This window comes from Mustela nigripes, chromosome 3, assembly GCF_022355385.1.
Source record: "Mustela nigripes isolate SB6536 chromosome 3, MUSNIG.SB6536, whole genome shotgun sequence".
NCBI classification, from domain to species: Eukaryota; Metazoa; Chordata; class Mammalia; order Carnivora; family Mustelidae; genus Mustela; species Mustela nigripes.
This window is the reverse complement of record NC_081559.1, coordinates 126,774,110-126,918,288: the sequence shown is the minus strand read 5'-3', so window position 1 is coordinate 126,918,288 and position 144,179 is coordinate 126,774,110. Positions and strand designations below refer to the sequence as shown.

General features: G+C 41.2%; 1 protein-coding gene across 2 annotated transcripts; it reads left to right on the top strand.

Moving 5' to 3' along the window:
• The first annotated feature begins 35,828 nt into the window (after nt 1–35,828).
• On the top strand, nt 35,829–123,057 carry CA8 (carbonic anhydrase 8). 2 transcript variants are annotated; one of them, XM_059394621.1, is made up of 9 exons: nt 35,842–36,288; nt 37,444–37,635; nt 49,673–49,797; nt 79,919–80,014; nt 87,887–87,949; nt 90,158–90,206; nt 92,238–92,350; nt 103,430–103,599; nt 122,061–123,057. In XM_059394621.1, the coding sequence occupies exons 1-8, from the start codon at nt 36,189–36,191 to the stop codon at nt 103,562–103,564; spliced, it is 873 nt and encodes a 290-aa protein (XP_059250604.1). In that variant the 5' UTR covers nt 35,842–36,188; the 3' UTR covers nt 103,565–103,599; nt 122,061–123,057. The 2 variants fall into 2 exon arrangements, with proteins under 2 accessions (XP_059250605.1, XP_059250604.1); XM_059394622.1 differs by lacking the exon at nt 79,919–80,014 and having other exon boundaries at nt 35,829–36,288.
• The last annotated feature ends 21,122 nt before the right edge of the window (nt 123,058–144,179 follow it).

Here is a 144,179-nt window from a genome sequence, read left to right as displayed (position 1 = left end):
TCTCTTTAGAGCTCTTTGAGTGCCCACCAAATGTTGGTCCTTAAGGGATCAGGGCATTGTCTTACAGCTTCATAAAGGGATTAAGGAAAGCATATGATGAGGTTTCTAGAGAAAACATATATTAGTCATTTACTGAGGAAATTAGAGATGAATGTTGATAGGCAACTGTTTATAATGTGGAAATGAACCAACTCACCATTACAATTGTCCTGCTTACATCCCCAGAATTCACACACTCATCAATCCAAGAAATAGGTGGGGTGTGCCTACCATGTTCCTGGCATCGGGATAGCTGTTGGACATAAAAGGTGCATGAAAATCTTTGTGCTGAAGAAGTTCACAGCCTTGTGAGAACACAAGACTTCACGTAAATAACTACAGAAATTAAAAGAGGCGTGAAAATTGCTGTGTTACCTTCATGAACTAACTGCAACCTGGGGAGAGTTAGGAATAGCTTCACAAAAGAGGTGACTTCTGTTGGAGCTGAGTCTTATAGAATGAGGGGGAGTTAGCAGGTGGAGAAAGGAGGGAAGCATCCCAGCAGAGTGAACCGCACATTCAAAGGCACAGAGCAGAGCTTCCCGAGGTCTATCAGAAGCATGAGGGGATGGGGGTGGTATTTTCTCAAAATGCAGATTTCTGGGCTCATGCAGATACATCTGGAATCAGAAACTCATGGGTAGGGTTTGAGAATTTTGGTAAGGATTCAAATGTATTCTGGTGCACTCTACAATTTGAAAACCATCAGCATGGAGGAAAGACAAGAGTTTCTGAATATTTCCTGAAAACAGCCAGTCCTAAAAGGGAATGTAGAGATGCTGGCATGCACTTCCAAGAAGACAGCAGAATGAGTGATTGCCATATGTGTAAAATTCTTAGGGATCTGGTGGTTAGGGATGAGACAGGACTCCTTCTCCAAAGAACTGCATCTTGCTCTTTCTACCACAAAGAAGGAATCCCAATACCTATAGGGCTTCTTTGGGTTCTAGAAGTAGTGTATTCCACAGCTGGGAATATTGTTCCAACTCTAAGACTGAGTGGAGCAAAACATTACCCACCAGCTGTGAATAAGGCTAGAGTAGGAATGGCCTCTGCAGTAGGTTTTGGAGGTATCGGTGGTGGGTAAAGATGACTATTGGCCTTCTCCTCATGGGAAAATCAAAAAGTAGGTCCCCACCCTCTTACACTGTTGATGGGAATGCAAGTTGGTGCAGTCACTTTGGAAAACAGTGTGGCCATTCCTTAAGAAATTAAAAATAGAGTTACCCTATAACCCTACAATTGCACTACTGGGTATTTACCCCAAAGATACAGATGTAGTGAAAAGAAGGGCCATCTGTACCCCAGTGTTCATAGCAGCAATGGCCATAGTTGCCAAACTGTGGAAAGAACCAAGATGCCCTTCAATGGACGAATGGATAAGGAAGATGTGGTCCATATACACTATGGAGTATTATGCCTCCATCAGAAAGGACGAATACCCAACTTTTGTAGCAACGGGGACGGGACTGGAGGAGATTATGCTGAGTGAAATAAGTCAAGCAGAGAGAGCCAATTATCATATGGCTTCACTTATTTGTGGAGCATAACAAATAGCATGGAGGACATGGGGAGATAGAGAGGAGAAGGGAGTTGGGGGAAATTGGAGGAGGCGATGAACCATAAGCAACTGTGGCTTCTGAGAAACAAACTGAGGGTTTTGAAGGGGTGGTGGGTGGGAGGGTGGGTGAGCCTGGTGGTAGGTATGAAGGAGGGCACGTATTGCATGGAGCACTGGGTGTGGTGCATAAACAATGAATTCTGGTACACTAAAAAGAAATTAAAAAAAAAATAAAGTAGTTCCCAGAGTTCCGGAGTAATGCCATTGTGTCTGCAGCATAGAATGATGTGCTTTTTCCCCCCTTAGTTAACATATAATGTATTATTTCTTTCAGGGGTACAGGTCTGTGAATCATCAGTCTTACACAATTCATAGCACTCACCATAGCACATACCCTCCCCAATGTCCATAATCCAGCCACCCCACCCCTCCAACCCCCCTCCCCTCCAACAACCCTCAGTTTGTTTCCCGAGATTAAGAGTATTTTATGGTTTGTCTCCCAATCTGGTTTCATCTTGGCTCATTTTCCCCTTCCTTCCCCTATGATCCTCTGTCTTGTCTCTCAAATTCCTCATATCAGTGAGATCATATGATAATTATCTTTCTCTGATTGACTTATTTCGCTCAGCATAATACCCTCTAGTTCTATCCACGTTGTTGCAAATGGCAATTTTTTTTTTATAAATGTATAGTATTCCGTTGTGTATATATACCACATCTTCTTTACCCATTCATCTGATGATGGACATCTAGGCTTTTTCAAACATAGTTTGGTTATTATGGACACTGCTCTATAAACATTGGGCTACATGTACCCCTTTGGATCACCACATTTTTATCTTTAGGGTAAATACCCAGTAGTGCAATTGCTGGGTCATAGGGTAGCTCTATTTTCAACTTTTGGAGGAGCCTTCATGCTGTTTTCCAGAGTGGCTGCACCAGCTTGCATTCCCACCAATTGTGTAGGAGGGTTCCCCTTTCTCTGCATCCTCACCAAAACCTGTCAATTCCTGACTGGTTAATTTTAGCCATTCTGACTGATGTCAGAATGTGATTTTGACTTGTATTTCCTTGATCCTGAGTGATGTTGAGCACTTTTTCACGTGTCTATTGGCCATTTGGATGTCTTCTTAGCAGAAATATCTGTCCATGCCTTCTGCCCATATCTTGACTGGATTATTTGTTCTTTTGATGTTGAGTTTGAGAAGTTCTTTATAGATTTTGGATACTAACCCTTTATCTGATATGTCATTTAAAAATATCTTCTCCCATTCTGTCTGTTGTCTTTTGGTTTTGTTGACTTTTTCCTTCACTGTGCAAAACATTTTAATCTTGATGAAGTCCCAAGAGCTCATTTTTGCCTTGCTTCCCTTGCCTTTGTCAATGTTTCTAGGAAGAAGATGCTACAGCTGAGGTTTAGGTAGAGAGAGAAAGAATGACCAAGGAACCCCAAGTGACCATTGAGCTGGATCTGTTCATCACGGGCAGGCCTCAGAAATCATGAGGTCAGACTGGCCCAGCATCAACACACTGTAGCAGGTGGTGAATTGGGCACATCCAGGAATGAGCATGAATAGCACTACTGGACATAAGCAAATGGTGTGAGCAGGTGTCCCGGTCCCAACATGTCCATGGCTCTTGTCCTCTGCTAATCTTATGGCTCTCTAGGGGATCCACAGCTGGAAGAAAAGACCTAAGCTTGCTTTATACAGCGTGAGCTTGTTATATAGGTGCAAACTGTAAAGGGATGACAGCCATGCTGCAGGTTCCCTCAGAGGGGGCCTTGGTAGAGTGTGGGGAGGGAAGAGCCTCCCAATGGATAGTGCTCTTGGTCACCCACTTGATAATGACTGAGAAGCGGCCCATGGTTAGGAAATAATGAGAATCATGGGACATCCTGAATGGCTTGGCTGGCTGGTCAGTGGAAGGAAGAAGACTGGATGATTGGAGATGCAGGTAGATGTAAGTATGGAGTGGGGCCGAATGTATTTGTACCCCATATTATTATCCACGTGAGAGGAGCCATAGAAAAATCACTCAACCCCTGAGCAGACAGAATGATCCGGCAAGTTTCTATCGGCCAACCGCGATTATGAATCACCCTGGTGCTAACATGGTGAACCCATGAATGCCGTCACCATGTCGAGTGGGCGTGAGCCAGACAGCACAGACTGCCCCCTACCGTGACCCGGGAAACCAGTGATGCTTCTTAGCCCGTGTCAACTCCCAGCTTCAGAGAAGAACACCAGGAACTTCCTTCTTCTTTGGAGCCCTGCCTTGGTGCCCTTCCAGCTGCTGGCTTCTGTCTATGTCAAGGGGGTTGCAGATTCATTCTCATGATGGCCTCTTGAAAAGACCGAGAGATTGTTCACCTTGGCCATATTGCCATAATACAAAGAACTCTTAAAACTTTTCCCTGTTGAGCTGCTAAACTGGACAAATCCAGTTCCAGTTCTAGTAGAAACATGATTATGACTTAAAATTTTTTTGGTTGGTCATTAGACAGTTGATAAGTTGACTGAATAATGCACTTATTTTCGAGTCAGTTTTAATAATGCTAAAAAAACATCACAGAAATCTCATATTTAGGAAATCTATTAGGAAAAGTACAGGGCTCATACAAAGTGCAATGAAGGAGAAGGCGATTTTCTTTAAAACTCCACTACCCCCATCTTTGTGTGTGTGTGTGTGTGTGAGAGAGAGAGAGAGGGAGAGAGATTGAGAACACACGTGCACACTAGGGCGGGGAGGTGGAGGGGTGGGGCAGAGGGATAGAGAGACTCTCAAGAAGGCTCTGTCCTCAGCATGGGGCCAGACTCTGGGCTCAATCTCATGACTGTGAGGTCTTGACCTGAGCTGAAATCAAGAGTTGGATGCTTTTAACCGATGGACCCACCCAGACACTAACTTCCCCCATCTTTTAAATCAAATTAACTCAATTATTGTGGGAAAACTCAAAAGCATTGATATTATCAATTCACAGTATATCATAATAATGGGTTAAAATCTTATAGGATATACTTTAAAAGACCGATGTGTTTTAGAGAGAGAAAGAGAGTGTAATCTTTCACAGAAGCCATTGGCCAAATATATAAGATCAATTCTGTAACTAGGAAAACATAAGAACATGTATTTGTAACATCCATAATCTGTCAAGATGGGGAATATCTAAAAGCCTAGCTTTTGAGAAATCTATTCTTGACAGCAGAGTCACTTCAACTGAGAAAAGTAATCCTTGAACCAGTTAAGGAATTATCTACAGTTTCAGCAACTGAATAAAGCCTGCTTATTTGGGATAAACCTGCTGTGGGTTTTAAGATTTGTCAAACTTTGCCTTGCCATGTATTTTGAATTTATTAAAATCACCCACAACCCCCAAAGTCTCTACATTGTTGCCTTAGAAAGATAACATCTTACACTGACCGCCTAGGGTATGACGTTGCTACAACACATGACAAAGTCTTCCTGTTTTCTGTGCTGGAAAATGGTTGTCTTGTAACACTGTAAGCTAATGGCAGAAGAGGTGCCTACATTCTTTTACCTCAGGCAGCTGGAAGAGAACAAGTGAACTCTCTGAATGCCTAATAAATAATCCAACGGCAAAAAGAACATTAAAGAGAACGGGAATTGCTTCAGGCATTTTCCAAATACTAATTGTGCCTTTGGGAGACCTCTGATGTTAGAGATTTCAGGAGCAAAATAATCAATTTTTCTCATATCGAATTAATGGCTTAAAATTGAGGTTAAGTCGTGTTGGGAACTTACATCTTCGCTTAAGGGAAAACTTATTAGCTTTGCATTTCCTGGGGTTCCAATACCCATGTGAAATCTTACCTACCTGCCTTGTCAGTTTCTCCTTCTCAGCATGCTCTCTGCTCTCTGTGTGCCTCCCACTGTCCCTAAATGCTCTCTGTGTCTTAATGCTTCCAAGTCTTTGTTCTGTAGGAAATCCTTCCCTGTCATCCCGGATTCGAATATCAGTTCCTTGAAGAAGGCTTCTTTGATCCCCACAACTGCATTAAGTCTCTCCTTTCTAAGATCACTCCTACATCCAAAACCTATTTAGTACATGTGTATGTCCTTCTCCACATCACAAGCTGAGGTAGGGTCTGCCTTTCCCTCCTCTTCCCTTCTCCTCCCCTTCCCTGCAAGGCACCCAGCTTCTGCGGGCCTGTGCTTCTCGGATGATAGATAACACTTAACACAGATCCCTGTCACTGAGGGCGTAATCATCCCCCAGCCCCACCCCCCAGCCCCCACCAGCCCTCAGCGAGACTGTAAACTCCAGGAAGGGTGATCTTTCCGGAAATGTCTTGAAAGCCACTGTATCCAGAGTCCCAATCATTTGAAGAGCACCTGACCCGCAGAAGGCGCTCAGTGTGTACTTGCTGCCTTATCCCTCCGCAATTTCTCCCGTAATGGGTTTAAGTTGATACAACTTTTGTTTCATTTGGGTCAAACTGTATTTATTAATAAACCTTCCCAATCTGTCAAGTGCTTTTGGAAATGAAAGAATACTATTGTTGTCTAAGGCCAGCTCCGTTCCTATAAAGCACAGATCAGGAGCTGTTTATTCATGAGTTAAACGTTCTGGACGATGACCAGACTGTGTATGTAGTTGCGACTGAACTCTGCAGGCATTTGGCCTCTCTTAAGCCAGCAAAAGCAACAACGTATGGTTGAAAAGAAGGTACACCAATGAATACAGTGTACGTTTCCGATGTTGTAGCTTTTCCTTTAACAAAGGGATCACCGGAACGCAATCTGTAATCCAGTGTGTACTGCTGTAACTTCTCAGTGTGTAAAAATAAAAAATTGTGGCAAACTGACAACTGGCATATCCAACACTCAATAAATTAGAAACGTGTAAAATATCTACCTGTGGTGTTCTGGTTTTTGTAATTTGTAATAAGCTGCCAGGATTTGGTACAAGAGCTGGCAAAAGGTTTTAGCCCAAACATTGCTGCTTATGTTGAACGGCCGTTCTGTGGAGGAACATGGAACTGGGGAATACTTCAAATGAATGGCCTGTGGGGAGTTCTGTCCTCTTGGCCACGATGAAACCCTATTTTACTCAAGTTTAGAAACTATTTACATAAAATAACACTAAGTCTTAGAATTACTCAGATGCATAAAACCAAGATTAAACAACACGAATGACACAATCTGGAGAAAAGGCTGTTACTCTTCTTTAAAACAGGACTTTTCAGGCAAGTAAAAAAGGTGATTTTCCCCCCCTAAGTTAAAATTGGGTTCATTTCAATTGAAGGTTGCTATTTGTTCCTAACATTTGTTCACTCTTCTCCCAGCTGCATAATATCTTTGGAACATTCTCCCGAGCGAAAGACCCAGACTTCTTCACTCCAGTGAAAAGATCCAAAGCCAGAGTGTAGATTTTCCATGCCCAGGCACGTATTCTGAACTCTGGAGAGGGAGGCCCAGAGACTTCCCCTTTGCAATTCTTTCTTCATCATTTCTTACATTTTCAAGGACAAGAATAATGATGTTGAAATGGGATAAGAGCTTGTTGTGGGAGTTTATTTTGTTTTACTTATTTACTTGGCATCAAGGCTCGTTGGGGGAAGGAAAAGTTCACGCCATGCTTTCCCCCGTGAACGACAAAACAGTGTTATACTTGCTTCCTTCTTTCCTCAGTGACCTTCCCAAGATCATCCTCTCTGGGCCTGCATAGGATTTTCTACTGTCTCTCCTACCTAGGAGTGGGCCTTTTTGCAAAAACCATTGTAAGTCTTTTGACTCTGGTCTTTAAATAATTTTGTGGGCATTCAAAGTGCTCAAACACCTCACAACTTGAGAAATGTCTTCCTTATCACAGTTCTGGAGTGACCGTTGAAAGTGTGGGTTCGGAGTCATATGGCATAGATTTAAAGCCCGATGCCATGATTTCAAGGCTGTGTGACCTCTGTCAAGTTCACCTACCCAAGCTTCCTCTTCAGCATCTCTAAACAGGAGGCTGGTACCGAAACCCTCTCTCAGGGCTGTACGGAGGATGACAGAGATGCTGTTTGTAAATAGCTTTGCAAAGAGTGTGCCAGACATTTTGGGCCCCGTGGATGCCAGCGATTGTTTATTTATGGGTTACTGTTACTGCGCAGGCTTCGAAGTTTTGAAATTCTGTCGGGAATAGCATGCTGTTCAGCGGTTTCATTATAATCGTAACTGGGTCACCCCGAGTTATCTCTGCCAAAGAGGTGCTTCGAGCCTCACCTTACAAAGCACTGATATTAATTCATTTCTTTTTAATTTATCAAGGGACTTCCACTAGCTACTAATTTAGCAGAGCCCAGAGTCTCCCTGTATGTCCTTGAGCTGAGTGAGATGCAGGAGACCAAGTATGTAGGAAAGAAAAAAAAATATTAATTGCTTAGCCTTCCAGCTGCTCATTTTCTTGTTTTTCAAAATGGCTCTTAGCAGCAAGCCAGAGACAGGAAAAAGGTTGTTCTAAATTGGAACCTGATTTCATGTGTTCGGGACACAAAGCTTCACTTTCTCAGCCCCCTCCAGGCCCCAAATCCATGAAATATCACCTGTGATGTATTTCGTAAACGGGGACGCAGCCTAAAAGTTCAGAGGCAGTCTGGCACCCGGAGTCTTCGATCGTGGTCAAAAGCTGCTCTTGTAAGCTGGCCTAAAGCCAGTCTAAAACTGGGCGTGACTGTCCCTTTGGCTCCGGGGTCAGCAGTTCTGGAGAAACATGTGGTAGCACATGTTGGGCCGGGGAACAGGCCCCGATACCATAGCAGAGGCCATGTCCTGTTAGCCAAGAGGGGGAGAAAGAGCTGCTTCCATTTTATTTACAGGAAAAATGGTTTCTCTGCTTTGTTCTTCCGTTTCAACTTTCATTACAGTGAAGAATCATCAGGGTAAACTCTATAGAATCTTAAAGGATGTTTATGACAGAAGATAATCCAAGGAAAAACTCTTTTTCTCCATTCTGTCTTCATTCAGAAAAAAAAATTATATACAACGAATTAGGATGAAACAGGGATAATTCTGATACTAAATAGTCATTTTACTTTGGTCCCTTAATATTTCTGGGTGACATTTTCCTTAGATAGAAAATGAGGGCCTTGGAATGGATGAGCTGTAAAGCCCCTGTCAGATTTAAAAACTTTATGGTTCTGCCGGAGGCTCAATTTATAAAGAAATACATTGTCCCCCTACCCTACCAGTCAGTTTCAGATAATGTGCTATTTTTCACAAACATTGCTGATGGAGCATCTATTTTCTGTTTCCAATGCAATGGAGAACAATGTGACCCATTTAAAAGCTAGCTTACGAGAGAATATTATCCACCAGTTATCAATCCTTCTGTTTAATTTTCTTGATAAGGACCATATGATAGAAATATTTCTTTGCTACAAAACTAATAGCAGTCTAGACTATGGTTGATAATACTGTATGTGCACTCTGTAATAGCTTTGAAAAATGATTTCATATTTGTTGCCAATTCAATTTGGATGAGTGGAGAAAAAGGAAAAAACACTTTTGTGCTCATTTGTCCTGAACAACTGAACAGTTAAAAAGACATATGGTTTCTCCAGATCATTAGAAACTGTAATTGTTAATTTCAATTTGGATTGCTCTTGAGTTAATGATCCAGAAATGATTGCTATTAGGATCATAAGAAATTTCTTTTTCAGTTTTAAGAAAATATTCTTCTGTTCATGTACATTCTTCCTTAGAATGAGTTAAAGGATATTTATTAAGAAATATGGGAGAGTAACAATATATGGGAATTAATATTATTTTAATGAATAATTCAAATATGATGGATATAGTTCCCTAAATTTTATCTACCCAAAAATAATCTGGCTAATGTCTATCCACTGGTGATAGTTTAAAGAATTTGGAAAAAATTGTTTCCTTAAAGAGGGATAAGACTTGGTCATATTGGGTAAGTGATGTCAATGGCTCCTCATTTTTATATTCAATTTTAGAAACAAAGTTCCTTTCCCAGGTTAGGGGTAAATACCAGAGTATGTGTTTTTAATAATAGATTAACCTCTAACTGCATCATTTAAAAAATACCAGAGGGACACCTGCATGGCTCAGTTGGTTAAACATCTGCCTTTAGCTCAGGTCATGATCCGGGGTCCTGGGATCTAGTCCCTCATTGGACTCCTTGCTAGATGGAGAGCTTCCTGCCTCTGCCTGCTACTCCCCTTGCTTTCTCTCTCTCTCTCTCTGTCAAATAAATGAATAAAATCTTAAAATAAGATAAAATAAAAAATATCAGAAAATGATGGTACATTAGCTAATAGATACTCTGTTCAAAAAGATGTCTAAGAAATGCTTTATGAAAATGAAGATCGGGGCGCCTGGGTGGCACAATGGGTTAAGCACCCGACTCTCAGTTTCTGCTCAGGTCCTGATCTCAGGCTGTTGTGATTTCAGGGTCCTGGGATTGAGTCCCGTATGGGGCTCTGCATTCAGCGGGGAGTTTGCTTAAGACTCTCTCCTCTCCCTTTGCCCCTCGCCCTCACTCTCTCTCCCTCTAAAATAAAAAAAAAAAATAAAATCTTTAAAAAAAAAATGAAAATCAACTCAGCAATACTGACAGCATTACTCTTACTTTCCAATTTCTGATATTCTGACCAGGAACACTCTATGTACACACAGACATACATACACAGACAAACACACAGAGTCTCACATGCACACACCACACCCATGCTTGCACACAGATCATACACACAGTCATGCACACACACCACACATAGAGACGCACCCCTTCTACACATGTACATACCCACAGGCAGACACACACACATACACGCTCCCTGAGGTACTGGCACTGGGAAGGATGACACGCCCGGAAGTGGCCAAAGTGTCAGATAAACACAACAGTGAAAGGACAGAGTGGTGCTCGGAGACCCCCCTGGCAGGGGGCACTGTGTGGGCTCCTCTCTCATCTTCAAAGGCAGCTGGAGAGAAAGATTTCCAGGAGCACTGAGAGCCACATGCCTTACAAACCAGAGGAACAATAGTCAGCAGTGCTGCTCGTGGATGATGCTTCTGTTTCCAGCTCACTTTTATTTATTTATTTTACATACACATACACATATATCTTTTTTGCTTACTTGAGAGAGAGTCAGAGCGCACAGTGGCAGAGTGGCAGGCAGAGGGAGAAACAGACTCCCCGCTGAGCAGGGAGTCTGATGCGGGGACCCCAGGATCACAACCCGAGGGGAAGGCAGACGTTTAACAGACTGAGCCACCCAGGCGCACCCCAGCTCACCTTTAAAATCAGTGGTATGGAGAGATACAGTGAGGAGTGAATGAAGGAGAGAAGGATCGGGGCAGGGTAAGGAGAGCGGAAGGGGGAGGCACCCCCTAAAGCACTTCCTTGGTCTTAGAGGAGATGGCTAGTCATTCTGATCTCCCTGTTGTCCCCATATAATTAGAAACAGTATCCTCTCCTCTCCAAGTGTCCCAATATGGTTGATAAATGACTACCCTATATACGTGCGTGTCCCAAATACTGGCAGTCCAACTAGTGATGGGTCACCAGTCCTGGGACTCTGAAGGTCAAGTGCTACAGCAAGGAAGGAAATTGCTGAGGATGTGGAGAACTCAGACAAAAGGGAGGACAGCGGCACTACATTCTCCTAGATTTGTATAATATGGTCGCTTCTTGTCGCTTAGATAGGCAGAGAACAGTGTATTATAAATCATGATCTTATGCTTAGATAGGACGCTTCCCTAATCAAAGCTCTCACAATCTCTGTCCTGCTTTGGCCTCTACCGCAGCCCCAGGGGTACTCATGACCTTGTTATCCCCTTCCTGCACGTGGGTGACTCCTTTCTAGCAAACAGAGTGCGGCAGAGGTTGATGGGATGCTTCTGACGAGATTAAGTCATAAAAAGACTCTGGATTCATCTTGGCTCTCCCTTTCTCTCAGAGAAACCAGCAGCCATGTTGTGAGTTACTCTGTGAAGAGGTCCATGCAGACAAGGACCAGCAGGGAGCAGGGACGGAGGCTGGAAGCAGGTCCTGCCCCGGTGGAGCCCTGAGATGACAGCAGCCTCGGGCCATCCCTGACTACAGCCTTGCCATCCCTGACTACAGCCTTGCGAGAACCAGAGGGGGCATCCAGGCTGTGCCCAGATCCCTAACCCGTGGAAGCCACGAGATGGGAAGTCTTCTTAAGCTCCTGAATTTTAGAGTAATCCATGAATCAGCAATCAATAGCTAACACAAGCGCCGTTTTTGTCCCCTTGCAGGGTTCATGGATTGGCTTCCCGACCTCCCGCTGACCAAAGCTGACTAAAGCAAAAACCCTACGTCTGACTGCCATCGAACAAAGTAACCAGACGCCTATAGTTCCGAAGGAGGGTAGGAGTTTAAACAAGTTTTTGAGGGAAATGGCCACAGGGAGGGGGGTGCTTCATGCTGGTGAATTCCTCCCGGGCAGTCCTTGCCTTACTCAGGGGCTGAGCCCTCAGACTCCTACAGCTCCTACTTTCCGTGGGAAGGCTGCCTCTGGACTCCTCAACACACCCCCTGCCATTCCTTCCGGAGCTGCTTTCCAGCAATGGGACACCTTGTGCTTTTTTCCATGGGAGACTCTAGCCCTTCCGATTCCCTTCCTTCGGGACAGAGGCAGAGGCCAGGCTTGTGGTGCTCTTGCTCTTACTGCATTTGAAAAGCACAGTCTCCCTTTCCTGTAGCTTTATAGTAAACCTTTGGCTGACTCGTTACACATTTTACTTTGTTGGCTTTAAGGCACGGTTTACCTATCTGTGAGGCCACAATTTCTCTTTTTGATAAGGACCCATCTCTGGTTTTGTTCACTCTCGAGAGTCAACAAAACCTGATGGCTTAGGGCTTGGCTCTGGATCTCACCGTCCTAGCCTGAGGTTCCGGGTCGCACAGTTACCATCTGTGCAACCTCGGGCACTTTGCTTCACCTCTGTGTCTTTGCTTACCCAAACACAAACTGGATGGCAGTAACCGTTACTGTGCACCAGAGAGCACGCGTCCTTTATCTGTAAGGACTAGAGCTGGTTGGCAGTTTCAAGAGTGCCAAACAATCAGGAGTACCAGGAGCACAGTCCCACCGGGTGCTTGGGCATGAGGAAATTAACATATGCAAAATAGCACCTGGTTTTTGTGAGCTTTCTGTGAACCTCACCAACAGCATGGCGATATCACTTGGCAGAAATATAAAGCAATCATTTTTATGATTTCTTGGGGCACCTGTGTGGCTCAGTTGGTTAAGCATCTGCCTTTGGTTCAGGTCATGATCCCAGGGTCTTGAGATTGAGTCCTGAATTGGGTTCCCTGTTCAGTGGGAAGCCTGCTTCTCCCTTTCCCCTTCTCCCCAAATTGTGTGCTCTCTCGCTCTCTCTCTCTCTCAAATAAACACAAAAATAAAATCTTTTTTTTTTTTTTTAAAGATTTTATTTATTTATTTGACAGACAGAGATCACAAGTAGGCAGAGAAGCAGGCAGAGAGAGATGAGGAAGCAGGCTCCCCGCTGAGCAGAGAGCCCGACGCGGGGCTCGATCCCATGACCCTGGGATCATGACCTGAGCCGAAGGCAGAGGCTTTAACCCACTGAGCCACCCAGGCGCCCCACAAAAATAAAATCTTTAAAAAATAAATCAAATCAAATCAAAATGATTTCTTTAGCTAGAACTGTTTTCTCTCATTTAAATTTTGGGAACCTACCATGAGTTGTAAAATAACCCACGGGAATATACTGGGTTCTTAGAGAGTAGTCCATGACTCAGATTCCTCAAAAGAAGTAAGACATCCCCCATGCACAGCCTTCAGAAGTCGTCTGTAGTCCATGATTGGGGATAAATTTGAATTATTCCAAGAAAAGAGAAATTGCCTATTTACTAGGTGACATGAGGGTACTGTAGAATCACTTATGCAACTTTGGAAGAAGGGCCGTTGTAGAATAAATGAGGTGTCATGGAAAAGTCAGTTTTGTTAGTCAAAGGAACTTGTGATGGAAGTCGCTGTAATCTGTGTAGATGAGATGAGTATGTACCCGGTGGTGATGCACAGGTACCATGATCTCATCTCACAGATGTCATCAATAGCAATAGTTGCCAATAGACTTAGGGCATGTGGGTATACAATGAATGCTTGGATTATAAGGGCTAGGCATGGTTTATCTGTTTTAGAATTAAAACCCAGAAGGGGATATAGACATGCATATAGAAACACCCACACATCAGAACTTTCACAAGAGCTTTGGTATCTGCTCCCAGACTTCTTTCCTTCTTCCTACTTCTTCTGATTCTGCCCCTATGTCCTTGACCTCCTGACTTTGTCTGGCTCAGGGATCTTTCCTTCAGTTGACTAGCTTGCTCCATTCACGTACTTGAACACATAACATGCACGTGCTACAGGCTGTTTGTTGGAGCCCAAGGTATTCTTGCTGGTGATGTGAAGTCGGCACATAATTTTCCCACAAGCATAGGAGTGGACATGGAGAAACAAATTTATGAATGAATATATTCTATTAAAAACAAAAAACGACTACAGTGGCGCCTCGGTGGCTCAGTCAGTTAAGTGTTGCCTGTTTTTGGCTCAGGTCATGATCCCAGGATCCTGGAATTAAGCTTCGAGTCAGGCTCCCTACTCCATGGAGAGCCTGATTCTCCCTCTCCCTCTACTGCTCCCCCTGCTTGTGCGAGCACTCTCTCTCTCTGTCAAATAAATAAACAAGATGTTAAAAACAAAAACAAAAACTACAGCAGATCTTATTCTCTTGGAAGACCAGCATAGGTATCATCTGGGAGCTTGTGAGACATGCAGAATATCAGACCGCAAACTGGGACCTACTCAATCTGAGTATGCTTTTTAACAAGATTGCTAGGGAGCTAATTTTAGAAATACTTCCTGGGAAACATATTAGATTAAAAACTCAAGTTATTATAGCAGCACACCATAGCAGTAAAAGCATGGAAACTGAAGCTAGAATGCTTAGGTTCACCACTGAACAATATGAATCATACAACTTTCTTAACCTCTCAGAGACTCAACTTTCTCATCTGTAAAACGGGAATGATACTATTACTACCCCATTGGATTGTAATTGAATTAATAATTGCAGAATGCTTGTAACAGTAACTGGCACTTAGCAATTAAGTGCCATATAAACATTGTTTAAGTATGCTTTTCTAAAGCTCAGTGTCACATAGTCAAGAACTTCTAGAGCTTCTTTAAATAATTAACTTATGGACTAATTACCAAGGCATGCTTGACTCATTTCTCCAGATCTCACCCAGTATTTCTTTACTCTCTTCTGGGATGCCCCTGAGCCTTGCATATATTCAACTCTGGACTTAACTACTCTGCAATGTCATTATTTGTTTTTCAGTCAGTCTTCCATACTACATGATGGGCCCTTGGGAACAAAGTCTGCATCTTGGTCTTTCTGTTATCCCTTCAGAGTCTGGCACAAGCAGGTGATCAACAAATGCTTTTAAAATGAATGAATAGGTGTTTGATTCACCACTATTTCTATTTCTTAATCTTTCTTAAAGCCTAGACATCTCTATTTCTTATGCATTTTCTCTTTACATTATAATTAATACCATCAGTTAATATTCACAGAAAGCCCATTGTATATAGCTGTCTATATATTTTTTCATTTACTAAATACATTTTTGCATTATTTATATCAGGTTTGAAAGTGGCGCCTGGTAGTTCTGATAATGCAGATTGCTCTCATGGAATTATTCCAGGGAGAATTTCTGCTCTAAGTAAGCTTGGCCCTTGTATCCTTTTCTAACAGCAGGGTGTGACTTCTAGTTTGTGTTCCTCTGGACACACACTACAACATGTGTGATGCACCCAGCTATTGGGACCTAATTAAGACACACATTCTTATCTTTGAATATTCAGCAAAAACCCAGCAAACCAAATCCAGCCACGTATAAAAATGATTTTGACCACGAGAAAGTAGGATTTATTGCAGGAGTGCAAGGTTGGTTTATCATCAGAAAAATCAATACAATTAATAATATGTTGTATTGATACGTGACAAAATCCTATCATTTCCTGATGGACACTCAGTACACTAGGAATAGAAGGGAACTTCCTCCCACTGATAAAGAGAAGCTGCGAAAAACGGTCAACCAGGATCACACTAAATGGTGAAAGACTGAATACTTTCCCCTTAAGACGGGGGACAAGACAAGGAGGTTCCACCTGTATCCAACACTCTACAGGAGATTCTTCCAGGAGAAGGAAATGGGACAGACTGCTAATAGATTTCTTTTCGAGAGGATAAGAACGTTTGCTACTTAGATGATGGTGATGTTTGCACAGGCATACTAAATACCATTGAGCTGTACAGTTTAAACAAGTACGTTTAATGTTACATAAATTATATTTCAATGTAACTGTTAAAAAGCCACTATTTAAAAAAAATGACAAGTGACAAATGTTAGGAGAACCCTTAACCTTTTCCTAAGCACCCAGGGCATACCGCATAGTGCACTAAACTCTTTAAACATATTATCTCCATAATCAAATATAAAGGAAATGTTGCCATTATCCCTATTTTACAGCATTTGACAGATGGGGAAACTGAGGCTTAGAAAGTTTAAGTTATCTTTCAAGATTACACAACTAACAAGTGGTGAAGGTGGACTTTGGTTCTAAATACTACCAGGCTATCATGTACAGGGGGAGCAAAGGGGAAGGACCTTCCAAATTCTACTATTAGTGAACACATGCTTTGATCATTAAATCTTCATGGCATTATAATTCTGTGGACTTATACCGGCCACTTTCTTTGTATGAGGCTGGGGACCGGAACTGGAACTGGGGCTCATCTGAGTCATGATATGTTCCAGAAGTGGGCTGAGCTGAAACACAGATTTAGGCATGGGGAGATCACATGCCCTTTCACTCACCCTACAGCAATGATAACATCCTACCCAAATCATCATCAGCACACAGAGGCCTAACAGTGAGACTATTCTCTTCTTTCAACCCCTGGGAAAACAACAGGAAGAGAGAGATCTGCAGCATCACATTCTAGCTCTTACGAAGCAACCTACCCATAAAAAGGGAACATTGGTGAAGAAGAGATGGGGCCGCAGCAGGTGAAAAGGGGCTGTGGGAGGAGATTTTCCCTCCTATTGCTGAAAAAATGGGACTCAGTGAGCACTGAAGCACACAGAACTTCTCTTCTGTGGGTATCTTTTACCCTCACCGAATCTCTCTGGTTTCTTCCTTTTTCCTTTTTCTTTGAAAGAGATAGAGAAAGTACACGAGTGGGTGAGCTGGGGGGAGCGACGGTGCACAGAGGGAGAGAAAGAATCTCAAGATCTCAAGCAGGCTCCAGGTCCAGAATGGGCCTGATGCTGGCTTCATCTCATGACCCAGAGACCATGATGCTGAGATCATGACCTGGGCTGAAATCAAGAGTCAAATACTTAACTGACTGAGCCACCCAGGGGCCCTCCTGGCCTCCTTTTTGTGTCTTTACTTTCAGGTTCCTTGGATGTTTATTTAAACGTGTTTATAAATGTTGAATTGGAAAGTGAAAATAGGACCAGGTGAGGAGTCTGGGTTTGCTGACTCATCACTACCAGCAAAGTTGCATGGGAACTGACTTCCAAGAGAACTAGGATGTTGCTACTGGCCTCCTTGGAGAGCCCTGAATGTTTCCTTTTGAAGATTCCAATGAGTGTTTTGTTTTGTTTTGTTTTTTTAATTACAATAGTAAGACATCTTGTTTTGATATATTTCACCTCAATTTCACCTCCCTGTCAATCTAAGAGGCATTTCCCTGTGGTTTTACTCTGGAGGAAAAACCCAAGTAAACATCAGGCACTAGGGAACCACTATCTATGAGACATTTAGAAAGGAAAACAAGTTCAGAATAATTTTTAAGTGATTCTTAAAAGAAAAAATTAGGTGCACAGTCTTATACATATCTTTTGAAAGAGGTAGGCAGCCACAGACATGAATGATCTAAAACTTGTGACAAATGCATAAAATCAGCATGAGGTACAGAGGACTTTCTCTAGGCCAGCAAGCTAGCTGATCTTCAGAAAAGAAGCTTGGGCTCAGGGTCCCTCAGTTTTCTGGGGTTTCCTTGCTTTGGAGAGGCTCCAACAGTCTTCTAGACTTAATTTTATATGTTTTTGAAGACAGTAATTTTAAAGAAAGGTAGACAATTTTGCACTATATATTTTCCTGAGGAAGATCCCCACCCTCCCAGACCGTATGAGCTTCAGGCCCCCCCGAAACCTGCCTCTCAGCCTCAGCTTAAACTTGCTTCTAAAGAGAAACCTATTTCCTCCATCTCTCTCATCCTAACCGTGGAGTTCTGTCTTGATTACCCAAAGCCTCCCCGATTTCTGAGTGGTTTTGACATGTGTTTTGCACCTTGGTCAAGAGATCTATGAAGTGACGGTGGTATCCTTGGGCTGGGATAATGTGCTCAAATTCTCAACATTAAATTTAAAAGACATAATGTAAAAAAAAAAAAAGTCTAGCATTTGAGTTATAAAACAAAATGTACAGAAGAGGGGAAACTTGGCTGGAGTATCATCTGTGAAGAAAAGCAGTTAAGTGTTCTGTTTCACCATAGACTCGGTGTCAGTAGGCTATTCGAGAGCTCTGGAGCGGTAACCTGACAGGCATGGGGGTGTGCCCTGTACTCACACCACATTTAGTCTATCCTGTGTTCTGGGAAGCCCATGTCAGAAGTGTGAAAGTATCCATTTTCTGAAAGGTAAAATCACAAAAATAAAATGAACAGGTGTCAAGTACTTCATTTAACTCATTAATTAAAATCTACTTAAAATGAGATTTTGACCTATGGAGATTTATGTCCTCTGCCAGACAAAAACCATTCGCATTGGCAGGAGCAGAAATCATTTGCATTGCTATGGGCGGACGTTTTAATTGTTACCCATTTTCTACAACTTAAGGTCTATCCTGAAGGATTTGTAAAGTAGCTGCATCAATTGTCAATCGAAGGCAATCAGAAAAGCGCACCCCTATAGAATCAGATAACCCCAGAGGGTCTGCTAACAACGCTCTGAGCTCTACTGAAAGGATACCAGATATGTTTAGCCCATTTCCAAAGATTTGGGATATATTTTTCCTACATAAGAGATATTACCAAGGAGAAGAATATTTAGTGTGGAGTAACGGGGACAGTAGAAACTTGAAATCATGCATTATATGGACAAATGATGGTGGGGGTTGGGGGTGAGGGAGACTGCTTGGGATATGTTCAGCCCAGGGGAAGACAGAGTGTATTGCACTGGAGATATTTTCCACCTGGTAATGATAAGATACATTGTTGACAATGATTCAAGTTATACAGTATTACAGAAATGTCATGAAGGAAAGGGTTATCCTTCTTCTCTGTGGTTTAAGAGGTCAGAGCCAGGAAAAAGGGAAAACAAACCAAAAAACTCCAGGAAGTTACAGCAAAGCAGATGTCGATTCAATACAGGAAAGTGCTATTTGGATATGAAAGTGCTAATTTGTGGGTTCCTTGACATTGGAAACATTCAAGCAGAGATTATAGAATTTTTTATAGGAATTTTGTGGAGCCATTGTTACACTTTTTAGAAATTTGGTCTACAGCAGTGTTGTCTCTTAGAAATACAATGCAACTTGTGGAATTTTAAATTTTCTTTTAGTCAGATTCTTTTTTAAAAATACCGATTACATTGATTTTAATAATATACATTGTTTAACATGGTATATCCAAATCATTATTATTTAAGCATATAATCAGTATAGAAACCATGAATGAAACCTTCTGTTCATTTTTTGTGGTGTTTCTGAAATCCGGTGAGTATTTTCCTCATGGCAGCCCATCCCAGTTTGGACTAGCCACATTTCAAATATCCAACAGCAACATGTAGCTAGTAATGATCTTATTGGACAGCACAGGTCTGGATCACTGGTTCTCTAACTTTAGCCTGGAGGACTTGTTAAACATTATTGCTAGGCTACATCCCCACCTGCCCAGTCTGGTGTGGAGCCCACAAAATTTGCTCTTCTCACAATTTCTCAGGTAAAGCTGATACTGCTGTTCTGGGACCATGTATTAAAACCTGTGTTTCGACAAACCTAAGATCTTTACACATAAGGTGAGAAATGCTTCTCTTGACAATGGGTATACATTTCAGACGTCCGTCACTTATTTTTTTGTTAAATGATGATCTTTGTGCTGGGTTGGTTCTAAACTGATTGACTTTTTCAGTCTTTGTTGAAAGTTTCCTCTCATATTATCTTGAGCTCCTAATGTTTCACTTACATTTGATTTTCAACAGAGGTACTTTCACAAAATTCACTGAGACTATATAAACATTAATATAAGAGTAAGTAAAAAAAGGGATTTTAAGATTTTTGTATTCTTATAAAGGGCAATTCAGTGATGGGGCATGATTTCCCAATGCATCAGTCCCCAGAGATACAAATCTCTGTTTTTCTTTTGTAACATATCTGCAAGCTACTGAATTTAACTAAATCTTTCTTGAAACTATAAATTTGCTAAGCTGCATCAAATTTTATAATCATAATTTTATATCGTGATTTTTGAAGCTTAGTAAATATATAAAGTAGGCCCTCTTGTTATTTTTCTTACAATTGTATCTTTTGATTTCTAAGAGAAGCTTTCTTAAATTTCTTATTCCAGGATTTGGCTATTACATCGATAACTATATCTAATTTACTGATACTACATCATTCCCAACTACAATGTGTTTAGATATCTCCTTGGGAGCTTTAGTTAGGGTCTTATCCAATGATGCCCATCCATTGGCTATATCCTTATGGAATTAAGGAATTCCGTTTCAACGTATGCTATCAAAATCCACGTTTCTTGCTCAGGTGTGCTGCTTTGGTCCCTTCAAACGATCAGTTAGCACCAAAGTGGTTTTGAAAAGGCAAAAACGAACAAACAATAAACAAGAGAGGAGGAATTGCATTTCAGTGTTTTGGGAAAGGAGACATGCCTGGATATTCTTGGTAGCCAAGGAAACAAAAGTTTCTTCTCAGCAGATACAAGAAACACAGACCTCTATTTTCATGTAGCCAAGAAACAAAAGTTTCTTCTTCTTCTTAGGAAGTTTGGTAGTATGACAGGGGGCCATTTCCTCATGGTCTTCACAATGCACAAGGTTTCCATCAAATCCAAATATAGATGGGTCTGGGTGTGCTAGCTAGTCAAGAACGCCAGGTTTCCATCAGGTTTTTGTTATAGAGGAGAAACTTATTCCTGTTGGGGCGATTCCCAAGGAGGACCAAAATCAATGGTATAAGATATAAAATATATACAGTTTTAAAATGTAAATTAAAAACTTATGAAGCTTTTCATAAAAAAGAATTCATTTAGGTGTATTGTGGCTCAGAGATGCCATGTGAAAATAAGACTGACTTTCAGAGTATGTACCGTATGAAACCAAGTATTTGCTAAGACCCAGAATTTTCATTTTAAATTGTGGAGTTTCCAAAGCATGCTATAGGTGGTTGAAAAAAAATTAAAATCTTGTCATGTGTGTTGGTCAACAAACATTTAATGTGAGGATCTAGCCTCTTAGTAGGTCTTCGAGATTCAAAGACTAATAAAATGTAACCACTGACTTTTGAGAACTTGTACTCAAGTGCTAGAGAAAGGCATGTAAGTGATAATTATGGTGCAAATGCTTTGGGGATGACACCTGCTTTTGCAAAGTGTGAGAGTTTGGGAAGCCTTTGCAGAGAGAAAGATGTTGAGTAGAGATTTGCAGGGAGAGGGGATAAGGAGGGTTGAAGGGTGGGGAACAGAAGAAGGAACAAGAGGTGCTCTCCCTGTGGGTGGAGGAAGCACCCTATGCAGTACACATAATAGGAAACAGGTGGCATTATATCTGGGGATCAGAAATTATTTGGTGTTGCAGGAGTTCTAGAAGTGGCTGATTCAACCCAATGGAGATAGATCATGTATGGAGTGCATGGGATTTTTGAGAGTAAGTGGCATTCAAGGTGCAGAGAGTCAAGAAGGGAGGGAGAACAGCTCAGAGTCAACCACAGTAGATGCAGGGGGAAATGACAAGGTCTAATTAGCTAGCACCCAGCTACTCAACTGTATCTATCAGTACCTGATGCATTTTGAAGGTCAAATGCATTTTTGAAAAAACAGATTTGAGCTTTTCAACAATTAAGCAGCAGCTATTTATTAATTATCCATGTATTTCTGGAGTTACAATGTTCTATTACTGGAGTAAGAAAGCAACACCAATCTCTGAAGCTAGCAAATTGTGAGCACATATATTTTTTAAAAGATATTATTTATTTAAAAAAATGATTTATTTATTTATTTATTTATTTATTTATTTATCAGAGAGAGAAAGAAAGAGAGAGAGAGAGAAAGCATGCACACACAAGCAAGGTGAGAGGCAGGCAGAGGGAGAAGCAGGCTCTCTGCTGAGCAGGGAGCCCAATGTGGGACTCGATCCTCAGGGCCCTGGGATCATGACCTGAGCGGAAGGCAGACACCTAACCTACTGAGCCACCCAGGTGTCCCTGTACATCCATGTTCTAATTTCACTGCTAGTTGCTTCTGTCATGTTGGCAAAGTTAAATTAACTCTCTGAGCCTCAGTTTCCTCATCTGTATACATCACAAAGTTGTCATGAGGATTAAAGAAGCAATAAATCTCATAGAATTTGATTCATACTCGGTGCTCAGAATGTGCTCATTGCTGCTCCAGCCCTTTCCCTTCCCTACTCTGGTGTAAGATATGGTTTTCTAAGGTCTGTTAATAGGTTTAGCATCGAATTTATTTAAATAACTTCTTAGATTTTCGTGGTATCTCTGGAGAAACTGGAGACACTTGTGGGTTGGTTTTGTGAAGGTTTGCTCTAGCCCGGTGATTTTTATCCCAGCTGTATATTGATATTAATTGGTGGAGCTTTTAAAAACGATGATTCTGGGTGGCTCGGTGGGTTGGAGCCTCTGCCTTCGGCTCAGGTCATGATCTCAGTGTTCCAGGATCGAGCCCCACATCGGGCTCTCTGCTCCGTGGGGAGCCTGCTTCCTCTCCTCTCTCTGCCTGCCTCTCTGCCTGCTTGTGATCTCTGCCTGTCAAATAAATAAATAAAATCTTTAAAAAAAAATAAATAAAAACGATGATTCTTGGCGCTGACCCTCTCCTGTAGTTTAAAACCACTGTTAATTCATTTAAAAGAATTCTTCCGAAGATACAACTGATCTGGGGCCATTATTTTAGTTTTTCATGCAGACTACAGTCACTGTTTTGGGTATTCTGAATGGGATTTTGCATCATACATATTCAATCTGCAGAATTATGTTGATAATTTAGAATAGCATTTAAGTCGTCATATGACTGTTCCCTAGCACTGTTCTCCTAAGTTCATTTTACCACGAGAGATTACTTTTCTGGGTCACAACATGAGCTAGGATTTTTTTTCTTTCCTGACAGAAATAACATACAATTTTTTCACTTGGGATGAGTATAAGAAGTACTCAAAAGTACTTCTGTACTTCTAAGAAGACGACTTCGTTGTAGTATGATAATACTCAGCTCTGCAGCTGTTAGAGATACATGAGTCTATCCGAAAAATCAATGGTGAAAATAATAGAGAGGCTGCTGGAAGTATTTGGATTTTTCATTGTGTTTTGAGTATCTGGGATGACTCCATGGATTACAAAGGAATTCTTACCTCTACGGCCTTTGCAAAGAGATTCCAAGAAAGTGTTGTCTGAGAAACTTGGAAACCTAGGGGGCACCAGTGTGAAAAAAGAAGAGAAGCTTGCTTGAGTTCTAGGTTGAGAGTTTCCTGATACAGAGAAATGCCAAAAGGCATTATTACAGAAAGCGGAACGAATGTCAAGCCTTTTGACCTGAGCCAAAATCAAGGGTTGGATTCTTGACTGACTGAGCCACTCATGTGTCCCCAAATTGCCTTTTATTTTCTAAAAGTGGTGTAATGTTACTATATCATTAAGACCCAAGAGTGTGATAATTTGGCAGTTGTCTTGTGGGAAAAGCAGTTGTAATTTTTGGCCTCCCAAGCATATAAAATGTCCTTTGTAAGAAGTTATATGAATAAAATACAACTTTGTGGTAAAAAAAAAAAAGTCAAGCATTATCAAGAGACCTGAGACCTGAGACACTGAGGGTGTAAGCTTGGGGCAGGGGTTAAATGTTATGACCTCTCTAAATTTGTCTTTTGCAGTTTTTTTTTTTTTTTTTTTTTTTTTTGAGAGAGAGAGAGATAGAGATAGAGAGAGAGAGAGAGAGAGAGGAGGGACAGGGGAAGAGGGAGAGAGAATTTTAAACAGGCTCCCGGCCTAGCAGGGACCCTGAGATCATGACCTGAGCCAAAATCAAGAGTCAGACGCCTAAATGACTGATCCACCCAGGTGCCCCTCAACTCTGCCTTTAAAATGGAGGGATCTGCAAAGGCTCTTCTGTCTGTCAAAAATTATGAAAGACGTTTGAAATGGGCAAAAGAGATTTCTCGATGTCTTTTTTAGTGGAAATCTCGCCATTGAATGAGGAGCCTTCCCAGGAGAGTTAGATTCTCTGGGGCCATAAGTCTTTGTCTTTGCTCTATTTTGTAACTCTGTAGCAAGAGAAGCTGTGCCTTAAAGTCATCAGTTTATAAATTTATTGAGCTGCCGGGAAACCATAGGCTGGGAAACTTCTAGACACTAGCAAGGCAATGATAGATAAATAAGATAGGTTTGCAGTCAGTTCCTAGCCTAGGAAAAGAGTCACATATCCCCACTGATGGGAGTCTTACTTTACCTGTGTACCTATCTGCTTCTCCATCCTCAAATCCATTCAAGAATAGGGAGTCAAAGAAGAAACATTATGCAAAATAGTATCCTTAAGTGATGGACTGTTCTTTTATTGAAAACAACTGCGAGTATTTATAGTTCATGATAAGTTTTGTGTGGTTAGACTTTTGAACTAATTGCTAAGTTTAAATGAAGCTAGATGGTAAGATTTGGCCAGCTTTTAAGGGCCTTGTACTCCATACTAAAGAAAGGAGATATTGTATACTGTAAGTGGCAGGGCATCCGAGGGAATTTTTAAGGATGTTACCCTCACCATTGATACGGAAGATGAGCGAATGAGGAGAGAGAGGGGACAGGAGTGTCCAGGTGAAAGCTGGCAGAGCTTTGAACCATGACAGTAGCTGTGGGAATGAGACGGAAAGTAGGGATTGACAGACATGCTTGGAAAAGGGATTAACAGGATTGAATTAGAGAGGAATAGTGCATTTGTAAGAAGGAAAGTAATGCAGGTTGATTATGTGCTTTCTGTATTGTACCGATGGTAGCTTCCCTATTGGTAGTCAAGAACATAAGAAAAGTAACAGGTTGGGTGAAATGGGAATGATTTTAGCTACAGACTGGATTTGAAAAGCAACTTAAGAATAGTGATCATGAAGCAAATTTACATTTGCATAATTATAATTTTTAATAATCTTATTTTTTGTAATTGTGAGTTGATTTTTTTAAAAGATTTTATTTATTCATTTGAAACAGAGAGAGAGAGAGATCACAAGTAAGCAGAGAGGCAGGCAGAGAGAGGGGGAAGCAGGCTCCCTGCTGAGCAGAGAGCCCAACGCAGGGCTCAATCTCAGGACCCTGAGATCATGACCTGAGCTGAAGGCAGGGGCTTTAACCCACTGAGCCACCCAGGCGCCCCTGTGAGTTGGTATTTTTATAGTATCATATTTTTGTCTTTCATAGAGGGGAATGCTACTCTTGTCAACTTCATCAATGTATAATATGTGTGCATGCTGGTTCTTTTCACAATGAGGGCACACACAGTTGTCCTTTGATTTGCAGTGGGAGCTTCTGTAGACTGGTCTTTCTCTGCTGATGGCTCTGTGGGAAACCTACAAGCTCCTCATCTCTGGGATCTTCCCCACTGGTCATACCATGATTTGTAAGGACTGTTTTCAAGGTCATTACTAGAGGCATTCTGAGTGTGGGTATCCCAAGCCTTTAGACAGAATCTACCATCGAATAGTTAATCAATAAATGCTGCCTCAGGGCACCTGAGTGGCTCAGTGGGTTAAGCCTCTGCCTTCAGCTCAGGTCATGATCTCAGGGTCCTGGGATCGAGTCCCACGGGGCTCTCTGCTCAGCGGGGAGCCTGCTTCCTCCTCTCTCTCTGACTATCTCTCTGCCCACTTGTGATCTCTGTCTGTCAAATAAATAAATAAAATCTTTAAAAAAATTCTTTAAAATAAATGCTGCCTCAATGAATGAATGGTTGAATGAGAGGACACATTCAAGTCATTAAAGCTTATGGAGAGTGATATACTTGCAGTACTGATGGACCTCCTGAAAGAAAGTCAGTACTTGGTATTTGTGTCTTTGAAGGCTGCTCACATGTGACTTGGGTTTTGAAAGTGCCTAAGAAGTAGGACAGAAAGTGTGTAAAAATTCAAATCTCAAATGATCTTCTTGTTTTCTTCCCATAACCTCAGCTCCTCTGGTATACTTAATGATTACTTCCCTACTTCTCTTGTATCTGAAATATAAATGATCAACCTCCACCCCTGCCCACCCTGCCCCATCTATGTGGTCATTGGTTAAAGAGGCTTATTGAAAACCAGTCTAGAATACATATAGTTGTCTAGAACCAAACTACCCTGAAGTCAAATACCTAGAGTCACCTACTGGTTATCAGCAGGTCTTATTTTTATCTTTGGTCCCAAAGGGATATGGTCAATTCCCTAAGACTTGCAATACATTTGAAATCCTTAAGTGATGGACTATTCTTTTATTGTTTTACATGCTTTGGGCAATCTCACGAATGTGCAAGACATAAAGACCACTCCTGGAATATAATAATAACTATTACTACTAATAATATAGATAGTAATCAAACTACTAATGATAATAATCAAATTAACTCAAACATAAAATGATCTAAAAAAAATCCAGGTCATACACACTAAATGTCAGTTTCTTATAATTACCACCATGATAATTACATTATTTGAGAGTTTATTACATGCAAGGTAAAGTCAGTTTTGCTATAAAGGTGACACACATGTTCTTAAAGACCAATGTGCTGTGCAAAATTGGCAGTGACCCTCAAAAACTTCATTAGTGACACATTAAAAAAAAAAAACAAAGGAATGTAATAAGGTGGTGGTTTTTTACACATTTCAGAGATTAAGAAGTGCTACAATAAGTGTGGCATTCTTAACTTGGAAAAGTCTGATGTTTGCTGCAGCTTGTGAGTTACTGTGAAGGGGTGGGAGGAAGGTTCCTTGAAATCTGACGGACCGTTGTCACATCAGATGAGGATGGCTTGGCTGCTGATGCGTGGCAAACTAACGTAGCTGTGGATGCCTGATGGGTGCACATGTGTGCATTTAGTGTATTCTCTGTACAGCTCAGTTTACTGGTTGTAGTTTTCTGTGTTAGTCTTGTATTTCGCACAGACAAAACTGCATAAGCAGCAGGAAAGTCTTGTCGTGCTCAAATTGTTCCTCACAAACCACTTGCATTAGAACAAATTTGCATTTCCAAAACAAGCATTCTAGGTGAGCTGACTGTTCTAGTTTAAGTACATTATCTATATGAACTTAATCATCCCATCACCCTCTTGGTTTGGTATAATTAGTGTTCCCATTTCTTTGATAAGGAGACTGATGCAAAGAGAGGTTGAATAATCTGATCAAGATCAAAACTTAGTGACAAAACCATTATACTCAATCTACTCTACTATACTTTCAACATTAAATGTTAATAATAATAATATGTTTAATGAGAGAAAGGTTTCCATCAGACTTTTGGAGAGGACAACTTTCAGCAATTCTTACTGTTTGATAATCATTGTGTTTCACCGAACTCTCTTATGTTGAAGTTTTAGTCTATTTTTCTGTTATTTCCTTTGTCAAGGTAGGAATATCAAGTTACAATGTTGTATGTTACGGCCTCTTAAGTAATTAAGGCCCAGTCAAGTGCTTAGTGTTTAGTGCTTGACATGTACTCAGAACCAAGCTACACTTTCTCTTCCACCACTGATAATTATGCTAAAAACAATATTCGGTGAAGTCTGATCAATGGGGTTCCAATCACAATGTAAACATGCTGTGCTCCATTAGCATTAGAAATGTTTATTGCTTTGTGTATTTCATTAGTGCCCCTGGTTCCTCCTCATTACACAAACTCTTTATGAAATAGAAATATTTAATGTAAAACATCTTGAACGCTTTTTGTCTTTGATGGGTAGCATTTTAGGTTGCTAAGTAGGCACTTAATTCATATCCCATAGAGAGCTGGTTGCAAACGTGAAAGGATGAATAACTAATGAGATTTTGAATGGGCTTTTTGCTACAATAGTGGCTAAAGCTTGGCTCTGAGTGAGAGGTGGGAGAGGGTTATAGAAAAAGCTTTGGCTGTACAGCTGGTTGGACTTGGTTCAGATTTTAATTCTTCCATTTGTTAGCTGTGGGGTCATGGCTAAACCACTTAATTCTCTGAGTTTTAGTTTCTTTATCTGTTAAAAAATACCTTTTGTCATATTATGAATTAATGAGCTAAATCACGTTCTATACTAAATATATAAAAGGTGATTAGTAAATCACCAGCTAAGGAGGGAGGATGCTGCAGTCCACCAAGAGACATCTATTCCTGGGTTGTTAGTCTGCATTGGGCAAGCTGAGGTTGAAGCCAAGCTGTGGACCATGTGCCGGAAGACATAAGAGCTAGAGAAGGGGCTGAACAAACGGGCCACAAGAATAGAGAAGGGAGAGGTCAGAGGAGCAAGCTGAGGTGGGCTAAGGCTGCAGACCAGGGCTGGGTTAGGAGTAAATCTCTTCAACATGGAGTTCCAGCCACCACTCCCTTTTTTATACCTATGTACACTTTTAAAACATAGACTGTAGGACAGGAAGAGTGAAACTTCATGGAACCTATAGGCTTTAGTTAATAACAATGTGTCCATATTATTAGCTCATTGTCTTTGTATCAGATGTACCACAGGAATGCAGCGTGCTAATAACCGGGAAATTGGTGTACAGAAGAGGGTAGATGGCAATTGTTTGTACTTTCTCCTTAATCCTTTTTGGAATTAAAAAATAGTTCACAAAATAAAGTCTATCATACTTAAAAAAAAGTTTCAATTGTTGTAGGTCTCTTTTTCCAAGCTTCTTCTTTTTTTTAATTTTAAGCTCCCTTTACCCTGTGAGCATTCCTGACCCCCAGCTGCCAAGACTGGCCCAGAATTTCTCCCAGTTTGCTCAGAGGTGGAAGGCAAGAGGGCTGGCCTATGCATTTCACCTGGTGTTTGATTCTTTTTTAAAAGATTTTATTTATTTGAGAGGGATGGATGAGCAGTGGGGAGGGGCAGAGGGAGAAGCAGACTTCCCTACTAAGCAGGAAGCCTGATACGGGCTCCATCCCAGGACCTGGAGATCCTGATGTAAGCTGAAGGCAGATGCCCAACCCACAGAGCCACCCAGGCGTCCCTGCTTGATTCTCACCTTTTCCTGCAACCAACATTCTCCTGGTGGTGTATTACCTGAGTTCACCAACTCTAAAGGCAGTCATTGTGGCAGGTCAGAGCCTAGGTTCCAGAGACACACCTCTGGTCACCCACCACCTCTGTCTGTGGCCACAGATGAGTCTGAGCCTTTTGTTTTCTCACCTGAAAATGAGCAATATTGAGACTCTTAGGAGAATGAAAGGAAACAGCATGGGAAATGCTTTACGTAGAATCTGCTACATAGGTAAGTGCTTGTTTCAGTTATCCATACTGTGCGATAAACCACTCCAGAGCTTCCTGGCTGAAAACAACGATTTATGACTTCTCATAGTTCTGGAGCCAGGAATTCAGGCAGGGTCTCTCCCTGCTACACCTACCCTCAGGTGGGGCCACTCACTTGGCTGCATTCGGCTGGTAGCTAAGCTGGGCTGGAAGGTCCGGACAGGCTTTTCCCTTGCCCTTACGCTTCTATGTTCCTCCCAAATGTCATGACCCGCCTCCCTTGCTCTTCCTTGCAGCACGGCGCATGCTCAGGATAGGAGGGTTTCTTCCATGCTGGGGAGTTTCTGAGAGCAAGAGAGGAACTGCCCAGCCCTCTTGAAGGCTAAGCCCCAAATTGCACAGGGTCACTCCACCACAGTCTGTCAGACAAAGCAAGTCACAAAGCCGGCTCTGACTTAAGGGGAGGGGAAATAGCCTCCTCCCTTGAATGGGAGGGTGGCATGGGTCTACAGGAGGGCAAGAATTGTGGCGGCCATCTTTGGAGACATCCACAGTGCTCAAGTAAGTACTCTCCTATGAACTGGTTTGTTATCTTGCATAACCGACATCCCTTTATCTCCTGCAGCTAAACAGCATATTGTAAGGCAGAGAAAGGTGGCGCAGTTGCTGTGGGAACTAAAGTATGGGTGTGGCCAAGGCAGGGGCCAATGTATCGCCTTTCAATGTTGAAAATGGCTCAGTATATTTTTAGTACTGTTCCGTCAATACTGTGTCCTCACATAAGCATATCACCTACTGTGTATTTTACTCTACGTCACGAGATTATTTTGAGGCTTTAAAAAAAAAATCACTAAGATGAACATAGGCACATTATTTGAATGTGTCATTTTGCATTTTTATTAACTGTAGAAAATCTTCTAGAAAAAGAATAGTTGAGGTCTTGCTGGCTTCTGTAGTTGAGTGTTTGGCGTTTATTTACCCTTTTGACTAGTATGTCCTTTGTACCCTCTTTCCTCTTCCCTTCGGTGGGCAAAAGAGCACTTATTTATCTTTCAAGACCGTTTATATGTCACTTCCTTTTTTTTTTTTTTATATGTGTCACTTCCTTTAAAGCCCCTATTGACACACCTGCCGCCACGTAGACCTGGATCACTCCCTCTTTTGTGGCCCCACTGTACCCTGAAAGCTTCTACCTTGCAATCATAATTTTTATTGCACTAATATATTTTTAAAGGCTAATCAGGTCGCCATATGGCTGCTGGCACAGGGAAACAAATTCCTAAGTGCCTACCATGAGGGGAATACAAAGAGGAATAAGACGAATCCTTTGCTCTTGGGGGCTTATTGTCAATTGGAGGAGGAGGTAGCAATAAAATATGTATTTCAAACACAATCATAATTTCAGGGCTGGAGATCTGCACATGGTATATGGAAGTGCTTTAAAAGCTTGAGTGGGAGTTCCATTTGGCAGAACACTAGGAAGGTTCCCTAAGAAAGGTTTTGCTTCCTAATACAGGTGGATTTGAGGAGTATCACTGTAAAGATCTCACCTCCCAACTGTAGCCTTTGTTATTTTGGTGCTAGGTGGAGGGCCCTACGCCTAAGCGATATGACCTCAGAAGTGAAGGGAGTTACAGCCCATGTTTACTCAGAGCAGATGGGCATTTCCAATGGATAAGGGCTTTGTCACTGTGTGGTAAGGCTGTGGGGACCCTACTTAGGGCCAGGGGTTCTAAGACCTTTGTAAGATGGGCTAAGGGCCCCATTTGAGACTGTTCAGTTTCCCTGCAGGCCAGAGAGGTACTTCTTTTTTCTTTTTTTTTTTTTAGTACTTTAAAAAAAATGTTTTTTTTAAGGTTTTATTTATATATTTTACACAGAGAGAGAGAGAGAGAGACAGTGAGACAGGGAACACCAGGAGGGGGAGTGGCAGAGGCAGAGAGAGAAGCAGGCTTCCTGCTGAGCAGGGAGCCCCATGCAGGGTTCGATCCCAAGACCCTGAGATCATGACCTGAGCTGAAGGCAGACAACGACTAAGCCACCCAGGCGCCCTGAGAGAGGTACTTTCATGCGAAAGAAAAAGGCAGATGAAAAAAGCATTTGAGGAAATGAAAATTACCCTTGAACTCCCCTTTACCTGATGGGCTACTATAACAGCTACGTTGTATTAGGTTAAGCAGCTGTAACAGAGTATCCCCAAATTTCAGTGGCTTATAAAACAAAGATTTACTTCTCACTGACATGACATGTCAAATTCTGGTTGCCTGTGGCTCTGATCTATGGTTCTTCGTTATGTCAGGATCCAGAGGGACTGAAGAAGCAGGGCCTTTCTTGGACTGGGTAATTTGGGGACAGAGGGACAAACAGGATGGTGGAACCACATGACAACTTCTAACGCTTCTATTGGAAGTGGCCGGTGCCCACCTACCCATATTCAATTGGTCAAAGCAGGTCCTATGGATAGTCGGTGAAGTATAATCTCATAGAGAGGGGCAGTGAATGACAGGAATGATAAAAAAAAAAAATCCGTCACAGTTACACCAAAACTGAAGACTCAAAGCTGATGTTCGGAAGGCAAAGACGAAGAAGAGGTAAAACTAAAATAGATTCATAAACAGAACTGTAAGCAGGCAAAATATGGAATTAATCTGATAAGAAAAAAATATGAAAGAATTAAACTTCTTGCCTTATCAGCAAAGCTTGAAAGCTTCAGAAATCAAAATGTACAGGATACGGAAATATTTGATGTTTTGAAACTTAATAAAGGGAAGCCTTACTAAAATGGAGTTGGGAGGCCAGAGGGGGAAGTACAGAATTGGGGAGTCTTATCTCTAAAATGTCTATTACACAAAGAATTGTCAATTACAGACTTGAACAAAAGAACCATCAACAGGAAAGAATCAACAATTACAGGTCCCAATAGGGAATGATGTCCATTGTATCCCCTGTAAGAAATGAACCACCCCTGCAACTCAGCCAATGAGAAACGATTATCACCTTTAACTCTTATTTTTCTCCAATGGGCTTTCGTTCAAAACAACCCCTTCCAACCGCCTCCTTCTTCTCCATAAAATAATAGCTCTTTCCTTTATTTGCTGGACTTGCCTCTGGTTTTGCCATAGCTTACATGTTCCAAATCGCAATTCTCTGATATTCTTGAATAAACTTATTTCTGCTGGTAAAATAGGTGACTACTTTGTTTTTAAGGTTAGCAACGTCTTTACTAACAAAACAAAAATCAGACTAACAAACTAAACCAAAGAAATGTCTTACTTCAGACATAATCCCATTGAAGGACACTTTTTTTTTTTCCCCGAGTAATCTAGATTAGTCTTGGCAGGTCACAGAGATACTTTGCGGACAAATGGATCCACAATGAGAACTTCCATGATTTGGCATCATTACTTGATGATGCTTGAAATGCTGTTTGCTCACTCACTGTGCTCTAAAGCCAACTCATCTTTTTGCATTTGCCTTAAAAGCCATCTTTTCCAAGAAACTTTGCTTCATCATTCCCATCTATATGAATCTCATCTTCCTTATATGTAATGGTGCTTGCATCACTATTAAATATATTGCCTTTATTATAGTTAATTATTGACTCCCACGCGCACCGCCCCCCCCGCCCCCCCAGCCAAGAGAAGTGTGAATTCCTTGCAGGCAGAAGGAGTGTTATTCACTTTGGGGTCTCCCATAGTGCACAATACAGAGCAGTGCACGTGAAGATATACGATTCATTGTTGAAATTCAGAAATTTACACAATCTGGTTAGAAGCCATTTGACATACATATGTTAGTTCTGTCCTTAAGGTGCTCCCAGAACATAAGATACACAAAAGAAGAGAGTAATAATTGTTCGCGACTATTGAGGGGCCGAAACTCACCAGCACAAGAAGAAAGCCTTGAAAAGGTAGGCAAAGGATAGGAAAAGGTTGGGAGGAGAGGGGTGTGTGAAGCAATCTCAGTGTCTCTTTGTCCCTGTGACATCTAGATAAGTTTGTCCCTTTTAGATATTTCTATTTTCTTAGTATTAAATAGTAATAAGTTATATAGTCTTAGTTTTAATAAACTTTCCTACTGATGTCGTTTGACCTCAGTTATGGAAACACGAGAAACAATCAATAGAAAGTTAAAGGAATCGAATATGATATTAGGTTGAAATATTTAAAAAATTGCATATGGGGGTATGTGGAGTACTTATGTTCATAATAGAGAGCATGAATATTTTTAGATTCTCTGATATTAGATTTGGGTGTGCTTGTTCTAGTTTATAAATCAACGAATTGGCCTATATCTTTGGGTCTGTGTGTTTAGGTTTTAAGGTGACAGATACCTTATAATAACTAGAAATAGAAATTCCATCTTTAGCGATAATATAGTACAGGGACCTGAGAAGAGAAGGTCTTAAAGAGCTGTTAATTAGCAGAAATCTGAAGCACACAGTCTCAAAGCAATTAAGGCTGTTAATTGAATATTTGGATGCACTGTGGAATGGTTCATATGTTGCTGGGTAGGGTATCCTAGGCTTGCAGTAGGGAGCTACATTATACACAAGACGTTGAATAATTTAGAAAGAACAAGTATGGGTAAACATATGTTTGCGTAGTGGTTAACTACATTTATGAATAGTGATATATTGTTGGCTATATACAGAATGGTCTATTAGCTGCAAAATTCAATATTGGTAATTCAATCTTGCAGCCTGTCTGCAGTAAATATGGCACACCATTTACTACTCATGGAACACTGAGTTCTTTGCCATGGTGATTTTGCTGTCCTCTGGCTTGGTAAACATCTCTGTAATTCATGTAATACTTTAAATGAAATGGTGGTCACACAATGGTTACAGTTTGGCATCTATTCATGTTTGGGCCGAGGGGAGTGGACATTCCTGATGAGCTCAGGGTGGCAAGATGATTTTATTATTTTCTATAGGTTCCGTTATCTGCAGCATTTGATTACTGTGTGAATACACTTCTAGAAAGAAACTTTAATGAAAATTTCAAGATTGTGAAAAAGTTTTCAACAACAGAAAAATAAATGAAATGTTCCTTTTAGAAGAACTTTAGTGAAAATGGTTAATACTTTGGGTAGTGCTTACTATTTTCAAAAACTATAGGTTTAGAGTAGACTTACACTTCTGTCAATCTCAGGCTTAGTAAGGAACAGAAGAGAGAGGATATCCACTAAAGAACACCCAAAAGGCAGTGAGTGAAGAATGAATTTCATCTCTCTTAAACTGTGGCTCAAGTCCTCATAAGTTTTCACCTACCTTAAGGGGGAATTTTTTATTTTTATTATTATTAATTTTTTTAATGAGTGCTTGGAACCTTAAAGCTAAAGCTGACCAATAGTTCTCACCTCTTTTGCTAAATGTCCCAGAAAGTGTCAGAATTGATTGACTTAGGCCCCCCCACCCTCAATCTCAATCCACTTTCTGGAGTAGTTTCTAATAACCTGTTAAATGCCTTTTTTACATAGTAGAGGGCTGAGCAGCCAGTGAATGCTAGGAGCACAGAACATGAAAATCCCCAGAAGGAGCCTCTCCATCCTATGAGGAATGAAGCATTCATAAAGATGAGATGATTTAAGAACCGGCAATTCAAACTGCTAACAGACGTTGCGGTACGTGCACTGGGCTTATAAAAACATATTCTGCTTGAGGTCCAAATCTGAGCCTCTAAAAACGCGGAGTTAACCTGGTCAGGGGTTATAAACTGGGGCTTTTCAAACGCATTGAAACACGGGGCTCTTAGGGCATTAAGTCTTTGGGAAGCATGTTTTAGAGGTAACAATGCTACCTCTTTAGATCAGGAAAGTTCTGTTTGTTATGCAATGTGTGCATTTCATTATTTACACGATTTCATTAGGCGTTTGGGAGCTGTGTACAGGTCAAGCTGTTCCTGCAGCAGCACCCCAGACTCTGAAACTAAAACCAAATACCCTTTCTTTATTGCTTGTAATTGCCTTTGAGATAATTTTTGGGGGGGGGAATCCCCAAATCACATCTGTTTATCTCGATTGAAACATTTTTGTCTTATGTGTTTTAGGAACTACAAGTTCCTTGGAAATTTTTCCATTTCAACTTTCCACCGTCCTTTAAGGACGACGATAAAGTAAATAGCCAATAATAAAAAATCAGAGTGGGAAACTTCTTCCGAGATCAGACGAGATCGGGCGCGTTCAGGGTGGTATGGCCGTAGACCAGAGTGGGAAACTTCTTACGGTCTTCCCAGCCGTGTCCTTTACGCATAGCTATTAATCTCTCTCCTTCCTGAAGCCCCCACCTCCGCTTTTTTTTTTTTTTTTTCTTTTTCTTTTTGTATTTCCTGCAGTAAAGCCGAAAGTAAATAAGGTAGAAAGCCCTGGGTCTAGGGCCTACACACGGGGGTCCTTGGGCGACTCGCGGGCTTCTGGAAGGTAAGCATGGGAGATCTCGCCGGCAGTAGGGAGCGCACCCCACAGGTAGGGCAACCGGGCTTCCGCAGTTTCCCTGGTGGGGCCGGTAGCTCCAGGTCCTTTTCCTGCTGGCCGCGGAGCAAAGGGGGCGGATCCTCCCGTACCAGACACGCCCCGGTCGGGTTTATAACCCGCCGACTGCCGCTCCTGGAGCTACGGCTCGCGTCGCGCTCCGCCGGGACTCGGGGCGCGCGCGCTCCCCGCCCCGGCCGCCCGAAAACTCCGGCCCAGCCCGCGTCCGCCCCGCGCCCGCACGCGCGCTCACACCCCCACGCGCGCGCTCACACCCCCACGGACTTCTGGCCGGCCTCCCACCTCCACGCGCGCCCACTCCCAGTCCTGCCCGCTTCTCTGTTGCCCCGCGGGCTCCGCGGGCGAGAGCGCCGAGGGGACCCACGGCCTTTTCCCCATGGCTGACCTGAGCTTCATCGAAGATTCCGTCGCCTTCCCGGAGAAGGAGGAGGATGAAGAGGAGGAGGAGGAGGGAGTGGAGTGGGGCTACGAAGAAGGTAACCGGCCGCGAGTCGGGCGGGCTGTCCGAGGTCCCGCGCCCCGCCGCGTGCGCGTCCCGCCGAGTGGCTGCGGCTCTCGCGCGCGCCCAGCACCGCCGCGGCCCCTCTTTCCCACGTGCGTCTCTGTCGCTTTTCCGCTCCCCAGGCCCGACTGGGGGCCGAAGTGGCTCCAGGCAGAGCGAGAGTGCCCGCCGCCTGCGCGCGTCAGGGCGCCGGTCGGTCCTGCCGGGCAGCAGTTGGCACTTGCGGCCACGCGGAGGGCCAGCCTTGCGCAGCGCCTCTAACCCTTGTGTGCACCGAGTGCCGGCGGGGAGCTGCGTTGCATTTTACTCAGCACCTTGGGCGCCCAGTCTTACCGAAACTGCTCGGTTCTTGCTTGCTGTGAGGACCCGGCGGGGAGAAAGCCTTCTCGCCGCTAGTCTTTCCGTGAAGGATGCGAACGGTGTTCAATTCTTGCTAAAGAAGTCCTAAATTTCTAGCCTAATCAGCGGGCTTGGTCGGAAGGGGTTGACTTTTTAAAAAAGTTTTGTTGGCTGCATTTATCCCAGAAGATGGAAATAGATTTGACCGCTGAAGCTGATGGTGAAACAAATGGGGAATTTTAACTTTTATAAAACATGCCAAGAGAATATATATGTATATATTGTAGGACAAGAGCGGTGTGGGTATATGAGGTTATGCCCACTTCTCTACTGCTGTGTTTGCATTTCTGAGAAGAGGGGTTTATTCACTAGCATTAGATTTATGGTTTTTGGCTCTCGTCAAGCAAGTTCAGAAGTTCAGGTATTTCTCAGGGACTGCATGTATTGAACTAATGAGCAGAGGAAATTTTTGTGGAACTCTTGATTCTTTTTCAATCACTTCGAGGTGACCTAAATTTCCTAGAGTTACATATTATTATATATATGTGGACGAAGACAGAATATTTTGTTAGTACAGTACTTTGTACATGATATTTGATAGTATTAAATCATTGAAAATATGAGCGCAGAAATTCGTACACCTTTACCATATTTTCATCTATAGAGAAACAATAGTCATAACCTTAATAATGTCAAGGATCATAAACAGTGTCTAAATCAGCTTTTACATGTTGAATTTTATTGGAACTTTTTTATAACCTGTTCTAAATTTGCTTTATTTTGTGCTTAGGTGTTGAGTGGGGCTTGGTGTTTCCTGATGCTAATGGGGAATACCAGTCCCCCATTAATTTAAACTCAAGAGAAGCTAGATATGACCCCTCACTGCTGGATGTCCGCCTCTCCCCAAATTATGTGGTCTGCCGGGACTGCGAAGTCACCAACGATGGACATACCATTCAGGTTATCCTGAAGTCAAAATCAGGTATATTAGAAGATGCTTTTGCATGCCTTTGTAAATTAGAAGTTCTTACAGGCTACTGAGCTGATTTGGCTTCTATGACTTTAAAGGTAGAATTAACCATAGTACCATTATCAGGATAGCTTACTATACTATAAAATGCTATTTTTTGGGAATTATTTCTAAAAAATTTTTGAGAAGCTAAAAGGATGAAATTATGGAGATGGTAGTTTGGTTGTTCTGTGTTACATGATATTACTGAAACAACCTTAGTTGATCAACTTAAACTTTGTGGGATTTATGGAAAAGCATGTGCAGGTGTCCTAATCTGCATTTTGTCCTAAATCGTTCATTAGCTTAATTCATCCAGAAAATTGTAATTCTCTGTTTTATTGCTTTGTAAAACTAAAGATTAGGATTTATTGCCATAATATGGGTTTTGAGATAGACTTCTCAAATTAATTTTCTCTACTATATTAATGTGGCAAGAAGAATTTTAATAGCTATCAAAAACATCCTCTAAACTTAGTAAAAGATTTGAATGACCAGAACTCTTGTTTGTATTTACTTATTTCTAACTCTTCCTCTCCCCTTTGAATCTGTTTGAGGTAGATTTGAAATGTTTTATGGAAAAGGTGTTGGAAATTATCAAGGAAATTGGCTTAAATGTAGGGGAGATGAAAGAAGAATTTTTAAAAAATTAGCATTAATATTATCCTTTCCTTAGTGAATAGCTGTATTTCTTTCTTGGAAAGAATATAAAATTAGAGTATGTTGAAATACTAGGAAGTACTAATGAGCAGAGATCACCTGTACTCAAAATTAATTCTGAATCAATAATCTCATATTTCAAACCTTAAAGTCTTTAGGTTTATTATATGACAGGGCAGGCATTGATTTCCAACTATGGAATCTTTGTTTTAAAACTTACTGTGACTGTTCCTGAACTTTAATTTAGAACCCATGAGCTAGTTATAGGTTCATGTAGTCTTCCTTGATGATCTGACTTGGGTCAAAGTATGGGCATCATCCCAAACAGATTCTTGGTGTTACATGTGGTCAAAGAGAGACAGCTTCAGATGGAAATTTGAACTTAAATAAAACTTTTCTTGGGGAGAGGCTATCTATGAAGGACATTAGGTATTATTTTTAAACTGCACAGTAAAATTATTAAGTGCTGACTGTCATGGTTTGTAAAAAGCATATTAATGTAATATATGTGTATTGGTATGTTGAGATGTCTTTGTGTTTCTGGAGATAAACATTTATATATCTATAGAACAAAAATGCATTTCACATCAGGCACAGTGGTCAGTGCATATGGGTTGCATACAAATGCTAAGACTGTTCTCGAGGATTCATAGTTTAGTGAAGAGTCAGTCATTTAAACTATTAGTATAAAGATGTTATGGAAGAGTTATGAAATCTTGAAGCTTGGAGGAATGACTGAGTATGAACACTCTCTGCTCTAAGATCCAACTTACTTGATCAAATTGAATTTAACATTCGCTTCTGGTACCTTCTCAAATATTGATGATTTCCCTTGGCCCGCTCACTTATCCCCAAAACAGAGACTATTAAGCAGTGCCTTCACTCTCTAACCAAAAGGTTTCCCCTTGCACTCCAGTCCCTCCCTCCTTCACCCCTGACCAACAGGGGTGAGCTCTCTGTCTGTCCTAGCCTAATCTGAGTACACATGTTCCAGACCCCTTACTCCTGCCCCCTTGGAGAGCTTGCTCCTTTAGAAGCCCTGTCTCTTTTCTGCTGCTGGAATAATGTCTTCTTTGTTGTTTCTGCCTTTTCTGTATTTCTCAAACTTAAAATACAAGGGGCAAAAAAAATACCATGTGTGGACCATTTTTTTTTTTTGTTTTTGTTTTTGTTTTTTTTTTTAAGATTTTGTTTATTTATTTGACAGAGAGAGAGACCACAAGTAGGCAGAGAGGCAGGCAGAGGGAGAGGGATAAGCAGACTCCCTGTTGAGCAGAGAACTCAATGCAGGGCTTGATCCCAGGACCCTGAGATCATGACCTGAGCCGAAGGCAGAGGCTTAACCCACAGAGCCACCCAAGTACCCCCTTTTTTAGGATATTTAAGCTTCTCAAAGGAGTAGTCTGCAAGCACCAAGCACATTATCCTTCATTTATTTAATCAAGGGTTATCTTTATCAAAATAGGATATACAATTTGACTGGTGCTATATGTTGTTTCTCTCTGCCCTTGGGAGACCCCATCCCCGACCTAAAACTTTTTGCCTTGGTGACAATCACTTTGAACTCTTAGCTACTTCTCCTGTCTCCATCCCTCACGGGTATGTTCATAGGGTCCTGCTTTGACATGTGAGATATCTGTGAACTCTCTGCTACGGAAAATGAGGCTGGTCTCTAACTACCCTCCCCCATTATGGTTTGCCCCTCTTTTGTCCCTGTATACTTAAATTACAATTAAAAAAATTTATTTAACAGACAGAGATCACAAGTAGGCAGAGAGGCAGGCAGACAGAGAGGAGGAAGCAGGCTCCCCGCCAAGCAGAGGCCGATGCGGTGCTTGATCCCAGGACCCTGGGACCATGAACAGAGCTGAAGGCAGAGGCCTAACCCGCTGAGCCACCCACACACCCCAACAATTTCTTTTTTTTTTAAAATTTAAAAAATTTTTAAAAAAGATTTTATTTATTAATTTATTTGACAGAGAAAGAGAGAGAGATCACAAGCAGGCAAAGAGGCAGGCAGAGAGAGATGGGGAAGCAGACCCCCGCTGAGCAGAGAGCCTGATATGGAACTCCATCCCAGGACCCTGAGATCATGACCTGAGCCGAAGACAGCCACTTAACCCACTGAGCCACCCAGGTGCCCCCCCCCAACAATTTCTTTTTAAAAGATTTTATTTATTTATTTGAAAGAGAGGAGAGATTGAGAGAGAGAGAGAGCGAGCATGAGAAGGGGAAGGTCAGAGGGAGAAGCAGACCCCCTGCTGAGCAGGGAGCCTGATGTAGGACTCAATCCTGGGACTCCAGGATCATGACCTGAGCTGAAGGCAGTCGTTCAGCCAACTGAGCCACCCAGGCACCCTTACAATTTTTCTTTAAATTAGTACTCAGTATTTTTATCATTATGACCATGTAGTTGTTGTTTCCAGCTGAGACTACAATCTATTTCCTTTACTGAACAATGTGGTGTTTTTCTCCCCTGGAGTTAATGCATTTTTGTTTATTTAATTTCTTACTTTATCTGTCATGATTTTATTTCCAGGCTCTGAGCAATGGCAGAGCTACATCGAGAAGTCCTTGCCTCCCTCACCTTGGTCTTTCCCCTGTCCCTTTGGAGGCCTCTCCCTTCTCCTGCTTTATCTCTAGGCCTGCCCTCTAGCCATCACCCACAGCTCCTGGACCTTATGCCCACGAGGTCCCTTGGCTTATCTCTCCTGTGCAAGCCCATGTTTCCTGGATGCTGTCAGCCATTTTTGAGGTTGATCCCTTATGTCAGGGGTTTCTTGGTTTATTCCCTCCTATAGTCCGTCTTCCAGTAACTGAGAAGGAGGGCATGTGAGGGCTCATGGTTGGCTACCTTTTATGTTTCTGTGGTGCACGCTTGGTGGGCTTTTGGATGATTGTGTCTTCCATTTCTTAGAAATTTTCTTACATTAGGTAATTGATACATTTTCTGTTTTTCCTTTATTTTCTTCTTTCATAACTCCTCTGTTTTTGTCTTTTTTTCTGCTTCTCGGTGGATTTCCTCAACTTACATCTTCTAGTCTTCCCATTAAACTTTTGCTTTCTGTTCTAACTTCTAAAAAAGTTGTGCTTATACTACTTTTCTTAGTCATTCAAGTACAGCTTCTGCTGTTTATTTCCTAAGTGCAGAGTCTTTCTCCATTGTTTTCCGTCCGTCTGTCTGTCTGTCTGTCTTTCTTTTTTTCCTGTTCTATGTCTCTGTTTATTCTGGGTTCTTTTATTTATTTGGTCTCTTTTAGATGGGAGTTTTTCTCCAAAGTCTACTTATCTTTGGCTCTTTGTTCATATTTAGGGATGGGTCTAAAAATTGGATTAGAAGCTCTGTGCATGTGGACAGGGATTGCTATCTGGTGGGCATCACAGTAATGTGATTATGTAAGGATCTGGCCATGTTGTAGAAGGAACTTTTGTTGGTTTATTAAGTTTTCTGGGGAAAGGGATGTGGTGGCTCACTCCTAGTTGTCAACATTCTGGTTGTTGACCCCCAGGCCAAAGAGTCAAACAAGAGTAGTACATTTGTTAACAGTTGATGAACCTGTGTTGACACATCATTATCACCTAAATCTTACAGTTTAAATCAGGGTTCCCTCTTGGTGTTGTACATTCTGTGCGCTTCCACAAATGTGTAATTACATGTCTCCACCATTATACTGTCCTACAGAATAGTTCCATCATCTTAAAAATCCTCTATGCTCTACCTACTCTTCCCTTCCTCTCTCCATCTGGCAACCATTGATCTTTTTTACCATCACCATAGTTTTGCATTTTTCAGAATGTCGTACAGTTAGAAGCATACGTTGACTTCTTTCACTTAGCAATAGGCTTTGGTTTCTTTTACCAGTTTTCTCTGGTTTGCCAGATGCAGGTGGCAATCTTTGTTTTACCTTCTGCAAAGTGTTGCCTGCTTTGGGTCAGGCAAATAGAAATCAGGCTCCCAAGCTGCCCTTGGAAGATTACAGTGGTGGATTGTGTGAGATAGGTACACCAGAAGAGGTGATTTTTGGCTGCCATTTTGAGGGGAGGATGGGCAGAGGCGGTGGCATTGGCAGTGATCACTGAAGCATGAAGAGCATTGGGATGGGGAAGATTGGAATATATCGGAAGAGAGGGCAATAAGCAAAAAGGATGCAGCTGTGGGAAGGTCTGGACCTTGGATGAGGGAAAGAGAATCCTGAAGTGTATGTGGAAGAAAAGATTGATTCATGGAAAATGAGGTTAATATATACATCAAGAGGCTGTGTTGGAGCAAGCTCATGAGGGATTCTGAACCAAATCCTAAAGAGTATAATCTTTTTTTTTTCTTCTGTAAAATATGTTTCAGGAAAATTCACTGGGCCATACAGAGTAAGATGGGATCTGGGAGAGAGTGGGAGCGGCTGTGTTGGCAGTGCCAGTGGAAAGGCAGGGAGGGCACAGGGAGGTCTCTGAGATGCCATCCACAGAAAGTCGGCGATGGGGTGTGTGGACCAGCGCTGAGGAGGGAACCATTGGAGGGATGCCCCGGGGTGGAGCCCCTGTGACTGGACCACGCTTTGGGTCCTGTCACTGTGCTTCCGCCTCTGCTCTGAGCATATTTCGAGGTGACGGAGTGCCTCCTGACATGGAGTTGAGCCAAGCATCACATTCTGGGTCCTGTTATCTCCTGGAGTTTGGAGAGTGTTATGAAGGCTGCCGCATCCATCATTTAATTTCTCTGTCGAACTGGTGAATCATTGTAGTACAGGAATCTCCATGGTTAGTGTGCACAAATGAAAATCAGACATATTGCAGTGGTATAAAGAGTAGCTTAAGCATAAAAATATAACTGTAGATTTCTAGCCTCAGTGGTTGAATAGTTAAGTCCTGACAAAGTGTGAGACTGGCCAAGCTTCTGTAATAGAACATCATTCCATCTGACTGCAAGCTGTGTGTTAAGGGTAATGACATTTTTTTTTTTTAAAGATTTTATTTATTTATTTGACAGACAGAGATCACAAGTAGGCCGAGAGGCAGGCAGAGAGAGAGAGAGAGAGGGAAGCAGGCTTCCTGCGGAGCAGGGAGCCCGATGCGGGGCTTGATCCCAGGACCCTGAGATCATGACCCGAGCCGAAGGCAGCAGCCCAAACCACTGAGCCACCCAGGCGCCCCAAGGGTAATGACATTTTTAATGGACCATTGGTATGGGAGAAATTGCTAATCAGAATAGGTCATTTGTGTCCTTTGTTGTAACTTATTATAGAAACCCTAATTAGACAGTTCTACCTCTGGGTCTTTTATAATTCTCAATATTAAATTTAGGCTAGATTACTTTTATTATTAAATCATACTTTTTTTTTTCCCAAAAACATGACTTTTTTTTTATAGTGCTTCTTAATAGCCTTGCTGATTTAAATATGGGGTTGTCAAAAACATCTTAAAATTGTCTTCACTTAGACAGTGGCTCTGTATTGTTTACTTATATGAGATGTCAGGGTTGAATTTCTTTATGATTGACCTGTTAGCAAACTTTGGGGGTCTTGGATTACTTGGACAGTTGTCTTAATCTGCTTCCCTTTGCTTATGCAGACCCAGGCTGACTGGCCTCTTCTCTGTACTGTCCATGTTGCCCCCACTCTTAAGAACTGATGATATTCATTCTTTTTTTTTTTAAGATTTTATTTATTTATTTTACAGAGATCACAAGTAGGCAGAGAAGCAGGCAGAGAGAGAGGGGGAAGAAGGCTCCCTGCTGAGCAGAGAGCCTGATGTGGGGCTCGATCCCAGGACCCTGAGATTATGACCTGAGCTGAAGGCAGAGGCTTAACCCACTGAGCCACCCAGGCACCCCGATATTCATTCTTTAATATAAAGTGAAACTGTAGGTTAGAAGGTAAAGGGAGTAAAATAATTATTGCTTTCAAGATTTCAAATGTTTTTTAGAAGAACTAATTTATACTCTTCTTGCAATGTTTTGTGAATACGTTTTGGATTCCTTAAAAGTCAAACTGAGGTTATAAAATCTTTAGACCCGTTGAGAATGAACTGTTTGGGTCTAGATCCATTGGGGGACACAGCAGTTAACAGCTTCCCTCTGTGCTGGGGACACAGCAGGGCTGGGAAGAACTCTGTCTCCAGACCTCACTATCTGTGCCTGAGTTATAACAGTCAGCTGGTCAGGCTTGCTCTTTGCTGGTCCACTGTTCACAAAGGTATGGAAGTAATATTTTACTAGTCTTCTACTTAAAAGCTATTGGTGATTCCCTCCATAATAACCTCCCAGTTCATAGGCATAGCCTACAGTTCCCCTCCTGGTGCTCACATCTTGGGAGCCTAACCTTTATTCTCCTGGAATAGACTCAGTCCTTTCTTGTTCCCTTCTCTCTGCTTGGAATGCTCTTACTCAATTCTCTTTGCTTCCTCTTCCAGACTCTGCTTAGTGATCTCCTCTGTAAAGTCTTTTCTGACTTTCTGATGCCCCCTTGGTTCTGGCATGGCCCTTGCTGGGTGCCTTTCCTGCATCTCACGTTTAAATGGGAGCATTGTTTCTTAAACACTGAGAATACCCCTCCGGCATGAGACTGTGTTCTCCTTTTTACATCCTTTGGGGGGCAACACAGGGCTGGGCAAGGAGTCCATCTTAAAAGGCGAGTTGAACTCAAATGAGGGAGGCTAAGCCTTTGACCTCTCTGGCAAATTCGTTTTCTGCAATGGCTTGTGGAAGCTTAGCTAGATTTAGGTAAATGCATATATATCATGCCTTTATGGGTTTCTCAGATTTTGCAGAGGTTTCTGAGAGGAACTCTTTTTATATGTACAAGCATAATAGCTGTGCCTGTTAAAGAGCATTAAAGAAAAAGCAGCTAGTGGCAATGGCATCAGTTTATTTTCCATTCTTTCTGCAGGTGTGTTATTCTAAGGAAATGCAGGGTGTCATCAGTGGGACTCTCACATTGTTTTTTTTTTTTTTTTTTTTAAAGATTTTATTTATTTATCTGACAGGCAGAGATTACAAGTAGGCAGAGAGGCAGGCAGAGAGAGAGAGAGAGAGGAGGAAGCAGGATCCCCACTGAGCAGAGAGCCCGACGTGGGGCTCGATCCCAGGACCCTGGGATCATGACCTGAGCCGAAGGCAGAGGCTTTAACCCACTGAGCCACCCAGGCGCCCCTCTCACATTGTTTCATTGTAATTTTATTGAACATAATGACATCACAACTGATAAATCTGCCACATGGTGACAAAATGTCACTTATCAAAATTTGATACTCATAAATATAGGAAAAGTGTACCCCTTTTGGTATGAGTAGTTTCCTTATTAAAAAAATAAGCTGGGAAAAAGGAGAATAATGCTTTAAGAGGATGTTGCCAAGTGGGTAAAACAGAGAGACTATTTATTTTTAGTCTATCAATGCTAGCATTCTTAGGGGATGAACAGGTAATGCTTTTAGCCAGCCCCTCATAAAATTCTTAATTCAGTATTCTGTTATTTTTTATGGCTTTGTACAGCCATGTGATTTGAGTGTGGTTTAACTTTGGATTATTCATCTGCAGCAAGAGTGACTGGTACCCAGAGCCTTGGCTGATGGCTGGAAGCTGTGTCCTTGTCATTTCTTCCTGGGGACCAGGCCCCGGCTGAATGCTTCCCTTCTTGGTGTTTATTTTCAACCTGATAGAGTGTAAGACCTGTGAGGGTCTTATTTCATCATGATTTTATTGAACATAATGGCATCACAGCTAACAAATCTGCTAGGGGCTGACCACATACCGCTCAGCAAAGCACTGACCTCCATAAATGGGTGAATTTTCATTTCCCTCTAACAAAATGTAAGATTCTCAAGGGTAGTGAATTCTGTCGGTTTTAGCAGAGTTGGTGTATCTTAAGCATTTAATGTGGTCTCTGGTATAAAAATATTAGTTGAAAGGATAAGTAAATGAAGCCCTGTGGGCTTGGAGCTGGTCCCCATCCACACATAAACTGGTGCCGTTTGAGTTTCTAGGGCATTTAAAATAGCAGCTCTGTCATCAAGTTCTAAGCTGAAGGCTTGGTTCTTAGGAAAGAAATCCTGGGCATCCATCAGATGGGCGTTGTATTTTGGTGCCCTGAATTCACTGTCAAGGTCACTTATCTCCGTTTCTAGAGGAAAGCCTTGGTAGACGGCGCTCCCCAGGCTCAGAAATACCACGCTCTTGTGTGTGCACATACCCTAGGAAGAAGTTTGGGGGAAAGATTTTATAAATCCTCTTTTCTGGGCTACATGAGCTTCCTGGCACAATGCTGCCCTTTCTTTTTCCTCTGCAGCATGGAGTTAAGCCTTCTTTAAGACAGTTTCCACCTTCTGTTGAAAGTAGTGTTAGGGGCGCCCCTGAATGGCTTGGTCAGTTAAGTGGTGACCTTTGGCTCCATTCATGATCCTGGGGTGCTGGGATCCGGTCCCACACCTGGCTCCCCACTTAGGGGCCTGCTTCTTCCTCTCCTCCCTGCTGTGCTCTCTCTTCACTATCTCCGTCTTTATCTCTCTCAAATAAATAAAATCTTTTTAAAAAAGTGTTAAAAAAAAAAAGATAGTAGATAGTAAAGTGTTAGGGAACTGGCTCCCACCCCTCAGATCAGGCTCTCACTGCCCTGGTGAGGGGTGTTTTGGAGTTCTGGTGATGAGGGCCGGAGTGTGGCCGGAGTATGTCAAAAGAAGCTATCCCCCATGTATTCTTTTTGGTTTGGGAGGGGGGTACATTCCACCTTTGGGAGTGGGTACAGTCCAGACTTCCTTCCTGGTTTTTCTTAAGACCAACATCGGGCAGCCAGGGGGAAAGGAGCGATTTTTGAGGTTATGCCCAAACTGGGGCATGGCTGGTTGGAATACAAGGGTTTCATCCACAGCGTGGGTGCTTGTTGGAGAAGATGCCCTGCACTTGCTCTGCCGTTTGGGATATCTGGAAACCTTTGTGATCCACGTGTTTACATTTTTTTAAAATTGTTTTGCGAAATAGGATGAGGTGTAGTACTCAAAGGATGGACTGCAGTTTAGAAATCCAGGCTTAAAGAACTCATTGGTTTTTTTAGTTCCAGCTCACAGACGCAGAGATGTGGATTTCCCTGTCCTGTCTCAGTGTGAGACGTGGGTCAGAAGGTCCGAGTTCCAGGCTCCTGGAGCTGGCTAGCTGGGTGCCTGGGGCACATCACACTTCACCTGTCCCAGTTACCTTTTCTCGACCCTATTCATTGGGAAGGTGATACTGACCCCTCCAGTTTTGTTTTGTTTTGTTTAGATTTATTTATTTCACAGAAGAAAGAGATAGAATAAGCAGAAGGGGCCAGGAGAGGGACAATCTCAAGCAGACTCCACACTGAGCACGGAGCCTGACGCGGTGCTTGACACGGGGCTTGATCTCACGACCCCGAGCTCACAACCTGAGGTGAAACCAGGAGTTGGACGCTTAACTGACTGGGCCACCCAGGTGCCTCTACAATTTGCTGTACAACTTACAAGACCAGACATGAAGAAAACATAAAACCCATGTGAGATAGTATCGTCCTAAAGGTCATGTGTCTCACTTCTTTTCCGCCGGAAAGGAAAATTATAATTGTGTTTTGCTGCTGCTGCTCTTTTTCTTCTTTGAGGTGGCAAAAAGCATAGAACCAAATGCATAGGGTGCTTTTCGTAAGGACTTCATGACTTTCATTTGAGCGGGAGCCTCCCATCTCCATCTGTTTTCCCTCTCTGTCTTTGTTTTCCCTTTGCTCTTCTTTCTAATTTATGCCTTCTGGCTGGATGACAGGTACTTGATGTAAGAAGCCTTAAATTCTTTTGGAACAAGTAATTAGATGATGAACCAGGCAAACAAATAAATATTGCTGCATCAATTCCCTTTCCTCTCCACTGAGGTTTAGGGTACGGATGGACAGTGGGCCTGTCCCTCTGTGTGGCACTCAGCTTTGGGCACTACTGTTCCTCCACAAGCTGGCCCAAGTGTGAATGCTCCTTTCTTTCAGGGACTGCTTCTTGGGAGAGGAGATAAATTTTGTCAACTTCTTGACTAAAAAAACTTTTAATTCTTAGCTGATATCATTTAGAATAATGGTTTTTTTTAAGAAGATTTTATTTATTTATTTTAGAGAGAGAGAGAAAACATGAGCGGGAGGGGCAGAGGGAGAAGGAGAGAGAGAGCTCATCTCAGGCAGACTCCATGCTAAGTGGGGAACCCAATACGGGGCTGGATCCCAGGACCCTGAGATCAGGACCTGCCCTGAAACCAAGAGTCGGACGCTTAACCAACTGTGCCACCCAGGTGCACCTAGAATTGACAGTTTTTATAGGAAAAATACGGACAGTCTTTATTTGTGTCAAAATTGGCCATTTGTGATGAATAAAATTTTCCTCTACAACGTCAGGGTGTGTTTAAACTAAGGAAAGTGTTTTGTTGTTTCAAGACCGGTTCTTACACAGGTGTATTTTTCATCATCCTTTAGAGTGCTCCTGTTTGGGACAAAGTTCTGGGTCCTATCCAGAAATGAGAAATAGAGACCAGGCCCTGTGAAACAAATGTTAGTATTTTTCCCCCAAATGTTAACATTTTAAAGGTCTTAAAATTTTATTTTATTATTTATTTATTTATTTGACAGACAGAGATCACAAGTAGGCAGAGAGGCAGGCAGAGAGGACGGGGGAGAAGCAGGCTCCCTGCTGAGCAGAGAGAGCCCGATGCGGGGCTTGATCCCAGGACCCTGAGATCATGACCTGAGCTGAAGGCAGAAACTTAACCCACTGAGCCACCCAGGTGCCCCAAAATTTTAAATCATGTTAATATTTTATTATAATTTTACTTCACTTGCATTTCTGTGGTATTACATTGTAAATAGCTTTTTAAGTGTGATTTTGTTGTCAAAAAATCACATTGGTGTAAACATTCTTTTAATAGGTAATTTTATTAGCTTGTACTTACTCTCTAAGTTGACAGTATGGTACAAAAGGATGATCTGTAAACAAGATATAAATGATCGATTGTTTGGTAGCAAAGTACTGGTCAGTGTGAGACGCAAACCCTGTCCTTGTCTCCTGAGCAGTGCTAAGTGCGAGTCTCAGGGAGAATAGGTAATCTGTGTTTTCTTTGTCTACTCCTTTATCTGAAACACACAGGAAGTTGATGGGATGCAATATTACCATGTATTTTATAGTCTTTGAACGGTATCAGTGTGATAGTGTAAATGCTTCCCCCAGTTAGAATATATTTCTCATTTTGGCTATCTGAATTTAATTTATAGAACTCATGAGAGCTTTCTGGCAAAAAATGTCCCCCGTGTTTATGCTAAAGTGTTCTACTGTACTGATGAATATGTTTTCTGTTAATTAAACAGAACTTACTTTCTTTTTTCAGTTCTATCAGGAGGTCCATTGCCTCAAGGGCATGAATTTGAACTGTATGAAGTTAGATTTCATTGGGGGCGAGAAAACCAGCGTGGTTCTGAGCACACAGTTAATTTCAAAGCCTTTCCCATGGAGGTAAGAATAACAAATCATCTTGTAAAACTCTTATTGTTTATGTAAAATATTCAGCGACTTACTGAGAATGGTTGAGTCTAGAAGTAGGTGTATACCATTTAAATTTTATCAATTTATAGTAAAATAACAAAGCACTTAAGAAAGTGTATGCTTGGGCAGCAAATGGCATTTACCATCAACTTTGGTGAGCTTGGAGAGTGCACACAGGTGATTGACTATAAAGGTAATTTACACTACTAGGTTTCATTTCGGTATTGTTACTGTTCTAAAAATTCTGCTGCCTTTGCAAATTCAGTAAGTCATTTTTGTAGATGCTACAAATAGATGATAAACTGAAAACCAGCAGAGTTAGAGAAACCTCAACATTAGTCAAAAGTCTGGTTTGCCTCTGATTGAAATTGGTAAGTTGGATTTATTCACCCCAGGCAATTAGAGAGAGAGAGAGATTTTTAAAGAGTCATTCTTTTGTCTGAAGAAGTCCCTTTTTACTTCCCTTAGTCAATTCCTACTCTTTTTTCCAACTTAGTTGAAGTATTATTTCTTTCATGGGACATTTTCTGAGTCCATTCCCTAAGCAGAATACATTGCTCCCTCTTCTGTGTGCCCAGTGAACTTAATAGATTGTTGCCATGGCACTCCTTGACTGTGAACTTTAGTGTCTGCGGCGTCTTTCTCACTGATTCCGTGGGTTCCTGTTATGGACCAAAATGTTGGTGCCTCCCCCACCCCCCAGTTGTATGTTGACTATGATGGAATTAGGAGGTGGGGCCTTTGGGATGTAATTAGGGTTAGATGAGGTCTCCAGGGTGGAGTCCTCATGAATGGAATTAGTGTCCTTATGAGAGTCCAGAGAGAACTTGCTCTTCCCTGCTCATTGCCATGTGAGGGCAGACAAGAAGATGGCTGCCTACAATCCAGGAAGTGGGTCCTCACCAGATGTCAGTTCTGCCAGCCTCTTGATCTTGGATCATTCAACCTCTGGAACTGTGAGAAATAAATGTTGTGTAAGCCACTCTAGCGGTGGTCGTTTGTCGTAATGACTTAACGTTGACTAAGATAGTTCCTGAAGAAAAGTCTCCCCCTCATCTTCTCTTTACACCCGTCATTTAGTCCACTGCTGGATACATCAGAGACAGCCCATGTTGGTGAACTTCAGACAATGTTGCCATTGGTCCAGGTCTTGTTTCTGTGTTTTCCTATAAGGACCCCCAGATGTCTCCAGAAAACAGCATGTCAGTGGCACATAACAGTATATTTTGGAGGCTGCTGGGGTGTCAGTCTTCCTTCTCTGTTGTTGCTAACTGCCCATACCCTTAGGTATGGTATTGAAGATGGCTAGATTCTGTGTCTAGTCCCACTTCAGTGACTGGAAATTACTGCTGTATAATTCCTATTAGTGATACATTTATTTTACAGAATCAAGGTAGAGGAAGTATTTCTCCATATTTAATTGTAATTTTTAAAAAGTGCCTTAGGAATCTCAGGGTATGCCTTTCATTAAAAAAGACTCAAATGCCTTTTTTTTTTTTTTTTTTTTTTTAAGATTTTACTTATTTATTTGAGAGAGAAGAGAGCATGAACAGGGGCAAGGGAGAAGGAGGCTTCCCATTGAGGAGAGAGCCTGAGGAGGGACTTGATTCCAGGACCCTGGGATCATGACCTGAGCCAAAGGCAGCTGCTTAAGTGACTGAGCCACCAATGCACCTCAAGACTTGAGTCTTAAAAGTTAAATATTTAAGTGTTTGAAGGAGGATGGTGAAGGGAAAATGGTTGTAGTAAGCTGCAGATCACCTGAGTATGTGACTATGGCCTTGTGGCTGTGATTAAGACCTTGACGGGGAAGATCAGGTCTTCATATGTTACCATCCTAGGGACTTTTTTTCTCAGTACCTACAGACATCATCTCTCCTCTGCTGTGTGAATACGGTTCTGCCTTGTCTCTGTGTCATGTCTGGCTACTGCACTGTCCTCACCCACCATGAGAAGGAAAAGCACACACCAGGAGGCATCAGAGAGGAAAGTGGACACAAAACAGTCCAAAACAGCTGGACCTGCAGGGTAGCAGTGGGCAGAGTCAGGGACTGGGAGACACGGACGGGCAGGGCTGCTTTGGGTTTAAAGGACTGTTTCATCATTTCCTGTCAACCAGTTTTTAAAGACCCACTTGTACTATAAAAAATTGGGGGAGAGATGGGAGTAACTGGATAGGCAACAACTTCCGGATGAAAATTTAGCGGCCCTGCTTCCGACATGCAGAATTTATAGCTTTGGGAATGCTTAATTAGATTAAACGAGTCAGTGGTCTGAGCTTTTTGTTCTGTGGTCAAATAGAATTTCCAGGCCACATGTTCAGACTGGTCCTGTTACTTGGTGGCATTTTAACTGCTCTGGTCCATTAAACACAGGTAATGGTTTGTTTTGAGTGAAGATGAAATTCTGATAGGCTTTGTTTCTGCAGAAATATTTATATTTGGGATAATGGAATTACTGGCTGTAATTTTTCCAAAATAGGTGATGAATAATATTTATACTCTTTGTTATCCCAGATTATCTCTGATTCTGTCCTAGAGAAAATACTTGTATCATCAGCTGATGTTTGTTTAGTGCTCTGTCCCGCTGAGTTGCATAAATGTAGGGGGCTGTGCAGAAGTAGAGGGAGTGATCTATAGGCCACGTTTTTTCTGTTTTATTTTGTTTTGCTTTGTTTTAATGGAGGCTGTGAATACTGAGCTGGGTTTTATTTTTTTTAAAGATTTTATTTGTTATTAGAGTGAGCGAGAGAGAGCATGAGCAGTGGGGAGGGGCAGAGAGAGAGGGAGAAGCAGGCACCCCACTGAGCGCAGAGCCCACTTCCAGGACCCTGAGATCATGATGTGAGCTGAAAGCAAACGTTTAACTGACTGAGCCACCCAGGCGCCCCTGAGCTGGGTTTTAAGGAGAGGATTCACAGCGTGTGCTGAAAGAGAGAAGGGATAGACGCAGCGTAGACTAAGTCCAGGAGGGAATGAGAAGGCTTACATGGAGATAGGTAGGTAACTTGCCACTGGTTCTCTGGCCCTGAATTGTCCTCAAGGGCCACCTTAGAGACAAGGGCCACCTTGCCAATAGAATAGCGGAGAGTGAGGGGATCAGGTAGGTACCTTCTTGGGTATGTGATTTAAAAAGTTTTAAGACCCTTTCCATCTTTTATTTACATTTCAGGACTAACTTTAATTTCTAAATTGCATATGTATACATAATTTGTTTTTAAGGATTTATTTGTTTATTGGAGGGAGGAGGGGTGGAGGAAGAGAGACTCTTAAGCAGACTCCATGCTGAGCGTGGAGCCTGGTGCTGTGCTCAATTCCACCTTCCTGAGATCATGACCTGAGCCGAAACCAAGAGTCAGAAACTTAACCGGTTGGGCCGCCCAGGTGCCCCAACAGATTTCATTTGTATCGATTTCACTTGCACTTAAATGGATGGCTTACTAAACCCTATAAACAAATATTCATCATGTCCATTACGTGTAACACAGGAATGGCTTTTACCAGAAATTCATCAACCTCCCTCAACTCTTTAAAATTATAAATACAGTAAAAACAACCCAGAATATATTTTTGTTACTACTAGTAGCCAGCACCCACATCATTTAAAAAATTAGCAGTTTATGATTTTAAACAATTTAAATGGCAACCCTAAGCTAAGCAAGATGGATAAAGCAGGCCATTTCTGTTTTTTCTTCTTGCAGTTTTCAGTTTTGAGAAACACACGAGTTTCCATGGCATCTGACATTCTCACTATGCTTTTATCCTCTAAACCTGAATTCTATTATTAATACTGCAGATTTATGCTTACATGACAGCGCCTTAGCAAGAGCAAAACAAATTGTACTGCGTTTTTCTTCCTGTTACTTGAAAGCCTAAGGGGCGTGCATGTATTAACTATATTCTTACAAATGTCTGAGTCCTGTCTACCAGCTGGAATTCCTTCACTTAGTGTGTGGATCTTTTGCATCCTGATGTTTAATCAAGAAAGCAGCAGCAGTAGAAGGTTGTTGATTTAAGAGAAGTCTGAGATCCAGTCAAATTAATTCCTGTGTGTTTGTCCTTCTGGTTGCATCCACCATACCACTGAAGTTATTTACTCCATTCCTGTTTAATTTTTGTTACAAATCTAACTGATAGAAGAATTTCTGAGTATTTATGTTCACATTCAACTTTTCAGGCTGTATATTCTGTTTCTGTCACTTGTCTGAGAAGACTGTCATCAGGTTCTTTGTGACTTGGAGGTAGCCTAACTTTGTGTTCTGTGTAACTCTTGGAAATTATGATTAATCTTTATACATGAATTGCTACTTTCATACTGATATGGAAGAATGCTTCACAGGCATTTAGATTTTACGTGGGAGCAATAAAATAAAAAAAATATTAGGGGTGCCTGGGTGGCTCAGTCGGTTAAGCATCAGACTCTTGATTTCGGCTAAAGTCATGATCTTGGGGTTGTGGGATCAAGCCCCAAGTTGGGCTCTGTGCTCAGCACTGAGTCTGCTTGGATTTCTCCCCCCACCCCCGGCCCCAATAAATTAATCTTTAAAAGAAATTAGAGGATGGGGAAACCAGTAGTGTGGTCAAGTTTTATTTTTTCCGAATAAGAACATACTAACTGTGCTGTCCCCATCATTTTATAGAGAGATCATCTTTACTAGCTAAATGTAGGAAGGATACAGTTTCAGGATAAACATAGACCTGTAACTTGAACAGATTCTAGCATTAAGAAACTCAGTATGTTAGTTCTGTTTTCTCATTTCACTGTAGGTGAATGAAAGTCATGGGCACTGGTCCTGCCCGTAGACCAGCATGGTGGGTCTGACTTTCTTGCTCTGTGGGCCTAAAAGTTTATAATTTGAGAGTGGATTACCACAAAAGAGGATATTGTAGGACAGATTCTTATCTTTATATTACATATTTAAAGAGCAGCCATTGGTCTGCATACTCTGAAAGGGCTTGGCGTTAACTGAGCCACCCACATACCTGCGGTTTATGGGAAGTTGAATGGTTTAGGTAAATATTTAAAGAAAAGAAAAAGTAAGTTTGATTGTGCAGAGCTGGATTCTTCAGTTGTGAAGAGTCTTGGCCTTGGTTGCAAAAGAGGTCAACAGAACCGGGTGAACAGTGCATCTCATAATAATAGTGGCAGTCCTGACTATTGCATTCCCCACCCTCCAAGCCGCCAGGTCTTCCAGGGATCCTGTATTTTTCTTTCCTTGTCAGTGTCTGCCATTTAAATTTTCTTTCAGGAAAAATGGTCTGGCCTTTTGATTTGCCGCCTCCCAGGTCATTTGCGCATTTGCCTGACTGAAAGACATCTATCGTGTGTTCGTTTATCTTAATACTCTGGGGAGATACCAGGAAGAGTTTGCCTAGGTAACAGTGAAATGAGGATCATTTCAAGTTACACTGTTTCCACGGATAGCTCAAGTAGAGCTTCCACGGATAGCTCAAGTAGAGCTTCATGTTTGTGAAATCACTTCCAAATTAGAGGCTTCCACGGACTTTGTTTGACTTCAGTGACAGAACATGATGAGGTTAGATCTATGAGATATACAATCATTATTATTATTTATTAAATAAGATACACAGTTAATCTGTTTTCAAAAGGAGGCTTTAAGCTCACCCAGTGCAAACTTTTTTTTTTTTTTTTAAAGATCTTATTTATTTATTTGACCGACAGAGCTCACAAGTAGGCAGAGAGGCAGGCAGAGAGAGAGAGAGAGAGAGAGAGAGAGAGAGAGAGGATGCAGGCTCCCTGCTGAAGAAGAGAGCCCGATGCAGGGCTCGATCCCGGGACCCTGGGATCATGACCAGAGCTGAAGGCAGGGGCTTTAACCCACTGAGCCACCCAGGCGCCCCCAGACTCCCTTTTTAACACAGGAAAAATTGGAAGCTCCAAAAGGTTAAGGGTTACATGGTAACTTACAGGAAGCCATAATGTATATGGCCTGGGTATAGAAGGGAATATTTTGCTTAATTAAGTATTCCATTTAAGAAAGAATTACCCTTTAATGTTTGGTCCTTTCTCTAATTGGCTATATTGAAAGAGGTAACATAACAGTCCCTACCTCCCCCACACACCCCTGTGAGGGTCTTTTCTGTCTGCATGCACCCATATTCAGAGGCGGGCATGTCCTAGCTTGTATAGGATTATCGTGAAGCTGTGTGGCATGGGACCCTGGCTTTTCAGGATGTGAGGACAAAACTCAGTGGCTTCATGAGGTTGCGAGACCATGGTGTCATGAAGGTAGAATCCTTGCTGCTCCCTGGGGACTGGGGTGGATTTAATGGATTGTGTAGCTCCCCCATTTTGCCAGTCTGCTCACCAAGGTCTGGAGAAGGAGGAGACTAGCTCAGGGTCGTGTATCTAGGAAGTGACAGTGGAGACACAAGATCTGTGAATTGATTTCTCTAAGGGGTGCTTCCCCCCCCCTTCACTTTCCAAAGCTAATTCTTACTGGGAAAATCAACGGTAGTGTTGAGATTTTATTTGCCATGGTAGTTAATACTTCGGATTGAGGCTACTTTAGGAGAAGAAAAGGGAAGGCAAGTTATCACTGATGATAACTAAAGGAAATGATTCAAAATTTGAGTGTTCAGTTTCTTTTGATCAGAAAAAGGAACAAACCGTCAATAAAATGATTATTATGATTATAATTTGGCATCTTGGGCTCTTCCATGGGGCTAGTAAATTGAGCCTCATGGAAAGACAGATGGATTTAGAACTTTGTGCTGTGGCCTTTCTGTGGTCATAGTTGCAGAAACTCCCTCTCACATCCAGGTTAAAAACAACAACAACAAATTTTATGTTTCCTGAATTCTGATGAACACTTGCGTTTTTACTCTGTAAAAAACACAGTTCCTGCTTTGATTTAACATGTTTATTTTTTCATTTATGAAAATGTATTTAGTGTTAGAAACTGCGCAGTTTACTGAATAGAAAATAAATTATAGTGTTGAACAAACAAATGTTCTTCTAGCTGTACCACATGATGTGCCAATCTACCATTCCACTTAGAAATAGAAGTGTAGAAGGCCAGCTCGACCTTTGAATAGTCCTTGAGCCTACCTTTGATTTTATATTTTTTAGTATTTTTTTTTTTTGGTAGATTATTCTTTGTTCTTCTTTGAAGATGTGTAACATGTTTTTGGCAATCTAAATTTGAAAGAATCCTTTATATGTATACTTTTACAATGTAATGAACATTTATAGAAAATGAAAACTTGTTTTTGTAAATGAATATGATATGTAATTAATTCATAGGAGGTTACAGACTTGCAGCTAGAAAATATTTTTAAATTGGGTTTTAACAGATCTAAATTCTACAATAGAATATATCCCCTTAATATGTCTCCCGATAGGGGCACCTGGATGGCTCAGTCGGGGAAGCTTCTAACTCTTGATTTTGTCTCAGGTTCTGATCTCAGGGTCATGTGAGATCCCTGTGTCGTTAGGATTCTCTTTGTCTGTCTCCCTCTGTCCCTTTCCCATTCTGTAAAAAAATAGACTTCAGACGAAAAATAGACTCTGATTTAAATAAGTCAAGCAGAGAGAGTCAATTATCATATGATTTCACTTACATGTGGAGCATAAGGAATAACATGGAAGACACTGAGAGATGGCGAAGGGAAGTGAGTTGGGGGTTGTGGGGGGAGACAAACCATGAGAGATTGTGGACTCTGAGAGACAAACTGGGGGTTTTGGAGGGAAGGGGGTGGGGAGTTGGGTGAGCCTGGTGGTGGGTATTAAGGAGGGCACGTATTGCATGGAACACTGGATGGGGTGCATAAACAATGAATTTTGGAACACTGAAAACAAAATAAAATTAAATTAAAAAGTAAATGTATAGTCTGTAACTAAGTGACCATCTTTAAAACAACTCACTTTCATCTGTTCATTCATTTGTCCGTCGGTTGTTCATCCATCCAGCCATCCATCTATCCACGCATCCTCCCATCTAATCACATGTTTCTTGGGAGTCCACTGCTCAGGCTCCGGGCTAAGTGATAACAGATCCAACAGTGAGGGGAAAAGACAACCAGTGGGGTTTATTACAACCGAATGCAGTTTATGCGAGTCGTCTCCTCCCCTCCTTTCCCCTAAACTGATCAACGTTTAAATCAAGTGTTTTCATGGCAGTTAAAGGGCCTTATCCCCTCTGCCCCGTCTATGCAGTATGCAGACTCTGGCTGTCAGAAGCTGATTAGAAGAAGGTTTTGAAGACACTTGTTAGAAAGCAAATACATTATTTGAGATGTAATGATTGTCAACCAGACAATTTATAGAGTCCTGTGTGAAAGGCTCTGTGTTAGGTGTAAACCCTTCTACAGGATTAATTTAACTGCAGTAAAATTAGGCTTGGTGAGACACCAGATAGGAAACTTTTAATGCTGACGGGAAAGTTAGGAAAGGTCTAGGTCCTGGAAAGCTGCTGGAGAACCCAGGCCATTTACCAGTCCCAATGTGTGGGGGAGGGGTCCGAGTGCTCGGATTGGTGAGAATTCAGGCTGGGAAACAAAACCAGAACGGAGATCCCAGCCCTGTGACCTTGAGCAAGCAAGTAAACTTTTTTTTAAAAGATTTTATTTATTTATTTGACAGAGAGATAGAGAAGGCACAAGGAAGCAGAGCTGCAGGCAGAGGGAGAGAGAGAAGCAGGCTCTCTGCTGAGAAGCTCTTGGCTGAGGAGAGACCCCGATGGGGGTTTGATCCCAGGAATCATGACGTGACGCAAAGGCAGCTGCTTAACCAACTGAGCCACCCAGACACCCCAAGCTAGTCAACTTCTTAAAACCCCAGTGGTCCTACGGAAAGGGCTCAAAGCTAGCTCAGAGGTTGGCAAGGAATAAACCTTTTTCTATATTACAAAGGTATCATTATTCCTTTTATGTTATTCCTATGATTAGGAAGAGATGTGGGGACATCAAAGGGGTGATTACAGTTGTGATGATAAAAACCTAGTGAAAGGGAGTGAGGGGGAAACAAAAGGATTTTTTTTTTCTGGTTGGTTTTTTTTTTTGTTACTAACAGAATATGAATGAAGAAAAAACTTGAAGTCTTTTCGTTTTCTTTAAAACCCCTGTTCCCTTTACTTAAATATATTATCCTCCATAAGTTTAGTCAATATGGTATTTCCTGAGACATTTTTTTATGATTATTACGTGTGTATATGCAGTAGAATTTATACCATCAGCTTATTTTGTAGTGAAAATCAACTAAATATTTCCTGTGTAAGATAGTTAAGTAATGGTATGATAAAACTTCTAATCAAACAAAAGAATATTAAGAGATTTTTAACTCCGTAAGACCTTAATTAGTATAAAAGCTATGTAAGTTTGTTTTGTTCTTCTATAGCTCATTGTGCTTGCTTTGTCTCTTGTTTACTCTCTCTCTCTCAAAAAAATAGATAAAATCTTAAAAAAAAAAAAAAAGAGTGACCACTTAAAATGGTGCAGTGATGTTGGTAGGATAATTGTACCTTGGCCACAGCTTTGCTGTGCTTGTATGCATTTTTTTCTTTTAGCTTCTTAGGGTGATGCACAACAAGAGCTCACTATGGAATCCTAGAGCGACATGCCAGGAGCCCTGTGGGAAACTGGAATATTTGGTGTCCTGGTTTTCCAGGAGAGCCCCTGTTCTGGTGACTGGCACTGTCAGTCAGGAGAACTGCACTGATTGAGGCTCACCATGGTATTTGCTGTGGGACTGATGTGTAGCCATTTAAGCTCCTTCCTTTGCTGGTACATCAGGATAATACAGTTGCACCTGCCCTTATGAAACTTAGGGAGAGACTATAAAAATTAATGGTGTAATATTGGAGGTGCCAGCCACTAAATGTCTCCTGTGGTGGTTTAAACAGAATCTGGTATTCACTGGAAGTACTTTTGTGAAGGCATTTCAAGGGCATAATTAGGTGCATTTGATGTAAATGTTGTAATTTATGACAGTATAGTTGTTTTGGGTTTTTTTAATTTTAGAAGCCTTGGATAGAAAAGAAATCCAGATTTTAAAACTGTTGAATGTAAACATTAGATATAGAAGGAAGACATTAATGCTTATAAGAGCTGACAGAGTGAAAGACCCATTTTTCATCAATTAATGTTTTCACTTGGGGACCCTGAGGCAAGTATGTTCTCCAAACCCAGCTTAACACGTAGTGGAACTGATTTCTTTGGCTCCAGAGTTAAGGTAGTTGTCACGAACATTACTTGATGAGTTCTCTAAATTGTTGAGTTCTCTGAGGAGAGCCATAAACCGATCCCTTTATCCTGCCTGCGTTTTGAACAAATTAGGAAATATTAGGAAATAGGCATTATTAGAGTCATCATTACAGAGAACCAAACACCACCTATATGAGGACTAGAATGACAGTGGAAACCTAGCTTAGTGTTGGAGAGAAAAGGCTCTGCCCGCTCAGTTGTAGGTAAGGTAGAGGCCTGTGAGGGAGAGCAGAGCTGATCCTGGTGGGGGAGGGGCCGGGTAGGGTTTAGAGAACCTGCTCTCAGAGAGCAGGTAGCTCAAATTTCAAAAGAGGAATAAAAAAGAGGAGGAGTTAGTTGAAAGAGTGTAGAGGAAGGCCAGTCCTGTTTAGGGAAAATCCCTCTTTATAGGAGCCCGGAACAGGGAAGAGGCATTTCCTCTTAACAAGATAAGAGTCTTCAGAATTCTCCCGTGTACCTTTTAAAATTCGATGGCACTAGATGCTAGCAAGAGACCAACTATGTTTAGGAATCAGTGGAGGAAGTTCTGTTTTCTTTTATTGCAGGTTTATTCATTTTAACCATTTGGGATCAAATCCCCTTGTTGTTTGCTGCTCCCTTGGACCAAAGACAATCACACAGTTTCCCACTTTCTAGAAGGAGCTGGGAGATGGAGCGAGCAAAGATTTTGGTGCATGTGGAGGATTTATTATTTTTTTTTTCTAATTTACTTGGGTGGATTTTCGCCCAATGCAGCATCTTAGTGTGGGCCAGTCACTGTTGAAACCAAAGCCATAATTGCATTTACATATATAAATAACTGTTTCCCTTTTCAAAAATGGTGAGCTAGGTCCAGGGCTTAAATTATTAATCCTACTCAAAATTTGGGTCGTACAGTGCTGGAACTATTTTGCAATAATTTTTAAGAACAAATGTCACTTAATCCACCCTGTCACAGAGAACAAACATTACAGATTTTTATCAGCAGGCATTGTTTCTCATTAACTTATCAGCCCTGACGTACTTTAATGGTGCTCCCAATCTTGCTATTTTCCAGCTGAGCTAGGCCTTGCTGTGTGGGTCAGTGGCTTGGGTCTAGCATTAAGTAATGTTTGTTAGCTTTTCCTCAGCTGAGCTCCAGTGGGTTACCTCCTTTGAGGTTTTCCCTTCTAGAGGCTGTCTTCCCCATGAACAAGTAAAAGGAAAGCTATGACTGGATTTTGAATCAAGCAAAATGATGGTGTGGTGCATACCATTCAATTAGCATGCATTTGTTAAGGATCTATATTTAAAGCCAAACCCTGTGAGATACACAACACATAAGACAACAGCGTTTGTTTTTAATGATTCTGTAGTATGGTTGGAAGAGGTGGAATTAACGTAAAAACATGTGAAGAGATAACAGTTGGAGGGTTAGATGTAAAACAATTTAAAACACGTTCTCTGAGTCCAGCAGAAATCCACCCAGGTGGCCCATAATAGCCATTTTTAAGAGGCCTGTCACCCTGTTGGGAATATGACCTCTTCCTTTTTTTGTATAGGACCTTCTTCTAGACCTGGATTATTTTGCATTTATTGTCCTATATCAGCACCACACACAGCAACAAATACATAGTAGCTGCTGGACTCAGAGAAAGCTGTGAAGAATGGATTTTGGAGCTGGGCCTTAACAATCTGGTAAAATAAAAACGATACGGAAAAGAAAGGGGTGGACACAAGATGTGTCGTAAAGGACAAGCGTGATAAGGTTTGGTGAGTGATTTGAAAAGGCCAGTGTGCTGAGAAATGGAACTTGAGTAATGGAAATAGTCGTGGGATAATTAATAGGAAAATGAGGGAATCAGGAAGTGAGGTACACAGTAGGGAGGGAGAGGCTGATGAATTTGGGTTAATGAATGATGCTGTTTTTTTTTTAGTATATGTGCTGCCGAAGCGATCACGAATGATGCTGTTTTAACAAGCATCACTTTACTCAATTACATCGGTACTGTTAGTAATCCCAGGACACTCTGAAATTAGTTTAAAAAACAGCAGAAGTCGGGATTGCAGGTCCTTAAAAAGATGCAAAGGTGCTCTCTGCTGTAGGTAAGGTGAAGAGAGGAAAATAGTTGAAATCCTCCTTTGCCTTCCACAGTCTGAGACTTCATGAAAGCAAGGCTGAGCTTTCTCCACACAATAGGAAAGCGCATTACACGGAGGACTGCCAGATTTTAGTTGGTGTTTATTGTTAATTGGAGTTGATTTGTTTTCTCAGGGAAATAATTTTCAGCTTTGAGATTTTCATTCTCTCTTTTTAGTTTGGTGGTCTGAATGCATTGATCTTTACCGGGTAGCATGTATTTCTGCTGTGGGTTTCCTAGGCAACACCCAGCAGAACCTCTCTTTCTGTTGGTGTTTCTGAAGAGACTTTCTCTTGATATCTGTGCTCCTTGGAATTGCTACAGCTTTCCGTTGTCAGTTGCTGTTTCTGGAGTGGCTCCTCCTCCTACTTTTCCTCTGGCTATGTTATTTTTTTTAACATAGATATCCATGCCCTGTCAGTGCCCCTGATGACTCTTAGAAGTTTCTGGATTTTAAAAATTGAAGTGGCAGAAATAGGAAGGATATTGGCTGGGAAATGCGTACATGAAGGTGCGTCAAGTTACATGGATATTTACATTTCCATAGGTCTGAGTTTTATTAGAGATTCTCTTCTGAATTCTGCGTGAAACTCTGTGCAAACAACATGCAATTTTGTTTTAGGTTGTTAGGATTAGTGTTACTGGTGTCCCTGCTCTGGTTAGCTAGAAGGCTGTGGAGAACTAGACTTTGTGCTTCTTGATTCCAATCAAATTTGAACCTCCTCAACGGGAAGAATTAGCCTTGGTTATTTAAGTCGAGTATCAGAAACACCTTGGCTGTCTCTCTTATTGAATAAATACTGAATCCTGTGGGGACAAAGATTTGAGATGATGGCAGATGCTTTGCCTTTCTCTTCCCAGGCTTCCTGTTTGAGGGTGGGGTGGGGGAAGATAGTCAGTATAAGATTGGGCTGGCCAAATACTGTAATTGGGGGTGGGTGGTAATCTTTAGTACCTACTAAAAATAATGTTATGTTTGTCAAAAAAGGAATAGTGCTTTTTTTTTTTTTTAAGGTTTTATTTATTTATCTGACAGACAGAGATCACAAGTAGGCAGAGAGGCAGGCAGAAGCAGGCTCCCCGCAGAGCAGGGAGCCCGATGTGGGGCTCCATCCCAGGACCTTGGGATCATGGACCTGAGCCAAAGGCAGAGGCTTTAACCCACTGAGCCACCCAGGTGCCCCTGGAATAGTGCTTTTGAGCGCAGGGCTTGGGAGCATTGTGTGTTGTGAAATGACATGGGGATGTCAGGAGGGAGAGGGATTTGGAGGAAAGATGTCAGGGTTACCTCAAGTCATGCTGAATTTGAGATTGGTTGAGATTTTTATGTCATTAAACTCAAAGGTAAATTCTAGGAATTTTCACATCGGGAAGTTTGATTTCTAATGGAATCTCAAATCCTGGCTTCTAGAGGGCTTTAAATAAATATACACAAGTGTGTGTGAAAGAATAGATGGGCAAGTTCTAGCATAGTGTCAGGTTCTGAGGAGGTAAATAGGATAGACCGGACCTTCTCCCACCTGAGGGCCTTTGTCCTTGCAGTCTCTGGTCTGGAATGTGCTCCCATCAGAGCCACACAGCTTCTCCTTGAGCACCTTTGGGTCTCTACTCAAATGTCACAGAATCAGTGAGGCTGACTTTAGCTTTCTTTCTTTCTTTCTTTTTTTTTTAAGATTTTTACTTATTTATTTGACAGAGAGATCACAAGTAGGCAGAGCAGTAAGCAGAGAGAGAGGAGGAAGCAGGTTCCCCAATGAGCAGGGAGCCCAATGCAGGGCTCCATCCCAGGACTTTGAGATCATGACCTGAGCCAAAGGCAGAGGCTTAGCCCACTGAGCCCCCCCAGGCACCCCTAACTTCAGCTTTCTTTAACCTTCTGTGTTTTTCTCCATTGTATTTCACAGTAATTTAATAATATATATATTGACTTATGTGTATATACACACACACACACAGACACATATATAAATATACTGTGTATACATAAACATATAATAAATATAACAGTTTTATAGTAATCTATTGTGGTTGCAGTTTAGGGGACCTAGAAATTAAGTAGCTAGAGATACATTTCCAATGGCAGGTTGCGGACAAAGAATGGAGACTTGGAGACTCTAGAAAGTCAGGATTATATTGATATGCTTTTCCTTAGTCACACGAGTGGTGTATATTATGATGTATATGGGCGTTTCACCAAGGACAGTGGGGATCACTATTCCACATTTCATAGTTACAGATTTTTTCGTGCACTCACGAGCTACTGAGCACCTACAATGTGTGTTGCAGGCGGTGGTAAGTACTAGGAACACAGCCGTGACAAAGCATGCAAAAATCACTTCCTTGCTAAAACTGTACTTCTGGTGAAATCTAATCAATTTCATTGATCAGAAAGGTCATGCTTTGGGGAAGTCATTTTCAAAAAAACGGATGTGATACAACTGGGATGATGACCTTGACAAAGAAAAAGAAGGCGGTGTTAGAAATAGTGTGGGAAGAGAACATTCAGAGCGTACCAGAAAGGGTTTTGATAGCTTGTCTGGAGGTCCGGTGAAAGGAGAGGTCAGTGATGCCTCTAAGCCTTGAGCCTTGATAACTGGCAAAATGGTGGACCTTTTAAGAAATGTCAGAAAGGGGGACTGTTTTGGTGGGAAATCGTGGTGGGTTCTTTGATAACTTCTTGGATATAGCATAGGGCGGGGCTGTTGTGGTGGGAAGTCACGGTGTATACACTGAAATGCTTTGAGTTTGTTAGCCGCCTTTCCTCCCAGTGGAAATGCCCCGGAAGGGGCTGGAAATGCAGATCTGTAACTCAGAAGAGAGGTCACTAACCAGGATGGACTGCAGCCACGGATATTATTTACTTCTGCCTCTCTTCGAATCTGGGTCTAGGTAAATGAGTTAATAGAAGAGCACACTCTTTTTTGTTCAGGCAATGTCATGGGAAAACAGTTGCAGTTTTAATTTGGTATCACAGGAGTATGTAATGTACCCAAGTAAGCTTAATCAGGCAGTACTTCACCAAGGGGAAGTTATATTCTTAATCCTGGGTAATGGCTATTTTATGCCCTTAGTTTACGTATTAACGATTGTAGCTCTCGTAGTAGCATATGTTGTCTTCATCCACATCAATAATTAATCCGTTCTTGAACCTTCCTCTACTGCTCACCTTGGTAATAAACTAATAATAAAATCCACTGCTATTATTAAGAAATATTAATGTAAGCACAAGAGATTTAGGACTAGATTTATACTTCTGAAACTGCTGCAGTGATGATATGTTTTCTGCTCACTGATAACTGGTTTACAGTTTTCATGTCTTTATTTTTCAGGGTATTAAAAATGATGATACAGAAAATGCCTCTCAGACTATTTTTGTCAGAGCAAAAAGCTCCATCAACTTTTGTGTATTCTTAGAACTTTATCTTCAGGAAATGTTCCATTTTGTCTACCCAAAGTCCAAATGTAAAAGATTTTTTCTTTTATTTATTAAGTTATTTTAATATGTCTGCATTGAAGAGATTGGATGTAAGAAACCAACAGAGTACTTTGGTTTAGTATCCTCTGTCTCTTGGCAAGGAGTGCCTTGGTTTTAGGCTACTAATAGGAAACACAACTGAGAAATGATCAGATACTTCCCTTCCTCATTACATCCCAATGAGCAGTTCTGGGTTGGTTAATTCAACAGCTAAGCCATATTTCTAAGTGCCAGTTGCTTTGTTTTTCTGGTAAATCATTTTAGAAGTTGGGCTTTGCACCTTGGTTTGCTCACTCATGGTTGCAAGATGGCTGTATCACTTCTAAGTGTCACATCCTCACAAATTAATGATTAAAAGTTGTATTTTCTTTCATTAAAAAATCATTTTATGGAAATAAAATTTACATGTCATAAAATTCACTCATTTAAAGTGTACAGATCAATGGCTTGAGTGTATTTACAGTGTCATAAGCCTCTACCGTGATCTAGATTTAGAACACTTCCATCACTCCAAGAAGAAAATTACTCCCTATCCACTACCCCCACACCCCTTGCCCTAGGCAACCACTAATCTTCTTTCTGTCTCTATAGACTTTCCGATTCTAGACATGTCATGCAGATGGAACCACGGGAAGTTTTCAAGGTTCCTTTATCCATGTCATAGCCTGTATCAGTCCTTTGTGACTTTGACTGCCAGAAAGTGTTCCACTGTATGGGTAAACCATGTGCAGTTTATTCGCCAGTTGATTGACTTAGTTTGTTTCCACTTTCTGGCTGTTTTGAGTAATGTAGCTATAAACTTTTGAGTACAAGGTTTTGTGCCGACAGGTTTTCATTTCTCTTGGGCATGTACTTAGGTGTGGGACTACTGGGTTATGTAGTAGCTCTGGGTTTAACATTTTAGGAATTGCTCATTTTTTTCCCAAAGGGGCTGTATCCTTTTACTAGTCCCATCAGGATTTTATGAGGGTGTCCCATGTCCTGGTCAACACTTGTTATTGTCTGTCTTTTTGTGTAACCATTCTAGTGGGTTTGAAGTAATACCTCACTGTGGTTTCATTTGCTTTTCCTTGATGATTAGTGATATTGGGCATCATTTCATGTGGCTCTTGGCCATCTGTCTGCATTATATTTTCATTTTGGTGAAGGTGTTGCTTGATGTCCCAAACTTTTTGATATGGATGAAATTTCATTTATCAAATTTTTTCTCTTACTGGTTGTGTTTTTGGTGCCATCTCTATTTTTTACAGCTAAGACATTTTTATAGGTAAATAATACATGCAATGCCCAAACCACAAATAGTTCGTTGAATTTTCAGAACATACCTATGAAAAACTAACACTCAGATTAATAAACAGAAATAACCAGCATCCCAGAAGCTGCCTTCATGGTTCCTCCAAGGTTAACTGTGATCTTGACTCCCAGCATCATAGATAATAGATAAGTTTTGCCTGTCTTGGAATTTTATATAAATTGACTCATGAGGCAGTTGTTCATCTGTGTCTTACATTTTTAAAATCCTGCATTATGTTCAGAGAGATTTCTACACTCTGGTGTGTACTTTCTGTTTGCTTACTTTACTCTTAGATAGAGTATATCATTACATGAAGTTTCCACAGTATGGTTTTCTACTGTTGATAAACATTTAGATTACATTCAGAATGTGTTCTGTTAGGATAGAGCTTCTGTGAATATTGTAGCCTTCTGGTGTGCATGCACCTAGAAGGGTAGCCTGAGTTGTAGGAAAGGCAATAGTTCAGCTATAGCGGATGCTGCCAAGTAATTAACCAAAGTAATTGCCATAATCCATGCTATTACCAGTCTTAGGAATCCCAGAAGTCTTCCTCATCCCTACCAGCCAGCAGAATTTCCCTCATGTATTGTTGTCCAGAATTTCTTTACATGCAAGTTCCTGAAACAGTCATTTCAAGGTCAATGACAAGGCTGTAATTCTGAGCTTAATCAAGTTCACCCTGTGGGGCTGAGGAGGGGCCTAGCCTTCCCATAAGCACTTGGGCTTGTGACCCATAAATGCCACTGAAGTTCTCTCTGCATGGAGGGAAAGGGAGGGAACGGATGGCAAGTGGAAGTCAGCTGTGTCTGCTGAAAGTAGGAACATCCAGACAGACCGGTTAGATGTCTACCAGAAAAGTGGCTTTTTGCTCCACAAGATATCTCTTCTGGAATTATTTTCAAAATTGAACAGGCCTTTGAGTTTCAGGTGCTCAATAAATATTTTCTATAGTGATTATGCTTTCCTCATTTTTTAAAAAAGATATTTACTTATTCATTTGACAGAGAGATCATACATAGGCAGAGAGAGAGGGGGAAGCAGGCTCCCCGTTGAGCAGAGAGCCCGATGCAGGGCTTGATACGGGGCTCTATCCCAGGACCTTGGGATCATGACCTGAGCCGAAAGCAGAGGCTTAACCCACTGAGCCACCGAGGTGCCCCTGCTTTCCTCATTTTAACTTGTATTTTTCATTAGACCTGCTGTAATAAATTGAATGTCCACCTTTGTACAGGGTAGCGAGTCCTCCGTCTTCTCTTTGTCACAGGGCCTTATGGAAAATGTGTGGGGGAGTGCTCACTATGAGGTAGTCACCATTTTCCCACAGAAACAGGGTTTTCATTAAATTTTCATTCCTGTTTAAGGCTTAACCCCAAATTAATTAAAAATCTCACACACATTGTTCTACAAAAGCAGAGGTAATAAAGTAACTGTACACCTGTAGAATAATTTCAGTTAGCAAAATTATTTTCTGAGTTACATTACTGTCGAGCAAGGAGGTGTCCTTGCTTTTCTAAGGGGCCCATCTCTAGGACTACATAGATGCACAAAACTAGTTTTACTCACTGCTGTATTTCAGTGGTCTATAACAAATACGTTGCTTATACTGAAGCCTTCTGGAAAAAAATAATTGTTTCAATTAGAATTTCTATCATTTTTTTGAGAGTGGTTTTGGATGGCCAGGATGATAAAGGCATTGAGTGGTCCGGTAGTTTGACTATCGTGAGGGCGGACCAGGGGAAAAAATGTCACAAAACAGACACTCTGGTCAGTCTTGGAGAGTCCAAGATGTCTACCCCATCGGTAGACAAATTCAGGGCCTAGATAAGGATCTCTTTTTCTAATCAGTGTGCCCACTTCTGCCCTCTGAACACTGTGGTTCTCTGTGGAGAGCACTGTGGTTATTGGTGATGATTGATTTTGGACTAGGTACCAAGCGTAATCATTTCGTTTCAGAAATGTTTTTCCCTTAAGTCAGCGTGAGCTGCACAACATTGAAGTGCGTTGCCATATAAACGTAGGTTAAATTTCCTATCTGAATTGTTGTGCTTTTTCTGGTTCACACCCATTCATGCCTTTCCTGTTCCTAGTTTGACCTCTTTTTACCGGAGCTGTTTTGGGAGAAGTTCCATCTCAGTTAAGCAAAGTGATACTTTACCTTGTCACAGCATTGAAAAGAAACTTGGACTCCATGTTTGAGGTCATTTGTAGGTGAAAACCCAGTTTTATAGAAGGCTCTTTAAAATAATGTGATTTGTATTTGGCTCCCTGTAGCATTGCTCCTCTGATAGTAGGAGAGTCTCACACAGATTTCAGGGAAACGTGGTCCCCTTCGGTTAGCACTGGAAGTGATATGGTGTATGGTGAGCTTGCTTGAAGAATGGTTCTTTGTGCAGCTCTCTTGAGCAACAAGTGAGTTGGATTAGTTTGTTAGGACTTTAAAGTAAATTACAAAACTTACGTAAATAAGGAAGTACTTTGTGGGAAAAGCATAGGTGAGGATTTTTGCAGAGCTGTTTGTCTCCAGGAGTAGGGCAGTCTTCCATTTTCATAGTTGTAGAGCCGGGGGAAATTCTTCTCTTGGCGGGGGAATGTTTTGGTGAAAGTCTGTGACATGTGATTCTATGTATACATTTATTTCTTTAGCCCATTAAGAGTTGACTCTTCTCAGGGTATCCCGAAGATACAAGAATTTTTTTTTTTAATGTTGGAATGTTTTATGTCTGTTGCATTATCTCATGTCCATGGAGTTAATGCAAAATTTATTTTCCTGCAGTCCTCAGAGAATTGCAGAGCCAAGCGTTAACGCTTCTGAAGACCATCCATGTGCCAGGCATATGCCATATCTTATTTAATCATTAAAATATCCCTTAGAGGTAGATGTTATGTGTATTTTTCAGCTGACTAATCCGGTCAAGAGGTGTTAAATAAGTTGCCCTAGGTACATCCGTAATGACTGAGACTCAGACCAAGTACCATTCTTTTCCCTCTACAATATATGCCTTCTCATATTTCTACTAAAATGGTTCTGATTTTTGCTCTAGATAATTGCAATTCACAAAGTAAAAGTGAAAGCCTCCGAGTGTGCTGTGTTAACAGACAAGTACCTTTACAGGAACAGCGAGGATGAAAAGGGATTTTCTTTAACTTTTTTTTTTTTTTTTTCAGATAAATGTATTTTATTGTGAATGGTAGTATTTTAAATACTACAATTAGATTTAAAATATATTTCCTGAAAATTAGGTTAAGAGGCAATGTATTAGGTATATATCAAGTTGGAATATGAAAATTGACAGAGGTATTTTACAGAGAAATGAAATTGTGTTGAATTTTAAGCTCAATTAAAATTGTTTTATGTGCATTCTTATTGCTAAGGAGAGTTTCTTACTGTAATTGTTATCACCAACATATGTGAAACAGCTAATTTATAATAAAGCTGGCACACTTTCAAAGATTATAGGAAGACATCTTCTGGTGCCGTGTGTATTAAGAGTGTGCACTGTACCCTGGCGACAGTAAGAAACCTTAGTTGAGCTTTCCCAAGGAGGGTGACATCATCACATTTGCACCGTATACCTGCAAGGTGGGGGATGAATTTGAAATGCCAGCTTTGGAGGTTAGTTAAGAGACCTGGGCCATAACCAGCAATAGGTTATAGATAGCTTAAACCAAGGAATTGCTCATGGGGATAAGTCAAGTGGATGGATTTGGGAGATTTTAAGGAGGTAGAAAATGGCAGAACACAGCTCTTGATTGTTTGTAAGGGAAGAAGATGATGAAAGAGATTTCTGGTTTGGGTCCCTTAACAGAGCTAGGAATGAAGGTGGGGGAGCTCTGAGGAGTGCAGGAGCCACTTCAATGACGAAACACTGATTTTGAAATATTTCAGTAAGCAGTTTAGTAAAGGGGTCTAGACTCAGGACAGATTTTAGTGAAAGATGTTGATTTTGGAATCATGGGCATCTAGATGGCCGGTGACGCCCGGGGAGTGTAGAGGATCCCCCAACAACAATATGCTCAATGGGAAGAGAAGAGGCCAGAGGATGTCTTTCCACGCTCTCCCCCTCCCTGTTCATCGCGGGCTTTCCCTCATGGATTAACCTGCGAGTTTGCAACTCTGGTAGATGCTAGATGCGATCCAGCTTTCTATAATGGAAAATTTAGTCCTTCCCTTTAACCTTGAGGAAAATAAATAGATGAGTTCAGCAAAAACGAGAAAATAACCAAAAGGAGGGTAGATGAGCTTACCTTTGTTTTCCAAGACTTTGAATACAAAATTTTCATACATTACCTTTCTTTTGCCCCTCCTCCTTCTCCCCACTCTCACCGGCTCTAGCCAGCACTTCCCTTGATATTTTCCAGGAGCTTTCCATGTCCTATCTCTTGCCCTTGTAAGGGCCTTAAATGTTAGAGAGTATGATCCGTCCTTCACAGCAGAGACTCCTAGAGCTCCAGTAATTTCCCAGGGAGCTCAGAGGGAGTAAGTGTTCATTCACAGCAGGTGTGTGCCTTTGCACCGTGTGCTGTTGGCATCAGGCACAGCCCGGCTGGATTACAGCCATTTCTTGATGTGTACACCCGTCCTTCTTTCTCCCTGGTTTTTCTTGTCTCGAGGGAGACCGTGGTTTGTCCTTCCTGCATGCACTGTGGGAATAATATGCTGCGAAAGCTACCCAGATCAGTCTTCGGCTTTCCCTCTTTGGAGGGCAGAGCTGCCATTAAAGGGTGGAGCCCAGCAGCCTGGGCCATCTCCTGGCTCTGTCCCTTGTTAGCTGTGTGATCCTAGGCGGGGTACTTTGCCTTCTGTGCCTCCATTCCCTTCTTATCAAGACGGGGTGTTGGTGGCGGTGCCAGCATCTGTTATTAGGAAGAGGATAGTGAGGATTGAAGTGAAGTCAAGTTTGTAGTGAGCGGCTCCTGGTGGAGAATGTCACACATCAGAGCACATTAAATAACTAGAGAGACACCCAAAGCAGCCCCATAATTTACTTTGCAACTGACCCTTTACACTGCTCTTTTTATTCCATTGAAAGAAGTTTTATATTTTTTATTTGTTCATATCCTATATTATAAAAAGATTTGAAGGGCGCCTGGGTGGCTCAGTTGGTTAGGTGACTGACTACCTTTGGCTCAGGTCATGATCCCGGAGTTCCAGGGTCGAGTCCCACATCGGGCTCCCAGCTCCATGGGGAGTCTGCTTCTCCCTCTCATGCTCTCTCTCTCTCACTCTCTCCCTCAAATAAATATTTGGAAAAAAAAAAAAAAAAAAAGAAAGATTTGAGGTCTTTGTGTTTCCAGTGTTGAAAACAGTGAGAACTAAAACCCAGGTATTCCTGGTGCTCCGTAAATGTTTTGTTGAATGCTGCCATCATTTCAGAACTCTTTTCTAATGTGTTTTTTATTTGGGGACAGTAGGGCAAGAATACACACAGTACTTAGTGATTCACCATACAGAGCAAACAGATGCAGTCTATAAATGACTTCCGTTCTGTAACATCAAGACCCTGTGACACCCCTTAGCTGCCTTTATTTTACAGAATAACAAATGAAATATAGAGAATTTTGGTTATGGCAAGCTAATTGCAGCCCATAATGCACAATTCAGATTTTCTTTTTTCTTTTTATTTTTTTAATAAAATAAGAGGGGATTAAGAAACAAGATGGGGTATATTTCTTGGAAAGCAAAGAGGCCAATGTGAAAGAATTTGTTTTAATTGGTTTTGATCTTGCATTAAATAGAAATTAATTTAAAATGATGTGTTTGTTTTTCTTTGATTCATGACTGCTCCCAAAGGCTTTTCCAGCCTTTCCTAGTGAGTTTCCTGAACGAAGCTTCTGTTTTTGAGAGAAGAGCCCAAACAGTACTAAGATGCCCTCTTTGAAGAGGATAGCAACATCAAAGCAAACAAAAGGAAATTAGCATTCAATGAGGAGGTCATTCTGCTCTGAAAAAAGATCTTTTTAGAAATTTCAGAGAACTCAGGTGCCTTTTGAATCGACAATTCCGAACCCTAAGAACACTATAAATAGCTTTTGATATTAATATATTAATAGATGAAGTTGCTCTGAAATGTTTTACCAGACCCTCTTATTTTTCTTCTACCTGCGTAAGAGGATACATAATTAAGTTTAGGCAAACATAACAAGGAAGGGACAGTCAGAGATAGAATTTCAAATAATTTATTTTCCATTTCATGCTTTACAGCGCTTTGTCACTATTCTATCTGTCTGCACCTTGGATGTCCTTCTCTGCATAGTAGCTGCATAATTTATTGACAGTGACATCTTCAAGTGCAGCCGCACCTGAAAACGATACACACTAAATCCCAGTTTATCTGCAGATGAATGGTCGCCTCTTCCAGGGAGGAGGAGATCTGCAGAGAGGGGCTGTTCTCTCTGCTCTTCTGCACTTAATTATCAAAACAGTTCCCTTGTTTAGTGTTCTTTTAAAAATTTGAATACTTCCCGTCTCCTTTGTTTCAACCCTCTCAACAGAAGTGTATCCGAGAGAGACGGTGTCTTTTCTTTTCCTTTTTCTCATTTCATCACTCTTCCCGAGTGCTTTGAAAATGGGTGTTTTGGAGTGTGAGGGAGCAGGGGAAGTGACATTCTTGGCTTCCAAAACTCAGAATCTAGTGGGAGATGGGGCTGCCACGCTCCATCGTTGAATTTCTCTGGGACGAAGGGAAGCAGTTAAGCAAAATGAGGACACAGAAACCAGGGTGGCCCAGCTCAGAGGAGAGTTCTCGGGAACTATAGTTTGTCAGGAAAATGGTTTTCGGGGGCAATTGCATGTGAGTTCATAGGTGCACTGAATACTTCTGATTTATCAAAACTTTCAGTGGCTTGTGATTCTCTCAGGTTTTACCCTTGCCCTTTGAAAGAATAGATTAAAAGAACACTAAAGGCAAAGGTGACTTAAACTCAAGTGTATGGTTTCTCTTTATTTAAAAAAAAAAAATCACTTAGCCCTTACTTATAGTTAGTTACATTTTGATTTGTTTTCTGATACTCCCTGCCCACCTTCTTGGATGAGTGGCCTTGCCCTGCTGGTTTTATCCTAATGTCTTCACGTTCTGCCTCTGTGGCTTTCATTCTATTGCCCGTGCCTTCTCATTTATCTTTAAAAGGAAATAAATCCCATATCTCTTCTCCTCCTCATTTTCTTCTGTTTTGTTGTATCTTTGTAGCAGAGCCTAGACACTGTTGACACAATTTCTTCTAGAAGGATTTTTCTCTTTTGTCCATCAGGACTTTGGAGTTTTCTGCATTTCCTCCTGCATATTTGATACTCCCCTTTTCTCAGCTCACTGTTTCTGAAAGCTCAGTCTTTTCCCTTCTGTCACTCTTTTTTGTGACTGGATGCACGGGTGAGCGGACTCTGTAAAGCTCTCTCTAGACATCTAAGGCTATCTGTAGTCCATAACTTCAGCCTGTCTTCTTAATGCAGTTTTCATTCTGCGTCGCTCACTCATGGGAGACCAGTTGGACTGTTGTGAGGTAACTTTCAACTCTTCTCTACAAGTGAACTCATCTTACTTTTGGGAAGTGATACAGGCTGGAAAACCCAGTTATCTCTTTTCCTTTGTATCTCTTGGTTCAAGCTGTATCTGTTTCCATCTCCTGTCATGTCCGTCCTTAGTCTGTCTGTCTCTCTGTTGAACGCCTGTTGAGGCCCAGGAGAATAGGTAGAGTTTAGGTAAGTCTCAGGACAAGATGGGGCGTGGCATTCTAAATGAGTGGAACATAAAAATGGGAAGGCTGTTGTGAACGGTCAGCAGTCTCACTTGGTTTGAGTATTTTGGAGATAGTTGGGATGGGGAAAGATGAGGTTAGAGAAATTTAATCTTGTGTGGGCAGGAAATAAAGCAAAGTAGACATTTTTGAACAGAGGAAATGTGAAAGCTGCAAGAAATAGAGCTTTATAATGCAAACAATTAGGAGCCAGGAAAGGCGTTGGTGAGTTGGAGATAAAGGGGTTGTTCAGGGGGGTCAAGGTCTCAAGCCCAGGAGGTGGGGGCTCTGTGGTGAAGCCGGTAAGAGGGCACCTTTGAAGGGAGCTGACGAGGATCCTAGCGATACTGAACTTAAACTGACATGAAGCCCTTTGAAAGGAATTGGCCATCAAGCATGTGAGGATAGGAGACTTCACAGAATTTGTGTGAATGAGTGCACAGGGCTGGAGAAAGAAGTTTGTGAGTCATAAGTGCCTTTTTAGCCTTCACTGCCTTTTCCATTCCTCATGATTCATTCTTTTGTACTTTAATGCTGTCGTGTTATTTATGTTAATAATAAACCTCATTTATCTTGAAGATAGCTTTCTGTTAGGCTGCCACGAAATCTTCAAACTTATTTTTCTCAGTGACAAATAAGTGATTATAAGGCTATGGCTTGTCACAGTTTCATAACTTTGGACAAATTTATCTATCGCTGTGAGTTAAGTACATTAAGATGAACGTTTCACGGGTACTAATGGCAGAGCAGCGTAATCATTTGCAGGAAATTTGAATTTGTGAGCCCTACAGCAAAAGCTCCAAGATTTTCTCTGAAACTGTAAAAAGATGCTTTACAGTTGTTATTGTAGGGTCAGGGTTTTTTTTTGTTTGTTTGTTTTTGTTTTTTTAATAGGAAGGAATGATGGTCATGATGTGGATAAGAGGAATAATGGCTGTCTGCTTTCTTATTTCTCCATAATATGAACATTGTGCTTTTTTTTTTTTTTTTAAATTTATCTGACAGAGAGAGGCACAGCGAGAGAGGGACCACAAGCAGGGGGAATGGGGGAGGGAGAAGCAGACTCCCTGCTGAGCAGGGAGGGTTCCATCCCAGGATCCTGGGATCATGACCTGAGCCGAAGGCAGATGCTTAACAACTGAGCCACGCAGTTGCCCCAATATGTACATACACACCTCACAGGAGGTCACGTACCTTGAGGCCTTGCGGTTGGGGAATGGTGGGGGTTGGGGGAAGAACAGTAAGGGAGAAAGCTTTGGCTTCGATAGAGAAAACCACTGTCTTCTACTCAGACATACCCAGGTTGGGAAGAAGCCAAAACCTTTCATCTTTTGAGGGGGGAGTCCCTGAAGGGGGAGTGAAAAACTGTCCTGTTGTTTCTGTTGAAGAGTTCTCTCTTTTTTCAGCTACTGTTGTTGGTAGCCATAGTGGGAGTTGGGGTTCAAGGGGCAAGAGGCAGGCCCTATGCTACTTGCTGTGCTATGTGCTCAGGCTCCGGAAGGCCTTGGTGAGGCAGAGCCCTGCCCCCAGTCATCTTGGGTCCCATGGACCCTGACAGAGTGAGTGGGAGCGTCAGGAGTCCAGGCGGCCCTTGTGGCGAAGGTACTGTCTCACCCCCAGACTCCTCAGCTACAGTCAGGGTCATTTAGATGCTCAGGTTTGATTCTCAAGTAAGCCACTCTCCACTCTGAAAATTCATCCCTCTCCTTCCTGGCCTTTGCTGCCTGCATATGATTAAGGCTAATGAGCACGAATCGTGCCCAGGGAGAGAAATGGAGGGATAAAGAGAGTCCCTGGGCAGGCGGGGAGAGGTGTGAAGAAGCCACACTGGGAAGACGCAGCTCTCCTTGTGTCACGGAGCCTGACGCTCAGACGAGTCCGTGATTTAAGTTCACAGAGCTAGAGAGCTGTGAACTGAACCAAGACTCTAAGACTTGATTGCTGGCGCACAGAGCTTTTGTGAGAGCCTGTTGCTGCTCAGAATTTATCAGTAGGGTTGCAGAAGTGTCCGGGTCCCCGCCTCCGTGCTCTGTAGTCTTCTCCACGGGCCAGACACACCCCAGAGCCGGCGTCTACCGTTCAGCTTTGAAGTCAGCTTCCTAGCTTCCACTTCCCAGTTCCCTCAACTGATAACAGCGTCTGCTTGGACCTCTGCGACAGCCTCCCTTTGACTGGACGGGCCGCTTCATCATTTTCTAAGCCAGGTTCTTCGTGTCCCACGCCTTTCCCTTCAAACTCCGCTGTCCCTCCGCAGGTCTGGAGCACATACCCTCACTGTTGTTCGTATTCAGGAATAAATACACGTGCTCATATGTATTTGATCTAGGTCTGTCTTTTTCTGTGTATGTAATTATTTTGTGAGGCATAGGAAAGCTGAAATTTTAAAAGAGGACATAAATAAACGAGCAGAAGTTCTGGTGTGTATTTTCTGATCCTCTGTGAATTGTTTTGTCCCTCCGTGCCCCTTCCCTACAGCAACCCTGCTTGGGCTTAGGAGAGGAAATTCCAACACTGTCATTTTAATTGTCAGGGTCCTTTGTCTTTATCCCTGTGGCTACTCGTCTTGTTCTTATTTAAACTAACATTTGGCTCCATACTTCCTGCGTGTTCACTTGTCTGTACAACCTGTGCATCGGTCAGGGTTCTCCAGAGGAACAAAATATATATTGAGACTACATATCTGAGACACAGAGAGAGGGCAAGGGAGAAATTTTAAGGAACTGGCTCCTGAGATCACAGGAACTGGCAAGTCCCAAATCTGCAGGGGTGGTCAGAGATTGGAAACTGGGGTAGAGTTTGTATTTTATAACCTGGAGGAGGGAGTATTTCTTCTTCTTCAGAGGACCTCAGTCTTTGCTCCCACGCCTTCCCTGAATTAGATGAAGCTTACACACATTATGGGGATTAATCCACTTTACTAAAAGTCTACTGATTGAAGCGTTATCACATCTTTTAAAAAGCACCTTCACAGCAACATCAACAACTTCTAGACTTTTTTTTTTTTAATTTATTTGTCATAGACAGCGAGTGAGCACACAAGCAGGGGGTACAGCAGGCAGATCAGGCAGAAGGAGAAGCAGGCTTGCTGGGAGCCCAATGTGAGGCTCGATCCCAGAACCCTGGGAATCATGACTTGAGCTGAAGGCAGACCCTTAACCCACTGAACCATCCCAGGACCCCAGGATCATGACTTGAGCCGAAGGCAGATGCTTAACCAGCTGAGCCACCCAGACGCCCCTCATTTTCCTTCATTTTAAATTAGTTTCTGTTCTGTGTTCCAGGAACTCACCTACGATACTATGTTACATTTAGTTCTCATGTCTCTTTAGGTCCCTTTGTCACTGACATATTCTCAGGTTTTCTTGTTTCTGTTGACCTTGACTGTTCTGAGGAGTACAAAAGATATTTTGTGTCAGGTCAAGTATTTTGTAGACTGTCCCTCTGCTGGGATCCGTGTGATGTTTTCTTCATGATTAGATGGGGTTATGGGTTATGGGGTGGGGGGCAGGCGGCCATGAGGGTAACGTGTCATTTGCACCACATCCTGTCAACGGCGCACGCTGATGACTGGAGCTATTGACCTTGCCCCTCTGGCCTGGGGAGCGTTTGCCTGGTTTCTTCACTGTAAACTCACTCCCTGAAACAAAGTCACTGTGTGTAGTGTCCGCTTATGGCGTGGGTACCCTCAATTTTTTAAATGCAAAAGACCGCCAAGCAGGTGTGGAAGATCAGGTGTTGACGAGTCAACAATGTTGCTGAGTTCTAAGGAGTGGCAAGGCGAAACACAAAAAGAAACCAGGGTTTTGGGGGGACTTGTTTTATTTTAGAAAAAAATACCCCATAATGTTGCTATGAGAAGTAAGAAAAACGTTGATTTGAACTTTGTGATTTGTCGAATAAAAATAGATTTCAACCTTGGGCCTTCTCTGTTTATTTAATTAAGGTAGTCGGTTCTTATCGGTACACTGTACACTTATCTGTACCACTGGGACTCCATGCTATTGTTGCAGCCAGAAGAGGAAAGATTAAAATTGGTCTGTCTTTCATTATTAATTGAAACGTTATGGAGCATTGTTTTCTCAAAGGCAGTGCCTTGACAGTTGCATGTACTGGTGGTCGTGGTCCATGTTGGCTTTTCATAGCCTGTCCTAGCTTGGCCTTGAATGTGGTGTTTTCCTAGGTTCCGGCTTCTATTACAGGTAGAGGACGTCATTGCCTCCCTCTAGCGGTCAGTTTAATAATCTCGCATTCTAGTAGGACAAATTCAGCTGTAGAAAAAGCAAATCAGTGCCTATTCTCAAAGATAACATACCTTCACATTTTAATATGGATGCAAAAATGACATGGTGATTGAATTTTAGCTCTGTCCTTTTAGCTTCGAACTGATTTTTAAACGAGGCAGTGTTTTAACGTGGTAAGTAATTATAACTTGATTAAAAGCTGTAGTGATGAAGATAGCATTCTCTGCAGAAGGTTGACCTAGCTACTGTTTTCCTAAGGACTTCAGTGGGCATTTGATTTGAACAAGGGAATTGAATTTGGCTTCTTGCCAGTGTTTTATCAGTGCTGTAGGAGCAAGTGCATGTTCTAGATAAACTTGAAAGCCACAAAGCTTTATGGAGCTAGGAGTGAGGGAGTCCCTCTAGAGCACGGTTTGTCATTCCTTCACAGATAAAACTTTATCTCTGGTGCAGGAAATGGCCTTCTTTTAGAGCTCTCCATCAACATTCATTACATTACCATGACTTGAGGAAGAGGCTGCATTATAGGGTGCTCTCTCTGTATATCTTTGGAGAGTTGAAATAATTTACCAGAATTTGAGGCTGGCTTTGTTGTGGTTCTGATGGAAATACCAGGTGACCCAGCATGTGATTTTGTGGGTACTGATCCCTGGAACGAGTGCTGGTGTTTATGCCCAGACCCGGGATTTTGTACTCTCGAAAACCAGAGGGGACAGCATTTATGAAAGGCAAGGCGACTAAATCAGTGAGCCTTCTGCCGGTCTCCTTAGAGGTGCTCCTGATGAGGATTAAAGCGGAACTCAAGCGTCCGCAAGCCACCGAGCATTGACAGCTGTTTGGAAATGAGGAGGACAGACTCTCTGGAGAACCGGGATCCCAGCAGTGGTGTGTGGGTGTCTGTTTGGGACACTTCTGTTGCATGTGTTACCACAGAGACGTAACAGACCTCGTTAAGGAGAAATTGATCTGTCCTTGTGGTTCTCACTAGACATGCATCAATAACGAGACGACCTGTCTTGTCTCCCCAGCTGCATCTGATCCACTGGAACTCCACCCTGTTCGGCAGTATGGACGAGGCGGTGGGGAAGCCGCACGGCATTGCCATCATTGCTTTGTTTGTTCAGGTAAATGGTCTCCCGCTGAGACTGTTCTGTTGTTCAGAGATCCTTATTTCTGATTCCTTGGCAGAGTATTTTGTACTCTCAGTTTTATTACTTCTTAAACTCCTGTGCGGAGAACACGACTCATTTGAGAAGAGGACCCCTGATTCTTCTGGCTCGCGAGACAGCAGCCATATTTAAGGGTAGCAGATGGTTCGTTTAGTCTGTAGACATTTTCTTCTAACTGGGCTTCAGGATCTTTGGAGAAATGATGTTGAAAATGTCTCCTGAAGGCAGCATGCATTTTATTAATGAAAAAGAATTTTAGAAAATGTTTTTGGACCCTGGCGCTTGCTGTGAAATCGAAGAAAAATCAATAATGTAATCATGTAGTAGACTCTTTTAGCTCTTTGTTATTAATAATTTTTACTCCAAGATGATTTGAAGTGTCTGATCGAAAACACTGATAAAATAAGACTGGCGAAGATCTTGGCGGATATAGTCAATATAGAGTTTAGATTTGAGCTCTGTACTGGGCAAAGGATATTAATTAAATTTTGTGAAATATAAAAAACAGACTACCTACTTTCAAAAGTAAAAATTTAATCTAGTCCCCCACCCCCTGCCATGAGTCTTTTTAACTTTGTCTTGTCTGTTGGATGTCCTAAAAGATGAAGAGGTAGAAGAGACCCCGCTTTCTCCTTCCCCATCCTACAGAATGGTCCTACAAGGGCCAGAGAGGTCGGTCACAGATCATAGTCACACACAGATTTAGTGTCACCGTCAAGACCAGAAACCATTGCTGTAACTGCAGTTCTGTGTGGTTCTGGGCTCTCCTTTTGGAGAATGTGAGACTAGAGCAGTCATATGAGAACAGTGATCGTCAGTAACTTAATTTTTCAAAGAAAGTGGGGCCTTTGCAAACCTGCTTTTTTGGTGTTGTATATATTTCAATAGTAATATTAAGCACAGCAGTTTTCCTTTATAAATTTCTCTCTCAGGTATTTGTCTATTGACAGAAAGGTTTTAGCCTTTTAATATTTTAAAATCAGTATCTCCAAAATAGGACACCTGTCACAGAATTTAAAAAGCAAATACCCAGAGTTTTAAATGAACCTTCTTACTCTTTACTTCATGGCTTCTTATTTTTTTTATAGGCAAGGGCCTATTTTATAACTGCATTGTATAAGCAGAATAAAATCATGTTATCAAGACACTGATAAAAGTGTTTTGATGACTTCTAGTGTACTAACGTAGTAACTATTGAAGTCTACTTTTGTAACCTGAAAAAATGAATAAAGTGTCCAAATTTGAGAAGTTGAGGCAATAGAAGTAGAAGGCAATGTCTTGTTATTAAAAAATAAGAATGAAATAAAATAAAACAAATAACTGAACAGTCATATCAAGAGGAGAAGTAAGCATGTTTGTTTCATCTCTGGAGTTGGTATTCATTAAATATTTGTGAATGGAATTGAATACGAGAATATTCTCACTTACTTATCCTTAGCATAGGTCAGGTGGCATAGGTTGATAGAGCACTAGGCTGAAAGCCAGGGCTCTGGGAACCAGCGTCAGTATTCCAGGAAGAAGCTCAAGGTTGTAGGCCCCGGGGAAGCTTACAAGCACGTGCACCTGTTCTAACTTTCCCCGAGTCTGCTGGGAGGAGCCATTCTGGTTATCTAGGAGAGAGTCAACTTACAGAAAGTCTGAGAGCGGAATCTCATGAAAGAAAGAAGGACTGATGAGGAGTGTCCACTGAAGTGGAGATGAGAGGGGCTGAAGTCCATCTGGGGCTCTCACACTTCTGCAGGAGGAGTGGGAGAATGGGAGGCGGGGCGGGGGAGGTGGGGGGAGGCAGGGGCGGTGAGCGTAGGTTTCCCTTTCAAGAAGCGTGGCTCAAGAAAGGAAAAACAGATGGGGGTAATAACTCGTGCTGATGTATAGGAAAGTTCTCTTTGTCTCATTTCAAGATCTGCGATCTGCCTATATGTTTATTCTGAGCAAAAAGCATGAGTGCAGATGCAGAGTTTAAAAATACTGGAGAAAAAAGTGATAACTTGATATATAAGAGTTCTGGAGGAGACAAGAAGATGCTGGATGGAGAGCTTTTGTGGGTAGACTAACCTCGGAAATGAGGGGGCATCCACACTTTAACCAGAGCAGAGCAGGAAGAGAGAGTGGGTAGAAACGGGATGGATTTAAATGTGAAGAAAGGCATGAAGTTAGAGGGGCTCATGCCTGATGACCTTCATCATCTCTGAGACACATGAAGTGGAATTATTTCTAGAGCAAGGGAAGCATGGGTGTAGAGTTGGGTTTTGAAATAGCCCAGAGGAGAGTGGTAACAGACATGGCAGTCAGTGTGGAAGACCCACTTGAGACTGAACATCATAGATGGTGTGGGACGAGATCTTGTGGCTTGTTTCTCTATCCAAGTAGAAGAGTAGAAGACTTCTTGAGAATTGTTGCATTGATCTCTTGCAGAGCAGATGGCTTAGGACGACACAGGGATGAGAGAATGGAGGATGGCTAGAAAGGTGTCAGGAAGGGAAAGAGACAAAGCCAAGAGGCCCCTGGGAGCTGTGGCTCCTTAGATCAGTGAATGGGGAGAGAGAGAGAGGAGAGGGTAAGAGCTGCATGGATGAGACGCTGTGGTCAAAGGGAATGGTCTTTGGAGCTGAAGTTTTCAGAGGGAAAACAAATTCAGGGAATGTTCTCAGGAATGTTCTCACCTCAGTGCTGAGGTGGAATGGGGCTGTAAGCCACGGGCTTCAGGGCTGAAGATACATTCCAGGGAGTCGAGGTCCTCTTAGCGATTGCAGGAGGTGAGGACGACGAGAGGGTGACCAGTGGGTCATTTTTTTAAAAAGGTGGTGACAATATAACTTCGCCCCAAGTAGAGCCGAGTAGTATCTGAGGAGGATGGTTTAGTCCGAGGAGGATAGTCTTGTGCCCATGGGTCAGAGTGTGCATTGGAGGGTATCCGCAGGGCACTGACCTCTGCTTTCAGCCTTGTCTCTGGGGGAGACTGCACAGCATCCACTCGGAAGGCCCAGGTGAGCTGGACCTTGAGCAGACCTGAGGGCTTCACACGGACCAGGACCAGCAGGCAGTGGCCCCCTGTTGCAGAGGGCACAGCGGAAATGAGGTGAGGTCAGAGTGCGAGGTGGAAAAGCACGGGCCAGGGCTGGGCAGGGCTGATGGGGTCATTTTGGATAGCGAGGGGTACGGAGGTAATGGGTCTCCTGGTTCTTGGCTGCCTCTGGGCACCAGGCTATGCTGTCACCTGGGTTGCTCTAGGATTTCGGGGGCTGGGGTGTACATAGTAGCATCTATACTCACTTTGTTGGGTGGTTATCACCTCTTCCTACGGAAATCCAGCAAAGACGGAAAGGGAAGAGATGCCACAAGAGCTAGAGTTTGTTGCAAGATTTAAAACTCTTGCCCATAAAGTATGGAACCTTTAGAGAAGGAGGAGCCCGAGATACTACTACTCTCTGTATAACCTGTATTTGATGCTGTTTGGCATTCTGAGTAAGGATAATAGTGGGTGATAGTAATTGAATTAGGACGGTCTGTGCCCTCTTCTGAGGTCTCTGTTGTCTTATCTTAAACCCCATCGCTTTTATCCTCCGTACCCCACCCCTCCCCCACTGGATAGATCAGAAGCTGAAGGACAGAGAGGTTAAGTAAATTTGTTTTGGCCTGAACACTGAGTCAGGCTTATCGCCCTCAACCCGCAAGGATGACAAGAAGCCCCAGTTCAGATGTATCTTCTATTTCCGCAAGTCTACACACTTATATACGTTTACATGACCAATCAGCGAGCAGGGTACAGGAGGGAGCGAATCAGTCTATGCACCTAAATGAACAACTTCGCTAGCAACCAATGCTGTTAACTTCCTCTTTGGGCGTTCCGCTTAGTCTCACAAGGCAATCCTAACCTGGCAACTAGCCAGGCGCCATCTTTTAATGGCGGAGGCTGCCCTGGCCAGGGGCCTGCCTCCGACATCTCCCCCTTTTTTCTTTTATGGCAGGGATCGTGCCTGTCTTAGGTTGTCAGTGGCGGGGAATATCCTTATCCGTCATCAGACGGCAGATATCAGTGATCTGCGTCCTGTCTTAGGTTGGTATATTTCCCCCACCAATCTTACCCATCGTTGACTACCGATCCAGCATACTTAGCCACACTTGGGGGGGATGTTCCAGACTCGATGGCTAACAAGGCCTGCACCATGGCTTGCTGTTGCCTAGGTTGCTGTCGCCTCCAAATTTGCAGTTTCCTTACTAGCAGAATCAAGCCCACTACGAGGATTGTCATCAGACCAATTACGCTAGCCCATTGTTTCGTAAAGGTTAACACATCTTGCAATGTTTTGATTATCTCTGGAAGGGTTGCAAGCTTAACTCTGGTGTTATTTATCTTTGTTATGCCTAGTAGCAGGTGCTGAGTGTAGTTTTGGAATTCTGCAGACTAATTCCCCCACAAGTATTGGGAGAGCTGTCGGGAGACATTCTGTAAGTCACTCATATTAGTATAGGCTATGGGAGTTACACAAATTGCCGGGAAGGGTGCTATACATCCCAGTCCCAGTAGGGCCCCCAATATGTCCACTTGTTCTTGAACCAAATCCACTCTCTGGTTGACTATCAGGATTCCTGCTTGCAGATGTACATTGATCTGAGTCTGTGTTTGAAGGGCAGCCGCCGTTCCTTCTGCAAGGGTGTTCACAGCTTCCGCAGTGGGTATAGTTGCAGCAAGCGAGACTGCTGCTGCCGTGGCAGCTGCTGTAGATATAGCCAATGCTGTCACAACGGTGGCTGTGATACCAAAATCTCTCTTCTTTCTGGATAGCACCACCGGTAACTTGTCCTCTGGAATGGAAACTGGGATAGGAACATGGGTAGGGATACGCATAATCACAGCCAGCTTGAAGGCCGTGACATTCCAGCACTGGGAAAGATAGCAATTCTTAGTGCAATTCAACGTATCATTCAGCTCGCTAGCATTTGTTACGAGGAAAAGGAACGGTGGCGAGACGCATATGGGAGTGGGCTGATAAGTAATATTATGGGGACAAGACACATTAACTGTTGTCTCAAAGGTACTAGAGTCATTTTGTTTATAAGAACAGTTGAGGAATTTGCCACTATTTAACATGGACACTGCTGAGATATCAGTACATGCTCCTAGCAAGTTACAGACCTGCCATGCATCAAAGGGACAGGAGGGATTGTCTTGCTTAGGATTTTGAAAGGAATAATTGTACCCTGTAAAGGTATTATTTTTATAAGTAGGAAAGCGTGGAGTGAATGTAAAGCTATGCATTTCATTGATGTAAACTGAGCGCAAGGTACTCTGACATCCAGACCACTCCGGTGGCCATACCCTGTTATTGGTGCACCTGGGCAACTTAAAAGGTTGATATGGCCCCGAGGCATTAATAGGTTTCACAGGGGCCAAACCCTGGATCACAGGTGGTCCCATTGAGGTATGTTTAGCAAGCCTTCATCTAGGAACCATGGAGCCGCCTTTTCCACTGTATTAAAAAAGGCCCGAGCAGTTTTTGCTTTTAGTGGAGTTCCATTGGCTTTCAGCAGGTCTTTTAAAGACCCTTCCAACCGCACTTTAGATACTTCAGATCCCATTATGAACACACAGACAACAGACGCGGACGTTAAAGACACTAACTAGCACATTAACTTTTTACACGCATATATTTCAGTCGACCTTTTCTCCCCGCTTTACCGCGGAATTCCCACTTTTGAACGTGGCTAATGTCCCCGCTTTACCGCGGATTACCTGCAAGGTTCCTTTATTTAGTTCCCGGGTGCCGGCACCATTTATCGCCCTCTACCCGCAAGGACGACAAGAAGCCCCAGTTCAGATGTATCTTCTCTCTCTTTATTTCTGCAAGTTTACACACTTATATACGTTTACATGACCAATCAGCGAGCAGGGTATAGGAGGGAGCGAATCAGGCTGTGCACCTAAACGAACAACTCCACTAGCAACCAATGCTGTTAACTTCCTCTTTGGGCGTTCCGCTTAGTCTCACGAGGCAATCCTAACCTGGCAACTAGCCAGGCGCCATCTTTTAATGGCGGAGGCCGCCCTGGCCAGGGGCCTGCCTCCGACACAGGCTCAGAACCTGAGCATCCTGTGAGGGCAGCCTTGGTCCTGAACCTCTCCAGTATGTAGCCCTACTGGATTCAGATAAGGACTCTTCGAAGAGCTGTAATCTGACAGGAGATGCATGGAAGGAAAAACACCGGCCAAGGTGAAGTCCTCCAAGTGCTACCTCACTGTTAAACCAGTACAATGAAGAGGGAGGCCCACTGCCCCCAAAGGTCGGGCCCAGGACTCTGCACTTATTCGTGCATTTACCTCAAGTATTATTTTCTTAACTTTAGAGAACTCATTTTCCATCTTTTGAGCCTGTCTGAGGAATTGCAGACACTTGGGAAATAGTTAAGTCTGGACTCTTTTGAACTGATCGGCCTATCTTAGATTATGTAAGTGTCTTGTTTCGTCTCTTTTCTCTCTGATGCCCCGTCACCTGGCATATTTCACACTTGGTGCATGTGGAGAGAAACGGAGAACGTTGAGAGGTTGACAGCTGTTCTAGCACCTGTAGGTCATCCTGCACAAATGTGTGGGGCAGAGAAAAAGCATATAATAACATTGTTTATCTCAGATTTTAAATTATCTCGTGTTGCTATTGTCCTCCATTATCATGGGCCATTGAAACCTGGTTGAAAAGTGGAGATCAGATGGCACTTACAGTTTTTAAAAGTTAAAGTCAGGAATACTTAATGTCAAATTTCTTTTGAAATCTCACAATCTGTGGAGCATTTTTTACACTAAACATATGTAATGATACATACTGTTTTAAAATAGAAAGCTATGAGCAGCATATTTTGATGAATTTAAGAATAAAATGGTGGTTATACAATTATGTCCAGTCTTTTTAAAAAGGTTTTATTTATTTATTTGAGAGAGAGAGAGACTGAGCACGAGTGGGGGTAGGGGAGAGGGAGAAAGGGAGAGGGAGAAGCAGGCTATCCACTGAGCAGGGAGCCCAACGTAGGTCTCCATCCCAGGACCCTGGGATCATGACCTGAGCCAAAGGCAGAGGCTTAACAACAGATCCACCCACCACCCCCAGTATAGGTACAATCTTTATAACAATGATCTAGAAATGCCGGAGGTAAAACAATGAAAGGGTTTGAAATGTGATGAGCAATGTTAATTTAGAAATATCCTTGAAATATTAAATTGCAGTATTATATCCTTTGATATACAGTTGGCCTTGAACAAACTTGACTTTGAAACTGCACGGGTCCACTTATGCATGAATTTTTTATAGTACTGTAAATGTATTTTCCCTTTTTTAGGATTTTCCTAATAACATTTTCTTTTCTCTAACTTATTGTAAGAATAGAGTATATAATACATGTCACATTCAAAAATACATGTTAATTGACTGCTGTCATCTGTAAGGCTTCTGGTCAACAGTGGGCTATTAGCAGTTAAGTTTTGAGGGGAGTCAAACATTGTACGTGATTTCCAACAGCACAGGGGTCAGTGCCCTTAACCCCTTCATTGTTCAGGGGTCAACTGCAGATCGCACAGTGGGAAGTAATCTCTACCTAGTAAGATGAATTTAGAATGAATTCTCGAAAATGTCTTAGAACTAACACTTTCCTGTACTAGCCTCTCTTACAACTTTAATCGCCCTCTGTAGATGCTGACCTGGTTATTAATGAAAAGGTCATTTATTCCTAGAGAAGGAAATTCAGAAGGACTTGAGCTTCACTTTCTGTTAGTTCTTTTGAATGAAAGCAGAGTATTTAAAGATAGTTGTGGTATGGTTTATGCTTTGTGTATTGCAGATAGGAAAAGAACACGTAGGCTTGAAGGCTGTGACTGAAATCCTCCAGGATATTCAGTACAAGGTAAGTCCTTATTTAAAAGAAAATAAAAATACCGGCTATGAAAGCAGTTCCCACTCTCAGATTTGATGATGCGTACAAAGGACTCACAGAGTAGCTGTTACTCTCCTGGTTGTGGTTTATGACAGAGGAAAGACACAGATCAAAAAGGAGGACAGTGTGGAGGCGCATGGGCTAAGTCCAGGAGACACCAGTCATAAGCTTCCAGCTGTGCCCTCCCAGTGGAATCATGGGATGAACCTAACTCTTTCGACCGTGGTATGCCACAGCTCATTTGAAGTGTGACCAACTAGAGAAGCTCGCTAAACCTTTGTGTACAGGGATTTTATTAGGAGTCCGTTATGTGGGCATGAAGTGTCTGTGTAACTAACCCCAGCCTCACCCCATGCCCCAGCCAAACCAAGCCTTCATCATAAATCACATTGTCAGGATAAACTCCTCCGGTCCAACTGGAACAGTGTGGCCCAAGGCCTCCGGCATATGAAACACTCTTATCAGGCAGAAGATTCCAAGACCTCAGAGCCAATCAAGGCCAGTCCTCATGACGAGCTGCTTTTTGAGCAATCTAGGCGTGTGGAATTAACCCCTTCTGCCCATTGGTTATAGGAAAGTTGTGTAATTGAAACAAAGATTATGGCAACTATACTAAAAAGTATTTATGTTAAAAAAAAAGGCAAGTATGCATAAGCTGTAAGATCAGGTATCGCAGAGAAGGTGATTTAGTTTGATACGATTCTGTAGTGATTCAGCCCAGCTTTGCTTGGAAGCCAAGCTCTGTTATAACCAGTGCTTTTCACGTGCGCGTTGAATCGATGGAATATGAGTGTCCTCAGAGGGCAGTAGTTTAATATTGGATAGCTACTGCAGAGATAGTGCAGAGATTCGAAGACCAAGACCCACGGCCAATCCAAAAATCAATCTGGAAGTGAAGTCTGATTAGCTTGAGGCTGGTGCAAGCCCAGGGCATCTTGGATGAGGGAAAAAATGTCTACCAGAGATTTCCTGAGCAGGCTTAGAATGAATCCAGCTACCAAGGGAGAGCACAGACTAGTCAAAAAGCTGGTAAGAAGGGAGAGGGACACATTTTGGCTGACATTTGTCTAATAGAAATGGGTTGAGAAATTTTCTTTCATTGCTTCAGCTCATACGACCTCTGTCTTTATGGAATACAGGGGGCTGGTGGGAAGCAAGTAAGCTGGATTCTTACAATGTGTCAAATCTTGCCTAGAAGTAAGGAAGAGACTAAGAGTTTATGTATTAACCTCTTATGTCTGCTTTGACAGAGTAATCTTACAAGAAACTCCAGCTACCATGACAGGTCTGTTTGCCTCTAGGGCATGAGCAATTTAAGGGACATTATTTAAAATAGTGATTGCAAATGTGATGATTGAACAATGGCACAAATATTTTATTGAAATTATTTTATTGAAATTTAAATACAACTTTGATAAAAGTGGATTAGAATTGAATATATTTTTTAAAAAATTTAGTCATTTGAGAGAGCGCATAAGCTGGAGGGGCAGGCGGAGGGAGAGAGAATCTCAAGCAGACTCCATGCTGAGTGCAGAACCTGTCTCGGGGCTCGAGCTCAGGACCATGAGATCACGACCTGAACCGAAACTAAGAGACAGATGCTTACCGACTGTGCCACCCAGGCATTAGTAGAATTGAATATTTTCATTCAGGTGTTAGTTTTCCCCTCTGGAGGAAGAGAGGATCTCGAATAGATCATAGAGACAAGTTACCAAATGCAAAGGAAACAGAATGAGAATTTAGGAGGCAGGTTGTAATGCCAAGAAGGTTAAGAGCTGAGGTCAGAGTAGCAGGAGGAAGGTCATTTCAAAGGAGTTCTCTGAACCAGGATTCAGGCATTTTACACCAAAACCCAGGTCTTTGGTTTGGATGTGCTTAGGAGCAGGAAAACTGGGACAGACAACATAATAGACAGACAGTTGTAAACATCACTCTGAAATTATAGGGAGAATTGAACTGTGGTCACAGAGACGTAGCCATGGAGTTAGAGTAGGTGTGTCTTGTTGGAATCAGTCGCTGCTGCTCCCCTGAGAAGACAGAGTGGGACATCTATAGACATCAGGAGTCGGGGATGCCATTCAGAAAAGATGTCAACCTGGGTCCTTAGTGCTAGTAATTTTTTTATTCTAAAATTGAGGAATCTTACGATAACATATGGTGAATTTTTTTCTTTTTCAGGGGAAGTCCAAAACAATACCCTGCTTTAATCCTAACACTTTATTACCAGGTAGGTGTTAATCACGGTTGTGTTAGAAGAATTTTAACTGTGTGAATATGATTGCGTTGTTTCCTTTCAAATATATACGACTATATATTATTAGTTAATAAAGTTTCTTTACAGTTTACATTCTCTGTCATAGGTAGTACTTTCAGATTGCTCTAAACGTGAGTAACCTTTTGAAACAAACATTTTGTCACTTTTTCCATTATTCTCTGAAGAGTTTCTTTTGGATTTTCATTTGCAAGAATTGCTACCTCTGTGTAAAGCATGAGTGTAATAACATAACATTAATATACTTCTAGGATTGGTCAGTGAGGTTCTTACTAATCTCTAGAGTGAAATAAAGTTTATATCTAATTATTTAAGGTAAAGTCTTTGCAGTGCTACTATCATACAGATGTTACTCTTAATTACTTAGGTATACCTAAACATGTAAGAATTCGGTATAAAATATTCAAAGCATAGTTTGTAGTTAAAGGTGGTTTTGTTCTAAATTTTAGTCTTCATATCTCTCTGCCTAAATTATATGCTGTTTCTCAGTGTTTTAAACAAAACCACGTAGGCTGATATATTGTATCATCTGTGGCCTACCTTTAGTTGCTTTACAACAAACCAGTTTTTGCCATGTGTTGAACATCTATCCATCATATTTGATCATGAATTCCTCTAATGCAGAACTAAAAGATTTCTTTTGTCCTGTCATAATAGGACCTCAGTATTTTGCTGTTGAGGGAGATGTATAGAGAGAGCTAGAACAGAATGTTTATTTTTTAATAGTAAAAATTGCTTTATTATCACAGAATGCCTTTAGATTATTTTAAAAATCATTGCATGTAAAAATGCAAAAACTTCTCCTTTATTATTTTTTTAATTAACATATAATGCATTTTTTGCTTCAGGGGTAGAGGTCTGTGAATCATCAGTCTTACACAATTCACAGCACTCACCATAGCACATACCTTCCCCAGTGTCCATCACCCAGCCACCCCATTCCTTCCTCCCCCCACTCCCCATCAACCCTCAGTTTGTTCCCTGAGATTAAGAGTCTCTTACGGTTGTCTCCCTCCCGGGTCCCATCTTGTTTGATTTTTCCCTCCCTATCCCCCATGAACCCCTGCCCGGCCTCTCAAATTCCTCCTATGAGAGAGATCATATCTATTATGCTAAGCAAAATAAGTCTGTCAGAGAAAGACAATTATCATAGAACAGAATGTTTAAAAGTGCAGTCTTTGAAGTCAGACGGCTTGGTGTTGAACCTGGCTCTGCCAGTTATTAGCTGAGTGACCCTGGGCAAATTATGTCACCCTCTGTGCTTCAGTTTCCCCATCTGGAAAACAGGGCTAACAATAATACCCGTCTCACTGGTTTCCTGTGAGGGTTAAATGAATTCATGTGAAAGGCTTAGAAGAGTACCTCACAGGTAGTAAGTGTGGGTTAGGTATGAATAAGTCAGGGAAATTCTTCAATATAGTAAAAAACAACACAGATACATGTCTTCTAAAGTGACTAAACCTGGGACACCTGGGTGGCTCAGTTGGTTAAGCGTCTGCCTTCGGCTCAGGTCATGATCTTGGGGTCCTGGGATCGAGTCCTGATTCGGGCTCTCTGCTCGGCAGGGAGCCTGCTTCCTCCTCTCTCTCTCTCTCTCTCTCTGCTTGCTTCTCTGCCTACTTGTGATCTCTCTCTGTCAAATAAGTAAAATCTTTAAAAAAAAAATAGAGAAAGTGACTGAACTGGACCTATACGTTCATATATGTATAAGTCTATCAACTTTGTAGAGCTGTCTTTGGCTCACAGAGTGATACACAGTTTGAAATCAGTATTAATACTAGAACGAGGACTCATCGTATTTTCCCATTGGTTATTTTCTCCCTGACGATCAGTTTAAGAATACAGGTGTGAGGCTGTAGTTTAAAATGACCTCATTCTGAAAATTGTTGTTTAGACGATTTGTAATTCTGGAGAGTTATTGTTGGCCTCTTCCAAAGTACTATTAATTAACTTACTTTTTCGTGCCATGTTCACCCGGTTGCACAGATCCTTTGCTTCGGGATTATTGGGTGTATGAAGGCTCTCTTACCATTCCGCCTTGCAGTGAAGGTGTTACCTGGATTTTATTCCGATATCCTTTAACGATATCCCAGCTGCAGGTGAGTACAGCACTTTAAATCATTCAGAAGAAGTTCTGAGTTAAAGGTTAAATATTGTTTCTGTAAAAGGGAAATGTCTGTTTTATGTCTTAGCTTCCTTTAGATCAGTCACATCTCCACAGATGAAAGTTAGATGTCTTGAACCAGTGAAAGCAATCGAAAGGTCAGGGATGAATAAAACCCAGCTGTCGTTTATGATCTGTATTTTAAAAGTTAGTTTTTATATAGTAAATAGAAGTCACTGAAATAGTCAGACTTTTGATTAGTCTAGTTATTTCTTTGTGTGGGATTCCCCAGGAGTGGAGAGGAGAAAGGTCTTGGAAGTGAAAATGTTGGTTATTTCTGTGAGTCATGGGGCTTTGTGATACTTCTTTCTTGGCTTGCACAGGACGAGTTCTGTAAGCAGAAGGGTGAAGGAGGTAAAAAGAATGCTCTGGAAAGAGCTGGATTGTTCTCCAGCTCCACTTCTGGTCACGTACTTCTTACCTTGGGCTTGGCCTCAGTGCTCTAATGGCTGATGCCCAGTCGGTGGGGGCACGGAGTTGAACTGTCATGGGATGTTAGCTAGTGGAACCTGAGGCAACATCATTACAATATGTTTAAATAATGATTTTGATATTATTACAAAAGAGGTGCTTTAAATGTCTCCTGTCCTCCAGGGATCTAAGGGATGTGTTCTAAAAGGCTGTATTTTTTCCTTCATAATCAACCTCAGAAGGCTTAGACTGTACTCCAAACAAATGAAGTTTCCTTTAGAGACTTTTTTTTTTTTTAACAAATTTTTATTACATCTCCTATTACTTTCTAAGAACCTCAAGTTTATTAACTACTCAGTAAAGCCATCCTTTGCTTGTCCTTAAATCTGCAAAATCCTTTCAACCTTTAACAGTTTCTTCTTCTTTTTGTTTTTCTAAGGATTGATTTTAAAACTTCCCAAATTAGCTTCTCCAGCCTTTTACATACTTGGATCACACCACCTTGAGTCTTTCATATTTTTAATATGACAGATCCTTTATTTATTCATTTATCCTTGTGTTCTTCAAAGAAGCTATTCCTGAGTGCCAAGCAGACACACAAAGAATGTGGAGATTAAAACAGTTTTTGTCCTCAAGATGTTTACAAGAGTGGAAGAGGCAAAGAATCCTACAGATGGGTTATGCTGGCTGTGAGAAGTAAGGTGTTCCTGGCACACATAGGAAAGAAACCCAGCCTGGCCTAGGGGGGACAGGGAACAATGCCCCCAAAATAGTATGAGTAAGTCTGGTAAAGGAGAGGAAAGAAATCAGAAATTTGACTCTAATGTTAGGGATAAACCTTTGGACTAATAATTGTGGGTTTGGATTTTAACCACAAAGATGGTAGCTGCTGTAACAAACCAACCTCAACCTTTCAGTGACCTATCATAGAAGAGATTTATTTATTTATTTTAGAGAGCAAGCCAGCACAGGAGTGTGCACACATGAACTCGGGAGGGGCGGAAGGAGAGACAGTCTTAGCAGATTCCCTGCTGAGCTGGGATGTGCATTCCGGATTCATGTCCCAGAGGAAGAAGAAATGGATTTTACGATGAGTTGAGCTCAAGTTGAGGAGGAGGTGAGAGAGGGCCGGCTGATTGCCAAACCTCAGTGCACCTGGAGATGGCTTCATGCAGGAGGCTAAGAAGGACTTACGGACACTGGAGAGGGAGTGGCTTCCTGGGATGCAGGATGGGAGAGAGAATCGGCCCACACACGGAGGAGGGACATTAATAGTGACAGATGCCTGGGAGAATTTAAGTAGGGTGGGCGCGGCAGATAACCATACCTTACAGAAGCGGGCCCAGATGCCACTGGCTGGTTGGGGGATCCAGCACAGTTCCAGGTGATGATCAGTGATGGGTGCTTAACCACTGTCCCCTTTCAACTCCTGCCCTTCATGACGTCACAACTCCTTTGAGATCCTCTTTCTATATCAGACCTTGACAAGAAAATCTCACGGTACTAGACAAGGTTTCTGCCTTTTTGGCCCATGTTTTGTGTTCTCAGTTGGAGTAGTTTTATTTCATCTGACTGTAATACAGAATAAGATCATCTGAGGCTGAAGTGGCCACACGGATTTAGGGATCTTTGGCATAAGACAAGGAGCCAAGGGACGAATGAGATACCCAAGGAAAGAGTTTGGGAAAGGAAGAGTGGAGAAGATGGGAGAAATAGTCTCTTGGGAGGTTTTCCTGAGAAAGCTTTTTTTTTTTTTTTTTTAAGATTTTATTTATTTATTTGACACAAGTAGGCAGAGAGGCAGGCAGAGAGAGGGGAGGAAGCAGGCTCCCCGCTGAGCAGAGAGCCTGATGTGGGGCTCAATCCCAGGACCCTGGGATCATGACCTGAGCTGAAGGCAGAGACTTTAACCCACTGAGCCACCCAGGTGCCCCTCTTGAGAAAACATTTATAAGAGAACTTTTTTTTATAAGGGGACTCTTCAAGGCTGGTAGGGTCCCATGGGACTTAGTAGTCTCCATGTGCTATCCAGTTCATCCAAGTCATTTCTCTTGCTGACATCTCATTTCCAAAGCAGGGAAGAAGGTTTGGGATGAGCCGGTGGATGGGTGAAGGCCATGCTTGTTGTTAGCCCCCCAACCAGGTAAGAGTGAGACTGCAGCCTCAGCCGTCCTAAGCTGGGCTGGCTCAGAGTTGTGATCGTTCTGGGAACGACGTATATCAAAGATCACACACCCCCCTGCATTTACATTTCCTGCACTTTTGTTTTAGGACAATGATATACACTTCCTCATTGTTGTAGCAAGGAGCACAAGTTCTTAGATGACTAAATTTCAAAACAATGAGGCTGGATACGCAGTATGTTTTGCTGGGGATTCATTCCCTGAAACTATTAACAAGCAGTTACTGATAAAATGTGTTGCCATAGCCCTGTCTTCCTTTACCCTTTTCATAGACAGATGTTAGCATGTGGAATTTCTCCTTTGAGAAAAGGTGAATGATTTATTCACTAATTCATGCATTCACTGATTAATTTGGTAATTTGGCATTTTCTGTATTCCAGGTGCTGTAGTAGGCACAGAAAATGGAGGAATGATAAGACATAGTTCTGACCTCAAGGGGTTCACCATCCAGGGGGAAAGGCAGATATGCTCACATTTAAAGAACAGTAATTTCTGGGGCATCTTGGTGGCTCAGTGGATTAAGCCTCTGCCTTCAGCTCAGGTCATGATCCCAGGGTCCTGGGATGGAGCCCTGCATTTGGCTCTCTGCTCAGCAGGGAGCTGCTTCCTCCTTTCTCTCTCTGCCTGCCTCTCTGCCTACTTGTGATCTCTGTCAATTAAGTAAATAAAATCTTAAAAAAAAAAAAAAGATTGTGACAGTGGGATGAAAGGAGAGGAATGGCTTTAGAAACAAAAAGGCAGTAGAATCAGTAGAATTGGTGACTGAAGACATAGGATTTTCAGGGAGGGCAAACCTGCATATTACTCCCTGGATTTTGGCTGGAGTGACTGGCGAGTGTGTAGTGTTGCTCTTCATGACAGGGAATAAAAATGGAAGAGTAGGCTTTATGGAGAGTATTAGGAGTTTATGGTTGTGACTGCTGAGAGTTTGAGGATGCCTTTGAGACGTCCCAAGAAAGCGGTGTACTTCATAGGTGATGGTTGAAGCCATACGTGGAGAAGAGGAAGGAGATCCTTTAGGGAGAGAAAAGAAATCATGCGGAGCTTGGGGAGTGGCAGCTGATAAGGGCATGCATTCGGAGAGTTGTCCCCACCACCTGACTCAAGGGGTGGGAAGAGTCAGGAGGTTGATGGGAAGCCACAGAAGGTGTGAGTTTTAAGAAGAAGGGAGTGGAGGGGCGCCTGGGTGCCTCCGTGGGTTAAAGCCTCTGCCTTTGGCTCAGGTCATGATCCCACGGTTCTGGGATCAAGCCCCACATCGGGCTCTCTGCTCAGCAGGGAACGTGCTTCCTCCTCTCACTCTGCCTGCTTCTCTGCCTGCTTGTGATCTCCGTCTGTCAAATAAATAAATAAATAAATATATTTTTTTTAAAAAAAGAAGGGCGTGGAAAGATGAAAAGTATCAGATTCTGCACATACATTAAAGGATTGGTAGAAAAGTATTAATTGGATTGAGCCACAAGGAGAGATCTCAGGCATTGGGAGGAACTAGAAGAACCTGAGTCTACAGTCCCATTTGTTCAGCATTGCTTTGTTTAGGGGTATTTTTCTAAAAATAGATCAAACCTTTTAGTGAAAAATAAAATTTTATCACCACAATAAATTTCTGTTTATTGGAAGTTAGCTGTGATTAACCTTGTTGAGCCACAAAAGAGAACATTCTCAATTCCCCTTGGAATTCCATTAAGGATTCCCTTGCTAGGCTGTTAATTCTTGGGAATGTTATTGTTGAGCTTTACTCTGAATGTTAACTGATGTTCTGTAAATGTGAGCCATAATGTTTTACTCCCCTGTTGACTAGCATGTTATGCCAAAATTCAGAGACAAATCACTGTGTCTGCATTTGTGTCTGGCTAGCGTCAAACCTTGCTTTCTATTGTCCCTTTGGGTAAGGCCCGTAAAAGACTCTAATAACCCTAACACACCAAGTCATGTTCCTCGATTGTTGAGAAAAGCCGTATCCTCCTAATTGGGAGCCAAAGCCAAAGGGATGTGTATTGGAAGGAATAACATCAACTGCTCTTGAAAATACATGACTTTCCAATTAGCAGCAGCTTTTTAAGAAAAAAGACATAGGTACTATTAGCACAAAGGTCCATTATAACATCTTTTCGGACGGCAGCGGTGTTAAAATGTACACACACACACACACACACACACACACATACAAAATGCAACTTACAACAATTTGGAAAAAAATTACAGTTTTAGGAGAATGTAAATTAGTTTTCTCTTGGCCCAAATGTTTCATTGTTGCTGCTCATATAACTTCAGAGAAAGCAGGACAGAAAAAGAAAAAGTCCAGAGAAGGTAGTAAAAATGAGAGGGACCAAAGAGAGAGGTGGGATTCTAAAATTTAGACCAAGAAAAATTGAGACGTCTTGTATTATTAACTTTAAAGAGGAACAGAGACAACAAAGGGAGGGATTATAAAATATTATTTGTGTATAAAACACTGAAAGGAACTGGAAAATAGTAGGTAGGGTCTTTGCATAGCTGAGTCTGTTGGGAAATATAAAACTTCGTATTGAAGAAAAAATGTTTCCTTTCAGATTCCAGGGCTAGCATATGTAAATTAGGCTGTTGGGTCTTATTACAGAAATGATTGGTATCTTGCAGTGTACCATATGCCATAGGATAAGAGTGTCTGCACTAGCCACATTAAAGAAAAGGCTCCAAATCATCGTAGTTTTTAAGTTTTTTAAACAATTAATTTGACAGAGTAGGCAGAGAGGCAGGCAGAGAGAGAAGAGAGAGAGTAGGAAGCAGGCTCCCTGCTGAGCAGAGAGCCCAATGTGGAGCTTGATTCCAGGACCTTGAGATCATAACCTGAGCTGAAGGCAGAGACTTTAACCACTGAGCTACCCGGGCACCCCCAAATCATATAGTTTCTAATGAAGTGTACAGCAGTTCAGTTAAGGAGGAGTCCTCTTCTGTTGACTTGTAGTGTTGACCGTTAAGCCCATCATGGAACACTCACATGCTCAGGGGTACTTGGAATTCTAGAGTAAACAACTGGAAGCCTCTGCTCAGTTGAATTTTTTCATCTTATTCTTGGTTAGCATACCATATGCGAGGGGAAAAGACATGCAATTGGATGGTATGTAATTTTCTTTGATTTTGCTATGATCTAGAATGTTCAATTACTTTGCAGTAAATAGTGGTCTAAGCATTAGGAAGCTGAAGGAAATAATTTTTTCAGCTGAACGGTTATGTTTAGAGATGAGATTCCAAGAACAGAATAAAACATGCCAAATTTCATCAAATCTGCCAACAAATTGTAAGACCCATCCTGATTTCCAGTGACATTAAAATGTGAACAGTAGTCAGAATTGATACTATAATGGCATGTGTGCAAGTATGCACAGAGAAATGATTAAGTTTTACTCTCCTTTTCTGACTTTCTCTGTTTCCCCCTTATTCATCTATTCTGACTTCTTAGTTTATCTGCTTTCTTTGGTTAGATGTGCCTGTTTTTGTTTCTTTCTCTTTCAACTTCAGTAACACTAGTGAAGCAAAGGGACGTGAATGTGTTTACTGTTTCTCACTGTGTGAATATATGTCTGTTCGAACTTAGAAAACCACTTTTAATTTTCTTTTCTTCTCAGTTTTGCCCCTTCTCCATCCTTCCCTGTTACATATTTCCTAGAGATCAAGAAGCAGAACTCTTCCTCGCCCCGACAGCCCTAGTCAGGATATGGTGTGTGCTTGACCAGAGGGATCTGAGAGCCCACCTGGTCCTGGGAGACCAATGAGGTCTGTTTAGGGCCAGGACTCAGCAGCAGGGCCTTTCTTGTCTGTGTGATCCCCACATCGGTTCTGAGGGGCTGGTAACCCTAAAGACCCCAGTTGCTGTGGAATCACCACATGGTCATGTTTGAAAAACAGTTTCAAGCAATTGGGGACATTTGTTGTCAATTGTCTTCTGTTATCCACAATTCCCAAACTTGGGTGGGCTTGTTCGAACACAGATTGCTGGGCCCCACCCCGGAGTTGCTGATCCAGTAGGACTGGGGCAGGAACTTATCCCAGGAAGCACACTTTGAGGACACCTGTTTCTTGTCTACTGGCATTTACCTCCATGTGTAATTTAGAACCACATTCTCATATCAGAATGTGGAGTTTCTTGAGAGAAGTGTTGACTATCCTGTGGAAACACCATGTGAGGAGCCACATATATAAGACTAAAATTTCTAGGGGTCACAATAAAACAATCTAAATATAAATAGTTGAAATGAATTTAAATAGTATATTTTAACCCAGTGTACCCCAAATACCATTTTAACATATAACGAATAAAAAAAAAAGCATGGATGGGATTTTTTTACACGATTACTTCACTGTAAGTCTGACTTCCAGTGTGTGTCCTGCATTTCCAGCACGCCTCAGGGCAGACCAGCTGCATTTCGGATGCTCAGTGGCCACACTGTGAGAATACAGCTCTAGGCTCTCTCTCTTGGGATGCTCCCTCTTCCCTTTTTTAAAATGAGTGTTTTTTAGGCACTTGTGGGGAATTTTGGATGTATTTTCTCAGCGTCTTCCGTGTTAGAGAGCGCTTCCTCTGTGGTCATGAACTCTAGACTGTAATTCTTGACTGAGTTTGCATATGTGTAGCTCATCAGTAACTGTCCTCAGATGAAGACGGGAAGACTGTGGCAGAGACCAGGACTGGGTATTGGAATAAGGGAAAGTTGGCATCAGTTTTACTGGGCTCTTCTCTGAGCTCTTCCTCAGAAAAATGAGAAAAATGAGACTAAGTAGAGTCTGTGACAGATGAGTTGACTTATGGATGAGAAGTCTTTAAAAAAAAAAAAGCAGTGATTTTAGAAAAAAGTAGATAGTGGGTTGAGGAAAAGGAAATAAACAAAAACAATTAGACTGAGTACGTGAAAGGTGGAGAGTCCTATCAATGACATAATCTCAATTTATGTACGTATTTATGGACTATTTAAGTAGAGCTGGCTTTTGACTCTTTACTTGATTGCTGCCATAAGGAATTATATTACACTAATTCATGCAGTGTCATTGCTTGGCCAGAAAAGAAAACCAGATGAGAATGTTGACTTTTATGTGTTCTTTTCTCTTTAAACATGGTAACAGAGATGCAAGTAAAAAGACGTCTGTTAGAGGATATTCACAGGATCTTGGGAATCTTTAAAAATAATTAATGCCAAACCACAAGCCCTGTAAATTAGCACTTTGAATGCACTCTTAAAGAAAGAGGTTTTAAAGCTGAACTTTGAGTGAATAATCTGGTTCATGAGTCAGTGAAGGTTGGAGTCAATGCTTTAGACTAAGTAGAGTGCACGGCCGATTCAGAGAATAGCTATTCAACTCTGTTACCTTCAGAAGACAAGCATTTTTCCCTGAAGCTTGGGTCTCTGTCCTCTCTCCCTCTCTTTTAAATTGGTTAAAAACCGATAGCCATGTTTAAGTAGAGTAGCATTAAAAATTGACGAAGTCATCTCTACTGATGTGTGTGATAGTGATAGTCTTTGTACTGCCCTGACATTTGAATTTCATCACAGACTTTTATCCTGAAATATTATTCTGCTCCTTTCTCACTCTCTCTCTCTTTTCAGTGGGAGATAACGTGGTACGCGCTTGAAACCATTTGAAGTGACTAAAGGTTTTGAGGGGTGGTTACTTCAGAAAAAAATGGCATTTCAGAAAGGCATGTTTTCCCCTCGATCTCTGTTGATGTTTGAAGTCTTCAAAGTATTGCTATGATCAGAGAAAAACATTTCTTGTGAAATAGTTCTCTCCAAGAATGCAGTGATTTGAGACTGGCTGGCTGTGGATTCCGATCGTCTGTTCTAGAAGAAGCTGTTTTTCACAGAATTTGCTTCAGGCTGAGGTCTGGGGCTTGAAAGATTTATCTTCGGTTCAGAATATGTAAATATAAAATTAACCTAGCTTTCAAATAAGCTTCAAAGTCAATCAGAAATGGAGTCTTTCTTAAACTATGCTTAGGCAGTGCACTTTCTAGTCCTTGTTCCTCACTGGTGACCCCGTGCCTGGTGTGTGGATTCTAGTTGCTGCCATTATGTGTGATTACATGTGAAGAGGCTGTGAGAAGGCAGGACGTTGTGTTTTTGCAGTCTGTTGGTTTATTATTTCCAGTCTACTTTTTGCAAAGAAAATTGTAGCTAAATATTTATCTCAAGATGCTAAAGGTTTGACTTCAAAAGAAGTGCCAGTATCTGCTGAACAGTTGTGTGTGCTGTAGAAGTATGCTCCGTGATTCTCATGAATTATCTCGCTCCTGCATTGTCCTTGCAAATGCTGTTGTCGTCGACCCTTACGTCCATGTGAAAACGGGAGCTTAAAGAGGTGATGTAGTCTGGCCGTTTTGGTTCTTCAGTGTCAGAGCCAGGGTGTGAACTGGGCTGTTTTAGAATTTTAAATTTTTTATTTTATTTTTTGAAAAAGATTTATCTTTATCAGAGAGAAAGAGAGAGAGAGAGCACTAGCAGGGAGAGTAGGCGAGGGAGACGCAGGCTCCCCGCTGAGCAGGGAGCCCGATGTGGGACTCAGTCCCAGGACCCCGAGATCATGACCTGAGCTGAAGGCGGACGCTTAATGACTGAGCCACCCAGGAACTCCTGAACTAGGCTTTTGATGCACAGCCCAACAGCCTTCACCTCCATAATTTCCTGTTGAAAAAGCCTGACTAGGTTCCTTTCAACTCCACGCTTAGAGAAAACCTAGTAAAATACATGCCACAAATAATGACAGGGAATTCTCCAATGCAGCCTTGGCTTTGGAAGTTTTCCAAGTGCAGCAAACAATAGGTGATGCCCGTATTCTGAACCTAAGATTCCAAGAAGGTCTGGGGAGAAACCAAAGTGTAGATTAAACCATTAATTGCTTATGTCACTGACACTTCTGTAGAAGGGCAGCGAGTAGGTATGATAAAAAAGCAAACAACAGGGCAGTACCAGGTGGGTCAGTCTTGCCCCATGTGGGGAAATCAACATGTAGGGAAAGCATTTGGAGACATGAGAAAGTAAGATATTAGAGGTTAGACTTCTGACTTGCGTTCTGATGTAACAAGTGACTTCCTTCTCCCTTAGCTCTGTTTCCCAGCACGTATATAAATAGTTGGAATATTAGAATCCTGGGAAAGTCCATTCTTTTCGGGCCCAGGAACCTCTTCTTAGGAAATGCACATGTAAAATGTTCCATATCATTGAGGGTTTTCATGAGCCCCTAAAGTCTCTAGGGGCTTCTAGACTTTTATTCGAACCCCCGAATTGATGGATCTTCTTCATTTCATTTTAGTTCACGAGTGGCAGAATTCTGTGGCTTTGTTGTGGGAAGAACTTCTGTAGATAGAGCCCTGTGATAGACACCTGGTGGACTTTTGGGGGATTGATGCTACTGAAAGCACATTTGTTCCATATCTTGCGATACATGGAGGGCAGAGGTGATACCGGGTTGATGGGAATTTCTGAAGAGTTGGCACTGGACCTGGGGGAAGAGCGGGCGGACTTGGACTTGTCTGACCCAGCTAACGTGGACACACTCTCAGTCTGTCAGTTTCCTCTTTTGTGAAAGGAATGAAAACTGTATGATGTGACTCTGTGGCATTTAGTGAAATGGCAGATGATGATACCTGTAGATAAATCGACTGATGGGAATGAGTCTGGTGAATGTTCATCACATTTGCTTGTTGGTCAGCAACTGCTTAGAGGGTCCTGGCAGGATATGGGTTCTTAGGAGGCGCAGACCTGTCAGATCCTAGAAACCGACCCTTGGGACTCTGGGAATCTCTTAACATGTAATGAGAATCCATGGGATCTGAGAAGGCCACCTGGGAAAGGAAATGAACGTGAAAATTGATATGGCTAGGGGGGGAAGCTGGGCTTACATTTTTTGGAAAGTCAGAGGTTTTCACTGGACCAAAAAGCTAGAAGGGCAGCAGAGGTTTTCACTCTCCAAAAAGCTAGAAGGGCAGCAGAGAGGGTTGTGTGATAAAAGGCATGTCCATCTGATAAATCTGACATCGATTCGGTGTTAGTATGCAGTAATACTAGATTTCATTAACTGAAGCTCTGCTTGGAACACTTACTCCTTTGTTTGTCTCTCCTTTACTGTGTTACAGACAGGCATGAGAGCTTTTTGAGACAGGGGTATTGCATTTTGACCTGAACAAATCTAGCAGGTTTCTGTGACTACTGGGGGTGTCTGGAGACCTTACTATCTCTCTTTCTGCTGCCTCCGTTTCTCGTGTAGCAGGGATGGCTAATGTCTTAGGTTTGGAAGAATTAAGTCCGTCTTACTTTTCTTGAAGAATAATTTTTGTTTTCTTTGTACAAACTGTTGTAGTGTATGTGTATATTAAGTCACTGAGGAATCTCCAGTCTCGTCCGCGTCTAGTAAATAATCCATCTGTTTTGTTCCGTTTCTATTTTCAGATTGAAGAATTTCGAAGGCTGAGGACACACGTGAAGGGAGCAGAGCTTGTGGAAGGCTGTGATGGGATTTTGGGAGACAATTTTAGACCCACTCAGCCACTTAGTGACAGAGTCATTAGAGCTGCATTTCAGTAGCCAAAGAGAAGAGGAACAAGACGGTCTTCATCAGGGTATGTGCAGATTAAGTAAGCAAAATGGGGCTTCCAGTTCCATAAACCAGAGTCATCCTCACGGCAGTCCTGATAGTTTAGCAGTATGCATGCCCTTCGTTTTGATACAAGTGAGGACACATTCTCAATTCCTGTTAACCACAAGTCAGGTGGCTTTAAAAATTTCGTGCAGTGTTGAAAAAGAACCTCCAGTCCTTGCATTTTCCCACCAGAGCAGCCTTTAATTCCCATTTTGGTTTAATCCTGGCCTTCTTCAGGTAAGGAGCCCCACGGCAGAGAAGCAGTCTGTCTTTATTCAAGGCAAAGAGGTAAATTCCTTTTTAGGGCTCCCTATGCTTCACCCTTGAAGTGGTAGCAGTTACCTCCTGATGACTGAGGAACATACAGGGAGCCACCGGGGAAGGGGGGTATGTGAGCCTCAGACCTGACCCTTGTCTAATGCAGATGGGATCCTCTGTTGGGGTAGGAGAGGGCAGATCTGGTGTGCGTGAAAATCCTTGTCCTGTGGAAGTGCTTTTATTTGATAGATCAGGAAGCACTTCTTAGGTATATGAATATGGTATACTTCTTTATGGACTGAAATATAATCTATGCATTTTCATATGTTGGATTCAATATATGTATACCTTATCCCCAAAGAACTAACAAAATAAAACATCACAGACATGGGAAAGATCAAATATACGTAGATGCCTATATACTGGATTATTTCTTTACCTTGTCAATTTCCCAAGAGTATGTACATAGGTCAGGGCATGTGGCTGGCCAACCACTGTTTCCCACAAGAGGAGAGCATCTGCTGGAAGTTACGTAGGTGAGCAGGGCAGAGCTTGGACTTGGTTTAATGAACCTTGGTGAGTATAAGCTCACATACTGTGGGAGCAGAACAGTATAGACGGAGTCACAGATGAACAGATGAAATCTCTGGTTTCAGGAAGTCAACAGGGTCTTGAGCTAGACAGCTGACATTAGACTTTTAAAAAGTGACCATTTTGTCCATGTGTTTCCCCAATCCATTTTTCTTGCCTCTCTGTAACTACTATACCATTTATACCCAGTAGTTCATCCAGATTGTCTTTTTTTTAATGGGAATGTGCTTTGCTCCTACAGTCCTTCCCACCGCTCCTATTGCCTGTTGAAATCCGAGCTCCCTGCAGGCTCAGCCCAAATCCTGTTCTCAGCATGAATTCTCTGCTCCTCCCTTAAATTGTACTTCTTTATTCATACCCTTTCTCCCATTTAGCTGTTTGTGTGTTACAGAAACTTTTAACTTTCTGGGTTACAGTCAGACTGAAGGGTTGAACCATGTTTATTTTGCTCTGAATCCATGAGGCCACCTAACAATTTGTGTCTTGAATGTCTGTTGGCCAATTAGCGATTCTTTAGAGCTACACACGTGCCAGTCATTCCCGGACTCTCCGTTTCTGACTTAGCTGGTACGGTTCATCCTCTTCCTATTTTGGAGATGGTGAGAGCCAGGCAAAGTTGCTCTGGTAGGACTGAGAAGGGACTTTCAGTAAATCCTATCGGGTAACATGCAAGAACGTCCCAAGAGTGCTTTAAGCTAAACCTTATGTTGGAGGGACTAAAGAATTCAAATTTTATTTGATCAAAGATCATCACTGTATGATTGGTTCTGGGTATGCAGAGGTCAGAAGAACAGACATCTCTGCTCCCAGAAAACTTAGAATCACGTCAGGAGCCTGATGGTGGAAAAATAAATATTTCAAAAAACATATGACTACACTTTGTAATAAATCCATAAATGAGAACAACAACAAAGTACAGAGGAGGAGATTTCAGGTAGAGGGAGTATCTTTTGCAAAGGCCCTGAGGAGCTACTTCCTGTGGAGGAGGTAAAAATTTGATTGCATTTAAAAAAAAAAATTAATGCATTGAGGTACATAGGAGGGCCCTGTGAGTCTGGGGCGTAGGAATCAAAGAGACAGGGCTCTTATCTTGGAGGCCTAGTCAGCCACGTTAAGGGATTTTTATTTTACTGCTGATGCATTGAGAACCCATGAAGACTTCTACTCAGGGGAGTGGACTGAGTAGAAAATGTACCCCATGTACATTTCCAATAGATCACAGAAACTGCTGAATGAACATACAGGATGATGGGTGGTCAGGGGCAGGAGTAGGGAGATATTTTATTTTATTTTTTTATGATTTTATTTATTTATTTGACAGAGATCACAAGTAGGCAGAGAGGCAGGCAGAGAGAGAGGAGGAAGCAGTCTCCCTGCTGAGCAGAGAGCCTGATGTGGGCTCGATCCCAGGACTCTGGGATCATGACCTGAGCTGAAGGCAGAGGCTTTAACCCACTAAGCCATCCAGGCGCCTGTAGGGAGATATTTTAGAAGTCTGCTGGGTAGCCGAGAGGAAAGACAAAGAGCTCAGATGCTAGACAAGGAGCAGCAGAGATGGGGAGAAGTTAAAGTGTGTTTAGTAGACACTGAAAGTGACACCCAGTTGACTAATCAGGGGATGATGGAGAGAGCCGGAAACATCAAAGATAACTTCTGGGGTTTGGGGGCTTCAGAAACTGCACATGGATGAATGACATCATTGAATGACAGCAAGAAAGCCGGAGTAGACTCTTGGAAAGTTAAAGAGTTGAGTTGGAGCTCCTTGGATGAGAGATGTTTGTCAGTGGCAGTGGTGGACGCTTCCTGCAGCTCGCTGGGATTTCAAAAGCAGAGATCACAAAGGAGGTCTGAACTGAATGTGGGAGTCATTGAGGCGTTGGCATGAGGTTATACATACACGTCTCATGTTCTAATGCTGCACAGGGCTGTCTCATTTAAGTGTTCACAAAATTTAATGTGAGACTATATAGATAAAGCTCACAGAAGCCTGGAGAAGTTAGATCACCTGCCAAAATCATGCAGTCTTTGAGCAGCAGAGCTGGAAATTGGACCCAGGCAGCCCTGGCTGGCAGAGCCCCTTTTCTTACCCACTGTGCGGCAGGGGTCTGGGAGCGTCCCCAAGCTGGAGGGGAGGGTGGTGTGACGAGGAGGGAATGTGTGTTGCCACAGACCTGAGTTGAATGGGAAAGGTGCGGGGTAATGTGTCATGGCGGCTGTCGATGAGCTGGGTAGGAGAAGAGCAGAAGCTGCAGCAACAGAGGGGGCGAAAGGATTGTGGGACACTTTTTGAACAAAAAACTACTGACACTTGTCTGTATGCTGGGGTAATGAGCCAGTAGATGGGAGGCAATGAAGATGCCATTCCTCAGGGGTGCTCGTCCTAGCAGGAAGGTCTCTGAAGCCTTGAAAGGGGACAAAGTCTGGGTGCCTCCCTGGCTCGGTTGGAAGAACATGAGCCTCTTGATCTGGGGAATCTTGAGTTTGAGCCTCCCCCTGGGTGTAGGGATTACTAAAAAAAGAAAGGCAACAAAATCCTGAGCAAATGTGGAAACTGTCTTTCTCATGAGAAGGGACAGTTTCTGGACTGTAATAGCAAGGGAGACGGGGAGGTGGTTAGCATTGTTGTGACTTGCCTTTATTATCTAAGGAAGAATGGGGCTGCTGCTAGGAGAGGCGAGAGGAGGGGGAAGGTGGGAGACTGGAACAGAGGGGGGTGGTTGGACTCCCAGCAGCTTCCCCAGGAGGAGGCACAGGTGGGCTGGCAGGAGGGAAGGGAGGTTTGGTGCATGTGAATTTATTAATTTCCCCAGTCTAGGTTTAGTGTACTTTCTGAATATCAGTAACTGTAAATGACACATTTTATGAAATCAGATTATAACCTTGAATTTTTGATCCACATCTAGCCCTAGACCAGAGGTGCTTTTCTCTAAATATCTCAATAACCATGACTCTTTCATCTCCCCCCACACGTGTACACAGACTGAAATGTTGCTGACATTATGTGTATTTCAGATGTTTCATATTCTTTATATGATAGGAAGATAATGTATAATTTTTCAAGGCTTTAAATTAATTACAATCTATTTCTTTTAAAAGGAGGATGGATTGGCATCCTTATCGTGGTGCCTGAGATTGCTTTAAGGGGTTACTTTCCCCCAAATTCCTAGGAGTGGTGCAGGAATTCTTTCAAGGGCAACTCCAGTTCTGACTTCATCCTTCTATGAATACATTTTTGACCCTTTTATCTTGAAATGTGTAATACAAATCTAGTCATAGTTCTACATAAAAATTATATTGGGAAATCAGACTTATGGATGTGTGCTTTTTATTTGATATTTAATAATGCCCTAAGGCAGGTAATTCAAATTTTTATTAAAGTGAAGTGATTTGACAGTCAGACTTTGAATTTAATGCATGAATGTTTCATTTAAGCTCTTGGAACTGAAAAGGAAAAAAAATTTTTTTTCTGGTGGTTCTCTAAAAAAATGTTTAAAATAATTCAGATTTATTTTAGCTATGTCTTACTAAAATAACTTTAGTTTTTGGACTTAAAATGACTTTTTTTTTTCATGACATGTCTAGACATCTGGAGGGCTTTGATAACCAAGACTTATTATTTCCATGAATAATCTGTGACTTTTTATATTACCATTTAAGAAGTATGAACCATGGTTTTTATACTTGTTTAAAGAACTAGCACATAACTCATCCAGGTGCTGGAAATTCTTAGTTTGCAGTGTTAGTTCAGATTTCTGGGAGCCAGGGACCATGAAATGATCCTTTACCCATTGAATTTTCTGTATGAGAACCAAATCTTAATAATAACAAAAAACAAGACCAAAGTTTAGTTTAGTTTACTTGTTGTTCTTGGTATCTTAATACCGGTACTTAGTTCTGATGAGATGATTACTTGCCTGTTTGTTTCATGAAGTTGTAGCCCACTATTTAAAGCTTTAATGACTGTTCAAAGACTTGTCTGTTTCCCCTGTAACTCAGATATATTTAAGCTGCACATGTATATAGTAACTATACTTCATTATAATTATTTATTATCGGTAAAGCCAATGCCACAAGTCTCTTTAAATCCTTTCCTTTCTTCCCCCCACTTTAAGGGGGAAGAAGTCTAAGTATGCCTTCAAGTAAATTAAGGGAAAAAATAAAGGAAGCAGAAAAAAGAGGGTTATCAACCAAAGGACTGAATGACCCCTTTGTCAAGCCTGCCCTCATTTTTCTTTCTGGGTCTTTGAAGCCATCCTTGACTGTGTTGAACTCTTCCCTCCGTATACTTTTGCAATTAATAATGTTGTCTTTTTAGTTTTAATAATGCTATCACAAGCATCAGTTTCTTATCTGTTCTCTTTTGTAACATAAAAAAATTACAGCCTTAGAAAAGGACAAGGCTTTCTAAAAAAGGAGGGGGCCTGCCAGGGGAAAGGGAGAGTGTCAATTCTGAGTGGCCAAGTAGGGAAAAGCTTTTATCCTTTCTGAACAAATGGAACGCTCAAAGCCATATTTTCAGTCAATAGAACTTGGACTTTTCCTCACTCTAATAATTTAACTTGATGCACAGCATTAAGGTGAGAAATGAAAACTCGATGGATATAGCTGTTTTCTATTTACTGTATCATATAGAATTTCTTGAAAATGGATTGGATTTCCTAAAGGATTTCAAAATGATTTCAGGAAAAGGCCAGAATATCAAGGGTGCTCAACCTGTCTATTATGTTTTGATTATGTGATATAAAAATTGTTATTAACCCAAGAATGAAAAGCATCAAAGCTGTATAGGCATTTCTTCAAGATTACTCAACAAGGATAATAATCCCTACTTCCATATTTATCCCTTTTCCTTTTAGGTTTTAGAAATTTTAATGATTTGTAGTAGATAAAAATTGCAGGATGATTTGTCCTCCCCACCCCTCCACCACAGCTCATGAATTCAAAGAAAATTGTGTTTGGGAAGAAGAAAAGAGAACATTTTGCAGTCATGGGCCAACTTGTATGTTGAACATTCATATATTCTGATCCCTTAAATATAGTAGGTTTCAAGATTTTAAACCTAGAGCATATATTTTTCGTAAGAAAATTACTGAGACCAGGTGATCTCCTCTAAACATGTTCTCTTATGCATCATGGATGCTTGTTTTGGTAATTTCCTCAGATCAATGTTTAGCTCCATTTTCCCACTCTGAGACTAATTATTAAGAAAACCGTATTCATAAGGAGGCACTCATTTTGGTTTCCTTGTTTATTTGCTGTTCATTCTTTCGAGTTTCTCTTTCTCCTGATGAAGTTTACAGAGACTTAGGAAAGCGGTCATTCTGGAGCTGGGGAGGTATAAAAGTTCCGCACCCAGACTTTTCAGGAGGCCACTTCCTGTCGGAGTCCTCACAGCTCAGCCTGTGAGGAGGCATGCTGTCTTTGTAGGCGACTTCTCCAAACCTACAGTTTCTGTTCGCACCAGCTGCACATGACCCATGCATTTATAGTCTCAGACTAGGTCTCTCTAGTCAGTTCTAGTCCTGGAGGCCCAACTGTCTGTCTGACTCTTCTCTTGGAGGTGTCAAAGACATCTTAAACTCCGTATGTATGAGAGTGAATTTATGAGCTGGCTCTCTTACAGTTTTTTTTAGAAACCTGAGTTATATTTGACTCCTCTCTCCCTCACCTCACTTCCCATTTCCAATTTATTATCCAGTTCTGCAGATTTGCCTTCTGACAGCTCCCAAATCTGTGTCTGTGTCCCTATGCCCAACATCACACCCCATGAAGTTAGCCTCATTTCTTACCTGGACTGTCGCAAGAGCATCCCTTCCCATAGGATTATTAAAGAAAGATGGCTACAAATAAAAGACTTGGAGGATGTGGTGCAGTCAGACTTGTGTGTCAGCTGTGAGTGGTTGAAAAGAAGACTGAATCCACCTCTGAGTACAGTGGGAAGGGGTGCTGTGACTAACCGGCAGGACCTGCCCTTGGGAGGTTGGTGTCAGTGGTGGTTATTGCCATCCGTAATGAAGGGTACTATTACTGGCACCTGATTGAAATGTTCACTCTTAAGGTACAGAGTCTTCTGGAAATGGGCTTTGGAAAACCTATCTGCATTAGAGCTTCTGATCTGTAGCTAGGTGTTAGCAGTTAGCCAGGAAATACGGAAGCATGATGAAATGACGTGAGTCCTCTTTTAATATTTTCATATTGTTATGTAATAGTTATGGTCCTGATGATTTTATATAGCAAATTGCTTACCTATAGCAAAACCTAGGGAATCTGAAATAATCTCACCATGGACATGAAATGGCATGAGGGTGAGGAAAGCATTACAGTGTGACAGTGAAGAGGAAATTACCCCAGACCTCTTTGTTAGGGATGAAAGTCGTCTCCTGAAGAAGGGAAAGGGTGAGTTAGAGAAGAAACCATGTGAGAGAAAGACAGATATCAATAGGGCCCTCAAAAAGGTGAGAATGTATTTTAAAATATTTTTACTAAAAATATGCCATAAAAAGTTGTTAAACTATATAGGTATTAGAGATGCATGTGCGTGTGTGTGTGTAGGTTTGCTTTATTTTGGGGACTACTTCAGTTTTAATTAAACAAGCATTCCAGTTAAAACTTGTTTTGATAACATGCAAAGATAAAATAATCTATACAATACCCAGTATCTTGGGGACAGAATCTGATATATTTGCTAGGTAAGGTGGAGATTTCTCCGATCAAGAAACTGGCCACTAGATAGATGACACGTTCTCCAAATAAATTGTTAAATCGGGAAAACCACATTGTTTTGGATGGGTCTATTTTCCATTACAGCACTACTTTAACCCCCTTCAAAATTTCTGAATTCTTGTTGTACTTTTAGTGGTTAGAAACTCATCAGGGTCTTTAGGGCTTGTTTACAGAAAATCTTTTTAGGACATCTTGGAAACTTGGCATTGACTGGATCTGAAGAAGTTACTTAATCTAGTCATCTGCCAGAGGAGGGCTTCAGCTCAATTATTTCAGATAGCTGTTCCCCGTATCTATACACAAGCAAACAAATCTTTGTTGTTGGGGGAATATCTACTTCAGACTTTTTTTGTTACTCCTGTATAATGCAAAAAGGGTGAGGGGGAGACCTCTCATGAAATAGTATCTCTGTAAAATAGTAACTGAATTTGGAATGCCATTTTGATAGTAATGTTTTTATGTTTTTCCATAAATAAATTTTTTTATGAATCTAACTGATTATATTCCAAATTTATGTTTTTTCTTCTGTTGACATCATGTGAGAATTCCTTTAACCTTTATGCTACAGAGAAACTCATCTAGTCACTGATACGAATGATCATCCTGATTTTGCTACAACTAATGATTCTTTAATAGTATCTTTTCTTTAAAGAATGATTATATTTAGTGGGTCCCAGCAATAAAAATCACTGTAACGAGGAAGAAAAGATTGTAAATAAGAATAACAATGTTATTAATCATTTAAATTAGTCAGTTATGGCACATTCCTGTACCTAAAATATGTCCATAGGAAATAATGCTAAAATCCACATTTACTTATAATTAGACATAATACAAACCTTCTTTCATTATAACAGTTGCCCAAATCCCAATTCAACTTAATTTCATTGGCTTTGATTTCTGGACTAAAAGCATTAAGCATGAACTAGTGAAAAATGTATATTATGTGCATTCAATTAAGAAGTAATTAGATACTCAGTCACCCTTACAACACACCAGGGATTAGGGAAGAAAGAAGAAAAATGTGACTCACTGTAGTGTATGAGAGTTTTGTTAACTGGTTTGCTGCTAATTGAGATTGAGAAAGTGTCAGAGTATCATAACGTCGGTTTACTACTGAACAACCTTAAAAGCTAAGTTTAATGTTTTATGATACTCTGATGCAGAATAATGCAGAAATTACCAAGCTGTATGATTTATCTTAGGGTTCTGAGTAAAGTTTATGTATTCATTCTAAATTATACAGATTAGCGAGTGGTGGGAAGAAAAGAAATGAGTGGTTTGTTATATTTCAGACGGTGCTGTATTTTATCTCATTTAATCCCCACAACAATCCTGTGAGGCCTGTGTTTTGATTTATGTTTTAGAGATAAACCGAGGCTGAAGGAGGTTGAGTAACTTGGGTCATGGTCACAGCCAGTAAAGTACAGAGCAAGGATTCAGACCCAGGTAGGTTTAACTGCAAACCTGGAGCTCCTGTCACTACACCACATTTCAAATTATAAAGGGTAGAAAGTTATGAGTATATCTTTGTATATCCTTGTATATCTTTGCTCCTTATCTCTTTTAGATATTTTCCCGGAAATGAGACTTCTGGGAAAAAAGGACACGCATGTTTCTGTTTTCGGTAACATATTGCTGCAATACAGGCTTATGATAATAAGGGTTATGCAAATGATGCAGGCTGGCTGGGTCCCGGAGAACCCAGCGTGGGTCCTGCAGGACCAGCCAACATAGTCCTTGGCTTAGTAGAAATCAACCTCCAGCCATGAGGAAGTGAGAACAAATTTTACTGAAGACCTAGAGTGAGTGCAGATATGGGCAGAGCATCTGGGAGACTTGGAAAGAAGACAGGAGAGTGAGTCTTATTGTTGCTTGGGGTCTTGGGTTTTTACTGGGGATTGTGGTCCAGTGCCTATGTCTTCTCATGCATCCAGGAACAAAGATGAGTGTTGAGGTGTGCTCCGCACATCACGTACGCTCTGGAACCAGGGCTTTTGGTGTCAGTGGTCTTGGAAAATGTTTATGATGACCATGCTTGGTCACTCCTAAGATGTTATCTACTGAGAAACCACTAACTCCTTGACCTCTGGAGGGGGATAGACCTAATCTGTTCTGTGAGGCTTGTGGAAGGCAGGGGTGTAGGTCTTCACAAGAATAAAGGCAGAAGGAGTTAAAAAAAGCAGTTTTTCATGGGGTCCCTTTATGTATGTACACAAATGCTTGTACCACTGATTGAATATTTTATAGAAAGTGTTTCTGCCATTTTTTTCTTATCACTCGGTATACTTTCCACCTCTTTCTCATTTCTTTTTTCCTCCTTGATTTTTTGAAATGTGTTCATCTCCCCTCTGCCTCTTGAAATTGCTGTGGCAAGAGTTGCCTTTGATTTCTTTCTTTTTTTGTTCTTTGTTCCCATGTCTCTAAATATGATGCTTGTTCAGGACAAAAAATTCAAACAGTATGGAACAAAATAAAGAAGAAGTAATGGATTTCTCAAAGCCTCCTGTCAGTAACAGCCATCACCAGGACTGGGGTGAACATGGAGACCCCATAGCACAGTGGGAAGGTCTTGCGTTCCATTTTGACTCCACCACTAATTAGTTGCGTGATCCTGAAAAAGTTGCTGATGTCTCTTAAGTTATTTTTGTCATCAGTCACAAGAAGTCCCTAAGTACCTCAGAGTGTTACTGTGAAGATTCACTGAGATGATGGAAAGGGCTTACCATGGTTTTGGTCCACGGTGTAAGTATTCAGTGAATACTTAGCTTTATTGTTATTTTTGTCCCTTTGGTCTCTCTTCATGCATTTATCTTCTATGGAATATGTAGATATACAGTGTTCCTCATGAATTATATTCAGGCTATTTTTCTTTTCTTTTTAAAGATTTCATTTTTTAAAAATTTTTAAGTAATCTCTATACCCAGCATGGGGCTTGAACTTACCCTGAGATCAAGAGGAACATGTTCTACTAACTGAGCCAGCCAGGCGCCCCAGAGGATTTTTTTTTTTTTTTTTAATGTAGGCTCTATATCCAGTGTGGGACTTGAACTCATAACCCCGAGATCAAGAGTTGTACGCTCTACCAGTTGAGACAGGCAGGTGTCGCAGGCTGTTTTTTCTGTCTGCTTGACAATATATCTTTTTATGCCATTGTGTAGGTAATAGGCCATACTTCTAAATGATTACCTTTTAAATAAGTTACCATAAGTATGTACCAAAATTTTATTGCACTGTTCCTCTATTATTATACATTCAGGTTATTTACAGTATTTTGCCATCCTTAGTGATACTGTGGTTGATTTATGCATCTGTGTCCTTAAAAAATTCTTGGTAATGAGATTACTGGTTCGGAGAGTTTGAATTAGAGTGCATATGTATGGATATTGCTTGGCCTGGGAGTCCTCTCCATTTATGCTTCCACCAAGCACAGTTCCCCTCACCTTTACCACCATTAACTGTTTTCAGATTTTTCATCTGTGCCCGTCTGACTAAAAAGGATAAAAATATATTACGATGTTAAATCCCGGGATGGCTTGGTTCTGTCTCTGAAGTCCCTCTCCTAGTCCACCAAACTCCCTATTCGTGACCATCGCTCACAATCCTGGTGGCGTATGTGTATGGTTTAGTGTTTGGTAGGACAAGGGCCCTCACCTAGCCCTTTATGCAGAATTTGCCTGGCTGTTTTCCCATACTTAGTTCTTCCAGATAAGCTGTAGCATCATTTTATCAGAATGGTCGAAATAAAGAGTGAAAGAAAGGGGGTGTGTGAAAAAGAGTTTGAGAAAAGAAAAAGCAAAAAAATCTTGCTAGAATGTTTCATTTGGGTTGCGTTGAATATATAGAGGGATTTAAGGAGAATTGGTATTGAATCTTTCTATTAAGGAACAATGCATAGGTCAGGGCTTGTTAAAAGTGTTTATGTTCTTCATTCGTTGGATGGTTCTCTCATCACTAGACTAATACAAGGTGTGCATTGGGCTCTAGAGTCAGCTTTGGGTGTGGCTCGATGGGGAATATGGCACCGCCACCTGTTCCGCACCTTGGGCAAATCAGTGATACTCCATCAGCCTCAGGGTCCTCATCTATGAGGTAACGATACTAGGAGTAACACTTTCTAGAGATGATGAAATTAAATAGGGTAAAATGCACAGCGCAGCGCTTAGCAGAAGTTGGCATTCAACAAATGTGAGCTATTACTATTATTGTTTTCTTTTTCTTTTTTTATGGTTATCGTTACTGCTGTCATCGGTTTTGATTAGCGTCATTATCCATTATTATATCTTTCTATGGGTTAATGTTTCTTCACTGAACAAATAATTGCTTAGGTTTGTCCTTGGCTTTCTTTTTTAAAATTTATTTTTATTTTATTTATTTTTTTATTAAAGATTTTGTTTACTTATTTGACAGAGAGAGAGAGAGAAAGAGATCACAACTAGGCAGAGAGGCAGGGAGAGAGAGCAGGCTCCCGGCTGAGCAGAGAGCACGATGTGGGTCTTGATCCCAGGACCCTGAGATCATGACCTGAGCCGAAGGCAGAGGCTTAACCCACTGAGCCACCCAGGTGTCCCTGTCCTTGGCTTTCTTAACTGACCTTTCACATAGTTTCCAGTAATATTGTAGCTGAGTATTTTGAATTTTCTTAACAGACCTTGATCACATACATAAATAATGACAGTCTTCTCCTTTCTAATGTCAATATTTATTGTAGCATATAGTACTTTTAGAATAATGTTAAATAATCCAGCACCCCTTTCTTATTTCTGATATGCTTTGACTTCTCTTTCCAAACATAGTAGCATTTTCCTCACACTCTTTCCTCTGAGTCTTCAGACGCATTGGACACTCCGGACCTCTTCCTTTCTCATCCTCCTTTCTCTCTTTATTTCCTTTCTCGTGACCTGATGTTATTAGTGGGCATGTTGGGGGGAAAAGGTGGCTGTGCGTCCTTGTTTGTCATGGAAGGACATTTATTTTTAGTCTTCTGTTTTGTGTATGGTGGTATTTTAGGGACTGTGTGAAAATAAAAACATCATCAGACATACATGGTCTTTCCCCAAAGGGGCTTACAGCCCAGTGTTGGGAGTAAATCAGGTACATGGTTACCTCTAAATTAAAGCAGCCTGTGAAAACGCCCCCAAGAGAGTGCTCTTCTAACACACACGCCGAAGAGACAATTCTGAAAGCGAGAATCCTCACGTCCATCACATCCCTATTTATTTATTTGTTTATTTTGTCTTTCTTTCTTTTTTTTTTTTTTTTTGGATTTTATTTATTTGAGAGAGAGAAAGAGAGAGCATTAGCAGAGAGAGAGGCAAAGGGAGGGGCAGACTCCACGCTGAGCAGGAAGCCTGTTGCCAGGTTGGATCCCAGGACCAAGCAGAAGGCAGGTGCTTAACTGAGCCACCCAGGCACCCCATCCCTATTTCTTAAAAGATTCTTATTTTGGAAATTATACCCTGGATTATCTTACTCAGGGAGAGAAACTTTAATGGGTTATCAGTGAGCAGAGCCAGACCAGCACTTAGGTCAGCCCTGGGACCTGCAGTGGCCTCTGAGAAGTAGGGCATGTGTGTGCATGTGTGTCTTTTTATTATTTTATTATTATTTCTTTTCCTCTTATGTGCTTGTTTATTTTTGATAGCTTTTCAGGAAATTCTCCCAGTAGTGATTTGATTTGCACTCATTCCCTGGGGTCTCTTCATAGAAGGTAATTTAAAGTTCAAAAATACTCACATGTGAAAGATAGCATCTGTTACAATTATACTGAAATAGCAGATGATTTAGAGGACTTCTTAGGGTATAGCCATACCCTTGTTATGAACAGTGATCGTTGTATAATAGAACATTCTTTTTTAGAATTAATCTTTCTTATTTTTTATACATACATAGATGGGTATTTGGAGGAAGTCCCAAAGGGGAGCCAGTCAGTTTAATGGCCTTTGTATATTGAAAGTATCATTTCTTTAGATGGTTTTTCTGAATAAATATATATTCTGATTATCAAGTAATACAGTTATAGTAGAAACTTGAGAAAATACACAAATGTATAAAAATAACTTTTTTTAATCAAACAATGATAATCCATTGAACATAGGCAATTAATTTTGTTTCTACTACAAATTGCATTAAAATAACAGGAAAGGTGTTTGTTTTTTTAATTTTTTTTTTTAAGTACACAAAACGACTAGGAAGAGAAAACAAAAGAGACAGCACCAAAAATATTTTGGAAGCTGGAAGGAGATGGTTGTGAGGTAACAGACTTAGCAGATGTGAGGAACATGCCTGTTTACGTGACATTCTCTCAAAGGCTCAGGAATTGGCAGCAGATAATCTCTAGAAGCTGGAGTAGAGGAGACTGAAATCATGTGTAGAGGTTGAAAGCTGATGAAGAGAGAGTCTCCTTATTAGGGGACATAGGTGCTATTGAGTATCAGGATACCTCACTGAAAAATAGAATAATTAAATAATATCCTCATGTCCTGTGTTCTCTCCTCCCCCACTTGGCCTCCAGGACACTGGCAGAAAGGCCTCTACTCTCTAGATAGGGAGCTCGAAGGGTCTTTCTGGAGAACCTGAGTACCCCAAGGGACTTCTTAATAAAATGGCCCAGCTGGAACATTCTGTGGTAAAAGCAGGGCAGATAGATAAGTGCCCTCTTGTGTGCTTGGAGTCTCCGCTCTTGTTTTTTTTTTTAAATATTTTTATTTATTTATTTGACAGAGAACACAAGTAGGCAGAGAGGCAGGTGGTGGGGGGCAGGGGGAGAAGCAGACTCCCCACTGAGCAGATACCCCGATGCGATGCGGGGCTTGATCCCAGGACCCTGGGGTCATGATCTGAGCCGAAGGCAGAGGCTTCAACCCACTGAGCCACCCAAGTGCCCCTCCACTCTCGGTTTTTGTTGTTGTTTTATAGTGGTTGTTCCCATTCTTCAGTATGAACAGTTACAGACATTTGAAAAAGGTGTATAATACAGAAGAGCCCAAAACAAATAGAAGAAGGCAAGATATAAGGAATAAATACTTAGGAAAAGTTAAAAAAAAAGTGATCATTCATGTCTTCAGAGAGGTCAGGGAAGAAACTACAACCACGAAATGGGAATTGGATGCTGTGAAGAAAAGGAATAGTCTAAAAAGCTTTTGGAAATCATAAACACGATGGCAGAAATTTCTCTAGGAGAATCAGAAGGCAGAACTGAATTTCTTAGAAAGTAGAACAAAAACAAATAAGTTAGAAAATTGTAGAACCAGCGCAGGTGGTTCATTATCCAAATAATAGGAAAACGAGAGAGAGAGAGAGAGAGAGAGAGAGCAGAGAAAATGGAAGAGAGGAAGCAGCAACAAAATTATTTAAACATTTTCTCAGAACTCATGAATATACATTTAAGGTTTTAAAGGACCCATTGAATTTCCAGCATATTGATCAAAGTGCACCCACAGCAAGGCACCACTAATTTCTAGACACTGAGGGAGGAATTACAGGGAGAAAAAAACATTGAAAGAACCTGGAATTTGGACATCAGACCAATAAATAGCAACACTGGAAGCTAAATGTCAAGCATGAATTCTGAGGGAAAATTACAACTCTCTAGAATTTTTAAGCCAGTCAAGCTTAAAGTATTCCTTTTTAAATATCAAGGTTATTGAAGATTATTTCCTGAGAAGCTACTAGAAGATAAGCCTCACCAAAATGGAGAAAACAGACGGAGCATTTGGGAAACAAGAGATCCAGCAAAGGAGATGCCCAAAACAATTGTGAAATGGGGTTGTAGAGATAGACGTCGTGAGTCCAGATGTGAGCAAATGAGAAGGTTCTAGAACTTTCTCCAGGAAGATGAAATAGATTGCATGATATGCCTTAAACTTCTTGAGAGTCAGACAATTGGGAGGTAGTTTTGGATTGAGTACAGAGAAAAGTAAGGTGGGAAGAACCAAGATAATTACAGTTACTCACTCCAGAGGGAGAAAAGAAGTATAGGGAAAAAAATGATACATGAATACCCATAATTCAGCTCTGGATTAGATTTACTTCATTACAGTAATAGAAATAATAGAACTGAAACTGATCCAGCCAAAATTACTATATAACCATATTGGAAGGACGGAGGGAGGGAAGAGTTTAGATACATGTGGGTGGTGTATGTTGGAGTGGGGAGATGTCTGACAGGAGGAAGGAGGGTCAAATCTTCATTGTCCATGGGAAAAGTCAAGAGATAATACTTAAAATTGAAAAGGAGTAATAAAAATCACACTGTTTAATTAGCTCTGTGGTGTTAATAAAATAATCAGTTAAGAGAGTTGAGGAAATTGGTGTAAGAGGTTGGCATAAGAGATAGGGACCTGCTAGTTTTCGTAGTAAATATTCTAGAACTATGTAACCCTTTATGTAAATGTGCAATTTTGATACAAATTTAGAAAATAAAATTAAAAAATAAAGTTGTTCCTGTCATTTTGTACACTTTTTTATGTATACACGCGCACACACACACACACACACACACACATTTTCTTTGAGTGTTTGCTGTGGGCCAGGTTCTGTGTTGGGCCTTGGGAATACAGTGCAAAGGTGATCAAGTATAATTTCCTTCCATGAAAACTTTCTCGGAAATTCTAGAAAGTAAATTTTGAACACATGCTGTGGAAAATAATAGGCCATCGTGTAGTTCACTTTCCAGCTAGTGAAATGTCGTAGAATCAGCTGAAATCCTCACTAATAGCTTGATTATGTGCCTGGGACTCACTGTTCTCACCTTTCATCTGTTGTCATACTACATTCTCACACATCCCTATGAAGGTTCTATCTGGATCCACGATCATCTGAAGCTCAGAAGGGGTGAGTAGATTGCCTAAAATCGCAGAGCTGGAACTCGAACCTTGGCCTCCCTGGTTTCAAATTTGTACCACAGATTGTGATCGATTGAAGTATTTACCCAGGTAATTTGGTGTCTTCAGTGAACAAGATGAAGCATCCATTTTTTTGGGCTGGGGGTGGAGGGGCTAACATAAAAATCATCCTCACAGTGCCTTGTAGAGGAGAAGCAGCCCAACAAGCATGGGGCATTACTATCTTTAGTTTCTTCTGGAGGGGGGTTTTTAGCAGAGTGAGTACCTAAATTTACCAGGAAGAGACCACACTCTGGTAGATTAGAACTCACTTAGCATCTGTTGAGAACAATTTACATGGGACCCTTAGAACTTCAAATGAATGAGACACCGATGGACACAGGCATCTGTTACGCTCGATGTGTGAACATTCAGTGTCTAAATGCTTTGTGTTAAGACCTGAGTTTGTATGATTAAGGAGACTGCATATTAACTATCCTTTGTTTAATTGGTATTTTGGACCATGATAGTTTAAGTTTTAGAATGGCTTCATATATTCTTAAATTGAAATTTCTTTACTTTGATAAACTTGGAATATATATTCCTGTAGATTCACCTTTTCCAAATGTGTTCTGTAGAGCCATTAAGATACACATTAAGGTGTTTTGTTAAGTCAGGAGCTGATGTCTAGCAATTTGGAGAATCCTGGATATAATAACTTCCTTTTGGAGATTTACAGGGGACATGAGTGCGTTAGAGACTCTGAGGTGATTTTGTATAGAACCACCATATGTTACTGTATTTAACCAGAATTTCCACAGTTTTTTTGAAAATGGATTCATTTTTCGAACTAATTTTTACTTGAACGCATTTTGGGAAATGGGGGACTCCAGGTTATTATTTTTTTTTTGAAGGAAATGTGCATATGATGACCTTTAGGCTCCTTTTAGCTCTGAAATGCTGTGGCTTCACAATTTTGACTATCAGTTCCGTGTGAGTCGCTTTGACTTAAAATTTGCTGGGTTGTAATTATCAAGTGTGTACACAAAGTCCTACTTTACCTTTAAAGTTTTATCTGAGGTCTTAAAGATTTGATTAGGACTCCCTATTTTCTTTGAAACGTGGTTTGGAAAAATATATGCCACATTACAAATACTTTCTAATAAATTGTTCCAGAAATTGTGTATATCTGTGTACATAGCATACGTGGAAAGACACGTGTATGTGTGTGTGTATAATATATCCATACACAGAGAGCATATGTGGACATTTTTTAAGAACTCTATTGTGTTCTTCTTTATTAAGGAAGAAAGTTATTTAATTGCTGCAGTGAATATCCTGACACATAAAATCTTTGTATGATTGGATGGCTGTATCTGTATAATAGACTTCTAGGAATAAAATTTCAGGTCAGAAAGCATGTGCATCTGAATTTTAATAGGTCTTTATTATCTAAAAGAGTGGACCAATTAATGTGCAGCAACTCCATGAAAGTTGGTTTGGCCACTCCCATCTCTGGCAACATGAGTAGATGGTATTGGACATCTTAGCTGATGTTGTTTTCTATATGGGAAATCCACTATTTCAAAAAAGACTATCTTTTCATGTATTATTTTGTATTTATTAATTATCCATTTACTTAATAGAATTGGAAAGTATTTGGGGCTAGCAGGAAGTGGTCTTTTTGCATAAGCAGTCACCATCTGTGATTAATATACATGAAGTTAATGATAATAACTTAAAGCCGAATTTTATTACTAAACAAGGTACAAAAATGTTCAGCCTTTCAAGCATTTCCTTCAGTTGGAAATACCTCTGTGAAATTTTGCGCTAGTAGATTCTGCCACAGAAATAAAATGATGGTGGACTTGATGCAAACATTGCAGAGATGACAAACTTGACCGTGAATATAGTTTTGAAATTTCCACATTTTCTTAAGAAATCTTGAGTTTTCACTGTCTCTTCTGAGACTGCAAAAAAAGACTTTTCAGTCTGCTGTGGAGGGATGTCAGTAACATAATTGATTTATTCTTTTTGCCTCCAGGAGGAAGACAACGATCCTATAGTGCCCTTCGATGAGAAACGGAAACTTTTGAGCTGCAGCTATGGCTGACCCTCAAAGCCTGCATTGTTTGTCTTCATCTAACCCAGCTCTGATGGACCTCTGTGACAGCTGCCTCTACATGTGCTCTAATGAAATACTAGAAGTGGCTGTACATTCAAAAAAACCCCAATATTTTATATCCATACCACTGCTGCTAGGATTCAGATTTTAGCACATACTGTTTTTTTGCTTATGTGTAGAAGAAACTAGTTTTCAGAGTTGTTATTAATATGAATATATATCACATATTAATACTGAGACAGGAAAAATACACTCTCAGTGTTAGCGGTCCTTCATTTCCTGTCTCAGAAAATTCACTCATTTGGAGAATAATATAATTCTTAATAATAAGAGTTTTGATCAGGGACAGCATACGGCTTGCAAATGGAACGTGAAAGATTAGTGAAGGTCGTATCGCATGTTGTTCAGCCCTCCTCCCACAATTAATGTCATGCTGGTTCTTATGCAAAACAATTTTGGAGTTAATGCAACAACAGAATCACTTTATGTATTTCTCAAAGGATCAAATTGAATGTAGGAATCTAATTGATTTATCTGACATATTAGAAGCTCTGGTTTCTAGGAGTTTGAGAAAGGCATAAAAATGGGATAAAAAGTAAGTGGGTACTACTTACCAGAAAATAGCTTTATTTTCAATGATAGAAACATAAATTTAATAGTATCCTATAATAATTTAGTGTTGTACATTTTGTAAGACCTTAAAATATTTTATTCTATGGATTTTACTTTAGTATATTGAGACATTGCTTTCTAAAATAATCCACAATATCTTTATTTTAATTAATTTTAAGTGCTACTGGCAAATGTAAGCATATGCTTAGAAGTAGTTAGATGTGACAAAATGAGATAATTTGTGTAAACTAGTAGTATGCCTGGCACAAAGCAAGTACTTAATAAATGTTATTTGTTGTTACAATTATTGTTGTAAAACTGCAAGCCTCATAGTCCTAATTTGGAGGGATTTGGGGATGCAAAATGTCTAAGTCAGAAATCATACAGGTAAAAGGTGTATACGTTGTGAGGTTTTGGATGTGTTGTGGAGAGGCTGTGATAATGAAAGCATTAAATACAAATAAAAATCATACCAAGTATTCCTGAAAAATGACAGCAAAGGAAGATACTGGTAGAGCCTTGTGCAGGGAGAGGCAGGAGCGATGGCCATGGCAGCAGAGTGAGAAAAAGCAGGAACTTGCAAAGGTTTGGGGTCCTCCCTGAGCCCTGGGCCACAGGAGGGCAGCATTGGGCAGAGTCTCTGGGAAGTGGAGAGAAGCCCTGGATCCTTCCTCTCTGTAGTTTCTCCTATGCAAAAATGAAGAAATGGCAAAGCATGGTTGCAAAAACTGCAACCTGTTTAAAGACCTCTCTCTCCTAGACTAAAACATGCCACACACGCTGAACATTGGTCGTAGGTGTCTCCTCATTTGTAACTGATATCTAAAGATGACCTCTGAAGATCTCATTTTCTTATGGATGAGAAGCCAGTCAAAAGGTGCCCTGGCAATCTTTCAGTAGAGCCTGTGTTTGGGCCCTGAAAGCAGGGTGCAGGTCAAGTCTTGGACTTGACTTTTGTTTATTCTTGTAGTCTCCAACCATCTGTCCCTGAAAAACACAAACAGTATCAATTCAAATGACCTTTAGGGAAATAACTAGTTGCCCAAATTTCCCCCTTCAATGTTTTTTAGTTGAAGCAATCAAATTTACCATCTGTTTTCTTAAGTGAGAAGAGGGACATGAACTACTGGATTCAGCTTGTGGTGTCCATTGCTGAGGCCGTGTGTGTGGAGGCTTAGTAGTCTTTAATATAGGAAACCCCTTCTTCCTTTCTACACTTCGGTACCTCAGGCTCAGACAAGAATGCAGGTGTGAGAGTGATGCTTGTGTAAGAATGAATCTGAAAGTGTAATTTGTAAATCAACACAAGCACAAATAACTGATCTCCAGTCTATCCTCCCTTTGACCGTGTCCTGGGGAAGGAAAGTGAAAGGTATGTAAGGGCCTTGAAATTGAGGAAGGAGCCTCCCAAGCAAAAGTGTGTGTGTATGTATGTGTGTGTGTGTGTTGGGGGGTGGGTGAAGGGGGTGTGGGGGAGTTAACTTGGGATAAATGACAAATTTTATGGATCTTGAAATGTAATTTAGGGTGGATTTGTTTACCTAACAGGAAAAAAAAAAGCAACAAACGGAGGTGCTTTTTCACATAGCTTACACATCTGAAAGTGTTTCTAATTCATGGTAATTAATGTACCTGATGGTGTCTAAAGTAATATTGTCCTCAGAAGGTTTGTCAATTAAGATAATTTTTTATTGTTGTTGGTCAGTTGAACTGAAGGCTTGCCAATATTGTTGCTCCTTTCAAAGAAGCAGCATTTAGTTTTGTTGGTTGTCTCTACCGTGTTTCTATTCTCTATTTCATTAAGTTCTTCTCTAATCTTTATTATTTCTTTTTCTGCTTGCATTAGGTTTGGTTTGTGATTTTTATAGTATGTTAAGGTAGAAGATTAGGTTATTGGCTTGAGATTTTTTTGTAATAAAGCCCTTTACAGTTATAAAATTTTCTCTAAGCAGGTTTCTGCTGCATCTTGTAAGTTTTGTTTGGTATGTTTTTGCTTTCTTTATCTCAAAGTATAGTTATAAAATTTTCTCTAAGCAGGTTTCTGCTGCATCTTGTAAGTTTTGTTTGGTATGTTTTTGCTTTCTTTATCTCAAAGTATTTTCCAATTTGCCTTGTGATTTCTTCTTTGACTTAATGGTTATTTAGGTGTGTGTTGGTTAATTCCCACATATTTTTAAATTCTAAAATTTCTGTTATTGATCTGTAATTCTCCTCCATTATGATTAGAGGACTAACTGCATGTTTTCAATCCTTTTAAATCTGTTGAGGCTTGTTTAATGGCCTAGCATATGGCTTGTTTTCATGACTGTTCTGTGTGCACTTGAGAAAAATGTGTAATCTGCTGTTGTTGATGTGTTCTGTAGATGCCTGTTAGGTCTGGTTGGTTTATGATGTTGCTTAAGTATTCTATTTTGTTTATCTTTTTATTTCTATTATTGAAAATTGGATATTGATGGCTCCAACTATTATTATTGAATTATCTATTTTTCCTTTCTTTTCTATCAGCTTTTTCTTTAAGGATTTTGGTATATATATATATATATATATATATGGAATATATTTTCCATAAAAATATGGAAAAATATATATTTTTTCCATATTTTTCTGAAGGAGTTCTTTTATTATTAAAAAATGCCCTTCTTTATCTCTAGAAACATTTTTTTGCTTTAAAAAGTAACTTGTTAGATATTAGTAAAGCCATTGCCACTTTTTTATGGTTGCTATTTGCATAATCTGTCTTTTCCGTTCTTTCACTTTCAGTGTATTTGTATTTTTGAATCTGAAGTATGTCTCCTGTATACAAAGTGGGATCTTGTTTTTTCATCCAGACTGACAATCTCTCTGACTTTTGATTGCATTTTTTTAACCATTCACATTTAATGTTATTGTTGACATAGCTGGATTTATGCCAACCACTTTTTGTTTCCTACATGTCTCATGTCTTTGATGTTGTTCTTCTATCTTTCCTTTATTGTTTTCTTTTGCATTAAGTGAATATTTATACTTCAATAGCTTTAGTGATTTTTTCTTTTACTTTCTTTGGACTTTATTTTCTTAGCGGCTGCTCTAGAGCTTACCATATGTGTGTGTATATGTGTGTGTGTGTGTGTGTGTGTGTGTGTGTGTGTATGTTTAAGTTTATTTGTTTATATATTAGCATGAGCAGGGGGAGGAGCAGAGGAAGAGGGAGGGCAAGAATCTCAAGCAGACTCTATGCTGAACTTGGAGCCTGATATGGAGCTTGATCCCACGACCCTGAGATATGACCTGAGTCAAAACCAAGACTCAGATGCTTAACCAACTGAGCCACTGAGGTGCCCCAGAGAGCTTACCATATACCTGTAATTCATCAGAATCTACTTCAGATTTATACTAACTTGGTTACAGTAAGATCAGAAATATTACCTTTATATTTCTCTATTCATTCTTTTTCCTTTTTTGTTACTGTTTTATATATTATATGTACAAATATATGTCCTATGAACCCGACAATATATTGTTATAATCATTACTTTATAGAATTGTCTATTAAAGAAGCTAAGCAAAGGAAGGACAAGTAGAATTTCTTTTTTATAGGATTCCTTATGTTAGTCTTCTTATTTATAATTTCTGGTTCTTATAATTTGGCCCTGTAGATTCACATTATCGTCTGTGTAATTTTCTTACTCCATTCTCTTACTTTGTTTTCACCTACTTCCTATATGTTATTATTGTCAAATACATTACATTTCTATATGTTCTAAGGCTAATAGTACAACTATATGACACTGCTTTATACAGTTGCTTCTTAAGTAAGAGATGGAAGAAAGATGCACTTACACTGTCTTTTATAATTATATAATTACTTTTATAATTATATAATTACTTTTACCAGTGCTCTTGGTTTTTGGTATAGATTCATACTATTGTTTGGGGTCACTTGGTTTCAGGCCAAAGGATTTCATCTAAGGCAAGTCTACTAGCAACAAATTCTTTTTGTTTATGTGGGAATACATTTATTCTACCTTTCTGTGTGAAAGTTTGTTATATGTAAGATTCTCAATCGGCAGTTTTTTTTTCTTTTAGCACTTTGAGCATGATCTCTCACGGCCTTTTGGCCTCCACTATTTATGTCGTTTCTCATAAGATGTCAGCCATTAAACTTAGTGGGGTTTCCTTCCACATGACAAGTGATTTTTATGTACCTGTTATCAAATTCTTTTTTTTTTTTCCTGCTTTTCTTGTTACCTGATCTCTCCTACCTATTCTTCCTATGATGTATCTGGGTATAGATCTGTTTGTGTTTATCCTAGTTGGAGTTCATTGTTCTTCTTAGATATATAGATTAATATTTCATCAAATGTGGCATGTTTCTGGTCATTCCTTTTTAAATTTTTTTTTCTCCTTCTTTCTTCTCTTTTTGGTGCTACCACTATTCAAATGTTAAGACACTCTTCTTTTTTTAAGATTGTATTTATTAGAGAAAGAGAGAGAGAAAATCAGAGTAGGGGGAGGGGCAAAAGGAGAAGCAGGCTTCCTGTTGAAGAGGGAGCCTGATGTGGGGCTCGATCCCAGGATTCTAAGATCATGACCTGAGCCAAAGGCAGACACTTAACCAGCTGAGCCAGCCAGGTGCCCCTTGCTAAGGCATTTGATAGTGTCCCATATTTCTCTGATCCTGTGCTCATTTTTTCCCCTTTCTACCCACTCCACCCCCTGCTTGTTTGTGTTGTTGTTTGCCTTATTTGTTTAATGACTTGACTGGACTATGCATTTTTTTAAAAATTTTTAATCACCTCTATTACTCCATGCACTGTGAAGCCTAGGAAGTAGCTTCTCAGAGAACTGAAATTCTGGGCATGTGCACATCAGGATGACAGTGATGTAACAGGACTCTCTTGGGTGGTCTCTTTCCTTGATCTCTCTGCTAAGCTTTGCTATGAGATTTGTTCTGATCTTAGGAGGGTTTTTGGCTGTCTCTTTCCATGGTTCCATCTGAAAAACTAGCTAGTGATTTAACTTGTTACCCTGATACAGTTAATATTCTCCTCTTAATTACTTGTCACCAAAATCTCCATTGTTTTCCAGAGCAGCCTCAGGCTTGAACTTCCCCCACACTCTGTTACTAATAAAGTTCATTCTTGTATGGAAAGTTTTGGTGCTCTTTGCTCTTACCGTCTGTCTTAGGCAAAATATTTCTGTCACAGTTCTTGAGCTGTGGATGGGGTCAGCAGCTTGTTTCTTAATGCAGTGACACTCCAGCTTTGCAAATAGGGTTCTGGGTAAGGGCAGTAGCCTCCCATCTTTGTGGCTTGCCTCTCCCAGAATGTAGTTCCAAGATGGAACTACTGCTGTATGAGTGAGCTGGGGCAAAGGTGATCAAGACCCCAGTATTCTCAGCTTGCTCTATCTGTTGTTGAACCTCTGGTCTGTGAGTGGGGGCTTTGGAAGGAAGGGACCTATAATCCTGAGGTGCTTAGCCTCTGCAACCTTTTTAGTATCCCTTGATTGGGAACTGAGGGGAGCCCCAGCTTCCTGGTCATCCCCACCAAGGGTGGAGATTTAATCATGCTAAGCCTGGAGCAGGGGAAGGGAAAGAGTGGGTTCATGGTACTCTAACTATTCTTACTGAGATTAAGAGATTTTCTTGAATAAATATTTCTTCTTTTGCTGTATGTCCTTAGAAAAATTTTCAGACTATCAGATGTCTTCTTTTTTTTTTTTTTTTCCCAATTCTATCAGTTATGGTTGTTTTGCTGAGAAGCAGGTCTGTGAAGCTCTATATGTCATTCTGGATGTAATTTTCTCTCATTTACAATAGCGTATTACTTAAAATGTCTGGCTGTCATTTCCCTTTTGGAATTTGCACTCAAGTAAGCATATTTTCCAGAATTTTATGTCAAATATCATCATTGTGATTGAGGGTAGGTTCGTGGTTTTTGGTAAAATTTCTTAAAATGAAAATGACCTTGATGTAACAATATTAGGCATTAACTTATGGAATTAATTACCATGGGATTTTATTTCTCTAACCAACTAATTAAAAGCAATTAGCTAACATATGCTGATAATTTTCAAGTCTTAACTCTACAAACTTTATCCCAAGGTGGCATGTGCATAAATAGACTCCTGAATAAATCTCATTTTCCTTGGAATCTTCATTTCTTTAAAGAACATACTGATACAGAAAATATTCCTATGATAAAAAGCAACCCATATTTAGTTAATTAAATTTAATTAATAGTATAAAACATTATGGAAAATGTGAGCTATTGTACACTGATGAGATAATGTGAATCCTAAGGATATGCACAGGGAAACATTCTTTCCTTCCTTTCTATGTTCCCTTCCTTTGTTTACAGTTGTTTCCGGTGCTAGTTTTGTGTGAAACTCTTAACTGGCACTCACTGAGATAGTAAGGTGGTGAAATATGAGCCTTCAGACATTTTTAAGAAAGGTAAAAACAACATAGAAGAAAGGATTTTAAATTGGAAATTTTGTGTTGTATCAGGCTTAGATGATGTTTTATTAAAGCATACTAGAAGTTTTATACTTCAGGTTGTAAAGGAATGCCCATTTTCAAGTTTTAAGAAACTTTTCAATGAATCTGTATAAGCTGCCTTATAAGGCTTTTGTCCTCCCTCCCTCTGCTTGGAACACTATAGTTTTAGTTAGTCAGTAGAACTTAAGAAATTTCTTAGAGCTGCTCCAAAGACCTAATATCCTTGTTTTACTGCCTTTGGGGCTGATTCATTTTCAGAATAACCCTACTGCATAATTCCTTTGATAAACTTTAATTGCTTTCAAATTATATTGGAATTCAGTCAGCCTCTATAGGAATTTTCCTGTGAAATTGTGTTAGAATCTGGCCCAAAGGGATTTTCTTAAAATGCAGATTAAAGTCCATACATTGCATGAAAAACATTTTATCTTTTATAACATAGAGATGCTTCTTTATCATATAAAGGAGATCTACAGTATTATTATAGTGCAAGACTGAGATGAAAATTGATCCCTTGAAATTTCAGTCATATTAAATAAATTTCCTTATGAATACTTTTTTGAACAAATCTCATTTGAATGAAATGATCTTGGTATACAAAAAGTCCTGTAATATATGTGATTTCTTTCCCCCCCTTTTTTTCTACTCATACTTATACATTATTCTCATATGAAATGGTTCCAATATTCAATAAATATATTTGAGGCATTATTAAAAAAATTCACATGCAAGTCTAGGGAAGTGTTTTATGATGGCTTTGCAGAAAGGAACTTGCCTCTGCTAGTAGGCTCAGTAATCAAGAAGGCCAAGCCAGAAATGTGAAGCTCTCTGGAAAAAACAAGAGACTAGGTATGAGAAGCGTATGATTCCACAGGCTTCTATTTTCTAGGTCCCCACAAAGGAAATGTACACACAGTTCTTGTGGGTAGATTGGTCTTCCCAGGGAGAGAAATTAATACTTCAGAGCACCAAGGAGGTGATTTTCTCATTTAGGTAAGTGGGAGAAAACATTCCAAGTGGTATTCTGCTGTGTGGGACAAGGTGAGCAGTTAGCTCCAAGGAATGGTACATCACACCGAGGTTAGGACCATTATTACTGCCAGTCCTTGCACAAAACCACATATTTGAAAACATCCTATGGACATTGATTACACTTATTATTTCTCACTGCAGTTCTGACCCTTGGGTTCTAGCCTTGTGTCCCTCTGTTCTCAGAGCCCCTTGAGACTATAAGATACATTGTTGTTAACTTAACATCTTTGGCAGGATTATATGTGTTTCACTACTACCCTTGGAGAAGTTTTCTTTCTTCTGGGTTACTGACAATGAGTCTATATTTTAACATTCTTGCACATTTGTATTAAATATATTTTTCTCATTGTAATTTCTATACTATAGGAGTTAGTTCAAAAGAGGCAGACAATATTGAAGCCAGAAAAAACTTTCTTTTCTTTCTTTATAAATCACCTTTTAAAAACTATTGAGAGATGGTGACATAATTGATTTCTGGAATTTCTTAATTCTGTCCTCTGATTTTGCCAAGGGAAAATTTCCTTTCCTTATTTTTGACCAGAAAGGAAAAGAAATGTGTCAAGTACCTACGGTCGAACCTCTTCATCTGACGAATTATTTGTATTTTTTATTTCCTTTAGACTCTTTCCAGTGCATTGCACAAAGCTTTTAAGAAAACGGACTTCCTTCAACAGCATTAGTTCCCAGCATTACTGTGTGAGGTGGGAGAATTAGGAATCGGAATCTATGATATATCTCTTCCAGCTGATATGTGGAAAGGAAACTCCAGCATAGCCAAATGGAGAGAAGGCAGGGTCTGCACCTAGAAAGTGATATATAATAAGAGTGCATACGTGGGGCAGGTGCATGAATGAAAGGAGATATGAAGATGTCACAAAAATTTCAGTGAAGCCAGACCCACCAGCAAGTAATGGCTATAATAGATACAGGTCAGTACCTTAGATGATTTAAAGTGGTATTCGTAACACCATCCTCTGAGCAAAGTTTTTGTTTGACTCTAAGTTATGTGCTCTCCTCATGTCAGGCATTCTGATGGGCAGGCATTCTAGAAGATTCCAGGCATAGACTGAAGCCAGACTCTTTGATTTGAATTCCAAGTCTGAGTACTGCCAGTGATGTGTGACCTTGGGCCATGGACTTAATCACATTGGGTATCAGCTTCTCCATCTTTGGATCTCAAGATTTAAATCTTCAGATGTTCTTTTTTGGGACATCTGAATTAAGTGTTTACTGTTATTAACACTCATGGGAATATCTGAATTAAGTGCTGTTATTACTCCATCACTTATAGGAATGTCTAAGACATTAGAGAAGCCCTTTTAGAATATAGTTGTCTTAATCATGTATAGAAGTTGTATTCACTTGAGCAACAACTGTTGATTGTGCAGTTTTATAAGTCCCAGGCATTATGTGAGGTGATGGGGATATAGTGAGGAATGGACCAGAGCAATCCCCTCTTTTCTGGAATGACAGGTGTTAAGGGGGTAGGCTGCCTGGCAACCTCAGCTTGCCCACCCACCCTACACACTCTCTGGAGACTTTGCAATGTGTGCACCTCTGCACTCAGCCTCTCAGCATATCCAAGACTACATAGATCACCTCAGATCTCATTTCATGTCCAAGATGACTGATATCCAGTTCCAGTCTTTCATTCCTCAGTCAAAACACTGAGAAGTAGGTTTTCTCTAACCTTTAATGGTCCAATGGCAAAATACCAAACAAGTTTTCATGACACTGAGTACAATATAAATATCAAAGAACTGTAACTGTCTGGTGTTTCCATTGCCATACCTTGTTAATGACATGTGTTAACTCTGTCATGAGATTGGAATGGACCATCCTATGGTTCTGTGCTTTCCTTGTGATGGCTGGCAGGTCTGCATGTCCATGGATGAAGGAGGCACTTCATATCACCAGTTCCCAAGAGCCCAGGGCTTTTGAAACAGGACTGCCCAACACTGTCCCCTTCCTTCTCTTCGTCACTCACTTTTGCCTCTTTGCAAGGATCATCGGTTTTGTGCCCACTGGCTCTCCCTGGGCTTCCACACGGACAGTCATGGACTGTGGCACATGTCAGTTAGTCACTCCCATACTGAGAGAGGAATATCATTCACCAAGGCAAAATCTGCTGAGGAGTTCCTCATCATTTTTCTTCTTCCCACATCCTGGGTACTAAAAGCAGCTGTAGTCCACAACTAGGTGACCGAATATCAAATTACGTGAAAGAAGATGATGAAATGCTTTGCAAAGGACGAGTGAAGCCATACTGTGAAATGAAGAGTAAATAGGTTTACTTCATTTTATATGTTATTTTCTGTTGATGCAGAAAAATAATTAAAAAAGCTGACTATGACTGCGTCTTGTATGGTTAGATAGAGACAGTCTCCCAAGGGTAACTTCCTTGTTTCAGAGTCACTGAGGGACCCTCTCTTAGAGATGTACATGTAGGCACATAGGTATGCCCCACTTGGAGGGAGGGCACAGAAGAGTGTGCCCTCTTGAGGGGAGCTCCTCTTGGTAAGGAATGCTCTGGGGTACAGTTGACACTATTTCCATAAAGAGCTAGGGTCCTTCTGGGGAGGGAAGAAAGTAAGACTCTCAAGTGAGTTTGAAAGTTAGGGGAACCTGTGGGAGTTCACTGATTGGGAAGGGCCCCCTGAGGCCCAGTAAAGCAAGATACCACATGGGAGGGGTGGGCCTATCTGGTGATAACATCCCATGAAAGCAATAGCCTAAGAGTTGTGGGCTAGGACTGGTGGCAACATTTTGGGGGCTGAGGCTGGAATCTTCTCTGGTTGGAAAAAGTCACTTTCTGCTTGGAACCTGACTGGAATCTTATCTCCCAAATTCTCTCACAACACACCAGACTTCCTAGGCAACAACATGAAATCCAGGTAGCATGGGGCAATATTTTTTTTAATGAATTCCCAGGTTTGTGTATGCTAGATAATGGTTAAGTTAAGAATTTTTAGCTTGTCTTATCTCAAATGGAAGTAGAGTATTTAATTTCCAAGAGCCACTTAGGTGAGAAAGAGTTGAATACTCTGTGAAGGTAAGTGGACTTGTTATCTGGAGAACTTCCTACATTCACTAAATGTTGACACTCTTTGCTTTTGCTTCCAGGGGAGTCGGTGTTTTTTTCGTCCGTAAGTGGTCTGTTCATTGCCCACATTAATGAAGCCTCTCTTGGGGCCAGAATGGGTGAATGAAAGTAAGCTCCTCTATTGGCCAGCTACATTGATAAATCATACTTCTTCACAATGATAGAGCACCAAAGACAAACAATTGCAATGCATGGACCGTTTGTTTCATCTTGGTGTGTGCAAAAAAAAAAAAGAATAAGTCTTCACAGAGGTAGATTTTCAGTTGCCCTTCATTCATCCAAAAAAAAAAAAAAAAAAAAAAAAACACAAGCTAACAGAACTTTACTGTTTCTGACTGAAAACACTCTAGCATGAGAATCTGGAGCAGATAAAATAGAGTCATTTGGTTCCTGTAAGCTCGAAGCTACAGAATTTGATCTAGTTCTATCTAGTACATTGAAATTTTAGTAGCTTTGTGTTAGCTGGGTTTCAGACAAGGTTCTAATAAAAAAAATCAGCAATTACTGAATTATTGAATTGCATAGTTAGGAAATGGGCAGGGTCCTTTGCAGTAGCACATTAAGTACAGAATTAAGTGACAAGGAGACTTGAGGGTCACTCTGGGACTGAAAGTCTCATTCAGTTACACAATGGACAAGTCCCTTCTTGGACAGGATGTTGGTTTGTGGGAGGTGATCCAGAATATAAGTGTGAGTTAACAGTAGTCCTTTTAATTCCATTCTCCCGTATTTCTAATTAATCCAGCCGTATTGGAACACTACCTTATTGTGTTTCTTTATACATTTCTATCACAGAACCCCAATATATGATATCACCATTGATAAGTTTTCTCAGTTTACACATTCCACTTATTTCCATGCTCACTCTCTAGTCAGGACCAGTGAAATTTATGTAACGATATATTATTATATGCTTCTCAATTTCAATCCATCAGAAATATTTAACAATACTTTATGTAATACTGTGAAACTACTCCTAAAGGAAATTATTTTGTTGAGTGCATTTAACTAATGCATTATCTTTTTTTTAAAGATATAGAGCTTTCTAGAGAGCAGTCCCACTGACAGGGGCCCCTAACAGTTTAGGGTAAGAGCTACTCCTTACTGAAATGCCTCCTGGGATGATGGCCAAATTCACTTTGAAACCAAAAACAGAATAAAATAATGTTTACATGTTTTGGGGGTCAGACAAGCCCATTATGATGATTTTGCTTCATGCTTGTCATATAGTCTATAGTTTTCTTAATATCCTGCATGTCCTGATGCAGATTTTATGCTTCAGCGAGCAGGCATCTCTGGTCACAAATGCAAGGGCTGTTGCACAGTAGAAAGGGTATATACAAGATGGTTATGATGGCCTCGGAAACATAGTCAAAGCCAAGTGCAGTAATTAGACTCCTCCTTCTATTTGTTTCTCTTCTGTTGCTGTAATTAAACATGATTGGTAACATCTGACATTTCTCCTGTGGCAGGGAGGGAGGCAGCATGCAAGGGTATTGTTTATGTATTTCGTGAATACTTACTGAGTTCTTAGTGTGTGTCTGTTAGTGTCCTGTGCTAAGGGAGATACACACTTGCCTGAAATATACCCAAATAATTCAGAGCCTCTTCTAAAGCCAGATGGATGGCACAAAGTATATGTTCAACAAAGAAAAAAAAAGAACATTCTGAGATGAACAGGGACTGTTTCATGGGGAGGGTGGCTTTGGACTTGAAAGTCGGAGAGGAAGGTTAGAGAGGCAGGTGAGGAGAGGGCCTCCTGCTACCTAGACCAGTAGGAAGAGAGGTGTGAGGAGGGTGGGTGCAATACAGAGCTGGTGACGGGCCATTTTAGCTGAGTCTAAATATAGGCAAGGAAAACGGAGAATTACTACGATCAAAGGCAAGTGAAGGAATCACAGTGAGTATTTTGAGAGCTAAGTTAGGAAGTCTGACCTTTATCTATCTACCAGAGATCATGGATTCATTATGCGAGTTAATTGTGAGCACGTAAGAAGCATGCACCGTGACAGACACTGGAGATGCTGGAGGATAAATGATACAGAGCCAGCAACGAGGCCCAGAAGCGTTCTGAACAGGGGATTGAAGTTTCTGGAGATTATGCTCCCACGTTATTCATGGCGGTCTGGAAGCGGGGAGCCTGGAGGCTGGCAGGCCTGTTGCCCAGAGATGTGGGCAGGCAGAGACCGATCCGGGTCGAGAAGCAAGATGGAGAAGCAGATGGGGCAGGGGCCTGCTTTACCTCCTGGCTTGAGCACTGGGGTCTGAGTCTGCCTCCTTACTTGGACAAACTGTTTTCCTCACGAGTCACTCATCTGCCAAGCAGATGGGTCTAACTGTCAGTAATCTGCTGCCCCTCCGCTTACTTTGTGGGGTGCATCATCTGCAAACATTTCACATTACTCTGCGTTATTCTGCAGACTCCACGAAATACAAAGTGGCCCTCTCGTGTGCTCTAAATGTCTTACTTGTAAATTGCTCTCACAAAATAGTACAGGGCCCGGGTCTGCTCCTCGCAGGCAGCATTTAAACACCTGGAAAGTAAGGACTGTTTTCATTCTCTTTGTTAGGGTCCCACAGAGTGTTTTCTCCCATACACTTGATGCCTGACAGGATTCCCAGTGAGGTAAAAGATTCTGGACTTGCTACCAGACCCAAACAAACCTTGGTAACAACTAAATACAAATTTACTTGTCTTTGTGGAAATGTAAATAATGTGTGTGTGTGTGTGTGTGTGTGTGTGTGTGTGTGTGTATTCCCCCTCCCCCACCTCCCCTTCTCAGTAATCCTTGTGGAATCCATGATTTCACCGGTAGGAACATTTGGCCTCTGGAAAACACCCAGCAGCTTTCTTGCCTTTCACATTATCCTAAAGCCACGTCACCCTTCTTCTTTTCGACTTGCTGACAACACAGTTGTTCAGGGTCACACGCTCAGGATGGGTGTGTCTTCTTGATAAAAACTAATGGCCATGTGGTTGTTCCATCAGCTTCTGACCTTGTTTCTATTTTCTAAAAGTGTTCTCTAAGAGGATGCACGGGCTGGGCCCTTCAGCTCCCCCTCAACATCCTGTAACCCTGTAGGTTCCCCATTTTCTCTGGACCCAGCAGTCTTCTCCGGGCCATAGATGACAAATCCAGAAGGACCTTGGAGATGGGCATCCATGAAGCAAAGCAGAGGAGGTGGGCACTAGGCATTCCTCTGCTGGCCCATGAAGAGTTGCTTGAACAGAGCGGTCCCCAGCCGGCGGTCGGGGGAGGGGGTGGGAAGGGGTACCAGACAGGGATACAGAGCAAGACCAATGGGTGGGCAAACCCACCATGGTGCTCTCATGGGTTCATCCCTTACCTGGTCAGCGTCCAGTCTTCTACTCTGCTTTTTGCTTGTTTTTACACAGGGCTCCCTTGCATATTTGTATTCCTTAAAAAAAAAAAAAAAATGGATGTATTCTATCCGCTTTATGTCACCTGAGTGATTTTTCATTTAATGTAGGCTAGTGAGCTATTTCTCATTTTGATGGGGATTTGTCTTTGGAATTAATTTCAGTCATTTCTTCCTCTCTTCATATCTTTAGCAACTTACAAACATTACTTGGAAAGATTAGTTTAAATGATTTATTGGATCTTTAAAAAACCATTAATATGTCTTCTTATTCCATAATTATTTTACTTAACAGGTTATAAAGTTATACCTTTTTCTTATTTAGAAGTGAACAAAAAACCCCAGCGTCATTCTGTTTATGTGGTCAATAGAGGATTTTAAAATAATGACCAGGATTAGCTGGTTGTGTCCACACACTTCAGTGGATTTTTGTCAGCTTTTACAAATACCGAAACAATACTATTATTTTTCTCTTACTTTAAACTCACCAGAGAAAAGATACAACCCTAGGCAGTTTTTCAGTTAACTTAGTCTTTCTATTCAGAAGGGTATCAAGAGAGTGTTGCCCGAAAGCCTTGCCCCTTGATGAGGCAGTGAGGAGCCCGACCCAGACCCTGGCGTTGCTCCGCCATGACATCCTTCTCTGCACGAGCATATTGGAATGTCTGTGGATGGGTGAACTGCCTTAGAAGGACAGCCTCCCGTGATTCCTAATCCCAGTACTGCAACAGCGGGCAGAGCTGCCTGACAGAAAAGGCTTTTCCCAGCTTTGTGTGAATCACCACTCAGGCGTTTTAAAAACATGGAGTCTGCTCTTCCAGCGCAAAGGACTTCTGTTAATATTAATGAAAAGTCACACATTCACCTCCAAGCCAGAAGGGATGCCTTCAATCTTTCCCCAGGATTCCTAGACTATAGAGAAAGAGTATCTGTCCTTTTCATAGTCGAGCGGAATGGAATAGTGAAGCTTAGGGGAAGTCTAGCAACATTTAAAATAAAGCTTTCCATTTGTTGACAGTAGACAAATACTTGAGCGTCAGAACTTAATGCGAATGGCTCCATTTGGATTTTTGCAAGATCAAAGGGAGGTTTAGAAACCCGTTACGGATGCTCACCACTCATTTTCTCACTAATTCAAATCAAGTGTCTTATCAGTCAGAAAAGCAGAGGAGATAAGACATATTAGATGAAAGGCAGGAAGAGTAGCAACGCGATGGTCCTGTTCCTCATCTCTTAAGGGAGGCTGTTCCATCATTCCTGTGGGGCGCGACTACCTCTGATGTTGGCTGGCTAAGGGCACCCCAAATGAAGCTTTTTCAGACTATTAGATTGATTAGCAAATCCTTACAACCAAGAGTAATAGAAAGCATTCGACCATAGGGCAGTATTATGTAGCACTGTTCTAAGAATTACCATTTTTATGGTTCAGTTTTCTGTGTCAATCCACGTGATGAATCCTATTCGCTTTGAGAATTTGAGGGTAGTTCTTAACTTTGCTGAAAATATAGGAGACTACCTGCGTAGTGGATGAAGCATGGGTTTGGGAGTTAGAACCCGGGCTCATAGTTGTTTAGTTATGTGGTAAACGCTTACGTGTGATGCGCGCAGGTGCTCAGCCTCTTAGTGGCAATGGAATGGTGTGTATGGAATTGAATTTTCTGAGCTTTGGTATTGCAGATAGCCTGTCACATTTAGTCTGCCCAGCAATTTTCTCTTGGAACTCTCTGTCTTCTACCTAATGAGGTGGCCAATGCCTGACTTTCTCTATAACATGGAGACGTGGACTGGGGCAATCTAAATACTCAATTTATTGGTCACGGTGATTAGCGTGGGATTGATGGACACATGGCCCCATCTGGGCCAATCTGAGAATGTGGCTGGAGCTTCCTGGAAAGAGGAATAAGTGAGCTATTCTCCAGGATTACAAGGTGTAAGAATGGTATTAACTGAGTTTTCAGGTATGAACTCACCTAAGAATAAATTTTAACCCACAGAGAAAGAAGCCCACAGAGCTGGGAAGAGCCCACACGAGAGGGCTCTGACATGTTTTGAGTGACTGATTCCAAACTTAACTTGGGTCCAATTCTGGACATTTCAGTTATTTGGAATCAACTTTTTTTTTTTTTTAAACCTTTTTGTATTTCATTTTGTTTGGACTAGTTTGAGTCCTGACAAGAATATTTTGATTCTTTATTGGCAAAATTGGGATAATAATGCTATTTTCCTTAAAGATTAGCTGTGATGATTGAATGAGGTAAGGTAGGTGAAAGTAAGTGACCTACATTACCTATGGAACACATCACTGACCATAGGTGAAGGACTTGGCCCACTAGCCTTGAGATGGGGAAGTTAAGGGAGTGACAACCTTGCTGCTTCTCTCAGATACTCTAGTGAGATTATCAGCTTTTAAACTGAATCTTTGTCTTCTGCTCAGAGGTATCATCACTATTGCAAGTGAATTATGTTTATAATTTATACTAACAGGAAAGGAATAAAAATCCCGCAGCCACTGGTATCCATTCCTTTAACAGCTATTGGAATGTTTCTATTCTCAGGCACTGTTTTATGTGCTGGTGCTGGGGAGATAGCAGGGAGAATGTGTGAATCAGCTTCTTCCCCCATCATGACTGCATTTCCATATAGATGCAGGATTGTACCCAGGAACAGACTCCAAATGGGAGTCAGCATTTGGCTCCTGGAAACATGACTAAGGATTACAGTCTCGTTACATGAGCTTGGCTGCTCATGTTCCTGGTCAGGAACACCAGGATGGTACCCCACAGGCAATCTGATTCCTTTCTTCAGTTAATTATTTGTCCAGGAGAACCGGGTCTGCCCTGACTCTCTTTTCGCTAAAATTGGAAAATGGAGAAGACAGTTTTTTTTCAGAGGATCTCAGTATGCATGAACGAGGCTTCCACAGATGCGGAGGGAGATGATGAATACCGACCATTCAGCAGGGCCCCGCCCACATTGCAATGGCCTCACGGATGGACCTGATGTGTTTGCTCAACCTTATGCTTCCAGGAAAGATCTTGGTTGAAATAATGAAAAATCGGCTGATTTATCTAAAGCTTAAATCTTCACCTTAGGAGTTGTGTCGAACTTGGTTTTAACTGTGTTTTAGTCATCCTAGTGTTAGGTACAAAATGCAGTGTTCAAAAATAGCGTTGTCTGTTGGGTAGGAGGAGCGGGAGCTTTGGAATCAATCAGATTAATTTGAGTCCTGGCTCTGTCACTTAGCATTTGGCAAATAAGCTTTCTTAATCCATTTCTAAGTCCACGGAAGTCTCAGCTGAACTCATGCTACACATTTCCATGCAGTTGTTTTTCATTTATTCTAATAATCTTACACCTACAGCCAGAGGTCATGTTCAGAATGCCACAACCTGATGGAAAGAGGTAGGGGGTCTACAAAATTTTTATAGGGGTCCACAGAATCTGAGATACTTCAAATCTTGCCAATAAACAAAATTAGTATGTTGCTATTTTTCAAGTATCAAAATATAATTTTGAATTAGTAATGAAACAAATCTTCTTGAGAAATACTGCCTAATTCAAAAAAGCTTTTTGCAACTTCTTTCCTCTTTCTTTCTTTCTAAGATTTAATTTATTTATTTGACAGAGAGAGAGAGACAGCAGAGAGTGGGAACACAAGCAGGAGGAGTGGGAGGGGAGAAGCAGGCTTCTCTCTGAGCAGGGAGCCAGTCGTGGGACTAGATCCCAGCACCCTGAGATCATGACCTAAGCTAAAAGCAGACACTTAATGACTGTGCCACCCAGGCACTGCCAACTGTTTCTTTCAATTGGTGGATTTGAAATGCACAAATAATATCATATATGACTTATTAGAGTTTTTCAAATTCAAAAGGAGATCTCTAAAAAGGTTAGGAATATTTTATTTATTTATTAATTTATTATTTAAATTCAGTTAGCTAACATATAGAACATTATTAATTTCAGATGTAGAGGTCAGTGATTTATCAGTTGCATATAATACCCAGTGCTTGTCACATCATGTGTCTTCCCATGATCCATCACTGCCCATCCATCACCCAGTTACCCCATTCCCCAACCCACCTCTCCTCCAGCAACCCTCAGTCTCCTTCCCATAGCTAATAGTCTCTCATGGTTTTTCCTCCTCTCTGACTTCTTCCCTTTCTGTTTTTCCCTCCCTTCCACTATAATCCTTTGTGCTGCTTCTTATATTCCACATAAGTGTGAAACTATGAAAGTTGTCTTTTTCTGATTGACTTACTTTGCTCAGCATAATACCCTCCAGTTCCATCCACGCTGATATAAATTATAAGATTTCATCCTTTCTGATGGCTGAGTAATATTTCATTGTGTGTGTATATATACACACACCATTCATCTGTGGATGGACATCTGTATTTCCTTCTCCTTTTTTCCTCTCACCTTTCTTTCTCTCCAACTAGGGCTCTCTAATTTCTGTGTCCTAAACCACTATTGGTTAATGTTATAAAAATAGCCCCCTGCAAATAAAAGACATTGGCCATTGCTTCTTCCCTTGGAGTTTCCTTCAAAGAAAGAAGCTTCTTTCTTTTTTACATACTTCCCTGCTGAAGTATGTAAATTGTACAAACACTTCCATCCTGTGCCACTGAAATGTCAGTTTTTAAGTGTTTTTTAAATCCCTTCAGCCAAGGTTCTCTGTGGGGGTTCACAGTGCACATCTCATCATATATATATATATATATATATATATATATATATATGTTTTGTACATATGCTGAATATAATATATAATAATAAATACAATAAATAAATATAATAAGTAACAAATGTGTGTATATATTCACCTCCACAGATTTCAGGATGCCATGTACCCTAAGATCCTTCCTGCCATAGCCTGAGAAGGAGACCGTATAAAGTTACATTTACTCAGCTCCAATCCACTCATGATTCCAGTGTCTTCTCTCCATCACCACTCCAAACAAACTGCTGAAAAATCACTGCTAAGTTCTCAGGCTTTGAGTCTCTCTTTATTTTACTTTTATTGTGGGCAATAAGTTTGTAAATTTAAAATTTCCAAGAAGCTAAAACAAAGGTAACAGAATTAAGAATACCCACTTTCTTGTCACCCAGAGTTAAATATTTTAAGAAAGCTGTCATCTGCATTCTCTGCTTGTTAAAGATGTGAAACATAATATGAAGCTAAAATCTCCTTTGATCACCATGACCAGTCCCACCACTTGACCCTTTTTTCCGAGGCAATCACTATGATTAGTGTGTTACTTCCCAGTTCATCGAAATGCACACATATACATGATTACATAATACTATTTTTGCATGTTTTTATTAATGCATTTATTATGTTAGTTTCATTTTATCTCGCTTTTCAAAAATCCGATAATGTGTTTCTCCCGTCTCTGCATGCTGTAGAGTGTTCTATCTTATGTCTGTATCTTTAATTTGTTCCCAACTTGGTGGCCATCTAGATTGCTTCTCTCTAAAGATGTCAGAAATATACATCTTTGTAACTATAGGAGACCTTTTTTAATACTTCTTAAAGGATTTTTTAAAAAGACATATTCAGAGAGAAAGAGTGCAAGAAGGGGAGAGAGAGAGAGAGAGAGAGAGAGAGAGAGAGAGAATCTCCAAGCAAACTCCCAGCTGAGTGGGAGTCTAATGCAGGTCTTAGTCCTAGGACTCTGAGATCATGGCCTGAGCAGAAACTAAGAGTTCAATGCTCAGCCCACTGAACCACCCAGGTGCCCCTCACATAAAGCATTTGCAAATTCTGTTCTATAGGAAAGATTGTGGCACAGTGTTAAAACCTTAGACTTCGTCCTGTGGTAGAGTTATATTGATGCCCAAATCCTTACCTTCTTATCATGGATAGCATTGCTTTGTTTTGCCAACTTCTCAAAATTTCTTTCTTTTTCATCCCCCTCGGTTATCTGCATCCTTCCACCTGTCTCTTTTCCCTCCTCATAGCTCTACTCATGAAGCCCACATCCCATTCCATTAATGCTTTACCCAGTGTGGCTGCTCCGATGAGCTACTGTCTGTACATACGGCCTTCCTGGGACACTTTCCTTAGAACTAGCAAAAATAAGTCTGATGGAAAAAAAAATCACAGAGAAAGATCTATTCTTTAAAATGTCAGCTATCAGGCTGATATGAATGACTCAGATTTAGGAAGTGACAAGGAATGTATTGTCATTTTTGAAACAGGAATTACTAATCTTTAACCCTTGACCAGCCAGATCATCACAGGTAAGATTCCTAGTTAGTCTATAAACGAGAGCAGCAGGAAGACCACTCAGTACAATGCATATTCATTCATCCACATATCAAACCTCATCAGTGAATATTTTATGGCAGTAGCCAAGTAATTAAATATTTGAAGGAGCAAAAGGGTCAAGTGACAGGGTGAGGAGGAGAGAGAAAGTCTTGGGTGCTATCACCTTATGTCCCAGAATTTGATGGGATTAAAACTTTTAGACGTAAAAAGACAAAGTATTGTATTATGACATATGAGGACTTTTATATTTCACTTCTCTGATTATATGTGGTTCTTGATGTGGAAACTGAGGCCTGAACTAAGGCCACACCAGTCTTACCGGTGGCAGGATGACATCAAATGCGTATGAGCCGTTCCAAGTTCAGTGCTCTCCCCCATTGCATGACAGTGTGGGCTGTAGCATTTGTCTCAAAGGATAAATACTTCACATCTCTACTGGTGTTGTAACTGCTAAATGTCACCACAAGGGACAGGCGCACTCAGCTTAGACATTGTAATGGTTTAGAAAGAGTTTGAATGAGTGATTCACTAGTAAGAATCATCATGGACTCTAATTAGCCATGTGGCCTGTGGCAGGTACTCCCCGATCCTTATCCATAAAGTGAGCTAGTATCACACACATGGAACTCTGAGATTTCACCATTGTCAAACATCAGCATCCTTCTGCTTTTTTCCCTTTAGGACTCCAACAAGTAGCCAATGTAGGTGCTTAAGTTTCAGGCATAAAAACTAGTGTTGTTTAGAAAAGTTGTGATTGGGTGAATGAATGAAAGCTCTATAGGATAATTTTAAATATTCAGATGTGTTAATTGCAAAAAATACATTTCCACAAATAACAGAGTATGTTATTACATAACAAGTGAATTGTGTATGTTATACATAACAAGTATGTCTTTTAGAGATGCTTTGCTAGATGGAAAACATGATTTGTGATTATTAGTATAACCCTGGAAATAAATATCTGTGTATGCTGTTTAAATAAATTTAAGTGTGGGTTGCATTTACACTATTAGTTCCCAAGACAGCATAAAATAATAGCTAATGCAGGACTTCTACTTCTGCCCATAAAGAATCAAATGCTTCAGATATTGCTCTTCTTCCATGAAACCTAGAAAATGGGACTATGACCCCAAGAGAAGGAAGACAATGAACTGAGCC

Bases quoted from the DNA above. Each gene is read 5' to 3' on its own strand.
- CA8 (XM_059394621.1), top strand. From the start codon at position 36,189: ATGGCTGACCTGAGCTTCATCGAAGATTCCGTCGCCTTCCCGGAGAAG. The intron at 80,015-87,886 runs GTAAATGGTCTC...TGTGTATTGCAG, and splicing joins TCATTGCTTTGTTTGTTCAG to ATAGGAAAAGAACACGTAGG. The intron at 92,351-103,429 runs GTGAGTACAGCA...TTCTATTTTCAG, and splicing joins TAACGATATCCCAGCTGCAG to ATTGAAGAATTTCGAAGGCT.